The sequence below is a fragment of the Xenopus tropicalis genome, chromosome 2, assembly GCF_000004195.4.
Source record: "Xenopus tropicalis strain Nigerian chromosome 2, UCB_Xtro_10.0, whole genome shotgun sequence".
NCBI classification, from domain to species: Eukaryota; Metazoa; Chordata; class Amphibia; order Anura; family Pipidae; genus Xenopus; species Xenopus tropicalis.
Window position 1 is genome coordinate 101,196,753 of NC_030678.2, and position 137,087 is coordinate 101,333,839.

The 137,087-nt window shown below is 40.5% G+C and overlaps 3 protein-coding genes across 3 annotated transcripts; 2 read left to right on the forward strand and 1 right to left on the reverse strand.

Annotated features, from left to right (window-relative positions):
• The first annotated feature begins 25,211 nt into the window (after window positions 1-25,211).
• Window positions 25,212-57,678, forward strand: ube2g1 (ubiquitin conjugating enzyme E2 G1). Its single transcript, NM_203720.1, is given in 6 exon segments — window positions 25,212-25,385; window positions 50,427-50,529; window positions 51,276-51,373; window positions 52,708-52,886; window positions 54,589-54,711; window positions 56,256-57,678. Coding segments are annotated over 5 exon segments (513 nt in total). The 5' UTR covers window positions 25,212-25,339; the 3' UTR covers window positions 54,676-54,711; window positions 56,256-57,678.
• Window positions 57,679-68,188: 10,510 nt separating this feature from the next.
• On the forward strand, window positions 68,189-119,704 carry ankfy1 (ankyrin repeat and FYVE domain containing 1). Its single transcript, NM_001079419.1, has 25 exons — window positions 68,189-68,339; window positions 78,338-78,530; window positions 83,183-83,301; window positions 84,895-85,030; window positions 86,816-86,939; window positions 87,343-87,492; window positions 90,075-90,240; window positions 90,566-90,770; window positions 91,666-91,734; window positions 92,871-93,070; window positions 96,444-96,541; window positions 102,949-103,174; window positions 103,467-103,565; window positions 103,949-104,102; window positions 106,726-106,894; window positions 108,923-109,041; window positions 110,050-110,206; window positions 110,529-110,729; window positions 112,525-112,701; window positions 113,645-113,792; window positions 114,813-114,903; window positions 115,742-115,866; window positions 116,698-116,844; window positions 118,125-118,215; window positions 118,728-119,704. Exons 1-25 carry the CDS (start codon window positions 68,330-68,332, stop codon window positions 118,858-118,860), a joined length of 3,507 nt encoding a protein of 1,168 aa, NP_001072887.1. The 5' UTR covers window positions 68,189-68,329; the 3' UTR covers window positions 118,861-119,704.
• Window positions 119,705-126,563: 6,859 nt separating this feature from the next.
• On the reverse strand, window positions 126,564-132,567 carry cyb5d2 (cytochrome b5 domain containing 2). Its single transcript, NM_001016154.1, has 4 exons — window positions 132,267-132,567; window positions 129,916-130,056; window positions 127,730-127,913; window positions 126,564-126,995 (listed from the first exon to the last, which is right to left on the reverse strand). The coding sequence occupies exons 1-4, from the start codon at window positions 132,541-132,543 to the stop codon at window positions 126,776-126,778; spliced, it is 822 nt and encodes a 273-aa protein (NP_001016154.1). The 5' UTR covers window positions 132,544-132,567; the 3' UTR covers window positions 126,564-126,775.
• Window positions 132,568-137,087: the final 4,520 nt, after the last annotated feature.

The window sequence follows — 137,087 nt, forward strand, 5'->3', positions numbered from 1 at the left end:
AAAAAGAATACGATCGCATGGTTCACTATCACTTAGGCGCGCTAAATATCGCATTCGGCTATGCGAAAATTAACACCTACTACAGGCAGGCGATAAATTATAGAAAAGTACAGTAAATGAGTTTTTGGCAATAAAATATGGACTTAGCAGTGTTATTTATTCAAGTATGTGTCTTTTTACTAAACTTTACTATACTAAAGTCTTGGCATGTATGGAATTTCGCTACTAATATACAGTACTATAGCGGTAAATATTTAGTCGCCAAAATATACAGTACTATAGCGGTAAATCTTTAGGCGCGATAATATACAGTACTGTAGTGGTAAATATTTAGTCGCACAAAATACATAACTAGGCATATTTTGGCGATTTCTTTGTCGCGACTTTGTAATCTCGCGACTTGCGGACATTTTGTAGCGATTTTGTAATCTCATGACATGTGCGACTTGGGGCCATTTTCTGTCATTGAGCCTGCTATCACACTAAGAGGAGCATCATGCCTGGGGTTTCTGAACTGCTACCAGGGGAGAGGCGATATCTTATAAGTTTTTTCCTGCGTTCAGGATATGACGACCCACCGCTGGGGCTCTTAGGGGTCCACGAGAGGAAGAGAGCCATCCTGCGCGACCTCCAAGGCGGGTTGCGCGGGGGCTTCGGAACTGATGTGGACCTCCGCCTGCTCCAGCGCATGTGGTCTGACCTGAAGCGTAGGAATTTCCGAACTCATAGCTGAAATTGCGGAAGGTAATTATTGTACTTTATTATGCTTTTACAGTATACGTTCAGTAATAGATTTAGCAAGTAATTTGAACTAAAATTACATATGTAAGAAATGTCAGGGATGACGAAAGTAACATAGTAAGTTGGGTTGAAAAAAGACATACGTCCATCACGTTCAACCATAATGCCAGTGAGGAAACGTTGGTCACAATAAACCTCTGGATATTATTTCACATCTTCGTGACTCCTTGTGAAAATCCTGTGTGTGCCGTCACCCCATGCCTGTCTAGATTTTGTTTTGCCACAGGCACCCAGGTATTATTGTTCCTTATGGTGTGCAGCTTCCCAGCACTTCGTATTGTATATATATATATACACACATCTATTTTCAAATACATATGCATAAATAAGTTTAAAGCAGGGGGGAAGCAGCAGGGAGCGGCCCATAGTGTGAGTCATTTGGGGAAGGGCCACGAATGTATTAGGGGGCCCTGGCTAACAATGTCTGTGTGTCCTTTGTATTGATGTGAGGGTTCACAGGGGGAGGGGCCATTGGGGGCCTGGGAGGAGGGGGGCCCAAAAAATGTTGTTGTGAGGGGCCCCGTTATTTATGATGGTGTATGAATGTATATATATATGTATAATATATTACACAAAATAACATCTTGCAATACTATCTCACAGAACTTCAGCTGGCGCCTCATCCCCAGGCACAACCCCAGGCATACCAGGCTCCAGCGGCCCCCGAGGCCCCAGCAGCACCGGCCCCCGAGGCCCGACCTCCACCGGCCCCGAGGCCCAAGCACCGGCCCCTGTGGCCCGACCTCAAGCGGCCCCATCATCGGCCCCAGAGGCCCCCGAGGCCGAAGAGGCCCCGGACACTGCCCCCCTTCCTTCCTCCCCCAGTTTCCCCCCAGGCCCTTGAGTTCTCCCCCCAGGCCCCGGACTCCCCCCAGGCCAAGCGCTGGGCACCAGGTTCTCCTGCACACGAGGGACCATCAGTGCAGGAGGACCTGGCCAACATCAAGGCCGAGCTGGCCCAGCTCCGGGGGGAAATAGCAGAACTCAGGAGGGACGTCAGAGAACTCAAGGGCAGCAAGCCCTAAGTTTTTTCTTTCCCAGTTTTTCCCCTTTAATTGTAAAAATAAAATTTGTTTTATTTTTGTACTTTTGAACTGAGTAATGTCTAATTATTTATCCTTCCTTGATATGGTATTCTATACTTTCATGTAGTTTCCCCTACACTCGTACATTTATCAGTAACAGCATCAATATGCTATATGGGTTAAATGTTTGCAAATATTCTGCCAACAATTTTGTCTTTAGCCCATTTTGCTGATTAGTAAAACTTGCGTTAATTAGTACGTAGCGTATTTTCTGGCGAGTGTGATAACTGCCAATCAAATGTTTTGTTGCCAGAATAATTGCAATATTATATTTGTTCCTGTTTAATAAAGTGCCCATAACATACAGTATTTGCCATTTATTCTGTGTCTAAAATCTCCCACTTAATTTAAGCCACTTTAGCAAACGGACCCCTAAGTATTTGGCTAAATATTCTTAAATGCCCCCCCCCCCCTATTTTATTATCTCTAGCACTTCTTTTTTTTTCTTACTTATATTTGTATTGGTTTTTTGGGGGGTTTTTTGCAAATAAACATTTTTACAGCACCTCTCTAGCACTCTGTGCTCTCCCAGGGCAAAATGTCACCAGTTTTATGCTGCAGATTGTCGCGTGCATAATGTCACGACAATTAGCGCTTGCGATAAATAGCGTGCATGCGAAAAATACCATGCACGCTATTTATCGCAACAAAAATATCGCATGAAATAGTATGCTTGTAGTGAATTGTGCAAAAAGTCGCGAAAATTAAGACACAATAAAATTTTTACTGCACGCTAAAAATAGCGCACGTTATTTCGCACTTTAGTGAATCGGCCCCTCAGTGTCTTATTCACAATCCTTTTGTGTTTCATAATGTTTACCTTCATTTTCTCTGTGGGGGCTACAGACACATTTAGTCTAAAACTATCCATATAATCCCCAAAAAGGCAGAATGATACTTTTTTTCTTAAAGGGCTCCTCCAAAAAACAATTTTTTGCATAGAGGAATAAAATCTGTGCAAAAAGTAACTTTCCAAAATACATTAATTAAAGAAATTTTATGATTTTAATCTTGTTTGGAAATATAATTGCTCTTAAAAGGAATATATGTATAACATTCTCTGCACTCCTGACTGTAACTTCTGAAACAATGTTGCAACTCCTGATGAAAGGAGTTAAAGAAGAACTTACTCCTGTTATGACCCAAAAAACAGAAAGGGATAAACCAATGTTGCCTTTAACTGCATTACATTTACAAATAACTTTAGAAAAATTAAATGGGACATATAGTATAACTCAAAATTCACTTAAAGGACATGTAAAGCCTACATTTGCCTACAATGTATATCAGTTGGGCATGTCTCCCCCACCCAAATGGCATAATTTGTACTGCATATATCCCCTTCGTTTGCCAGCACCATCACATTGTCCTAAAGAAAATAGAAGCTTTCACCTTGTGGCCATTTTTACTCTGATACATAATTGGATACATTTAAATCTGCTAACAGCATACACACACACAGACCCTTATTCAGCATACAGTTCATCAAGAATACAGGCTCACACAGGCAGAACTGTCTCTGATAAAAGTTCTGCTTTGTTTGAGCTGAGCTCAGGAGAGTTGGTTGGGAGAAAAAAATTGAAGCAGACAGCTAGAGCTGAGTTTCTATGGGAACCAGCAATGCCATCTCTTCACTGGATGCTAGGGGCGTGTCTAGTAATCTGAGCTTAGTACAACTGAGCATGCCCACAAGCCAACATCCAAAGCAAATTCCTGAGGGAGGGGGCCGAGTGGGTTACAGGAGGAGAAGGAAATCTAAGTGATTAAGGAGATGTTGCAGCCTTACTATTAACCTCTGGACAACCAGTGGCAGGTATTGAAAGATTTCAAAGAGGCTGTTCTCTGATTACATTTTTGTGTGCGGGGTTTACATGTCCTTTACTATTATAGGCAATGATGAATAATATATGAGCCTGAGTTCAAATGAATAGTGGGCATGTCCTACTAATCCTTTCCAGAGGCAGTGTAGGAGGCTCTGCATTCACACAAACAAGTATAGTTCTAATTCCAGATCAGCTCTATTTGTTTATAGATTCCTATTCTAGAGTGCAAAGTGATGACAGCCATTGGTTCTCCTGCATGGTCTGGGAAACCAGCCAGCAAGGAGTGGAACAGATGGGCAGGACTAGCAGCATTTTTGTGGACATTTTGATTAAATCAGCTCAAAATGCAACATTTACTAGCACATTTATTCTATATTTAGAGGCACAAAATGCAATGTCAAACTCTAATGAATGTATATTGGAAAGTTGCTTAGAATTCATTTTATTTTATTATGCAAAAATAAGTACCCAAAAAGCACAGCTACACTAAAATGTACACCACAACTCCCAGTTAGCAGTGATGGAACTCAAGCTTCTGCCTATCGTCCCTAATACCAGAAGTAAGCAAACCAACACTACTACTAGTGAAGGCCAGCCAACAGGTCTTGCAGCTTTACCACAGAATAAACCAAATATTTTTGGGGGGTCCTGGGCATGACAGGAATAGTATTGGTATAAATGTGTTATTGCCCCATTATAGGACTAACATACACTAATATGAATCATACGTAAGGTTTTCTGTTTCAGTGATAGCTAGCTTTCAACTCTACTGCCCATAAGTATCTTGATGGAGGCCGTTGAAAAGGAAGAAGATTGTGAGGTTGTGCTCCTACAGTAGTACCCTGGCCCAATTCTGTTTTCAGTGAGTAGGATTACCGGCCTATGGTCTCAGGTAAGTAAAATTTTGGCATCCCCAGTGATTATGCCTTTCCTTCTTTAAAGTGATACTTACAGCCACTTAAAAAATTTTTTTACACCTGCTGTTGTGTTTTAATTTGTATCAGCTTTAAATTCCTTATAAACTAAATCTGCAAAGTTTTTTCGCTTTATAATTATGGTAGCACAAATTACAGACCCACGGAGCAGCCATGTTTGTTCCCCTCTTCTGGGTTTTAATTTAAATGCCTCCCAAGTGAATAAATATGCCCAATCCCAAACCTACAACACCCCTTCTGCTTTCAGCCGGTGTGTGACAAGCTCAGCTCTGTTGTCTGTGTGTAATGGGGAGGGAGAGCTCTTAGAAGCAGGCACAGGAAAGCTTAAGCTGCTGGCTATTTAAATTCTTCGTGGGAAGAACAGAGGGGGGGGGGCAGCCCTTTGAAGTAGACAGGCAATGGAAAGATCAAGCCTGCTATCTAGTTCACAACGCCATGTGATGCTATGCGAGGGAGGGAGGGAGGGAGGGGGAACTCTTTGAAGCAAACAGCAAGCTGAATCCTCCCAGTTTATGACGTAGTCCTTTGGACAGATTGAGAAGCTACAGTCGGATTGCCAGACAGTTGGGTTCAGGATCTTCAGTAAGATTTATGTAGAGAAACAGGACTTTTAGGAAAAAACAGCAACATGACCTATAGGTAGGTTTGGAAGTAGGTTCATATTTTTCTAAGAATTTTTTTGATGTCAGTATCACTTTAAGAGGAGCCTCTTCTTAATGTTGCATCTAAAGGAGGTTAGTGCCATGAAACATGTAAGCCCGGGTTACAGTAGATTCATATTTCAGCCTTCTGGCCTTAAAGAGAAATTTGGGATACAAATGAAAGAAAGAACTCTCAAGAATCAAACAAAAAGTCACAGCAGCAGACTGGAGAGTGAGTGGAATATGTTTGAATATGAGTATTTAGACATTCTGTATACAGAAAGCAGTAATGAGGCGGCTGCACAGGTATTAAAAATAAAACCTGCTACATCTACATATATGCATGCATATACTATGGTATTGATATATTGTGCTCTTGACGAATAAAATAGCATATTCTTTTTAAGCCATCCCCCCAACTATCCCGCTTTTCGTGGGACAGTCCCGATTTTTATGGTGCATCCCACAGTCCCAGATAGTTCCATGAATGTCCCGCATTGCGGGACATTCATTGAACTATCCAGCACAGCAGGATGCGCTGACTGGAGCCGGACGTTCCGACTTCTCCTGCGGCTTCTCTCCTTATGCGGCTCCATATACAGCATGACAGGCCCTTTTATAAGGTTGCGCCCCTGGGTATGTGTGACGTTATTACGCACGGGCACAACCTTATAATAGGGCCTGTCACCGCCGCAAAAGGAGCCGCATAAGGAGAGAAGCCGCAGATGAAGGCGGAGCCCTATGGGGGGTACTGTGTATAGGGGCTACTGTGTATGGGGGGTACTGTGTGTGGGGGGCACTGTGTGTGAGGGGCTACTGTGTATGGGGGGCTACTGTGTATGGGGGGTACTGTGTGTAGGGGGGTAATGTGTATGGGGGCTACTGTGTATGGGGGCTACTGTGTGTAGGGGGGGTAATGTGTATGGGGGCTACTGTGTATGGGGGCTACTGTGTATGGGGGGCTACTGTGTATGGGGGTACTGTGTGTAGGGGGGTAATGTTTATGGGGGCTACTGTGTATGGGGGCTACTGTGTATGGGGGGCTACTGTGTATGGGGGGGCTACTGTGTATGGGGGGCTACTGTGTATGGGGGGCTACTGTTTGGGGGGGTTACTGTGTGTGGGGGGCTACTGTGTATGGGGGGGCTACTGTGTATGGGGGTACTGTGTATGGGGGGGCAAAAGTGGTACATAGTTATAACTCACTTATAACTGACTGCCTTCTCTCTATATTTGTATTTTAATGTAGGAGTTGCTATATTGTTTTCCTTAGGTCGTTCAGTATGAGGGTATAGCACATTTGCGTCTGATCTATGATCATCTATATAAAAGGAGTTTTTTTTTTAATGGGGTGTGGTAATTGGGGCGTGGCCACAAAAGTGTACGTGGTCAAAAAATTGCCGCGCTGCGCACACCAAATCTTTTTGTCCCTCTTTTCATTTTTCAAATGTTGGGAGGTATGTTTTAAGCTAGTATTTACCAAATGTAAAAATACTATACTTCTGAATACTAACTGCCCCCCACCAAAAAATATCTTTGAAGGGCCCCTTACCTGCTTCTTTCTGGTAAAAAAAAAAAACTGCATTTCTGAATTGCTTTATGACTAGAAATCTAACTATAGAGTCAGAATGAAAACAATATCCTCAAAGGTATTGTGAGAAGATCAATGAGAAAGAGGAGTGGGGATGGGTGAACAGAAGTAGGAGAAATAATAATAGGAGACATTCAGGATAAAGAAAAAAAAGAAGAATGAGGAAAACAAAGAAGCTAAATAAAAAGCAAAAGAAAAAAAGGATGGTAGAAATCAAACAATGAAGTGTATTAATAGAAAAGAAAAAGGCAGAAATCGTGTTTTAGACAAGAGAAAACCAGAGTAATGGAAACAGAGGAGGGTGAGAAGTAGAACATGGAATATAGAGATATATTCTACTGCCCAGTTCATGTACAATTACATCAGCTGACATGCACTTTCAAGGAATTTCTTTAATTAGCACCACCCTCTTACCATCATCTAGATCAGTCATGTTACTAAAGGGACCCTATGGGTAAATCAAATACAGATTTTTTGAGTATACTTATTCTGTAGTCCCCATTGGGGAGTGCAGGGGCCCCTGAAGCAGTAGCCCCGGAGGGCCCTGCACCCCCCAGTCTGTCCCTGGTTGGCAAAATGTGGGAGCATGGGCTGTACATACTAGTGAATAGTAATGAGGCAAGTGGGACTAAAATAAAAACATTCTTGGACTGGGGATTCATTTTTACTGGGAGGCAATTCTGGAATTAGAGAAAAATTCTGCTGTAGGGGGTTGATATAAATCTGTAGTTGAGGAACTATAGGGTACTCCTTGCTCAGTAGTTTCATATTCTGTGGTAGCTAGTGTTAAAGAAACACTATTATTAAAAAATATTAATTTATGTCTGAATTTACAGTAACATGCAATGTTGAATAGGGTATACATAGTGTGACTATGTCTCCTTCCTTTCTCACACAGTAGAAGAGGGTGTCATATTTTAATTTCTAGCTGCATGTTGACCTTAGTGGCCCAAAATCTTATACAAAAAGCACTGTTTACATAATTGTGAGCTCCTTACAGGATTAATTAGCAGGCTGATTAAGATAACAAACCTCAGAACTGGAAACAACTCCAGAGTAGTTTCTAAGTATCTTTAAATAGTATTGACGCATTTGCAGGTGTCTTACAGCTGCCTCAATGTAGCTTGCAAAATAAGTTCTGTATCACATAGCACACATACTATCATGTCAATGTCATCAGAAGCCAAATAGAAGAAAACCCCTGAAGACAGAGTGCAATATACAAACTGCTTTCAGACAGTTTCCATGTCAGAATTGGTCTAAAAATCAAAGCTCTGCAAAGCAGCAGTATGAACCACTGAGCCTCTCTGTCACTGATTACAGTGTATATTTAATAATAGAAAACTAGTGCTCAGCACTAATTAAACTAAAGTGCATACAAGTTTAAACAAACGTACTTAAAAAAACAATTTCGGTTAAAAGTATCCTTATATTTCAACAATTTATATGGGTTAATTTAAGAAGTACAGTATGTTGACTAGCTCTGGCTCGGACAGATTCAGTTTCAACCACAGCTCTACTATCCAAGAAGTGCTGGTACAGTTTGAAACATGGAACTGATCTAAGGGTCAGAAGTCAAGTGTTAAAAGACAAGGTTGGGTGTCATCTTGACGAAGAGGTTACTGCACGCTAAAAGACCTGATATATTTCACTAAGAGTGTGTGCAAAGACAGCAGCTATACAGTGCCATCATTTAGCCTTGACCAATTCTTTCATTTTGCTGCATAACCAATCCTACACAGAAATTTGACATTTTTATTTCAAATTGAAATAAAAAGCTAAGTTGGACTGAAATTAGGGTCACTCCAATGTTACTTAAAAAATGTTTTATATGTAAATAAAAAGTTTAAAATTTAGTTATTTCATTATTTTGCAAAAGTGTATTTCAGTTTTTTTACTTTCCTTACATTTTGTAGCATAAAACAATATCCCATTAAAAACTAGTCTTGAGTTTCAGTGCTTTGAAATAACAATGTCAGATAGAACAGCATTTTAATTTGCCCAGTGTTAGCAAATGACCCCATAGCATTTTCCACCATGGTAGTCATACATAAGATGCCTCATTCGCGAAGCTACACACAGCATGGAAAAAAAGGCTGAAATTGAACCCCAAACATCTGCAGCTCACATAACAGGAGGATCAGTTTCTACAAACCATGTACATACTTCTGCAATGTTATTATACTGTTACTGTTATACTGTTACTGTTACTATTATTATACTGTTACTGTTATACTGTTACTGTTACTATTATACTGTTATACTGTTAAGCACCTTATACCGTTACTGTTATACTGTTACTGTTACTATTATACTGTTATACTGTTAAGCACCTTAGTTTGAATCACAGTGTCAGTTTTTAGTGGTTTCTGACAAGTTACTTTATCTCAAAGGTTCTGTGGGTGTAAAAGTTCTTGGCTATTCAGAAACATAACAGGCTAGTTATTTTTTAAAGGACAGTCTGCCTGCTTGTGTTACATTGTTTCATATGTCAGAGCCACCAGGGCAGAGAATAGAAAAGGACTGGCAACCACTACTTGTAATAGCAATGATATATACAAATAAGTAAAAAACCATTGCAAATTTGTAATGAATGTATATTGCAAAGTTGTTTAGAATTATGTTTTTTTTTTATTTGGCAAAACATTATATTTTGGGTTTACTTGTCCTTAAGGTTTATTTTACATTTATTAAGCCAAAAACCTTTGATTTATCTTGTGATGTCCCAAGATACTTTTATCATATTAACACATAATCATGCCTACCTGTCACATCTTTTTCTATGGTTTTGCAGTAATTATACAGAACTCCTTCCACACAGATTAATAAGCAATATCTATTTTGTAATTTAGATAGTGCCAATCTGTTTAGTGTTTGCAGTTGGTCAGCTGGTCAGCTGAAGAACTTGTTATTGTTGCACAAAGCCAGTCTGTCCACTCCTTCATCCCGATATCACATATACCAGGCCTGGCAATTCAATATGGGAGACGCATACCCTCCAGACCCACTCAACCATTTGACGCACATTTTGTCCAAGTGCTCCTTTTAGTATCCTTGGGCTTCTTCTGAATGAAACTTACTTTAGCCACTTTGTGTCACACGCGGTTTCTCAACACCCAGAACTAATGCCAAGATTTCGGTCTGATGCTGCCAGGACCAATGCAAGAGTTCAGGGCAATCGAGGGAGGGAAGCAAATGAACTAGAGCATATCACAGGAGTAATGGGGGGACTAAGGCAAAGCCGCAGAGAGCAGGCCAAGGTCATAACCGTACAAACAGGGAAGTACCAAATCAGGATTCAGAAGGCATAGTCAAAGAATGGGCAAAAGGGTCAGTTCAGTCAGCAAACATCAAAGTCAGGAATCAGGCAAGAGGTCATACACAAGAATCAGTCAAGAAACACACCAAGAGCTATACAAGACAGAACCTACATTGGGCAATTAAAATAGCATAAGAGGGCCTTTAAATATTTGAATCTCGTGCCAAAGGTGACATCATTGCACAGCTTGTCAATAAAAAGGATGCCTGTCACGCAAGCCAGGGGTTCAAGAACCGCATGCACCGGAGGGGGATAAGAAGCGATGTGGTCGTAACAGTTGGTGCTGGCCATTATTTGTTTTTAACCTTTTTATATTTGGTTTTGTATATTAATATGTATGGTGTAATAGAAGGTTTGCATTTTGGGATATAATAAATAGATTTATATTAAGCAAGTTGAAAATGGATGCTTGCTAGGAATTATCTTTTGGATCCTAGAGACCAAATGATTATTACCTTAACATACTAATACCACTTTTATATATCGATGGGATAAATAAACACTGAATTTATTCAGATTAGAACTTCATCTTTAAATATAAATAATTTTAAAATTTGTCATCATCTGCCTCTTACCAGCTTTCAAATAGGAAGTCAGTGAACTTAGCATCCAAAAAACGGATTGATCTGTGAGGCTACAATTTTATTGTTATTGCTACTTTTTTATACTTAACTTTCTATTCAGGTCCTTTGCTATTCATCTTTCAGTCTTTCACTTAAACCATTCCCTGGTTGCTAGGGTAAAGACAGGGTTAGACTGGAGGGTGCAGGGCCCACCGAAGGCACCAGGAGAGGGGTTTACAGTGGTGTGAAAAACTATTTGCCCCCTTCCTGATTTCTTATTCTTTTGCATGTTTGTCACACAAAATGTTTCTGATCATCAAACACATTTAACTATTAGTCAAAGATAACACAAGTAAACACAAAATGCAGTTTTTAAATGAGGGTTTTTATTATTTAGGGAGAAAAAAAATCCAAACCTACATGGCCCTCTGTGAAAAAGTAATTGCCCCCCGAACCTAATAACTGGTTGGGCCACCCTTAGCAGCAATAACTGCAATCAAGCGTTTGCGATAACTTGCAACGAGTCTTTTACAGCGCTCTGGAGGAATTTTGGCCAACTCATCTTTGCAGAATTGTTGTAATTCAGCTTTATTTGAGGGTTTTCTAGCATGAACCGCCTTTTTAAGGTCATGCCACAACATCTCAATAGGATTCAGGTCAGGACTTTGACTAGGCCACTCCAAAGTCTTCATTTTGTTTTTCTTCAGCCATTCAGAGGTGGATTTGCTGGTGTGTTTTGGGTCATTGTCCTGCTGCAGCACCCAAGATCGCTTCAGCTTGAGTTGACGAACAGATGGCCGGACATTCTCCTTCAGGATTTTTTGGTAGACAGTAGAATTCATGGTTCCATCTATCACAGCAAGCCTTCCAGGTCATGAAGCAGCAAAACAACCCCAGACCATCACACTACCGCCACCATATTTTACTGTTGGTATGATGTTCTTTTTCTGAAATGCTGTGTTACTTTTACGCCAGATGTAACAGGACACGCACCTTCCAAAAAGTTCAACTTTTGTCTCGTCGGTCCACAAGGTATTTTCTCAAAAGTCTTGGCAATCATTGAGATGTTTTTTAGCAAAATTGAGACGAGCCATAATGTTCTTTTTGCTTAAAAGTGGTTTGCGCCTTGGAAATCTTCCATGCAGGCCGTTTTTGCCCAGTCTCTTTCTTATGGTGGAGTCGTGAACACTGACCTTAATTGAGGCAAGTGAGGCCTGCAGTTCTTTAGATGTTGTCCTGGGGTCTTTTGTGGCCTCTCGGATGAGTTGTCTCTGCGCTCTTGGGGTAATTTTGGTCGGCCGGCCACTCCTGGGAAGGTTCACCACTGTTCCATGTTTTTGCCATTTGTGGATAATGGCTCTCACTGTGGTTTGCTGGAGTCCCAAAGCTTTAGAAATGGCTTTATAACCTTTACCAGACTGATAGATCTCAATTACTTTTGTTCTCATTTGTTCCTGAATTTCTTTGGATCTTGGCATGATGTCTAGCTTTTGAGGTGCTTTTGGTCTACTTCTCTGTGTCAGGTAGCTCCTATTTAAGTGATTTCTTGATTGAAACAGGTGTGGCAGTAATCAGGCCTGGGGGTGACTACAGAAATTGATATTGAAATTGAAAATTGAAATTGATAAACCACAGTTAAGTTATTTTTTAACAAGGGGGCAATCACTTTTTCACACAGGGCCATGTAGATTTGGAGTTTTTTTTCTCCCTTAATAACGTAAACCTTCATTTAAAAACTGCATTTTGTGTTCAATTATGTTATCTTTGACTAATAGTTAACGGTTTTTGATGAGCAGAAACATTTAAGTGTGACAAACATGCAAAAGAATAAGAAATCAGGAAGGGGGCAAATAGTTTTTCACACCACTCTATATCTTACACAAACACACACAGCTCCAGCAAACTTCTTAAAATTTGTTCTAGAGCAGTATCCTACATGGACCAATCAGCAAATGACTCAGTAGGGTTAATGTAGAACACATGGAAAACCAAAATTGAAAATTAATGGTTTTAAATTACAAAAAAGTATTGAAAAATGATACAAGATTCTTCATAACATCAATTTGTTTGAAACTGCTAGATGTCCTGTAATAGGGGGACTGAAACAAATTGACACTATTGACACTAAAACTACACTTCAAAATATTACTCTTCAAAATATTAATGTACATTTAAAGCAGTGACCTCTAACCAGTGACTCACAAGCAACATTTTGCCCACCATCCCTTTGCATGTTGCTCCCAGTGGCATCAAAGCAGGTGCCCATTTTTGAATTTCTGGCTTGGAGGCAAGTTTTGTCACTGTGCCCTCAAAAACATTTCAGGGCCCTCATAACACTAGAAAAGTTCCTCGCAAACATATAAATTAATTCAGAGCTGTCAACCTTTTAGTTGGAGCAGTCAGGGGAATGTAATAAAATGTTTTCCCGATACCCATAAGTGACGTCATGTACAGGACACACTTCCAGAAGTGACGTCACACGCATGCACCAAATCGCAGATGAAGCCAAGAAATTCTACCTGCGCATGCGCAAATACATCATATGATATCACCAAATGCTTACTGCACATGCAAACCTGAAATTCACTGCAGGACTTAACAGTTCTGTAAAAAGCATGTATTTTATAGTTCCATTGTGCCAATGTGCGCAGCATTCATAGCAACATTAGTGCGTAATTTTCTTTCTGCAAGTCAGTGGCATCTATTCCGGACTGGATTTGTGGTAAGGCCACAAATTTAGGGACGGCATGCAACCAAGCTAAACCTAAGCTTTGCTCACATACGAAGTCCTGGGGACAGGACGCACAGAAAACTTAAGTGTGTTCTGTCCCCAGTGATCTACATGTGAGCTAACTGGATGCCCATGGGCGTAAACCTGAGCGGGGGGGGGGGGGGCAGGTAATTCCAAATAAGCCGTTGCACCTACTGACACAACCTGCTAGAGAAAGCACGTAAATACTGCCATTTCTGGGCTGGGGGTACTTTCAGGATTCCTTTGTGTCAATACGTGCACATGTAATTATTTAGGGGCTGATTTACTAAGACACGAATTCGAATCCGAATTGGAAAAATTCCGATTGGAAAATGAACATTTTGCGACTTTTTCGTATTTTTTGCGATTTTTTCGGCGTCTTTACGACTTTTCGGAAATTGTCGTGACTTTTTTGTTACCAATACGATTTGCGCAAAAAAACGCGAGTTTTTCATAGCCATTCCAAAAGTAGTGCAAAATCTGGCGATTTTTTCGTAGCGTTAAAACTTGCGCGAAAAGTTGCGCCTTTTTCGTAGCGTTAAAACTTAAAGGGCCTGATTCACTAAAGTAAAGTGCGATAAAAATTATCGCACTTTACTTTAGTAAAAAACGCAAAATAATTTGCGCGCGATTCACCATAGTATTATCGCGTGCGAAAAATCGCCATTTTCGCATGGTTATTTCTCGCACAAGTTTTAGCGCATGCGTTAATTTCCGCACTGAAAAGAATACTATCGCATGATTCACTATATCTTTTGCGCGCTAAATATCGCATTCGGCTATGCGAAAATTAACACCTACTACAGGCAGGCGAAAAATTATACAAAAGTACAGTAAATGAGTTTTTTGCAATAAAATATGGACTTACAGTGTTATTTATTCAAGTATGTGTCTTTTTACTACATTTTACTAAAGTCTTGGCATGTATGGAATTTCGCTACTAATATACAGTACTATAGCGGTGAATATGTTGTCGCCAAAATATACTGTACTGTAGCGGCGAATATTTTTTTCGCGCAAAATACACTACTATGTATATTTTGGAGATATTTTTTTTTCGCGATTTTGTAATCTCGCGAATTGCGGACATTTTGTGGCGATTTTGTAATCTCGTGACATGTGCGACTTGGGGCCATTTTGTGTCATTCAGCCAAACTGAGAGGAGATGCCTGGGGTTTCTGACTTGCTACCAGGGGAGAGGCGCTATATTATCAGCGTGCTCCTGCGTGCAGGATATGACCACCCACCGCCGGGGGACTTAGGGGTCCACGAGAGGAAGAGGGCAATCCTGGCCGAGCTAAGAGAGGGTTTGCTCGCTGGGTTTGCCCTTGATGTGGGCCCCCACTAGCTCCGGCGGCTGTGGTCCGACCTTAAGCGCAGGAGCCCAGAACTGGTCGCTGAAATTAGAGAAGGTAATTATTGTACTTTATTATGCTTTTACAGTATACGTTCAGTAAAAGATTTAGCAAGTAATTTGAACTAAAGGTACAAATGTAAGAAATGTCAGGGATGATGAAAGTAACATAGTAACATAGTAAGTTGGGTTGAAAAAAGACATACGTCCATCACGTCCAACCATAATGCCAGTGAGGAACTGAAACGTTGCTCACAATAAACCTCTGAATATTATTTCACATCTTTGTGACTCCTTGTCAAAATCCTGTGTGTGCTGTCACCCCATGCCTGTCTAGATTTTGTTTTGCCACAGGCACCCAGGTGTTATTGTTCCTTATGGTGTGCAGCTTCCCAGCACTTCCTATTGTATATATATATACACATCTATTTTCAAATACATATGCATAAATAAGTTTAAAGCAGGGGGGAAGCAGCAGGGAGCGGCCCATAGTGTGAGTCATTTGGGGAAGGGCCACGAATGTTTTAGGGGGCCCTGGCTAACAATGTCTGTGTGTCCTTTGTATTGATTTGAGGGTTCACAGGGGGAGGGGCCATTGGGGGCGTGGGAGGAGGGGGGCCCAAAAAATGTTGTTGTGAGGGGCCCCGTTATTTATGATGGTGTATGAATGTATACATATATATATATAATATATTACACAAAATAACATCTTGCAATATTATTTTACAGAACTTCAGCTGGCGCCTCCTCCCCAGGCCCAACCCCAGGCCCTCCAGCCTCTACCGGCCCCAGCGGCCCGACCTGCGGCCCCCGAGGCCCAACAAATGGCCCCAGCGGCCCGACCTGCGGCCCCCGAGGCCCAACAAATGGCCCCCGAGGCCCGACTTGCGGCCCCCGAGGCCCGAGCAGAGGCCCCCGAGGCCCCAGGACCCATCCAGGCCCCCGAGGACCCAGCAGACTGCCAGGCCCCCGAGGCTGAAGAGGCCCCCGAGGCCCCAGGGTCCCCCGAGGACCCAGCAGACTGGCAGGCCCCCGAGGCTGAAGAGGCCCCCGAGGCCCCAGGGTCCCCCGAGGCCCCAGACACTCCCCCCCTTGATTTCTCCCCCACTTTCCCCCCCGGCCCTTGAGTTCTCCCCCCAGGCCCAACACTCTCCCCAGGCCAAGCACTGGGCACCAGGTCCTCCTGCTGATGAGGGTCCATCACGCCAGACCGAAAATGTGGGGACCCAAACAACACCTGGGAGGACTGACCCCACACTTCGGTCAATGCAGGAGGACCTGGAAACTCTGAAGGCCACAGGACATGAGGGAACTCAAGGGCAGCAAGCCCTAAGTTTTTTTTTTTTTTTATAGTCTTTTAAAAAAGTTTATTGTTGTAATTAAAGTTTTTATTTTTCTACTTTTGAACTGGGTAATGTCTAATTATTTTGCCTTCCTTGATATGGTATTCTATACTTTCATGTAGTTTCCCCTACACTCTTACATTTATCAGTAACAGCATCAATATGCTATATGGGTTAAATGTTTGCAAATATTCTGGCATCAATTTTGTCTTTAGCCCATTTTGCTGAATAGTAAAACTTGCGCTAATTAGTACGTAGCGTATTTTCTGGCGAGTGGGATAACTGCCAATCCAATTTTTTGTTGCCAGAATAATTGCAATTTAATAAAGTGCCCATAACATATTTGCCATTTATTCTGTGTGTAAAATCTCCCACTTAATTTAAGCCACTTTAGCAAACAGACCCCTAAGTATTTGGCTAAATATTCTTAAATGCCCCCCCCCCCCCCCCATTTTATTATCTCTAGCACTTCTTTTTTTTTCTTAGATTTTTATAATTTTTGGGGGGGTTTTTTGCAAATAAACTTTTATACAGCAACTCTCTAGCACTCTGTGCTCTCCCAGGGCAAAATGTCGCCATTTTTATGCTGCCGATTGTTACAATTAGCGCATGCGATAAATAGCCTGCATTGAAATACCGCGCGTAAAAAAGCACGAGTATGCTTATAGTGAATCGTGCGAAAAATCGCCAAAATTAAGACGCGGTAAAAATTTTAGCGCACAATAAAAATAGTGCACGTTTTATCGCCCTTTAGTGAATCAGGCCCAAAAGGTGCGACGTTTCGCGCAAGTTTTAACGCTACGAAAAATCGCAACTTTTTGCGCAAGTTTTAACGATACGAAAAATTGCAACTTTTTGCGCAAGTTTTAACGCTATGAAAAAATCGCCAGATTTTGTGCAACTTTCGGAATGGCTACGAAAAACGCGCGTTTTTTCGCAAAAATCGTATTAGTAACGAAAAAGTTGCGTCAATTTTCCGAAAAAATTGCAAAATACCGATCATTACGAAAGAAACGCAATCGGACGCATTCGGCCCGTTCGTGGGTTAGTAAATGTGCCCCTTAGTGTTGGCTGTGTAGGCACATTGGTATTTACCCAGAAGTACAAGAAGAATGAATGTGTGCAAGTTCCTTATACTTGCACACATCTGCGGTTATAAATAAGCCTTGATATGTCACTGTTTTAATATTACTGCTGAATTTAATCACATTTTAAAAACAGTGAGGGTAAGTGTTTTGATTAGTGATCTTGTTTTGCAGTTTCAGTCTATTGCAACCTTATTAACTGGTAAAGGGTATACTGTGCGTGTGTTAGACAAGGAAGGTGCTAGAACATGTCTTTGTTTATATTTTATGAAAGAAGCTGCACAGTTCATGTTTACTCTTAGGCACTTGAAAATCTATACATGAATTTGGATAAAACAGTCCCCTTTACTATCTATGCATTTGATTGGCCAGCTGTACACCACACCCCAAATTTCAGAGAAAAATGTGAAGGATTTCACCAAGCAGTAGTTAAAAAAGGACTTTTGCTAATAATTTGAGACTTAAATGAGGAAAAACAACCCTCACTCCTATTGCAGGCTCCTTACAAAGAACCCCCTCCATGCTCCACCAGTTAGTCTCAAGAGTGTCTCTCTATGTTTTCAAAAGTAAGAGTTGTGCAAAGGTGTCATTTTGTACTGCTTCAGGTCCTCTTAAGTAGGAAATCTGCACAGGAGCATACACAGTTAAAGCCAATCCCGACAAGCTCTGTGACGCCAATTGAACAAAATATCACCCAAAGCTGCAGGAGATGGTGCTTGCCAACCCACTGTGCAAATCTGCATTAAAGGAATTAAGGTCCCCATATATGGTAAGATTTGCTCGCTTGGCGGGATCACCAAGCAAGCGGATCTTCACCCGATATCCCCACCTACGGGTGGGTGATATAGGGGAGCAAGTAGGCTAATTTGATTGTTTAAATTATATTGGCGGCAATGGGGCAGTCGGTTCGGGGACCGCATCAACGAGCCAATGCGGCCCCCAATCCGACTGAATCTTTTAACCAATTTCAGGCCAGATATCGTTCGGGCAGGCCCCTCGTTTCTGCCCCTACATGGGCCGATAAGCTGCCGAATTGGTCCAAGGGACTGATATCAGCAGCTACAATCGGCCCATGTATGGAGACCTTTACACATAAGGAGACACATTTGAGACTAACTGATAGTGATGGGCGAAAAGTTTCGCCAGGCATGGATTCGCGGCGAATTTCCGCGTTTCGCCATTGGCGGATTGTTTCGCGAAACGGATGAAAAATTTCGCCGCGGAAAAATTCGCCGCACGTCCAAAAATTGTCGCGGCGTCAAAAAAGAATAGTCGCGGGCGACGAAACAAGAGCCGCGCGACGAAACAAGAGCCGCGCGACGAAACAAGAGCCGCGGGCGACGAAACAAGAGCCGCGCGTCGAAACAAGAGCCGCGGGCGACGAAACAAGAGCCGCGGGCGACGAAACAAGAGCCGCGGGCGACGAAACAAGAGCCGCGGGCGACAAAACAAGAGCCGCGGGCGACGAAACAAGAGCCGCGGGCGACGAAACAAGAGCCGCGCGACGAAACAAGAGCCGTGCGACAAAACAAGAGCCGCGCGCGACAAAATAATAGCCACGGGCGACAATTTTTTTTTGTCGCACGACATTTTCGCCGCTTCGCGAATTTTTCGCCGTTTCGCGGATCTTTTCAAAGATTCGCGAATTTTTCGCCGAAGCGAAACGGAACAGATTCGCTCATCACTACTAACTGATGGTTCAGGAGAAGGGCAATTGGAAGAAGTCTGGGGTGGAAGGGAGGGTTTTATTCTTCATTAAATAATTCTCATTATTTCCTGCTTTGAGTACTGCAACTTGCTCCATGCACACATTTTCTTTTCACAACTCCAGTCTGTTCTAAAAACTGCTGCTAGACTCATTCGTCTGTCTCATTGTTCCACATTAGCTACTCCTGTATGCATATCCCTTCGATAGCTCCCAATCTGCTCTAAAATCAAATTTAATTTGCTAACACTAGCATTTAGGGCTCTGGCACACGGGGAGATTAGTTGCCCGCGACAAAACTCCCTGTTCGCGGGCGACTAATCTCCCCGAGTTGCCTTCACCTGCCATCCCACCGGCGACAATGTAAGTCGCCGGTGGGATGGCACACGCGGCGGCGCGATTTCGCGCAAATCGCCGAAAAAGGCTTGCGAGTCCTTTTCGTCGATTTCCCGAAATCGCGCCGCCGCGTGTGCCATCCCACCGGCGACTTATATTTTCGCCGGTGGGATGGCAGGTGAAGGCAACTCGGGGAGATTAGTCACCCGCGAACAGGGAGATTTGTCGCGGGCGACTAATCTCCCCGTGTGCCAGTGCCCTAAAACTTCTCTCAAGCTTTTGTCTGTCTTGAGCTCTCTGGAACTCTCTGTCTGTCGGCTATAGCTGTGAGCTATCAGACTCTCCCCTTTCTTTATAACTTTCAAATGCTCCCTAAAGACCGATCTGTTTAGGAAAGCATATATATAGGGGCAGATTTATCAAAGTACAAGTTTGAATCCTGAAATGGGAAAAATTCGAATTGCATACAAATTTTTCTGATGATTGGAAATGTCACGAAAATACTTACAAAAAAATCACAATAGTCACGATAATATCGTAATGGTGTTCCGAAAGTCACTAAATTTTCATATCCGAACGATCGTAAACAGCGGGAAAACCTTTCTGACTTTGGCCCAAGGAAAGTCACGATAACGAAACTTTAATGAATCTGAAACTCTTGTACTTGTCGCGGCAAATACGATTTTGTCGCGCAAAGTACAAAAAAGTCTCGCAAATTAACAAAAGAGTCACAAAAAATACGCACAGTACGAAAACTATTCAGAACAATCGTACTTTGATGAATGTGCCCCATAGTATCTTGATTGATCAGACATCAACTTATCATAAATCACCAAAAGCAGGGTCCTCTGATACTATTGTTTACTAGTTAACCCTTGTTTTTAAGACCCCTGTTTGTTATAAACTTATATAAAGCATTGCATAACTTTCTATAAAAATAAATGATGATGATGATGATGATGATGATGATGATGATGATGATGATGAAATAATGTATGTATGTATGTATACATTATTATTTTTTTTAATATAGTACTACTCGTGTATGCAGTACATTAAAAACAATACAGACTTGGATCAACGCAATAATCAAATATATAAATACAGATACATTCAAGATTAAATCCTTATGAAAGGTATATATAATTCATCCTGAGCTTGTTATAAAGGGCTGTGTAAATGTAGCATATAATACTTTCTTCACTAGTTGTTGGTTAATCTAAGATATGGGCAGTGTAACAGAAGTTCCTTTCTCAGCAATACTAAAACTACTAAAAACAAGTTTTTATGTGATTAAAAGATAATTTTCCACAGAGGAATTCTGAAATGGAATTCCAGAGGTAAGGGGCATCAAGATAGAAACATTTGAGGAGGTAAAGGCAGCTGAAGTGGGTGGTGTGATAAGGTGGCGGCTCCCAGATGCACAGGAGCATTCATTCAGATGCATTCATTCAGAGGCACGTAGCAGCTAGAGATATATGAATCATATAAAACAATAATAGAAACCTTTTACTGTTTCTTTAAGATGTTGCTATTGTTCTTCAACACTTCAATGCTTGAACTTGCAGCTTGACTAACAAATTACCACCAAGCACCTTGACACACTAGGACACACAGGGAAAGTACATACTCTGCAAAATGCACCCTACGTATGTATGTATGTATGTATGTATATCTTTATTTATAAAGCGCTACTTATGTACGCAGCGCTGTACAGTAGTATACATTAATACAAACAGGGTGTTAATAAGATAATAATAGATAAATACAAAGTATAACAATAAATACAAGATAAATACAGCTGCAATAAGTTAAGAGTCGAGGACACAAGAGGAAGGAGGTCCCTGCCCCGTAGAGCTTACAATCTATATGGGAGGGTAACTTACAGACACAAATAGGCAAATGCGGTATAAGTGTTGTAGGTCACAGTGGTTGACATTACAATATAAGTCAGGGGTGGGCAAACTACAGCCCGCGGGCCACATCCAGCCCGTCAGCCCTTTCAATCCGGCCCGCTGTCTCCGGCCCCCTTAAAAGAATGACGGGCCCTGATTGGTTTCGCCCCGTGCGTGCGCACAGCGTCAGCACGCACGGGACGCAACCATATAAAAGAATGCACAGGGGAGCCGGGGAACAGAAGGACGGGACGAAGGAAGCAGCGGGTCGCTGGAGGAGGGAGCAGCAGGTCATGGAGGATGCTGGGGGGGAGCTGAGAGGCCCCATAATTTTTGATGGCAGCCCCGGGCATAACGCTGTCCCGGCCTGGTCCAGCCCGTCTGTTAGTCAATGTGACCCCTGATATAAGTGCTAGTTCCAAGATCAGGTGCTGGGTGAGTGCTCCAAAAGGTAGTCTTTGGGGCTGATTTACTAACCCACGAATCCGAATGGGAAAAATTCCGATTGGAAAACGAACATTTTGCGACTTTTTTGTATTTTTTGCGATTTTTTTTGTCGCCGTTACGACTTTTCGTAAATCGTGACTTTTTCGGAACCATTACGACTTGCGCAAATTGTCGCGACTTTTTCGTAGCCATTACGATTTGTTCGTATCTTGTCGCGACTTTTTCGTATTGAGCGCTCGTAAACTGCGGGCAAAACTTTCAGACTTAGCATGATTTTGGAAGCCTCCCATAGGACTCAATGGCACTCTGCAGCTCCAACCTGGCCCAAGAAAAGTCACGATACTGAAGATTGAATGAATCCGAAACTTTTGTACTCGGCGCGAAGGCTACGAAAAAGTTGCGACAATTCACTCAAGTCTTAACGCTATGAAAAAGTTGCGACATTTTGCGAACCAGTCGTAATGGCTACGAAAAAGTCGCGTCAGTTTACGAAAAAATCGCAAAATACCGATCATTACGAAAAAAACGCATTCGGACCGTTCGTGGATTAGTAAATCAGCCCCTTTAAGTTTAGTTTTAAAAAGACTGAGGGTGGATTCTCTCTGGAGGAAATCAGGGAGGGCATTCCAAATGTAAGGGGCAGCAAGGCAGAAAGGTTTAAGGCGGGAAACTGCAGTAGTAGTGGGGGGCGCAACCAAACGATTGCTCTGCGAGGAACGACGGAGTCGGCCAGGAACGTACGGAGACACAAGGGAAAAGATGTAGTGAGGAGCAGAGGAATGGAGGGCTTTGACCCTACACCTTTAAGGTCATCTAAACAACATTTGTACTTGCAACTGCAATTTTGTTTCTTAAATAGACTCCATAGTCCCACCAACTGAATCTCAAGACGGAGACCTTGTAGGAATAGGAAGTCATGCCAAAGGTTTGGCACCCCCCCCAGTGATTATAATTGCTTAAGATGCCAGGCTGGTGCTCCTGTTAGTCAAAAACATCACTGGCCTGGGGTACTACTTGGAGTACTATGCTGCAATCTTCTTCTGCTTCTTCGAAGCGGTGCTTGCGCTACTGTTTGTTGAAAACTTTTCCAGCCCGGGGTATATTTATAGATTTACCATGCTGCAAGCTTTCTCCGCTGCTTCAATCTTTGTTGAGGCCACAGGCTGGGTGCACATACGCAGCAGAGTGGAAAGCTAACTTTTTGCTTCTATGTTCGGGCTTTTTACTTAGATCAAGCCATTAGGGAGATCCAGGAAGAATAAGAAGATTTCTGTGTGGTGGTCCTTCAGTAGTACCCTGGGCCAGTGCAGATTTCAACAAATGGGGTCCCAGGCAGGCATTTAAATTCACCGAGGGGTGCCTAAAATGTTGGCACCCCTCCCTATTATTTTTATACTTTTCCTTCTCCTTTAAATTAGGGATGCACCGAATCCAGAATTTATTTTCGGATACAAATCACAGCACATTTTGAGGGATTTGGCTCTGCTGACTATAAATAGTCAGCCACCCCAAATCTGAACCCTTAATGCCATTTGACTTATAGCTTTTATTTACTGGTAATACTGTTTTTTTTTTGTTTTCTTAGATTAGATTTTTAGATTTGGTTCACCATTCAGCTGAATACAATGTGTAGTATCCAGTCAGATCATTTAAAGAATTATGGACATGGTACATCCCTAAATTAGCTGTTTGATGAGAAGAAGATGACTATTAATTTAACAAGTGCACCTGGCTTATGGCTTACTTCAGCACAAAATGGGCAACATCTAGAGCCCTCACATATATTGAAAGTTGTGCACTGATCGCAGGTTTTTAGATTTACTTAAAATAGGTAGTTCTTAAACAGTTGAAAACAACTTATTAAACATTTAGGCAAATACATGTGACACAGTAAAGTTCTTTGAGTTTCATCAGCAACTAGTCACTTACTAGTCATAATAGCTGTAAGATGCAGTTTTCACTCCCGGTTCCAAGAATAGCCTTTACAGGGCACACCCTTAAGCACAATACTGGGGATCAGCTCTGCCAAGAGTCTTGGGTGCCTATACTGGTGGATATCACTTTTGTACTAAGTTAAGTCTCATTCTTGAGTGAAGCTATAGCCTGCTCACTAAAAACCTTAATTCAAACTCTGAAAACACCCAAGCACAGCAGCTAACCTTATCACTGAATATGTCAGGGGCCTAGTCCTTAGCCTCAATCTCTGGTCTTAGGCTGATGCCTCACGTGGCGTTTTTACGCAGCGTATTTTCTAATTCTCTCGGCGGCTGAAAAACGCACGATATCATCATCCATAGAAATAACTTGAAAAAGAGTCGAAGCAAACCACACAATGTGTAAATACGCTAGAAAATGCCTTAGCACGGATTTTTCAAGCATTTGCCGAAATACGCCTATGTATACACAAAGTCAGCTGCCAGACCTAGCGGAAATACGCGGCGTTTTTTACTATTTCGCACTATTAGCACCATGGAAACGGGGCTGTGTGGCTTGTGCCGCGTTTTTAGACTGAAAAAATACGCAGCGTAAAAACGCCACGTGTGGCATCAGCCTAACATCCTTCCATGAGAATGCCAAACCACTGACTGAGCCTTACCCTCTTCGCCTACCTCTATGGCTCTTCTACTCCAGGAAAAAAAACACTGGGGCCTCATGCAAACTTTGTTGAATATGCTGTAAGCATCAGTTGCATTTCTCTCTCGATTTAAGTGCAAGTCTGTGGATGGAATATGGAGTAATAGAACTTAACTGTCCTGCACAATACCCTGACCTTAATTCAGCTGAACACATAAAATGGTGACTGCAAGCCACAGGCCAAGCTTATTGGACACAGCATGTTTTGATCTCCACTGACATTAGGCAGAACCCAGTGGCAGTCTTTTCTGCCTGTCACCACCAGCCACCAGCCAGTGTCAAAATGCAGCATCATCTACCCCCAGGGATGTATTAACTTCAGCTTTGGCCCTTGGTGGTGTCCTGACCCCTCAGCAGGAATACCCTAGCACCATTCCTGACCTGCCTTCATATCATACCAAGGTGTTCAGCCCTCTGAAACCTACAGGCCATGAGCAACTTTATAGTAATCCACTACTGACTACCCTCATACGACTAGAGGAACAATAATAAGCCAACTCTGGATTTGTTTTAGACTTAATTGCTCTTAACTTTAAAGTATGAAACTCAGTAGCCAGTAGTTTTCAACCTAAATGGAAGTAGCTTATTCATGTCAAAACGTGTGAAAATTTTAAAAACCAAATAGGTGGCCGAACTTGCATTTATTATAGGTTTCAGAACAAGATGTTCGACAGAAAGACTTCTCAATACTTTTTGCCATATAGGGTATCTACCCCACCTCCCTAATCGCAAACACTCCTCTTCTGACGTGTGACGCCTTTTTCACGATGGCGCAATAAAAAGACCTTCTCAACATGGCCGCCATTTCTTCCTTCCTTCTCACTCGCGCAGTGTGTGACGGTTGCACGAGGAGGAAGGGTTATAACTGCGCCTGCGTGGTGTCGCTGGAGCGCAGAGTGAGAGAGACAGAGAAGAGAGGAGCCGGGGAGGGAGAGAGAGGTGACGGGCCGGACCAGCTGCGTTGCCCCCTCCTCTTGTGCTAAACCTTGTTTCTGCTGTTACGTGTGCGTCATTTGTCTTACTACACACTATGACGGAGTTGCAGTCGGCGCTTTTGCTGCGGAGGCAGCTTGCAGGTAATAACCCTCACCCTGGCCCGGGGTAACAAGGAGTCGCAGGGGAGGAAAGGCTTTAGGGCATTGTTGCGCAAGTGACACACACACACATACAATTGTCGTTACAAAAGACTGTCTGTCAGACTTTATCTTCCCTGACACATGAGGTGCGGCCCTCCTGCTTACTGTTGAATCACAACTGGCAAGATCCCCAGTAAGCGATTGGTTTTCGGGTGTGGGATGTTGAGAGTTTCAGGGGAACAGCGGCAGGTGGGCCGCACGTTGTACCTCCCTACTTGGAAAACGCGTGTTTAATGGTAAAATGCCCCTGACGCTTGCGGGAACTGATACCGGGGCTTAGTGTGCGGGTAGGTAATTGGATTTGAAGGAATGGGGGCACGGGGTGGGAGGGGAGTGGGGAGGTTTGTATTACTGGAAATAGTTATTATGTTCCACTCTCGTTGTTAATGGGCTACTGCCCCCAGCTTCAGTCCTTGGTTTTGCGACAGAGGATGCTGGGAGTGTGAGTCCAGCAGGGGCCGTGGGCATAATGGTTGTTACAAGGAGTTGTATTAGTTAAAGGACTGGAGCGCCAGGCTGCCTTTACGTATTAACTGAGATGCGTATATGAAATTCCATATTTAGCAACTGAAAGTGTGGCGCTTAGCAGGTTCAGGTTACTGTTAGCGGCAACATAAGCCGGTTATATAGTCAGTTCCCTGCTTCTTCCATCCGTCGCCTTTGTGTGTCTTAGCCTGTCTCCTCGCTGCTGCTATTGCCCAGGGCTCTTTCTGCCTGCTGGTGACATATACAGCCCGAGCCGGCGATGCGCGCCTGCGCACTGACCCCTCACACAGGGGCCTCACAATGCAGCTCCATGTGCTGCCAGCTTTAAAGAGACAGGCCACTATCTGCACCTACTGTAAGCTAGCTTATGGTAGACATGCAAACATGCAGCAGTCACTTAATATTGAATTTTCTGCTTTACAGATTTGTTAAAAAATTCTACTGCCTGTAGAAGCTTAAAGTCTTGTGTATGTTTGTAGAACTTTATTCATGAAGCGCTGCAAGGATACACAACGATATACAATCTTAAAGAAAGTGCACACAGGATGACAACTATAATACAATAAATATGTATTAGTAACTAGAGATTAAGCATCATGTGGTAATAAAGGCAGTGGGAAGGAGGTCCCTGCTCTTAGATCTTACAGTGCATTAAGAAATGTTATCCCCTGTGACCATTTATACCTGGCTAGGCAATAATCCTGTAGCTATTGGCTTGCATTTGAATTATTCCTATAAAAGGAGGGAATGGGGTGTATTGTTTGGACTGGGCTGTTTTCTTGTATGTTTTTGATATATTTTCCACCCCACAACCATTGGACCCAGGACTAACTGCCTGTGTTTAACTTCAGCATGGAAAAATACACAATACGTTAAGAGTGGTAACTTTAGAATTTCCTGAGTGGCTACTTGATGTGGGTACATTTATTTGAATTGATTTGCAGTCGTTAACCTTATGCTATTTAAATCGGGGGTAGTTACTGATCAGTGTGTTATAGAAGTAGAGCACACTCTGCAGGCGGCTTTATTAGATAACCCTTCTGGGTTCTTTACATTAATCAGATATTAAAAGTCCTTGAGATTTTTTTTTTTCTTACGCAACCATCAGTTTAATGTGTTAATGTTACTTTTTACGTTGCAGTGTGATATTTGACATTGTAAATATTAATACAATAACTTCAATAAAAATAAGTCTCCTGCTTGTAAAATCTAGTGACGTCTAGTTTAAATGTACCTGCACTAATCTGCATTAGATCGACAGAACTGCAACCCACATTTTAAACCACAACCTAACTGTGGCCACCTTGAAACTTAGAAGTGACATCATCAGAAAAAATTCTGCAGAATGCTATATACATTGTCCTTTGAGCAACTGTTTTCTAATGCTCCTGTGTTCTTACTCATTAAATATCTGATAGGAAAAAAGGTTGTTGCAGCAAGATGTTCAAAAGTATTGTGACACTAAAGCTTTGCTCTTACAAGTTATATCGTATTAAACAAATATTTTACTTAGTTGGCTGCTGAACTCGACTGATATCCATGTACTATAGTTATCGGTCAATTTGGGAATCGGACAGACCTAAATTGTTGGCTGGTTTATGGTGCGTTGGCAGATGAGGAAATAAAGAGGAACCGTAGCTACTATGTTTCCTACTATTCCAGTCATTTATGTGCTTTGCATGAAAGATCGGACTAGAAATGTGGCCATACTATGTGTCCAGAGCAAACCTGATCAACCTGTGTATGGGTGCCTTAATAGAGACCAGTGCTTTAGATGGCCATACACAAAATGATAAAATTGTATGAAACCTAGTTTTGTGTGATTTTTTTCACACCGTGTGGGCTCCGAATTATCTTCCCAATAATTTACCCTAATGATCCGAGGAGGATAATTGTGTTATATAGGAAAACAGGATTACCGGTAATTGATAAAAACTTTGAATTCCTGTTAATAAAATCACAGGTAGTTACAGATTTTAGCTGCCGGTTGTGGTCCTTCAGAATGATTCGGCAGCTTATTGGCCTACCGATTGTTATCTGGCCTAAAATTGGGCAGATCTTGATCAAGCATATTTTATTTTACGTCGGATCGGGGACCACATCAGCACGTTAATGCAGTCCCTGATCTGACGGCACCTTTGCCCATTGTTGTAATTTGATTGTTTGGTCCTAGGGCCAAACAGTTGAAAAAGCCTGATATTGCTCTTTAGGTGGGTATATCGGAAGAAGATCAGATCACTTGGTGACCTCGCAAATCTTCCCATGTATGGCCCTCTTTATTGAGTATTCCGAGAGTATTTCTCCTGCAGGCAACTTCCCATGACTTCGGAAAGCTGAATTGATGCATAGGCCTTTCCACTAGCGACTCCTATTGTTGCTGGTGGAAAGGCATTTCGAAGAAGTTAGTCACCCATGGTAGCAAGAGTTCTTTTTAGGGCAACTAAATTGCTTAGTGGGACATCAGCCTCAGCAATGTACTTTCTTTGACTAAGCAAATTTTTTTCTTTTCAGTTTTTTAATTTTTTAGGTTGCGATCCTTTAGTGCTTATTGGAAAGTTACTGTAATTGTTTTCCTTTCCTTCATTTTAAAAGAAATGTTTTTTGACTTGACATCTACTTCAGGAATTCTGTTTTTTTGCGCTGTGAAACTGGTTCCATATTCTTGTTTAGTTTGAGGGATAACTGAAACTAGGGCTGGGCGATATACCGGTTAATACCGAATACCGGTGTGTGTTTTTTTTTTTTTTTAAACTATATTCATTTTTCAGATACCGCAATACCGGGGTGTCAGGGTACTCACCCGTGCGGCCCGTTCTCGCGCGCCTCTTTGCGTGAGCGCGCATCCCGTTGTCCGCGGATCAAAGCGTGCACATCTGTGACGCGCTGACGGCACCGGTTCTGCGCATGCGTGGGGGGTATTTAAAGCTATCAAACGCCTCCTCCTGTGCTATGTTGTCTGCGGCCTTGCCTGGGAAACTAAGCCTGCCTGATTTGCCTTACGACTTTCTGTTGCCGATCCTTCGCTTGCCTGACTGATTTTCAATACTGCAGTAATTATTCTCTAATTTATTAGGAAATGGGGTTAACACCTAATCATGCATGGAAAAAAAAAATACCGTCAAATACCGTGACACCGATATAATTTTGAAAAATACAGTGATATAAATTTTTGGTCATACCGCCCAGCTCTAACTGAAACCATAGATATTTCCTAATTAAAACACAAGCACAAGTTTTTTTTTTTGTTTGTTTTTTTTTTATTCAGCTCATGTTGAAAAGGGGTGCATACTGTCTCTTTAATGCCCTTTTTTATGCAACACCTTACTTTATTTATTTTAGTAGCCAATGACGGACACTTCCTACCAAACTCATAACCTTGCATTTATCAACATTGAATCTCATTTGCCAATTTGCTGCCCAGTCCTCCAGTTTAGACAAATCTTTCTGAAAAGCAGCACCATCCCGCATAGAATTTAGCATTATCGGTCAGCATATCAGTACAGTTATTACAATAGCAATTAGGTCATTATTAAACAAATTTAAAGTAAAGGAATACTGTCATGATTTTTATGGTGTATTTTTTATTTCTAAATGACACTGTTTGCATAGAAAATAAATCACTCCACTATTTAAAATTTTATTCTTCACCCAACAAATGTGTTTTTTTTTTTTTTTTTAAGCTGTAATACTGGTGTGTAGGCAGCCATCTCAGTGCATTGTGCCTGAGTCTGAGCTTTCAGAAAGAGCCAGCGCTACACATTAGAACTGCTTTCAAGTAACCTATTGTTTCTCCTACTCCCATTGAGTGCTATTCTGATATCTACTGGGAGCTGCTATCTTGCTACCTTCCCATTGTTATGCTGGGAGGGAGGTGATACCACTCCAAGTTGCAGCTCAGCAGTAAAGTGAGACTGACGTTTATCAGAGCACAAGTCACATGGCTATGGCACCCTGGGAAATGAAGAATATGGATAGCCCCATGTCAAATTTCAAAATTAAATTTTAAAAATTCTGTTTATTTTTGAAAAACAGATTTCAATGCAGGATTCTGCTGGAGAAGCTCAATCAACTGATGCATTTTGGGAAAAAAAACAGTTTTCCCATGCCGGATTCCTTTTATGGTTTTCTTTACAAAGTATGGCATAAGTGTATGGCTCCTTATGTGCTCAAATAATTGTGAGAATTTCCATTATGACCTAAGTTGAAGCTTTTACTAGACTTGTAATCTAAGTATCTATAATGTCCTCTCTACTCAATGGCACAAAGATATACCTTTCTTTAACATACTTTTAGGGCTCTGGCACACGGGGAGATTAGTCGCCTGCGACAAAACTCCCTGTTCGCGGGCGACTCTAATGTCCCCGAGTTGCCTTCCCCTGCCATCCCACCGGCGAACATGCAAGTCGCCGGCGGGATGGCACACGCGGCGGTGCGATTTCCCGAAATCGCCGAAAAAGACTCGCGAGGCTTTTTCTGCGATTTTGCGCGAAATCGCGCCGCCGTGTGTGCCATCCCGGCGGCGACTTGCATGTTCGCCGGTGGGATGGCAGGGGAAGGCAACTCGGGGAGATTAGTCGCCCGCGAACAGGGAGTTTTGTCGCGGGCGACTAATCTCCCCGTGTGCCAGAGCCCTTAATTTAAATTCCCAAACAGTGGGCTGGCAGCTGAACCACAGTAAAGCTTATTCCCAAGGCCTTCATTTCCTAGCACCTGTTTTTGACTTGTTTGTATAATTGGTTTCTAATCTGTTTCACATTTTAGGTTATATTTATGCAGAAATATTCAATTCAAAAGGGTTTACAAACGTTTGAGCATCACTGTAAATATAATGTGTACCCATGTCCTGCCTAGTTTACAACACTGTTGTAGGCAAGAGCTGCTAAAATGTGATGACTAGTCAGTGATGTGATATACAGAAAATGTACCTTATGTTTAAACTATATGGTACAGACACACCATAAAGCAGAGCAGATAGTGGTTTCTTGGCCTGCGTATAAGCTGTGTGCCAGTAGCCTAATACATTTTTAAAGGAATCACAGTGGTGCATTTGTCCTTAATCAAAAGAGCTGCTTATTTGCCAAGGAAAATAAATTGCAAAGAATGTACATTGAGGCCATAGGGGTGTTACATTTGCTAGGGGGTACTGCCTTGTGACAACATTTTGAGGCAGCTTCTGTGCAACCTGTGGCATACTTTACTGCAGCTTGTTCCAGTATGTAGTTTTGTGCACTTTCTCCTGGTATTAAACAGGCAACTGTGCATAAACACTGAGGATCTTGCAAAGGAATGGAAAAGAAGGAATGATGTTTGGTTTAGTTTACTGTTTAGAATAACTATTGGGACTGCTCATTCTCCAGTCATGAATACTTTATAGGGCAGTTTACACCTATATACAACCCCCCCACTGTATGTGAAAAATAAATAGATTTTATGGTAAACATATCATCAGCCCCTACGCTGTCTTATTGGGCATGTATCCACGGTAAAGTTTGCAACGTTAGTCTTGGTCTATACTCCACAGTGCATTTGCGTCCTGGCCTGAAGAGGATCACTGGAGCAGCGGTGTGACAGGGATAGCACTACCTAGTGAATTTTTCCTTTTCTTGTCCTTAAAAAAATCTGTTATTGCTTTACAATACAAATACATGCATTTTTAGGTGTGTGTGTGTATGTATATATATATATATATATATATATATATATATTTCTCCTTCAGAAAGCACTCACGGTATTTGCAAAAAAGCAAGTATTTATTTACAATAATTAATTAATCGTTTTATTGACACGTTGTATAGCCGGTTTATTTTAGCCCCTTTTTTTGTTTCCTTCTCTGTCTCTCCAATAACCTGTCACTTTCCTGCTCACTGTGTTTGGTGACTCTTTAGCTTCTAACTTACGACCTGCTCTAATTAACTTACCTATTATACTGAAAATTTGGTTCATTGTACCCAATCATTCGTTAAGTTGAACGTGATACTAGTTCATCTAACAAAGGTCTTAGTAACAGTGTCCGATACTGTCCCTGCCTAGCGCATGGCACTCAATGCAGAGACACGGAATTCGAATCCAGCCACACTGATACAGTAACAACTGAGATCACAAGATTTTTTTGTACCCTTTTTTGTAACTTTCTTTGTAACCAATTTTGTAATTACTTTTTTATACAAGTTCAAATTTGATACTTAGATATTTTTTGTTGCAAAAGCTATCCTAATGAAATGGGTGAGAGGCTCTATATACAGCACGCTTTCTCTTATGGATTTACTCTACTCACAAATATTTCTTCTTCTTCATGTATGACTGGGCATATGGGAGAGATATAATAGGGATGCCCTGTTGGTATATGTCCTCCTCTAGGGGGTACGAACACCACGTGGGCTGACCAGTCTCTACCCTTCACCACTTAATTACAACGGTCCCTGCGAGAGGGATATACCAAGTGGGGAAAGACCCTGAATTTTCTAGCGGATCAAATAACAAACTCTATGCTTGGGTACTGGCCTAATGGATCTTTCGGCGCCAGGCATATATTGTCTGACAACGTAGATCCCCCAGGCTAGTACGGGCAGAACTACAACTCCCGTGACTTCATGTGAGATGATAGATACTACACATAGGGGGCGCTCCCCTATGTTGACCGCTAGATTGCGTGCCCTCACAACCCGCTTGACTGAGCTTTGGATTGATCGCTACTGCTATCCTTATCTTGACTAACAGTGCCTACCCGTCCGGTTTTCATGACAGCTGTCACAAACCATTTTGCCGTGATCTGTTGCCCATGGAGACATAGCGACAGAGTAAGTAACCGACTCCCCTTTTCAGTATATACCAGCCAGTTATTAGCCGGGTAGCCTCCCTTTACCTCACTAGAAAGCGGCCAATTCGCCCCAAATTTCGGGTACTATACATGGCTTCCTCGGAGCAGCCGAAACTTCTTGTGATCACGTTACTGTAACTAAGTTTCCCTTCCTAATACACTTTCTTATAGTGTGGGCTTTACTTATACTCTTTACGGTATACTCTTTTCTTCCGTTTCTTTTTTCTTTTTGCTGTCTATGATTTTACTTCTACTTTAGTCCCTAGTATTAGTTCGTTATTAAGTGTGGTGCTTTGTTAGTGTTTATTGTTTATTTAGTTACTTTTTTATTTATTTTACTTTTTGCTATTCATTGTATGAGATTGCCTTTTCATTTGATATACGGGTTTGTGTGACGTCACTCTTACATGTTTTGTTCGTGTTTTTTCCCGCCACTGGGGGTATTTATGGTTTGTAATCACTGTGTTTGGCAACTTTGAGAAAGGCTGAGGTTCAGCCGAAACGTCCGTTTACCAGTTGTAAAAATAAAATACTTTTTTGCTATTCATAAGTCCTGTGAGAGCGGCCTCTTCTTCACCGATGTCTGTTCCCGTTTTCAAGGCTGCACCCAGGCAATCTATATACTGTATACGTGAGTGCCAGTGAATCTGCATTTCGATATATATATATATATAACTTTTTGTGTGCTTGAAGCAAGTGGCTTCCAAATTGTTTCTAACGGTGGCCTTAAGGTGGCCATACACGGACCGATTTTTTACTTACAAACGACCGATTCCCGAACGATCCGATGCTATCGTTAAGTTATCGTATAGTTGGTGGTGTACGAACGATCGTCGGCCCACTAAACGAGCCGACATTATCGTCCCCAAAATCGATCGGCCAGGTTTAAAAATTTTTGTCGTTTAACGATAAAATCTGCCAGTTGGTGTGAGTGTCAGACATTTGTCTTTCAACGATTGTTCTCTGCGCATGTCACGATTGCCAGCAACGACATCGATCGTACGTAGATGTACGATCGTAGGTATTTTACGATAATGATGCGACAAAATCTTTCCCGAATTATCGTTGCCCGTGGATGGCATATCGTATGGGAACTCGATCGCCATACGATCGTTTGTCGCTATAATCGTTCATCGCACAACGAGCGAAATCGCCTCGTGTATGGCCACCTTAAGTCAAAGACCGTTTCAGAAATACCATAATAAGTTGTTACTTATGGTAAAAGCAACTGCTAAAATTACACATGCTAATTACATACAGTGATAGTATTTTAGAAATTAGACGTCCAGTGCTCTCTATAAGCAAAGTTCAGTAAGCTTACTGGTAACATTTCCCCTCCCCTGCATGATCTTTGTTTGCTCTGAGCTTTTTCACACACAAGGTTTTTGTTCTATCACATCATCCAAGGGAGACATTTCAGTTTCTGCTGTGTGCTGTGATATGTTGCTAGGTTTTTAGGAAATAATGATGGCTAAAATCCTTATGTTAAACAAAGCATAATAGCATCCTATACTTTTTTTTTTGTAAACTTTAAGAAGCAGTCATCACTGCAAAAGCATAGATCTAAAGGTGGCCATACACGTGGCGATCTGACGATGTTTCGTACGACCATCGGTCGCACGAAACATCATAAGATCCGCCACACACCATTCAGGGCTGAATCGGCAGGTAAGGAGGTAGAAACAATAGGATTTCTACCTCCTTCTGCCGATTCAGCTCTGAAGGGAGAATTTTGGTCAGGCGCCTTCTATGGCGCCCGATCAAAATTTTCAAACTGGTCCAATCGGCGAGTCGTCCGATATCAGCAGCTTCCTGTGATATCGGTCGACTCGCCGACATGCCATACACGCACCGATTATCGTACGAAACGAGGTTTCGTACGATAATATCGGTGCGTGTATGGCCACCTTAAGTCCCTTTAAGGGTTCCACAATTTGTTTACAATGTGTGACACTGCAGTAGATTGTGTTGTAACTTGTTTCTTTTATCTTGCCTTGGATGTCAAGGGTTATTTGCCTATACAGCATAAAAAGTTAGGCAACTTCTATCACACCAATTTATTTCTCATCTTGTCAGGGTAGTTCTATAAATTAGTGTGAATAAAAGTCCATTGAGTTGCACCCAGCTCGTTTGACACCATTGATATCCCTGGTTGTTGGCTCTGAACCCTAAATAAAATAAAGTCTTTAAACTTTTGATCATGTTTAAAATCCTCATGCTATGTTAGATATATGCAGTCAGTAAGGCCCATTATGCATTTGCTAGCCTTTTTTATTCCTGAACCTTTTTGCAGCATGTGTAGATCGACAAAATTATTGTTTCGTCTGTTGTACAGTACTCTAATGTAACATTTTCAATATCATTACTGTTGTGCTCATGGTAGTTATCTGCTTGCCTCATTGGTATCGCTAGTAAGCCAATTTCTGTCTCGTGCAAGTCTGTGATCAGTCCTGGCCAGTTAAAATAAAATATCTGGCATCTGACCACTGTCGGTGTGGGTGGGTATGTCAGATGACCTGGAGAATGCCTATTTGCTCTTCTAGATATTTACAGTTTAAAAGTAAATTTGGGTGAGATTTCAGGGGTGAACAGTTATTTTATGCTGTAGATATTCACACCTATAACTGAAACCCCATATTTTGATATATTTGTAACCTTGTTATAAGGCAAAGGGGACCTTGACAAACTGTTGGGGGCGGCTTGAAATAAAGTAAGAAAACCACGCTCTCCCTGCACATCCTAAAATATGCCATCAGAAGTAGAATAACTGGTAACAAATTGTTCAGGAAATGTTCAGCAGAGAAGTACAAATGGCACCTTTTAGGGCTCTGGCACACGGGGAGAGTCACCCACGACAAATCTCCCTTGTTACAGGCGACTAATCTCCCCGAACTACCATCCCACCGGTGAACAGGCGCCAGTGGGATGGTACACGCTGTGCAGGCGATTTGCCGAAATCCCGCCGCCGCGTATGCCAGCCCACCAGCCACTTACATGTTCGCCGGTGGGATGGCAACTGATGGCAACTCGGAGAGATTAGTCACCCGCGAACAGGGAGATTTGTTCCATTCCTGCCTGCTTGTAAAGGCTCTCCTTCCCCCTCACCACTAGACACAGACACCGGAGCTGAAAGCAGGGAGCGTGTGATGTCACGCCGGGGGGCGGGGCAAGGAACCAGGAAGGAGCGGCGCACAGAAGAGCACACCGGGAATCAGGTAGCAGAGGGTGTTAGTTGGAGGGAGGGTTAATTTTTCAGCACATTTTAGGTGCTGAAAAACTCTGCTTATACTCAAGTATATACGGTATATATTTCCAGTTTTATTGCCATTTTAAGTAATAAGGGCCCACTCCTGGTTCGGGTGATTCACTGTTCTCACACAAACCAAATGCGCACCTTTAATCATAATGAATGGGCAGAGCTCTGTACTTTCCAAACTTCTTCACATTACGGTTAGAGCTGCATTTTTTCATGTCTCATTTCATTATCTCCTGAGGAAGCAGAAAGACCATTATAAAATAGTGGCTTGGGGTAAAAAATATAAAGGGTGAATGTTATAGGGGCCATAGATTAAATTCTGTTGTGGAAGGGAGTAATCTGTTGAAGCTATATAACATGGTAAATAAATATACACTATCTTGTAGATTGTAAGCTCTTTTGGGCAGGGCTCTCTTCACCTCTTGTTTCGGTTATTGATTGCTTTATATGTTACTCTGTATGTCCAATGTATGAAACCCACTTATTGTACAGCGCTGCCGAATATGTTGGCGCTTTATAAATAAAAAATATTTGTACCCACAGTCTCTCACTTCAGAGATTGCTCTGCCTTTTGCTGCAAGTTCTCCACAATCTCACCCTCCAGTCTGTTCCCAGCACAGTCTCCTCCCCTTTTGTTAATTTCTCTCCTTATCCAGGGTACCTTCGGTTTGTTTGCTCTTAATCCGGCCACCCATAGGTGATGTAATTGGTGGTTTATTAGATTCAGAACTATCCAAAGCTGTGTGCCCTGTAAGGATATTTATGTTGTGTAACAATAATACGTTAAAGTTAAGTCAAATTTTATTTAACCTCACTAAAAAGTACTTATACCATAAAAACAGATTCAGTCCCAGTTCGCTGTCCAAAAGCAAGCGCCGAGTGGTGGAGTCCGGTGAGGGTTTTGCAGGGAGAGAAGCACAGGGCTTGCCGCTGCTCATCTGTCTCTTGTAATGTCATGTATTTTTTTTTTTTTTTTTTTTTTATTTGAACCTCCCCTATATAAGTGTTTAATTCTTGGACCATTTTAAAATGACTAAATTACTATATTGTAGAAATACCGAAATATGTATTTGCCTATGTCAATAAACTAATATATATATATATATATATATTTTTTTTTTTTAAAACAGACACAATGTAATGTTAACCTTGATCTCTTCATGACTTTACTTTTCTCTGCCCATTTCAAGACATACTTTTTAATCCTTTTACCCACTAAATGTGAATGCTTTATAACAGGACAGATTAAAATGTGCCGCACTTATTTAGTAACTATCAATGAATTAAAACTAATTGCCAGTCAATGGAAACCAGATAAGTAATCTGAAATGTTACATTATTGCATATTTATAACAGCCTTTTTTTTTTTTTTTTTTTTTTTTTTTATTCCATTTCTGATTTGATCTCTTTTGTGCTCCATAACTGTACCTTCTGACCTCATACCAAGTGCTGGGAAGTTCAGCTGATATGTATGCTGTGGTGTTCGGTTACAAGACTGCTGAGATGCTATTTATTCCTCATGATTCCCTGCCCCCTAACTTGGTATAGATTGTCAGCTCTCATGGGAAGGGTTTTTTTCTCTTGTAGTAATACCATTTCTAGTTTGACAGCGCTTAACGCTTTCAGTGCCAGCAAATTTTAGTACTTCATTTTTTCTAAAATGCCAGCTGTTTAACATATTGTGCTCTTTCACTTCAGGGGTATATCCTTTGCGGCTATTAGTTAACCTAGAATTTTTTTTTCTTTTTCCTCAAGGCATCATAACCCTAAAGGAATACTGTCATGGGGAAACATGTATTTTTTTCAAAAAGCATCAGTTAATAGAGCTTCTCCAGCAGTATGCTGCATTGAAATCCATTTTTTTTCAAAAGCGCAAACAGATCCTTTTTTTTTTTTTTTTCCTGTATTTAATTTTGAAATTTCACATGGGGGCATATTCTTAATTTTCCAGGGTGCCACAGCCATGTGACTTGTGTTCTGATAGACTTCAGTCATACTTTACTGCTGGGCTGCAAGTTTGAGTGATATCACCCCTTTCCCAGCAGCCAATCAGCAGAACGTTGTGGAGGCAGCAAGATAGCTCCCAGTAGATATCAGAATAGCACTCGATAATAAGAAATCCAAGTCCCGCTTGGGACTCCTCCAGTTACATGGGAGTAGGAGAAAGTGTTACCTGAAAGCAGTACTAATGTGTAGCGCTGGTTCCTTCTGAAAGCTCAAACTCAGGCACAATGCACTGAGATGGCTGCCTTCACACCAAAATTACAACTAAAAAAAATTAAATAGAATTTAAATGGTAGAGGGAATTTTCAATGAACAGTGTAATTTAGAAAATGTATACCATAAAAATCATGATAGAATCCCTTTAAATTTCCAGGATTCCCTTTTTTTTTTTTGTTTTGTTATAATTATTTTAGTCTGCACCTCAGACTGTAGGAACAGTGCTAGCATCGTATGTACTGCCTGTCCTAGGCAGCATAGGGCAGACAGAGTATGGCACACAGGCAGCATAGGGCAGACAGAGCATGGCATATGCAGCCTGTGGGAAGTGAACCTGGCAGGGGTTTGTTTTGGGAGTTTGTTAGCAGTTGGAAATAACCATTAAATGGTTCCTAAGGTGTGTAATTATGTGCTGGGGGTTGCTGTGCTTATCTGCAGGGGCAGAGGAGGCATATGAATTAAGTGTCTTAATATGACATAATATAATTCTTTCACATATGAATGATGGTTGATATCCCTGCAGTGAGGACCAAGCATTTGGGTTTTTGCTGCACTATCACCATAGATAGTCAGTGACTAGAGGGGGGGCTACTTGGGACATAACTGTTTAGCTAGTTTTTGAGCATACAGGTCAGATTCAAAAGCAAACTAACTGAGCCGTTATGTCCCATATGGCCCACCCACTTACGTAATGGATTGGTTACTGACTGCTAACAGCTTAGAGAGTTGTAAGGAGGAAGTAGTGTTCTGACTATTATGTTAAACATTCGTTCATTACAGCCCTTTATAGCTTACTTTTTTGGATAACTTTTTTGAAAATATTTTTATTTTACACAGCCTATCGATTTTACCCAGTTTCAGTTTTACACTGAACTGTTCCTTTAAGGTCCTAATGAACTGAAGCTGTGGCACAGATGGTTTGTGAATGTGATATATTTTTGACTGCGCACCACAAACAAAAAGCAAATAGTATAGACACTTATCAAATATAATTTTTTTTTTTTATTTATTTTCTTACCCACAAGGTATATGTTAGAAACTGTGTTTCTCCATATTTTTAGATGAACAAATTTATTAAATGCAGTTTTTAGTTTCATCAGTTTAGTTTGTGCACCATTTTAGTTTCTCTTGCCCTAAAATATACAGACACCAGTTTCAAGGGTATTGCTATACTGATAAGCTGGTAAAACAGAATCTTTACTCCAAGTAATTTAATGGGGAATAATTACATAACTGTCATGTATTTAATAAAATAATCCAGAATATAGAATGTTAAACCAGGGAACATTTTGACTGTTTGCGTTTTTAATAATTTTCAAATGATGCATGCTGTAAACAGTTACTTTTTAGAATTAGATTGGCTGCAATCGCAGGAGCTTAATACAGTGCTATAATGTAGTGTTTCACTTAAATATGTAATACTTTAATTTGCACTGGCACTTGAAAGTGCAAAATTCACCCATATTCTATAAGGCTACAAGGTGCACAAAGCTAATGTTTTTTTCATTTGGCTTAAAGGACATGTAAAGACTACATTTGCCTAAAATGTATATCAGTTGGGCACGTCTCCCCCACCCAAATGACATAATTTGTATTGCATATATCCCCTTCGTTTTCTAGCACCATCACATTTTCCCAAAGCAAATAGCAGCTTTCACCTGGTGGATATTTTTTTCTCTGATTCATAATCAGATACATTTAAATCTGCAAACAGCAGACACACACAGACCCTTTTTCAGCATACATTTCATCAAGAATACAGGCTCACACAGGCAGAACTGTATTTTTGATAAAAAAAAATGTAAGCAAGACAGCTTGAGCTGAGTTTCTATGGAAACCAGCAATGCAATCTCTTCACTGGCTGCTAGACTGGAGGGCGTGTTTAGTAATCTGAGCTTGACAACTGAGCATGCCCACAAGCTACAAGTCAAAGCAAATTCCTGAGGGCGGGTGCTGAGTGGGTTACAGGAGGAGAAGGAAATCTAAGTGATAAAGGGGATGCTGCAGCCTTTCTATTAACCTCTGCACAACCAGTGTGGCAGGTATTGAAAGATTTCAGAGGTTCACTGATAAATTTTTTGTGTGTGGGGTTTACATGTCCTTTAATGCAGGAGAATGTGTATTGGCAAGTAACATGATGTCTCTGTAAAGGTAAATTCATTATTAGTTGTACCTGGATGGTCACACCTCGGTGATGTCAGACCAAACTACCTTGTTAGGTTACACCCTTATTGTAGGAAGACTCTAAAGGGTTTTGTAGAAGGATGAGAAGGAAGGGAAGGCCATCTTCTATAGACTGTTATAAGCAATTCTAATTTTTAAAAATAATAAAACAGTACTAGTCTCTGTAATAATAAAACAGTACTAAGACATATATAAAAATCTAATTTGTGCTCCTGGTGTATAAATCAAGTTTAAAGACCTATTTAATCACATATTGTTGGTTTTTCTGTAAGAAAGCAAGTGGTTGAGTGGCCTTAATGAATGCAGGTATGTAGGTTTATTAATTTGCTAAGTAAAGGCACAGCCTTTTCCTGAATATTTTTTTTTCCAGGCGTGCATGAAATCTATGTGCTTGTATTTCCATGAAGTCAAATGTTAGTTGGTGACTAAACTCAAACTTGGAAGGTGTAGATACCGCTCATAACTTCTGAATTTAGCCAGAGGGTTTTTCTGCTTAGTCATGTTTAATTGTTGTGAGCTGTTCAATAAAGTGCCTGCACAAACAAGAAAGAGACGTACAGAAAACAGTGACTCTTCTGTGCTTTTTGCAGTTCTCTCGTTCAGGGTTTAAGGGGTCTTCTCACCCCAAATGTGTACAAAATACAGTTTATTAAAATAGAGGATTTTAAACTGCTTTAGTTCTATCAGATGTGTAGGTGACTGCACATTGGCTGGCTTTTGTAAAGTGGTCCACATGGACACCAGAACTTTTAGGTAGAGGAGGCATTGATGAAACTTCATAAAGCATTAAAGGGACTCCTATCACCTTTAAAAAGAGCCCACACCAGGGTTGCCACCTTTCCCCCTGCTGAAAGCAGTGTGGGTGGTGGTCACAGGACAGGACAGTGACATCATGGGGACAGGGCTGTGATATCACCTGGCAGGGGGCTATAACAGGAGGACAGTAATAAATTGACTGTTCGATCACTCAATTTTCCAAATAAGCAGAACCAGGCAGGCAGTTTTGACCTGGGCAGCCCTTCCGAAAACCAGATGGACTGGGCCAAAACCGAACAGGTTACAGTCTTAGTGCACACTCTGGGCGGAAGAATTTTTTTTTCTTTTTTTTTTCTTTAAGAAAAAACCTCCATTGAGCTCTGTGGCCCATGTTCTGGTATGGGTTGCTATTTTGGGACAGATACAAATGCCCAATCGGCCCCAGCTTGCTTGTTTTGCACATCTCTGTGGTTTAGTGTCGGGAGACTTGTCCAATCATTCTGCAAATGGACTTTCCTTTGTAAAATACTCCATTCAGAGTTTGGCTCTGTTAGCCTAGCACCTCCTGTGGGGAAACCATTTTTAATGAGTCACCCTTTAACTATAGGTCAGCTATATTTTTATCCTTACTTACTAAAGAGCAAAACTGGCTATTTCAAAATTTTACCTACAGTGAACATTGACATGACCCATATGTTAATGTGCACACATGCGGGTTATGACAACAGCATACACAGAATTCCTCTTTTAAAACTTGGTGGTTTACCTGTACATCTAGATACACCTTTTTCAGGATGAGCAAATTAGCATTCTGAAAATGCTTTCTCCCTGTTGGTTGAAATATAAAAAAAAAATCCTATTGGGCAATTCTGGAAAGCTGGCTATTGCATTTGAAAGCTGGAAAGATGTAGAAGTGGAAGGCAAATAATTCCAAAACTATAAAGACCAATTACAAAGTTACTACAAATGGAAGAATATATAATGTACTAATAGTTAATGTAAAGGTGAACCACCCCTTTATAGTATCTTTTATGGTAACTCTACCCTCAGTAGAGTTAAGCTGGCAACACCCAAATGTTGAAAGCAGTCAGTAGCTTAGTGTCCCTTGGGCTCTCAATAATTGGCCTGCCTAAGCAATATCTGTCTTAAAATCAGCCAGATATTTATCGTGCAGGTTTGTGATCACATTGGGTTAACATAGGCCTAGAAGGCCAATAATCAGATTAGCCCAATTTGGTTGGTGGCTAAATTAGGACAAGATCCACTTGCCAAACTATCCTATATAGAGATATGCTGTGTATAAACCAACCCCTCTCATAGTTATGTGGGAAAAAACATATTACTAAAGTTAAAATGTAGGTTAAACCACTTGCCGCTGAGCTTCTGGTGCACGACTTGTGATGTCACATTTTGCAGCGTGCCGAGTGGTATAAAGGGATAACACTCGGCTAAATTGTGCACAAGGCATTTTACAGAAGGCCCTTTAGTTCTTAAGATGTAAAACTACATCTACAATTACTTTATCTATTGCAATAACTGTTTTTTTTTATTCTTGTCTCTTTACAGCTGAAGTATATATTTTCAGCTCCCTCATTGGCTGTTAGACTCCAAAACAAATTTATATAGTAAGATACATCTAAAGGTGGCCATACACGTGTCCCTTACTGATTCGGCAGCTTGTAGGCCCATGTAGGGGGCAGGAACGACTGGCCTGCCCGACCAATGTCTGGCCTGAAATTGCCCAGATATCAATCTGGCAGGTTAAAAGATAGTCGGATCGGGGACCGCATCGGCTCGTTGATGCGGTCCCCAAACCGACTGTGCCCTTAACAGTCATTATAATTCACCCATAGGTTGGGATATCGGGAGAACATCCGCTCGCTCGGCGACCTCGCCTGGCGAGCGGATCGTTGCGTGTATGGCCACATTAAGTAACCATTAGGAACACAGGAAAGCGTACAATGCTTATTATATTAACAATTTATGACTTTTGTATGCAGTAAAGATTGGAATCTAACATGTATATTGTTAAAAGGAGATCTGACCTATGTGCTTCCAGATACAGTTTAATAAAACCCAGGTGTTACATTGTAGTACTGTATATCTGAACACAATTATATTTTTCTATCTTCAGCTCTCCAGCTAGTAACATGGACTTTTGACATTTTACTGCCAATAGATTAGCCACATAAGTACCACCTAAAACACACTATTTATTATACATAAAGCTTTACCTTACCTGAGTAAAGAGTCCTAGAAGCTCCCTCTGTTAAAGATAGCAGCTGCCATTTTAGCTTGGTCTCAATAGATTCTGTGCTGCTGGTAGCATAGATCACACATTCTGATAGGTGGAGAGAGGAGATTCTGGCCCCTGGAATTAAGGATTTTTCTGAGAGGAAGTCTGATACCGAAGTACATGTTTACACAAAAGACAAGAAATTCTGTGTTTCTTTTGATAGAGGACTTGGCTTTTCTGTGAGTGCTTATGGCTGTATTTACCTTTCTGATAAAGCTTACTTAGTTTTTACCTTTCCTTCTCCTTTAATGACTAAGGAGCAAGGAGGAGACCGTTTTGTAACACTGCTTACTGGTCTTGTTTGGACTAGGTAGAATCTTGTACATACATTAGGACAGGGTTGCTGCTAACAATGAGTGTCAAATAGGATGTGTGACCGAATATATTTTTTTATTAATGTTTTCTACTTATTTCCAGAAGCCCACCACTTTACCTAATTCATAACTAATTCCACAGACCTCCACCTTATCTCAAACCTGTTTAACTATTCATAGTAGCCGAGGATTTGGATTCGGCCGAATTCATGGTCCTGGCCGAACCGAATCCGAACCCTAAAAATCGTATGACTTTGTCACATAAACACGGAAGTTGAATATTTTTCCAGAATTTTCAACATTAACCCTTCCAAAACCTAATTAGCATATACTAATTAGGATTCAGTTCAGTATTGGGCCGAATATTTTACGAAGGATTCGGGGGTTCGGGCGAATCCAAAAAAGTAGATTCATTGCATCCCTATCCAGTACTACATAGAAGTTACATTTTAAATGTCAAATTAATTTTAATAGAATTAAACTACAGTGCACATAGTGAGAACAAAAGGCAAAGTTAAAAGGAAATTTTAAAAGACCTTGAAAGATGGTTACTGGTGTGTCTGTCATTTAATCAGGGAGTAGTAGTCTGCATTAACACTAAAAATAAACAGTTAATTAAAGTTAAATAGGCTATTAGCCATGGCCAGTTAAAAGGTCGAAGCAGGTGTGTTTGGAGGTTACTTTTAGCTAGACAACACCCTCAGTTTTCCAGTAGAAGTTTTGTAACAGTTGGTAACCTGATAAATATTGCACTTTTACATAAGCCACCATTTTAGATATATTTTAGAGACCTACATTGTTCAGTGTTATTTACCTTTTTTTTTTTTTTACTCGACATTTATACAATTGTCTAACAGAAAGCTGTCCAGCTGGAGGCCTGTGGGCCAGATGTGGCCCTCCAAAGGATTTTTATGGCCCCCCAGTCTGCTCAGGGACTCCATCGATGTCATTACATGACATGATTCTATTATAATCTGGCTCTCAAACATTCTGTATGAGAAATAATTGGACCGCTACATGTAATAAGTTGGGCAGCACTGGTCTGACAGACAGGTAACAATTTTTTATTTTTGCTGTTCCGATTTTGTAAGTAATTTTAAAGTTTTAGTGTGTCGCTTCATCTGTTGGTAGCTCTTATTTAGGTTTATTAGAACTCTCCATATACAGGTCCTTCTCAAAAATTAGCACATTGTGTTAAAGTTCATTATTTTCTGTAATGTACTGATAAACATTAGACCTTCATATATTTTAGATTCATCACACACAACTGAAGTAGTTCAAGCCTTTTAGTGTTTTAATATTGATGACTTTGGCATACAGCTCATGAAAACCCAAAACTCCGATCTCAAAAAATTAGCATATTTCATCCGACCAATAAAAGAAAAGTGTTTTTAAACAAAAAAAAAGTCAACCTTCAAATAATTATGTTCAGTTATGCACTTAATACTTGGTCGGGAATCCTTTTGCAGAAATGACTGCTTCAATGCGGCGTGGCATGGAGGCAATCAGCCTGTGGCACTGCTCAGGTGTTATGGAGGCCCAGGATGCTTCGATAGCGGCCTTAAGCTCATCCAGAGTGTTGGGTCTTGCGTCTCTCAACTTCCTCTTCACAATATCCCACAGATTCTCTATGGGGTTCAGGTCAGGAGAGTTGGCAGGCCAATTGAGCACAGTAATACCATGGTCAGTAAACCATTTACCAGTGGTTTTGGCACTGTGAGCAGGTGTCAGGTCGTGCTGAAAAATGAAATCCTCATGCTTCAATCTGCTGAAAAGCTTTATGGAGATGAAGTGCTCCAAAATCTCCTGATAACTAGCTGCATTGACCCTGCCCTTGGTAAAACACAGTGGACCAACACCAGCAGCTGACATGGCACCCCAGACCATCACTGACTGTGGGTACTTGACACTGGACTTCAGGCATTTTAGCAATTTTCCCTCTCCCCAGTCTTCCTCCAGACTCTGGCACCTTGATTTCCGAATGACATGCAAAAGTTGCTTTCATCCGAAAAAAGTACTTTGGACCACTGAGCAACAGTCCAGTGCTGCTTCTCTGTAGCCCAGGTCAGGCGCTTCAGCCGCTGTTTCTGGTTCAAAAATGGCTTGACCTGGGGAATGCGGCACCTGTAGCCCATTTCCTGCACACGCCTGTACACGGTGGCTCTGGATGTTTCTACTCCAGACTCAGTCCACTGGTTCCGCAGGTCCCCCAAGGTCTGGAATCGGTCCTTCTCCAAAATCTTCCTCAGGGTCCGGTCACCTCTTCTCGTTGTGCAGCGTTTTCTGCCACTTTTTCCTTCCCATAGACTTCCCACTGAGGTGCCTTGATACAGCACTCTGGGAACAGCCTATTCGTTCAGAAATTTCTTTCTGTGTCTTACCCTCTTGCTTGAGGGTGTCAATCATGGCCTTCTGGACAGCAGTCAGGTCGGCAGTCTTACACATGATTGCGGTTTTGAGTAATGAACCAGGCTGGGAGTTTTTAAAAGCCTCAGGAATCTTTTGCAGGTGTTTAGAGTTAATTGGTTGATTCAGATGATTAGGTTAATATCTCGTTTAGAGAACCTTTTCATGATATGCTAATTTTTTGAGATAGGAATTTTGGGTTTTCATGAGCTGTATGCCAAAATCATCAATATTAAAACATTTAAAGGCTTGAACTATTTCAGTTGTGTGTAATGAATCTAAAATATATGAAAGTCTAATGTTTATCAGTCCATTACAGAAAATAATGAACTTAATCACAATATTCTAATTTTTTGAGAAGGACCTGTATAATCTATTCAACTATGCCACCTCTTCCCATATAACAAAAAGAGCTTAAAGTACTTCTCCTTATTTTGAGGTATCCCTTCTGCCTTTAAAGCACTGAAGTGCTTTTTTGGTAGGAGGATTTTTCTTGAAATGACATAAATACCAGGCAGGCAGCAGGAGTTCCTCTGTTATTTTGCTTTAAATTGTTGAAAAGCTGTTCCTCCATACCAAGGGGTTCTGATTCTGACACTGGCAGAGTGCCCAGGAATGGGAGAAGCCTTTCAGTGATGATTTAAACAAAGTAAACTCTGAACTTCTGCATCCTGCATAGAATGAGTTATGTTCTCCCACACAAATTAAAGAAAGGGAGGATAAGATCGATGACTGCTCATATGCCTGTTGAATTGCTTTTTAACGCCAATGTCCAAAGTTGTGGAGAGGTGCTCTACATATAACCATGTTAAAAGGGCACGTCATTTTTGTATAGGGATCACATAGTGGATGTGATTGAAAAAAAAAAAAATACTTGTGTGACCTAATTTAGCCATTCTCCTTTTTTTTTTTTTTTTTTAACCAAATAATATCATTGAACAACAAGACAAACAAAACAGCATTGGTATAAAATGAATGTCGGTAGTAATGAGAGTCCAGACCCTGAGCAGTCCTGTATAGTTGAGAGCCTTGGGAATTTTACTGAGGGGCAGTTGTCGTCAGTGGGGGGTCACCTGGGGAAAAGGGGACTGGGATTCCGAGGCAGTCTGTCCAGTGATGCCAGATTTGCATATAGGTAAGTATTTTCCCTCTTTTGTCCAGTATAGTCCGTTCTAGGGCTGCAGTTTCGTCCTCTGCCTTTTTCATTCTTGAGATTTTGGGGATATCCTGTCTTTCCAGTGCAGAGTAAGTATTCTCCTGGCATGGAACAAGCTCTTTTCCTTTTAATGAGCAGTCTGACCAATCCTTGGATCAACATGCATCAAAAGTTAATTTCATTAAGTTTCATTAATTTTGTTAAATCTCACTTACCGAAAACATTCAGCTTCCTCTTAAAACTGTTTATGCTGTTGCCTGTGCAACTGCTTTAGGGAAAGAATTCCACAACTTTACCCTAAAACCTAAAAAGGATTTTTTTTTATGTTGTGAGAGCTGTAAAGTCACATGGGCACCTGTTTAAAAGCAAACATTTTATTGGATGCTATGGGTTATTGTGCCTGGGCAAACACCCATGCATCAATACTTATGTTATTAGTCTTGGGTCTATTAAAAAGAGCCTTCATTATCTGGTTCCTTCACTGCATAGACAGGGGGAAAAAAAGGCTGATGTCCCATGGAGAGAGTGTCACCTGTGTTAGATCTCTGCTACCTTGGACAACTAGTCTTTCCAAAATGCTTTTCCACCGCTGCGGTTTTCAGAAGTTGCAAAGTTTTCTTCTACAGAAAGCAAAGCGGTGCGTCGACCTTTCCACCAGTGATTCATTATAGGTCTATCACAGGTGACTAAATCTCTCCATGGTAAATAGGCCTAACAGTTGAGAATTTCTGCTTTTTCACTTCACTGATTAACCAAATGGACCTCACTCTGATACTAAGGGTCCTGCACTTTCTTGCTTTATTTTTTTTTTTATTTGCATATTTTACAATGTCTGATTCATTGGACTCTACAATACGTTTTAATTCTCTATTATAGCTTGTCTGTTTATTTGCCTCTTTGTACCTACTAAGTTTCAGCATATTTTTTCCTACCAACTTCTATCAAACTATAAGGGTGACAATGTTCCTTGCTTACAAGACTATTATCCTGACATGTATATTAAGCAGCATTTTAAAACCATTATTTTTTCTCTTCTGTGTTTAACCCCGTGGAAAGCTTTTCCCAGTTGTTGCAGAGATGCCCTTATACTGCCAGTTTGCATGTTTAAAGTTTTAGTATCTAGGTTATCTCTTTGCATCTTAATCTTAAAGGAGACCATGATATGATTATTAATTCTAAAGACTCGCCCTCAGAAATGCTAGAGGTTAATTATTATTAGTTATTACCAGATCCAGGTAGTTTCCTGAACTACATGAAACAAAAGCATATTTACAAACCTGCTAGCTTTTCCTGACTTTGCTATTACTCTTTATTACTCCAGGCAATGCCTGCATAATTGAAGTCACCCATAAAAACATGACCTGGTTATAAAGGCTTTTCCATTTGTAAAATTGCTGGGCTTCATTATTCTCCCTAACACTGTGAATTGTAGCATACGCCAAGGATCATTTTCTTTGTAACCTTAAAGGGGAGCTATTATGAAAATTTAAATATAGGCTTCATCTTGCTGAAATAAACTTTAAATATAATCAATTATATTATGTACTTTTATTTTAAATGTATTCTTCTCTAATCCTTCTTAGTCTTACTCCTCTTCACCCTGGAGTCAGATTTTGATTGAGAGTTAGGTCTAATACATCCTTTGGGGTGCTCCCTCTGCTCAGAAGATGTATTAGAGCTCACTCTTTCAAAATAACCAGGAAGACTATCTTTCTATATGCAGGATTTTATGCCGGGTAAGTTATTTGTTAGACTTTGTGCTGCAGTCAGTAATTTGCTCTAATACATCTGCTAGTAAAGAAAGACCCCTTATGATGTATTAGACCTACCTGTTAATAACCATCTCATTGTGACTACTGCATGAAGAGACAAATTGAGAATGGAGTAGTAAATAAATTCATATTTGTGATGAAGTTTTCATTTTCACAATAGTTTCTCTTTAAGTCCAGCTGAAATCTCTGAAATAGGGCTACCACACTTGCACTGATATCACTGATAATTTATTGCCCAGTCACATTTTGTTTCAGTGTGCTCTGTTTGCCATTGTCCTAAGGGCATTTAGCACCTTGAGAGATAAGTGCCAGGGGTGTCTCAGTTAGGTTAATATTTGAAGGGAATGTAAACTTCTTGCTCTTCTTAAGGTGGCCACACACGTGGCGATCTGACGATGTTGGTCGCACGAAACATAGTCAGATCCGCCACACACCGTTCAGGGCTGAAACAGCAGATAAGGAGGTAGAAACAATAGGATTTCTACCTCCTTCTGCCGATTCAGCCCTGACGGCAGATTTTGGTCAGGCGCCTTCTATGGCGCCCGATCAAAATTTTCTAACCTGGCCGATCGGCGAGTCGACTGATTTCAGCAGCTTCCTGCGATATCGGTCGACTCACCGTCATGCCATACACGCACCGAATATCGTACGTAACGAGGTTTCGTACGATATTATCGGTGCGTGTATGGCCAGCTTTAAGCATAGCTTTGCTATCCAAAGATGTAAACTTCCCTTGAATTTTCCAGGTGTTACCTGAATTTAAACCATTCCCATTGCACTCCCATCATGATTTCATTTGCTATTTGACAGTTTTCTTTTTCACTCGGTTTCCAATGTGTGCATAAGCTGTCTATAGTTTTTGCCATGAGAAAGGGAGGCATGTGCACTGAGCGGTTGCTGGTCATGATAGGTCCATTAGGTCAGTGGTACGTGTTCTGTTGTAAGTGTAGAAGATTTTAGTAACTGCAGATATCTGTTGGATGAAAATGTAAGAAAATTGTCCTGTTCTTGTCTTGGTGACATTGTTGCTGTATAACATGGACCAGTAGCTGCCATTCCGCAGTTACTTATGATCAGTCTACAGTCAGTACAGGTGTGAAAATTAAAAACTAAAATCCTGGTTGAAAATGGAAACTGCACTAGTGTAAATTTAGCAACAAGATTAGATGAGTTACTAGAACTATATTTGTTAATGGTATTTTTGTTTAACATAAATAATTTTGCTTAAATCTGTATTTTAAATTTAATTACAATTGTTTAGATGCTGGGATAGCTGATTATCTTTATTGTGAGCCTTTTTTTTTTTTTATCTTTGCAGAGCTAAATAAGAATCCAGTAGAAGGTTTTTCAGCAGGCTTAATAGATGACAATGACTTATACCGATGGGAAGTTCTAATAATTGGCCCACCTGATACATTATAGTAAGTAAAACTACAAATAATAAAAGATAAAGACCAATTGCAGATTGTACAGGTATGGGATCCCTTATCTGGAAACCCATTATCCAGAAAGCTCCAAATTACGGAAAGCCCGTCTCCCATAGATTCCATTTTAATCAAATAATTCAGAATTTTAAAACGGATTTCCGTTTTCTCTGTAATAATAAAACAGTACCTTGTAATTGATCCCAACTAAGAAATAAGTAATCCTTATTGGATGCAAAACAATTCTATTGGGTTTAATTAATGATTTATTGATTTTTTGGTAGACTTAAGGTATGGAGATCCAAATTACAGAAAGACCCCTTATCCGGAATACCCTTGGTCCTGAGCATTCTGGATAATGGGTCCTATACCTGTATCAGAATAGCCCTCTCTACATCATATTAAATGTTAACTCAAAGGTGAACAACCTCTTTAATGTTTTTTGTAGGGGTGCAACATGAAGGCTTTTCTGGTGAGGTTTGAATGCTTATTTTCTGTCCCATGGCCTCATCTATCTAAAAGTCAATGTACACAAAGTGGAAGAGTTTGGTTTTTGCCATACATAGTTGCATTAAAGGGGCAGCATACTTGCACACACGCACACCTTGGCACAAAAAATAGTGCAATATTTTCAATGCGCAATGAATCATTTTGTTTGGACATTAATAGCTGTGAAGACTTGTTAGCTGAGACCCTTGCACATAAAAAACAAAAACACACAGTATGGTTTCTTTCCTTTTCAGTGAGGGTGGTGTTTTCAAGGCTCATCTCACCTTTCCAAGGGATTATCCTCTCCGGCCACCTAAGATGAAATTTATCACAGAAATATGGCACCCAAATGGTAAGTTGTTAATGATTGTTATTGCGTGAAATTCTAAATGATGATTAGTAAGGCAATCGTAATGTTGGAAAAAAATTCAGTTAAAAGACACAAGTGCCTATAAACACAATCCATCTTTATGTAACTTAACGCATTTGCTTTTATAGCCAGCCACTGACTCACTACTCTCTGGAAAAATATGCTGCTGTGTATCACAATATTAATGTTTGTGTAATAAAAGCTAAAATAAATGAGCATGTTGTATATAGCAGCTATCTGGTTGCTAGGGTCCAGTTTAACCTAGCAACCCAGGCAGTGGTGTGAAAGACTGGTATCTGAGAGAGAATGCAACATTAAGTATATATGAGCTTTTGCAGTCATGCAAATCCGCAGCCTCCGTGTTTATTGATGAGTTTTGCACACTTACAGTATGTTGAATGGACTGTGAGTCCTTCAAGTGTTTTTTAAAATGTCTTTTCTCCCCAGTATGATTTCATTTTTTAACTTTTTTTTAATTTAATGAATTAAAATTAAGTCTTAATGAACTCGGATGCATCATCATTTTGATTTAGCATTTCAACATGGATTCATGCAGATTAGTTATGATCAAGTATAAGTTTCATTACAGAAAATAAATATAAAATAAAATATATTTTTTAAAATTAGGTTTATTTGCTTAAAATGGACTTTGTGGTAGATGGCTTTCCTCTAATTCTGAGCTTTCTGGGTAACAAGTTACCAGATAAGCAATCTCGTACAATAAATCTGTTCTGTTTAATTGTGCAATATAAACTAAGAATAAGCAGTAGAGATAAGTGGTGACAAGCAAATTTTTCGGCAGGCATAGATTTGCAGTGAATTTCCGCATTTTGCCATTGGTGAATTGTTTCGCGAAACTTTTCGTGCGTCAAAAAAAAAGTCACGGTTGCGTCATAATAGGCGTGTCAAAAAGGGCGCAGTCACGTCAAAAAAAGGTTGTGGCAAAATGGGTGTGGGCGTCAAACACGAATTTTGCTGTCGTTTCGCGAATTTTTAGGCGAGGTGAAACGGGACAGATTCGCTCATCACTAGAGATGAGTGAATTTTGCCAGGTTTCACCACAAAAAAATGCCCATACACTCCAGTGGTTGCAAAAAACAATAATAAAAACACCCCTTGACTTTAATATGTTTTGTGAATTTCATGCCGAAATAACCTTGACTGCTGCTATTTTAATGGAACAAACTGCTGGTCTGCATTGAGAGGTTAACTGCGTTTGTCCCCTAAAAAATAAAAGACCAAAGTCCTATCATAGTTATCTTACTTAAATGGTATGTTTATAAATAGCTACATGTTTTACTTTTTGCTTCTTCTAGTTGATAAGAATGGTGATGTATGTATTTCCATTCTTCACGAACCCGGAGAAGACAAATATGGCTACGAGAAACCTGAGGAGCGCTGGCTACCTATCCATACAGTGGAAACCATAATGATCAGTGTAATTTCTATGCTAGCAGACCCTAATGGAGACTCTCCAGCAAATGTGGATGCAGCGGTACATTCTTATATACTTTCTTATATGTAAATTTATTTTCTACAAAGGGGCTCTCTGGATCAATGTATAAAACTTTAATTTGGGTTGTTGCTTATAGGACTGATACATGCTGTGTTGTGATTTTTATGGGTTATATTGAGAGCGAGCAATGGCTGAGAAACCAGAGGAGCACTGGTTAAACATAGTTAACCCATAAATTAGATTTGTTCCTAAAATTGCTTTTGTTCAAAAGTGCAATCCCTGATGCATTACAGTTGCCTCATGTTCAGAACGTCCTCTTTGCCTTAGCTCAGAACTGATCATTTGTTTAGTAAGGTTAGACAACTGTATGAGAGCAATTGATATCCATTTTTAATGGATCTGATTCCAAGCCATCAAATCAATTATGCATAATGCGTTATGGAACGGGGCACAAATGAATAAACAAATCTTATTTAAGCTTTTAAACAAAATTGTGGAATTGTAGCTGGTCTCTAAATTTGAAACGTGTAAAGACCAACTCCTTGCATGACATGAAACAAATTGTTAGGGATGTACAGAATCCTGATCCTTAAAATCAGGTGACATTGGATAACTGTACAATGTTGGTGTAGTTAGTGGGGTGTTTTTTTTTTTTTTGTTTTTTCCCACTGATCTGCAAAATGGCTAGTGCCATTTTCCTGTCTGCTGGTGGTGCTGCTGCACTGTTTGCCACCCACTGGAAATTACATATTACTGGGGATTTACACTGATGCAGAAATATCTGCCCGTATTGCTTATGTGCAGAGTTGTCTTTCAGCAGAGTAATACAGTGCAGCTACAGCTCCTTATATAATCCACATACATTCTCCCCTACTCCCCAACCACTGAACCACCAAGGTTGCACCCATGAGGCAGGGGCATCATCAAAGAATTACTAAGAAGTTAAATTGATATATTATTTCTCACTGTTCCCAGGCCCCACATGATGTAATCAGCAATGGGGTCTGGACTGGGATCCAAAATAGGCCCTGGCAATCTTGCAAATCTACCATTCCGCCAATATATTTCAGGGTTGTTTTGGCAGTCCTATTGTAGGATTGCAATGACTAGGTATCAGTGCAAAATACTGCCAAACAGTGCAGATACATCAAACCCTTATAGGTAATGTGGAAAGAAGTTCTTAAGTGCACTGCAGTACTTTCAGCTGAGTGCACAGTCCACTTGCAGTATCTTTCCAAATGACACAGAAAAGTATAAAGTGCTGCACTTGAGATGTTGTTTTACAATACCAGGTATCCAATGAAGAACTATCATTAAATGAAAAATGTAATTGAAACTTTATATTCTATCCCTTGTTGCATCAGATGATAGACTGTTATCTCTGATACATGATCTGGGCATAGGGAGCACAGAGTAGCCTTTTATAGGAGCTGACCGTCAAAAAAAAAAAGTGTGATTTTGGGGGAGGGTTGGTATTAAAGCAATACTGAAACGGTCCTATAAAGAAACTTAATTGTTGTAGGCAGCTTTTAGGTAGACCACTTAAGTCGGGTAACGTTTGGGATTTTTCTCCCTTCCAACAAAAAAAGCCTTACTTTTCATTTATTTATATAAGTATTTTACATGCATAATGTTAAGATCTGGTCTCTGGCTTGGATGCAAAAGATAATCTGATTGTGTAAGGAATATGGTGTTGTACAACTCGGCATTTAACTAAATGCATTGTATTGTGCATGTACAGAAAGAGTGGAGAGAAGACCGTAACGGTGAATTTAAAAGAAAAGTTGCCCGCTGTGTAAGAAAAAGCCAAGAAACAGCTTTCGAGTGACATTTAACCAGCAGCTAGTAGCTTCACAATTTCAGGGTAAGTTTCTGTGAATATACCAATTCCTGTAAATAAGTCCATACATTCAATTTGTTGTAATGTCTAATGCACATTTAGACTGGTGACAGCTTAATCCTGTTGAAAGTTTTTAATAAGCTTTTGTATATTGCAAGTTATCAAGGATGGTCTTTAAAGGGATACTGTCATGGGAAACATGTTTTTTTCAAAATGCATCAGTTAGTAGAGCTTCTCCAGCAGAATCCTGCATTGAAATCAGTCTTTCAAAAACAGTTTTTTTTTTTTTATATATATATTTAATTTGGAAATTTCACTTGGGGCTAGCCATATTCTTCATTTCCAAGGGTGCTGCAGCCATGTGACTTGTGCTCTGATAAACATCAGTCACACTTTACCGCTGAGCTGATAGTTGGAGTGATATCAACCCCCCTCCCAGCAGAACAGTGGGAATGTAGCAAGATAGCAGCTCCCAGTAGATATCAGAATAGCACTCAATAGTAAGAAATCCCAAGTCAGTCTTCGGACTCCTCCAGTTACACTGCGTAGGAGAAACAATCGGCTTTCAGATAACCTTTCTAATGTGTAGTGCTGGCTCTTTCTGAAAGCTCAGACTCAGGCACAATGCACTGAGATGGCTGCCTACACACCAATATTGCAGCTATAAAAATACGTTTGTTGGTTCAAGAATAACATTTTAAATGGTGTAGTGAATAATTTGCTATGTAAACTGTGCAATTTTAGAAATAAAAAGTATGCTATAAAAATCATGACCGTATCCCTTTAAGGAATGGCAACACTGAAACATTTGTGTTTATAGTAATTAAATGTGTTCTATTGCCATAAATGTTTGCTTCAGAAACACTACTATATTAACTATACTATATTATATTAAGCCATTGGGGGCATTCAAGTTGAACTAGGGCTTACTGATGCAGGTTTACACAATAAATAAGCTCTATAGATTAGAGTGGTTTTGTTCTTACACAGGAAAAAACAGAAGTCCAATGCAATCCAAGTCTCTTTACAGAGCTGTAGACTAAAAACCTCATATAAAACAGGACATTTGTTGCCAAGAATAGTTTTTTTAGGTTCTGGATCAACATATAGAATCTTTGGATGTAAGAACAAATATTTTCACTTTATGACATTATTTGTCCCTTAATGTAAAAATGGGGCAGCACAACGGCTCAGTTGAGTAGTTCTATTCCAGCTTGGGCACTCTAGGAAATTTGTGTTCTCTCCATGTCTGGGTGCTCTTGTTTCTTTCCACACATCAAAAATATAGTCAAGGACATTGGCTACTGATAAAATTTACTTATTTATAGGATTCCTAACCTGTGTTCTTTGACTAGGACCACAGGTTTGCTGCTAGGATTCATGCCCCCACTATTTCAGGTGAAAGGGGTTTGCCATTGGCATTTTATTTTGGAAAGATATAAGTTTGCTTAATTGTCTCTAACTCATACAGGTTGTTTGGCACTTTGTTTCGCTTAAATGGGGGATGTGGGTTTATCTACTCTCTCCTTGTTTGTCCTTTACTGATATTTACTTTTTTTCTTTTTTAGGTCTCCATTTGAGAAACAAGGCACTGTTTTTCCTGCACTCTACCCACCTTTTGCTGGACTTTTTGTTGTAATAAGTTGGCAAACACTGGCTGGCACTGGGTTGCAATAAAACATGCCAGTTATCAATGCTGACAAGAGCCTAACAAGTGCCAACTTAAAGGTGATCTCGCATTTCAAAATCTAATGAACTGCTTTAAACTTCAGGAAGAATTGTACAGACCTGTACATAGCACAACATGATCCGGATAATATATATACTGTTCATGTACATCCATAAATACACATTGTACCAAATAATGATTTCTTGTTGTTTAGGGTAAGACTTATGTAAAAAGTGGTGGGAATGCAAATAGGGAAGATAAAATATGAAGGAGGGAAGAAAGGGAGTGTTTTGCAGTTTAAATTTTCCTGTCTTCTCTCCAGCAGATCTGATTGGTCTGTAAAAAAACAAATATGAGATTGGAATCCGTTAAATTTATTGCTTCTAGTGTCCTTTTCCTGACAAGAGCTCTTGGAATCTTTTGAATCTTCCTTCTGGTCTCGCATTGGCCACTGTCCTCTCTATGCAGAAAAGGCCACATTGTTGTGTCAGTGGGCAATACTGCATTGATTTGTCTGTCTTTTTTATTTAGCTCCAGGAGGTTTTAGAAATTCTGTTTGAGGAGCCTGTCACCCTTGTCTTTTGGGGTTTAATCACAGGTGGGATATGCAATTACAATAAAACAACTTGTTAACACTGCATAGTGAACAAAGTACTATAAAAAGAAATTGAGTGTCTGATCACATATATACGTATAGGTGGCATAATGTCTTCACTTTCTATTTTCTTTGGTCACTGCAGGAATTTGGTTACCTTTTAAGTGATCAGCCACATATAACCCCTAAGGGGAAGAAGCTCTGGTAATTAAACTCCTGAAGTGCCTTATTGCACCCTCTAACAAGTCCTCAAAATCCTCAGGTCATGTGTGAAACTTGACTCCCAAAGGTGGATATGTCTAAACCTGTGTGCTGCTCAGCCTGGCTGTAGCAATGGCTTACTTGCTACCAAGAGCACCCAAAACCCTGCTGCTTTAATGAACTGACCAGCATACTTTAGTGATTGCATTTCCTGTACAATCCTCTTCTTGGCTGCCTGGTATTGAAACTGAAAAAGGAAAGCATGCATAGGTATTGGTTTCTCAAAGTATCTTCAGGATTTGACATAATTCTGTTCCAGTCTCTTTTTAACCTTCTGTATCAAACTTTTTTTGCTCGCCTCCTTACGTTATTTTCATCCTTCTTTTACCTTTTTATCGTCCTGTTGCAGTTTTTCCTCACCTAATGTACAAAGAAAAAATTGCGATGTATATTTTCATGTAATTTGATTTTGGAATTCTGTCACCTTCTGTAGTGCGTTCTTCCAAAATATAATTTTTTTCCAATACGGTGCCTACTGTCGTGTGTGTGTGTGTGTGTGTCTGTATATACATATACAGCACTATTAAATGTATAAATGTGCCATTTTTGCTCATTTACAGGTTAAACTGCAATTACAGGTAAAACGGTGCTGAACTCTGTACACAGGAATACATAATGACAACACAAAACTGCCATAACTTATCAAGTGTAAAGCATAAACAGAAAGTACTTCAGAAAATACAAAAGCGTAGAAGTCAAGGTTACCAGAACATGTAAAACATCAGGGACACCTAAAAAAAAATCCATCTTAAAGGCTGCAGCCCTTTTAACATATATTTCTTCGAAGTGTCTGGTAACCTTTTTGTCAAGTGCCTTACACACTGTGTAGTATTGGGGCAGCAGGCTAATTTACTAACCTGGATTACTGTTGGCAATTGCAGTGGTTTAGGCACATCAGGTGTTTGTATTGGAAGTGAACACTAATGCCAAAGCAATGTCCCTTTAATAGTGTTGAGAATATAAAATAGAAAGTATTACATGGGTATGGGACCTGACATTCAGAATGCTTGGGTCCCTGGGTCTTTTCATAATTTAGATCTTCATACCTAAAGTCTACCAAAAATCATTTAAACATTAATTAAATCCAATAGGATTGTTTTGCCTCCAATAAGGATTCATTATCTTAGTTGGGATCAAGTGCAAAGTACTGTTTTATTTCAGAGAAAGAAATTCATTTTTAAGAAATTGAATTATTTGAGGGATCATATTCATCCTTTTAAAATGGAGTCTATGGGAATTGGTCTTCCCTTAATTTGGAGGTCTCTTGATATGGGGATTGCGAATAATGAATTTCACACCTGTACATGTAACTGAATTTATAACTGAATATTTATGCTTTATGTATCAACTACAAATGAGACTGACAAGTAACTGCTTTAAAATTTGAAGCTATAGGTAGGTTGAGGATTTTTTTTTTTTTTTTTTTTTTTTTTTTTTTTTTAATAAAGCATCCTGGTTATTGTTTCTAAAATTCAGCTGTGCATTATTTAAACTCGTTTTAAAGACTGACTGTGGATACAGGATAGTGTTGACCCTTTTCCACTTCAGAGTTGGTTTCCCTAAGACAAGTATAGGACAAAAATGCTCACACATTAATGGGAGTCACCGAACAAAGACACATCTATATGAATTTAAAATGTATTCATACAGCTGGAATTTGGCTATCCTGCCAAGAATTGCCAATCAGTATTCCTAACAAAATAATTTGAGGGCCCTGTTTTTAAGAACCAATAATCTTTACAATATATATGGTAGGATGTGATGCACTGGCAAATAATGCTACTAGGCACGAATTGAATCCCTGACTGTTCTGGCATGCTCAGTCTAAAACATTAAACACATGGCTTTGACTGTGACTTTCAGCAACTGTGAATGAGATTACTTAGATTTTGCTATTGGTTCATATGTGGTTTATGCTACCAACTCGTTTTATTACTTTGCTCAACCAAAAATTTTGTGCACCCCTAAAAGAAAATGGTCACTCATACATAAAAAAAAAAAAAAAAAATAGTTCAGGGTGCAGTGAGTAATTCTGTGGAAGACAGGTCAGATGAGGTAGTTGGAATAGGAGAGGAAAATGGGGGAGGAGACTTTGCTCGGGGGTACGGATAATGGCAGTATATGCAAAATTCTCATGCTGGTACATGTACAGTAGCTTGCAAAAGTATTTGGCCCCCTTGAACTTTTCCACATTTTGTCACATTACAGCCACAAACATGAATCAATTTTATTGGAATTCCACGTGAAAGACCAATACAAAGTGGTGTACACGTGAGAAGTGGAACGAAAATCATACATGATTCCAAACATATTTTTTACAAATAAATAACTGCAAAGTGGGGTGTGCGTAATTATTCAGCCCCCTGAGTCAATACTTTGTAGAACCACCTTTTGCTGCAATTACAGCTGCTAGTCTTTTAGGGTATGTCTCTACCAGCTTTGCACATCTAGAGACTGAAATCCTTGCCCATTCTTCTTTGCAAAACAGCTCCAGCTCAGTCAGATTAGATGGACAGCGTTTGTGAACAGCAGTTGTCAGATCTTGCCACAGATTCTCGATTGGATTTAGATCTGGACTTTGACTGGGCCATTCTAACACATGGATATGTTTTGTTTTAAACCATTCCATTGTTGCCCTGGCTTTATGTTTAGGGTCGTTGTCCTGCTGGAAGGTGATCCTCTGCCCCAGTCTCAAGTCTTTTGCAGACTCCAAGAGGTTTTCTTCCAAGATTGCCCTGTATTTGGCTCCATCCATCTTCCCATCAACTCTGACCAGCTTCCCTGTCCCTGCTGAAAAGAAGCACCCCCAGAGCATGATGCTGCCACCACCATATTTGACAATGGGGATGGTGTATTCAGAGTGATGTGCAGTGTTAGTTTTCCGCCACACATAGCGTTTTGCATTTTGGCCAAAAAGTTCCATTTTGGTCTCATCTGACCAGAGCACCTTCATCCACATGTTTGCTGTGTCCCCCACATGGCTTGTGGCAAACTGCAAATGGGACTTCTTATGGTTTTCTGTTAACAATGGCTTTCTTCTTGCCACTCTTCCATAAAGGCCAACTTTGTGCAGTGCACGACTAATAGTTGTCCTATGGACAAATTCCCCCACCTGAGCTGTAGATCTCTGCAGCTCGTCCAGAGTCACCATGGGCCTCTTGGCTGCATTTCTGATCTCTCTCCTTGTTCGGCCTGTGAGTTTAGGTGGACGGCCTTGTCTTGGTAGGTTTACAGTTGTGCCATACTCCTTCCATTTCTGAATGATCGCTTGAACAGTGCTCCGTGGGATGTTCAAGGCTTTGAAAATCTTTTTGAAGACTAAGCCTGCTTTAAATTTCTCAATTTTATCCCTGATCTGTCTGGTGTGTTCTTTGGACTTCATGGTGTTGTTGCTCCCAATATTCTCTTAGACAACCTCTGAGGCCGTCACAGAACAGCTGTATTTGTACTGACATTATATTACACACAGGTGCACTCTATTTAGTCATTAGCACTCACCAGGCAATGTCTATGGGCAACTGACTGCACTCAGAACAAAGGGGGCTGAATATTTACGCACACCCCACTTTGCAGTTATTTATTTGTAAAAAATGTTTGGAATCATGTATGATTTTCGTTCCACTTCTCACGTGTACACCACTTTGTATTGGTCTTTCACGTGGAATTCCAATAAAATTGATTCCTGTTTGTGGCTGTAATGTGACAAAATGTGGAAAAGTTCAAGGGGGCCGAATACTTTTGCAAGCCACTGTATGTTTACAACTGCAAGGTGTCTGATAAAATGCGAGCGCTGGAGAGGAAATATGATGTGATTGGCTGAAGCCTTCTTCACAACTAGTAAAGAGTTCAGCTAATTAATGGTAGGGGTGTACTATAGACCCTCCTAATATAAGGGAAGAGGCTTAGCTCCTGTTGCAAATAGAAAAGGCTGCTAGTTTGGGGCAATTAATATTTATCCTGATATTAACTGGAGCAATAGTACTGCCAGGACAGTAAATGGGAACAACTTTATAAAATTGTTGCATGACAGGTTTTTGTCACAGGTTGTTGAGGTGCCAACCAGAAAAACCATGCTATACTGCAGTGATCACCAACCTGTGGCTCGTGGGCAACATGTTGCTCACCAACCCCTTGGATGTTGCTATCCGTGCCCCCAAACCAGGAAGTTATTTTTGAATTCTTGACTTGGTGGCAAGTTTTAGTTGAATAAAAACTTTTCTACCAAAAAAGTTTCCTGTAAGCTGATAGTGTGCATAGAGGCTACCTAATAGGCAATCTTAGTGCTTTTTTGGCACCTCCATGAACTTTTATGCCGCTTGTGTTGCTCTTCAAGTCTTTTTACATTTGACTATGGCTCATGACTAAGAAAGGTTGAGGACCCCTGCTGTACTGGATCTAGTGATCTCTAACAAACCAGAATGTATAGCAAATGTGCAAGTGGTTGAACCCCTGGGTAATAGTGACCATAATGTTATGTCATTTCATCTTTGAGGCAAAAAAAACCCTGACTTCCAGAAAAGCAAATTTTAACCCTTTTAAGGGGGCAGTCCTTCAGAGCATAGAGGTAATTATGTTTTCTGCTAAAAACCCAGAGCAGAAATGGTTGTAATATAAAATTAAACCACTACTATTCTCAATGTATTTCTTTAAGAAGTAAATGTTGAAACATTAAAGAACTACCCTATGTGGCTTCATTCGGAGGTAAAGAAGTTAACTGGGGAAAAAAGTAAAGCATTTAAGAAATACAAGTCAGAGTGGACAGAAGCTGCATGTAATGAATAGAAGCACTATAAAAAGTGTTGTAACACAGCAATCTGGAAGGAAAAGATAGAAAATAAGGAGCGCACTGCGGCAGCTGCTAAAATTAACCCCAAAACATTTAAGTATATCAATAGTAAAAAGATGCAGGTTAAGTGTGGCTCCACTGAATTATGGTAACAATATGGTTATTACAGATACAAAAAAGGCAAATGTGCTAAACCAGTCCTTTACTTTAGTCTATACAATAGAGGAGCCAGAGTGCCAAGACCCACCTGATAGCTGCACTGTCGACTCAGCTCGGTCTGGTCAGTGGTTGACACAAGACATGGTACATTAAGGTTTATTTAAAGTTAATGTGAACAAGGCACAAGGGGCCGATGGAATACACCCTCAGGTACTGAAAGAGCTTAGTTCAGTTTTAGCCAGGCCTCTTGTTTTGGATATTCTCAGACTCTATTTTATCTAGGATGGTACCTATGGATTAGAGCAGTGCTGTCCAACTTCTGTTGTACCGAGGGCCGGAATTTTTCCGACCTACGTGGTGGAGGGCCGATAATGGAAGCCAGTTTTGACCACTCCCCTTTTTGAAACCGCACCCACTTGAAACCACACCCATGTTATCACATGACCATACCCATATTAATGGTTGTAGTACAGCAAAAACCTGCCATACTCTGCTTGCCCTACCCTGCCTGTGTGTGCCATACTCTGCCTTCCCTACCCTGCCTGTGTGTGCCATACTCTGCCTGCCCTACCCTGCCTGTGTGTGCCATACTCTGCCTTCCCTACCCTGCCTGTGTGCCATACTCTGCCTGCCCTACCCTGCCTTTGTGTGTGCCATACTCTGCCTTCCCTACCCTGCCTGTGTGTGCCATACTCTGCCTGCCCTACCCTGCCTGCGTGCCATACTTTTACTGTGTGTGCCATTCTTGGCTGGTTTGTGCCATACTTGGCCTGTGTGTGCCATACTCTGCCTGCCCTACCCTGCCTGTGTGTGCCATACTCTGCCTTCCCTACCCTGCCTGTGTGTGCCATACTCTGCCTTCCCTACCCTGCCTGCATGTGCCATACTTTCACTGTGTGTGCCATTCTTGGCCTGTGTGTGCCATACTCTGCCTGCCCTACTCTGCCTGTGTGTGCCATACTCTGCCTTCCCTACCCTGCCTGCATGTGCCATACTTTCACTGTGTGTGCCATTCTTGGCTGGTTTATGCCAAACTTGGCCTGTGTGTGCCATACTCTGCCTGCCCTACTCTGCCTGTGTGTGCCATACTCTGCCTTCCCTACCCTGCCTGTGTGTGCCATACTCTGCTTTCCCTATGCTGCCTATGTGTATGGCACACACAGGCAGCCTACAGTGACACAATGCTGGCACTGCTCCTACAGTCTGCACAATAACTATATATTAAAAAACTTTTTAATTGCAGTACCACCTCAGTATATGTTCTTTTTGTAGTGTGCAGGGTTTATTTGTGGGTTTCTACTGCTCCTGAGGTGTGAACAGGGGAACAATAGGGGTGATTACAGCCTGAGCCTGAGGTGTGAACACTGCAGGGGATGAACAATGCAGAGATTAAAAGGTGTGAACAACACAGGGGATTACATGTTTAAACAATACAGCCTGATTACAGCCTGAATCTGAGGTGAGAACCATGCAGGGGGGGGGGGGGGGGGGCAGTTAATCACAGTACTGATACCATTTAAAGCTTACACAAGAGTAAGCCATCAAAGCAGCCAGATAGGTGGGGGGCCACACAGAGGGGTCGCCGGCCGCCAGTTGGACAGCACTGGATTAGAGGAAAGCTGATGTAATTCCTATACTTTTTATAATCTCTTTAACCATTTTTTTTTTATTTAACCATTTTTATGCTGGAGAAGAGGTGCTTAAGGAGGGATAATATAATCTATCTAATGTTTTATTTACCATTAGGTCTTTCCACCACCATTAGGTCCTTTTTTTTTTTTTTTGCCTTCCCTTTGGATCAGTTAGCAGTTAGGCAGGATTTATATAGACGTAAAAGGTTGACCTTAGACATGTGTCTTTTTATAACCTAACTTTCTGTGTATGTGTATGTTATAATTGCATTTTCAGTTCTATGTTGCTGTCAATTGTTATTTTGATCATTGATTTCACTTTGTGATTTCACTGTGTGATTAATTGGATTTATTACAATTTATTAAATTATTGCATTGTGCATGAATATAAATACAGGTATTGGACCCCTTATCCGGAAACCCGTTATCCAGAAAGCTCCAAATTACAGAAAGCCCATCTCCCATAGACTCCATTTTAATCAAATAATGCAGAATTTTGCAGAACCCTTTTCTCTGTAGTAATAAAAAAAGTATCTGGTAATTGATTCCAACTAAGATATAAATAATCCTTATTGGATGCAAAACAATCCTATTGGGTTTAATGTTTTATTGATTTTTTTAGTAGACTTAAGGTATGGAGATCCAAATTGCGGAAAGACTCCTTATCCGGAATACCCTGGGTCCTATACCTGTATTTGTTATTGGCACTGACAAGAAAGGTTTAAAGCACTATAAAAAATAGACTTATTATATATGAAAAACTAGAATGTGCCAGTTAATTATACTCTTAATATGGAAGGAAATTGCTTTTACACACAATTGAAGGGAAATTGCAGGGACTGCAACTGCACTTGTGGAGTTAAATGAGCAATATTTTGTTTGAGTTGGTCTGTGATGAACGGATCATGTATTCCCCTGATTCTAGTAGCTGTGAGCTGTCTTCCAAATCCATTAATTTTACATACAAAAAATGAAAACTATTATAATTTCATTGTATTTTAGGGTACGAATTATAAGACTTTGTCCCCTAAATAATACAACAACACATCAGGTTCATTTTTTGAACTGCACCCTTTAACAATGTATATGAAAAATAAAAATGTAACATTTGGCAAGGTTGAACATAGCATCTTCCAGAGCACGTTAAATGATAGTAGTGAGGAATACTGTCTGCTATTAGTCACTACTTCCCAGAGAATGGTAATGATACTTAGCGCTATACAATAATCAGTTGGTGTGGGGTAGGGTATATATTTATGTTGCTATGGTCACTTTTGTATGCACCTGAGGAAGGCTGGTGAGCCGAAACATGTTGTGCTAAAAGATGTCTCAATAAAACTACACTGTTTCACTGCATATAATGGTACTCTCCGGGTTCTTTGAACTATATTCTTTGCTTTGTTTAGTCATTTTGTCTTTTTTTTTTTTTATTCTCATTTTCCTCATGGGCAATCTGCTTTGAAATGCCCATGTCCTGAATGGTTTGTTATAACAAGCAGGACAAATTTGGTGCCCGACAGTTGGTTAGTAGCCAGACACAATTGTTTTCAGTAAGGCTTGCTCACAGAGAGAATGATGTGTGCTTGGCGTCTTGCTGGGTGGGAGGCTTCCTAGCAGCCAGCTGGCTACCAATTACCTCACAAAAGATGTGTCTTGTCTGTTCTGTTCTCTTGGAATACTTTAAAAACAGGCCATAATAAGAATGCATGGTTAAAACTGACTAAACATAATCACGTTCAGCACAAATGGATAATAACTTTTATTGATTACCAGGATTTTCTGCTATTTTTTCAGGTAAAATGAGAGATCAGAGGAAGTTAAAACATAGCTTTAATTTCTGCCTTGAAAATGTAAAAAGTTTAAAAACTCATTACCCTGGATATCAAATATATATAAACAGGTAAGTATTGGCTGAACATGTTTTTTAATGCACCGCTTAAAAATCTCTGTATCTATTAACTTTGCCAACAAAAATAAGCAAGGTCGTGATCAGAATATGCCCAAATCGCTGCACCTCCAAACTCTAGGCTAACTGAAACTGAATTGGTATAACCGAATTGGCAATAACCTAAATAGGCACAGGATACTATTGAAACTGTATGAAGTGGTTCTTACACTGTGTCACAACAAAAAGATTTTTTAGTCCCCTTACAGTCACATATTAGTTTAACATTCAACACTCTGCAGGACAAGCCTGACTCACATTTCGCACATTATAAAAAAGTTTTTTGTTTGCACACTTTTTAAAACCTTCCCCAGTTATAAGAAGTGTAGCTTTTATACATGTTATAGTGTCTAAAAGAGAACATTATGATAAGGAAACTTTATTAACAAGCTACCTCCCAATGTCTCATTAAAATAACTGAATTTTAGGGTAACAACATTTTTAATTATCAGCAGATTTCTTTACTAAATAAATCCCTAGTAAACCCTTGGACATGTACCAAGCGGTAAATTTGAAAAAATAGGATATTTCTTGTTGTCTGGCCAAATGAAAATACTAAGTGGAGGGAGGAATGGAGGCTCTTTCCTGCTCTCCCTTCATTCACTCCAGGGACCTATTAATTTGGCTTTTCCTAAGCCTGTAATTTCAAAACAGCATTACCTGCTGTAAAACCAGGCATTTTACCTGGTGCTACTTGTATCCTACCTTCAACACTGGTGGAAATACACTAAATAATGATCTTTTCCTATTGCATCTCTCACAACAGGTATGGGACCTATTATCCAGAATGCTCGGGACCTGGGGTTTTCTGGATAAGGCATCTTTCCATAATTTGGATCTCCATAACTTAAGTCTGCTAAAAATCATTTAAATATTGAATAAACCCAATAGACTTGTTTTGCCTCCAATAAGGATTAATTATATCTTAGTTGGGATTAAGTACAAGGTACTGTTTTATTATTACAGGGAAGATACTTTCCGTAATTCTGAGCTTTCTGGATAATGGGTTTCCGGATAAGGGATCCTATACCTGTAGAAGACAATGTAAGATTTGGGTAGGGGAGTGCTTCCTGTAGAATCCATTCACATACACATATACCTGGCAAATGAATCCCCTCCAAAACAAGGGGGGTAAAGCTGTTTGTTCAATTAATAAAGCTGCATTTCAAATTTCTAGATTTTCTGCCTTTATCCTCAATACTTTAAAACTTTACTCAATACTTTAATATAATAATAAAATATAATATAATTTAAAGATTTGCTTATAAGAATAACTACTCAACATTTTTTTCCTTATATGAAGCAGATATACATTCTGCTGTCCACTTCAGTGTTTCTCCCTGTAGACAAATTACATTTGCATATGTTATTTTATGGCTGATTGACATTGAATGGCTAGGTGTTCTTGTAAAGATAGCGTATATTAGTACAGGTATGGGATTCCTTATCTGGAAATCCGTTGTCCAGAAATCACCGAATTATGGAAAGCCTGTCTCCCATAGAGACTCCATTTTAATCAACTAATTCACATTTTTAAAACTGATTCAAAGCTTTCTTTTTTACTTAGCAGCGTCAAGCCCAATCATTGACCTTGCCCACAAAACCTTTAGCAACAAATACACTGCTCAAAAAAATAAAGGTAACACAAAAATAAGACATCCTAGATCTGAATGAAATATTCTTATTAAATACTTCGTCCTTTACATAGTTGAATGTGCTGACAACAAAATCACACAAAAATTATCAATGGAAATCAAATTTATCAACCCATGGAAGTCTTATATAGATTGTAAGCTCTACGTGGCAGGGACCTCCTTCATCTTATGTTTCTGACTCTTATTGCAACTGTACCTTGTATTTATTTGTATTGGTGTACTTTGTATTTATCCATTATCTTTAACCCCCTCTTTGTATTAATGTATTCTACTGTACAGCGCTGCGTACATAAGTAGTGCTTTATAAATAAAGATATACATACATACATAGGTCTGGATTTAATGTCACACTCAAAATTAAAGTGGGAAAAAAAACACTACAGGCTGATCCAACTTTGATGTAATGTCCTTAAAACAAGTCAAAATGAGGCTCAGTAGTGTGTGTGGCCTCCATGTGTAAAATCCTCCCTACACATTTTTAGAGGTGTATTTATTAGCTGGTAACTCTCACCATTGATAAATTACAATATTAGAAACTCCTCAGCACTCTTGTCACCCACTGATAAATACACCTATAAAATTCCATAGAAATGAATAGAAAGTGGGTTAAGTTTTTTTGTTGTTAGCTCCAATGTCACATTTTGATAAATCTGCCTATTAGACACACTCACGGGTAGCACTATTAAGTCCTACACATTGAGCAGCTCGCATAACAAATCCCGCAGTGGATTTGTGACTTTGGCACAAACTGTCTGTCACGTGATCTCTCCCCGCCAGGTGGCGCTAGAGAGCTAAAGCAGGGCATTCCCGGTTTTTTAGAAGTGAAACTCAGTATTTGCTCTGCTGTTTGGAGTCCTTGTTTCAGCCTATACCGGTTTCCTTCCCCTACGTCACAGTTGTCGGCCCCTCTTCTCTCGCGATATCAGCCGGGCGGATCCATCATGGCGGAAGGTAGAGTTGTGGGCCCTTAGGATATCCCTTGGCTATCATTTAGGGGAGGGAGTCAGGGTTCGAATTACCTGGGAGGGTGGGGATGTAACGTTCACCTGCGGCAATGTACATCTGTGCGTGTCTGGGGTCCAGGGAAGGTGTGAGAGCTGATAAACACCCCTGTGCTGTTGGAGATAACCTGACAGAACCGTGTGTGAATAGGCGTACCATAGATAATTTACGGGCTGGGCTTTACTTGTAGTGAGTGACAGGGCAATTGGTGATAGATACTCAGCTGTTGGGGCTTTATTCGTTCTTAATTTGATCGTTAAATATTATACAATTAATTCAAAATTTTTGCTCAGAGAAATATTTCGTTGTTGAATTATGCCTTATCTTAGATATGTAGGTGTAATTCATTCCATTCATTATTTCACCCACCAGGAAATGCCAAACACTAATTGCTACTCCCACATGCCTAGCTCACTGGGATGGGAAAGCAAAATGAAAATGTAATTCTAAACAACTTTCTTATATACATTGATAAAAAGGCGTTTTAATCTCTTTGTGAATATAATTGCGTTTTGAAACAATGTAGCAGAAGTAAATGCTGCTTCCCCCTGTCTATTAAATTGGCTGGCTTCTGCTACATTGTTTCACCCATCAGCACACACAATACAAGGAGATAACTTTAAAACCAATGAATGTTTGTAATTATATATATATATATATATATATATATATATATATATAGAAAGTTGCTTAGAATTACATTTTCTTTCATTAGGCAAAATTAATTATTGTACACACGCTTGTCTTGTACTTTAAAAAAGCGTTACTATAAGAAACCCCAATCTACTAGGGCATTTGGAGACCCATGTGACATACTGAAAATAAAGAAGCTCTGGTCTGGAGGTGTTATGGGAGACAGAGCATGTTACATGTAACTACATGTTGCAAGTGAAAATGTCCCGCACTCACAGGTCTTAGGTGAAACAAAAGATTTGTGGAATATTTGCAAAGCTGCCCTACTGCTCTCAGTTCTTTTGTGGAGAAAGGCACTGTTCAGTTTCAGTTATAGAAGCCCAACCTTTTCATTTATTTAACTGATACCCACAGCATCCTTCCAGCAGAAATAAGCATCAGGGTTGCTGGATCAGTTTAAAGGACCAGTAATGCCAAACAAAATGTTTTGTGTACACAAATTGGTTATTACAAATCGGTTAGTGTACATTATTAAGATAGAATTGCCAATTTAGCTAGAATTACCTAGCTAAAACCTGCTATCATGAATATGCATTTCATGGATTTGTAGCTTAACTGAGTAAAATTGTCTGTATCAGAGTAAATCTATTAAATTGATAAATATTTCATATGTCCAGATTTATTTTCCATGTGGTTGGGACTGATTCTGAACATGGCCTCATTTAATCAAGGCAAAGACAAACAGAGCTACTTAATAGCAGCATCATGGCTACATAATGGCAGAAAATACTCTGCCATAGACAATACTGAGAATTGCGTCTTCTAAAACACACATAGGGGCACATTTATCAAAGTCCAATTGTTTCCGAATACAAAACATTTGTAGTTCTTCTAAGTTTTCAGGCTGTGTGTATTTTCTGTGGTTTTTTTTCGTTAATTTGCGCAACTTTTTCGTACTTTGCGACAAATTTTCCATATTTGCCGCAAGGAGTACGAAAGTTTTGGATTCATTCAAGCTTCGTTATCGTGACTTTCCTTGGGCCAGGTTGGAGCTGCAAAGTGCCATTGACTTCTATGGGAGGCTTCCAAAAACATGCACAGAAGGATCAAAGTTAGAAAGGTTTTCCTGCCGTTTACGATCGGTCGGATATGAAAATTTTGTGACTTTTGGATCGCCAATACGATATTATCGTGACTATTACGATTTTTTCGTAAGCATTTTCAGAAATTATCGTATCTAATCCGAATTTTACCCATTTTGGGATTCAAACTTGTATTTTGATGAATCTGCCCCATAGAGACAATCACCAGTAAATGATCAGCATTGTATTTTTTTGCAGCTGTTACAAGTGTCTTCACCTTTAAAAAGAGCTTTACTTTAATTGTGTTTGTTAACTCTCATAACGTTTTGTTTAGCCATTGCAGTAGAAAAAGGATGTGTGAATGCTGGCATGTTCTCTGAAAATCATTTATTTGCTGTCGCTGTATCTTTGTGATACTTGAGTTAACAATTGCCAGCCACTATTCATTTACTACTTGACTGATTTAAAGGTTAAGTAACATAGAAACAATTTTGTTTATATAATGATTATATCTGTTCTGCATCTGCAAATAAAATATTTCTGTAAGGGCCTTACCGGCTTGGCGGGGACGCCCGCCGCGCCGTCCGTCCAATGCGCCGGTCTCCTCTTAGTGCGCGCGCACTTCCGCATTTTTAAAGGCGCATGCGCGCTGACGTCATGACGTCAGCGCGCAAAGGCGCGAAATTTAAACTATTTAAAGGGCCCTTTGCATCTGACTCATTGCCCGTGATAGGTTTTTACTCCTGGTGCCTGTTTTGTGCTTTATGTGTCCTGTTGCTCCTGTTTTGACCCTGCCTGGCTTTGACGACTCTGATTTCTGTATCCTGATCCGTGCCTGTCCCTGACTACTGTTTCCGCCTCATCCTTCTGTTTGATTATCCGGTTTGACCCATTGCCTGCCTGACGATCCTAGTTATCTGCCCGCCTCGACCCAGCCTGTCTGACCACATATTTGCCTACTCCTATCTGTACCATGACCATTGGCCTTAAGACTTTCTACCGTCGTGCCCCATTGCTAGCCAGAACTCCTGCTCTGCACCTCTCGTATAAGTCCAGGTGGCATCCGAGTAGCTGAGGGCTCCTCCCAAAGCCAAAGGCGGTCACGCTACTGGTGAAGCACGAGCCGAGACCAGGGTGCTTGGCACTTGTTCTGGTATTGGGTGCCGACCGTGACAATTTCTTAGCAGAAATGTCCCTATGTTATATATTTATAAAAAAAAAAAAACTACACAGGTGTGTTAACTAATTATAGGGAAAATAGATTTAACAGAAACCATGATACTGTTGGAGAAATTTCCCAACAGCAGTTTGATTCACAATGTAATGCAACCCCATCCTTAAGTTGGTCATACATGCACCAATATAATCTGTTTTGTAAGATTTTCAAGTGGGGGCACCAAATTATTGTCCCCATAATTTTCCTACCATGGTGATCATTTGTTTAGTCGATTGTACAGGTGAGAAAATTTAGGTTGGGTAAAGATAAAATCTGCGCATGTATTGTGTATCTGATGATATCCTTGGGGGACCTACATTTTCAGGAAGTCACTTTTGTACGATTGGTGTCTGCCAAGTATTTCATGTTCAGAACATCTTCTGATTTGTTAGTTTTAGGGCTTTATCCTACAATTTCAGTCTAAATGTTAGATCCAGATTGTTACATTTAAACATATGATTGATATCCAAACATTCGTTGGAAGAAGACTAAAATCTAAATGTGTATGGCCACCTTTACCTTTTTTCAATGTGGACTGATGGAATCTGGGACCTGAAGCCGCTTTTCTCTTTAGAGAATCTGTGCACCACCCACTTTGGAAAGAAGGGGGCTTCAAGTCAGGTTCCATCACTTCACAATGAAACATAGGGTGGGGTTGCATTGTGTGTGATGTTTGGGGGCTTATAAGAGGTTATAGTTTCCTTTAGTCGCCCATGGATTATTGCGGCTACTGTGAACGCCTACTCTTTCAGAAATGCTTTTTCACCAGCAATAAAGTCATTTGCTGGCGGAAAGGCATATGCGTCATTTCATTGCTGGGGAAAAGACATTTCAGGGAGATTAGTCGCCCGACCGCAGTAGCAGAGATTTAGCCGGGGTGACTAATATCCCTATGGGCTATCAGCCTTAATCTGTGGAATCAGGCATGTTTGTGTAGTAAAAAAAAAAAAAATTTATATTTATATCTGTGAGCTTACATATTGTAGTGTTTATGTATCTTTACATGAAGACCGAATGAGCTCATGTAAAAAAAAAAAAAGGGTGGCTGGGTATATTTTCTCTTCAGATTTTACTCCTACACTAAAGAAGACAGGTTTCTACCACTGCGGTCAATATTATTAACTTGTTGTATGCCAGTGCTAGTTCTTTCAAGGGGCTGTTATTATGACATATAAACCCCAGCTTCCAAAGTGCAGAGCTGCTCAGTGGTGTTGAGGGGGCCACCATCCTTGGCAACTTTACTTTAATTTCAAATGACTGACTAGCAGAAGCATTAGCACAGGGTCAGAATAATGGGTTGGCTTTCAGATGCCTTGGAGTCAATGGGAAAGACCTGTAACTCTTAAGAAATAATTCTAAATCATGTTTTATCATGTTAGCCAGCAAAATAATCATTACTTAAACTATTTTGTTTCATGCTTTTTTTACAGGCAGTTGCCATTTTGTCGAAACTTTTATCTTGGCAAGCATTGCATTATACCCCAGACCTGTCGCTTTAAATCAAATCGGCATAATCTTTCTGTTAAACTTTCAATTTGAATTTGAAAAACACCAGATGAATCAGGTGGTCCAGGTTGTTGCAGCCCTTAGCAGCGGCCTTAGTAAGGGTAGTATACACAAATCCTAAATGAAAAAAGGGCTGCACCTCCAGACCGCTGACAAATAGCATTAATTTAAAATATCAGTCTTTATTGAAACATTGCTAAAACTTTGCTTGACATATTTTGTTTCTCGCACTTACTCACAAAGCTTTGCATTATATCAAAATGTAATGTAAGCTCCAGAATTGGGGACCGGATGCACATGCCCTGACTCAATTTTGTTGACAGTGAAGAGGGAGGGGGTGTGTGAGGAGGGCAGTGACATCTAAGAGCAGAAACGAAAGTAAAAGTATGGGCAGATTGTCACAAAGGCCTGCTTGCAAACCGACTATATATACTATAACCCCTTAGGAACTTGAATATTGCAAAGCAGTTGCTCCATATGTATAAAACTCAGTGGAATGGTTTATTGTTGAGAATGTTATTACAAAATCACACTAAGACATTGCCACATTGTAGTAATCTGCTGCTTTGTATAAGCAAGGAACCAACTATGCAGTTAACATAGGGCAAACTTTGTAAGATAGTGGGCATATTTTCTCATTCTTTGAATATTAAAGAAGAAACCTCATGTTTCTGTTGTCTCTTTTTCATGTTAATCACAAAAGTTTGGGAAATTCAATTGCTTGTTACATTATACATATTTCTTTACTTGGCTGTCTGAGCATGGGGGGTTTTCAGGCATTGACTCATAGGTAGTTTTCTATTTTTAATGGCAGTGGTGCATACTTGAATGCTGGTTAGTGTTTTAAGGAGATATTGTAAAGAAATACTTTCTCAGATGGAAGGTCATTTAGGGTTAACTAAACTGGCAATTATTGCATGCTCCCAGAGCCATCCGAGGAAGTTTAGATTTACTAAACATTATACATAAGCCCTCTTCATGTGTACTTTGCTGCCTTGTTAGTGTCCTGTCTAAATGGCAATAAATATATGTACAATATGTATTTTATTGTGTACAAAGGTTAATGTGCAGTTTGAGTTTCATTTTTAATTGATTAGTCATTTCATATAACCAGTTATTATTAGTCTTCCAACAACTTTTGAGAACAGCTAAATATGTCTGTGTTATGCAGAATGCTATAGCTGTTGACCTTTATTATGCAGTTTAAAGTCCATTACTCCCAGTAATGGGTGGATACTTATTGCTTAGCATTCTGGATAAAGAATCTAGAGTAGCTCAAGTGGAATGTTTGGTCATTGCAAGAAACCAGTGTTAAAACATTTCAAAGGATAGCAATATGTCTGTTTAATTGGGTGGTTCACCTTTATGCACCGTACCTTAATGAAAACATTAGTATGTCCCCAACCTTCCTAATAACCATCAGTTGTTCAGGTAGAGCTTGGTGACATAGAGGCACCCGTGTGCAACAAATATGTGTAAAACAGAAAATATTTACAATAATTGAAGATTATTTCTTTTACATTTAATTACATATAAACATTGTGATAACATATTAACAAATAATGAGCACAACTGTTAATTAACTGCATTACTAATTGCAGGAGCTTGTTCAAGTTGAACTATATCTGTTACTATACTGTCCTACTAGTCTCCCTGTTCATAATGTCACAAACAGTGTACAGGAATGCTGAGCTAGGATTTTGTTATAACAAAAGAGCATTGTTTCCTATTTCCCTCTCACTTAACCTCTTCCAGTCTTGTGTTTTGCAGCTTTTCATTCCTAAAAGTGATTGGTTTAATTATTATTTATTAGCAAGGGCTAAATGGAAATTGCATTCATGCTTGTGGTTTGTGAGTGATTATGATCTAGTTGGATAGTATGTTTCCTACTGAATTAAATTAAACTTGCATTCTGTAATGTTTGTGACAATCTAAACCCTCCCTTTGGAATAAATCAGATAAGAATTCATATGGGTAATTGGTGAGAATATGTATAGTCTAATTTGATCAAATTTACTTTAATCACATCACAGGAACACAATGTTTTGTGGCCTTGAGTCATTACTGATGCTATGCATGAACATTTTATGTTATAATTTTTTGCATCTTTAATAAAAAAAAAAATTAAAAGTTGAAAATGTATCTCATAATACATTTTGCATAATATGTTTAAAATGTATCCCCTGCTATAGAATTTTCATTAGTATGTCTTACTGTATGTAATACTGATATAAAAAAGGCACAATTTTGCAAACAGTTGACTTGAGCCCCAAGTGCTTCTAAAATGAAGATGATTGTATGTCTGTAGCAGCAAATAGCTTGAAATACCTTATGGTCTGTATTTTAGTTATAGTTTGTTATAATATTCCTTTTCTTACTTGTCCAAATTTATGGCTGCAGCAATTAAATGGAGTTGAACCTGAGATACTATGAAAGGTTTTCTGCTAAACACTTGGTTATTAAAGTTTTTAATTAAAGGATATGAACCTCCTATGTGCCAGATTAGGTTAAAGTTCCACTGTATCCTAATTGTATACCCAGAGAAACAACAACATGCTAAAAAGCTGCATTTTAACACGTATGTACATTATAGAATGTATACATCACAAAGTCCCTTGGGAACATGTTTGATTTATTCATTGCTTTTATAGTATAGAGATACATGTGCTTCTGCTGGAAGATGTAGAAACCACACAATTAGTGCACAAATGTTACAATGTGCTATAATAACCATAATCTTTTCCCCCAAATGAGTCTGTTTCCTGCCCCCCCTCTAAAGTTCATGAGACCAACCTTTGCTTCATCTAGCCAAGAAAATGACACATTTAGATAAAAATTACCACCCATTTTGAGTGGAAATACAGACCAATCTGCTTTTCTTTAAACTTGCAAACTCTCTGTAAGGGAATGCTGATGCCAAACTGGAATAATTGGAAGTATATGTTGAGTTTTTTTTTCTTCAGCTTTTTCCAAGATATAGCCAAAAATCCTGCTTAGTAACTGGGACATTGTTCAGTTTGACTCAAGCTTTCATATAAGCAGCACTATAACACTACAAAACCCCCCAAAACTTGCCGTATTATAAATATGCCCATGTCAGTACGCGCACATCCACTCGGAGCACAATTATTCTTTTGAAGAATGGGATTTGTCATGAAACTGATTGTGGACAATTTATTGGCCCTGCAGTTGTGGACTGAAAAAATGCATAAAGAGTTGCATAATTGAGTACTCTTGGTTACATGACCATACTCTGAAAGGTACTAGCCAATAAAGAGCAGATGTTACACCTGTTTATGTCCGTATATAGTGCTACTAATTTTTGGATGTGCATCTACTATTTGTATACATTTAAATATAATGTACTGTGCTTTTATAAAATGTGTGTTTGATTAAGGAGATGTTATGTACTTAAAACAAAAAGTTATTATGGTAGCTGCAAATCAACATTCAGTTGGGCTATAAGACAAACATTGCATAGCAAATTACAATGAGACTATTTAGTGTGTGTGTAGGGGCCCCTGGTGTAGCAACCCCAGTGAGCCTTGGACACCCCTGTCAGACCTTGTGTATAGATTCATTGTCATTTTTTTACTGGACCTTTAACACAGTAACACAAACATTCTAAATCCATCTGTCATCTTTAAGTGCCTATTCTACAGCCAGGATCCATCATCTTTTTAATGCTTGTGCTGAGCTTTTTTTAAAACATAATATATATATATATATATATATATATATATATATATATATATATATATATATATATATATATATATATATATATATATATATACAGGTCCTTCTCAAAAAATTAGCATATTGTGATAAAGTTCATTATTTTCTGTAATGTACTGATAAACATTAGACTTTCATATATTTTAGATTCATTACACACAACTGAAGTAGTTCAAGCCTTTTATTGTTTTAATATTGATGATTGTGGCATACAGCTCATGAAAACCCAAAATTCCTATCTCAAAAAATTAGCATATTTCATCCGACCAATAAAGAAAAGTGTTTTTAATACAAAAAAAATCAACCTTCAAATAATTATGTTCAGTTATGCGCTCAATACTTGGCCGGGAATCCTTTTGCAGAAATGACTGCTTCAGTGCGGCGTGGCATGGAGGCAATCAGCCTGTGGCACTGCTCAGGTGTTATGGAGGCCCAGGATGCTTCGATAGCGGCCTTAAGCTCATCCAGAGTGTTGGGTCTTGTGTCTCTCAACTTTCTCTTCACAATATCCCACAGATTCTCTATGGGGTTCAGGTCAGGAGAGTTGGCAGGCCAATTGAGCACAGTAATACCAGGGTCAGTAAACCATTTACAAGTGGTTTTGGCACTGTGAGCAGGTGCCAGGTCGTGCTGAAAAATGAAATCTTCATCTCCATAAAGCTTTTCAGCAGATGGAAGCATGAAGTGCTCCAAAATCTCCTGATAGCTAGCTGCATTGACCCTGCCCTTGATAAAACACAGTGGACCAACACCAGCAGCTGACATGGCACCCCAGACCATCACTGACTGTGGGTACTTGACACTGGACTTCAGGCATTTTGGCATTTCCTTCTCCCCAGTCTTCCTCCAGACTCTGGCACCTTGATTTCCGAATGGCATGCAAAATTTGCTTTCAGCCGAAAAAAGTAATTTGGACCACTGAGCAACAGTCCAGTGCTGCTTCTCTGTAGCCCAGGTCAGGTGCTTCTGCCGCTGTTTCTGGTTCAAAAGTGGCTTGACCTGGGGAATGCGGCACCTGTAGCCCATTTCCTGCACACGCCATTTCAGTCCACTGCTTCCGCAGGTCCCCCAAGGTCTGGAATCGCTCCTTCTCCACAATCTTCCTCAGGGCCCGGTCACCTCTTCTCGTTGTGCAGCGTTTTCTGCCACTTTTTCCTTCCCATAGACTTCCCACTGAGGTGCCTTGATACAGCACTCTGGGAACAGCCTATTCGTTCAGAAATTTCTTTCTGTGTCTTGCCCTCTTGCTTGAGGGTGTCAATCATGGCCTTCTGGACAGCAGTCAGGTCGGCAGTCTTACACATGATTGCGGTTTTGAGTAATGAACCAGGCTGGGAGTTTTTAAAAGCCTCAGGAATCTTTTGCAGGTGTTTAGAGTTAATTGGTTGATTCAGATGATTAGGTTAATATCTCGTTTAGAGAACCTTTTCATGATATGCTAATTTTTTGAGATAGGAATTTTGGGTTTTCATGAGCTGTATGCCACAATCATCAATATTAAAACAATAAAAGGCTTGAACTACTTCAGTTGTGTGTAATGAATCTAAAATATATGAAAATCTAATGTTTATCATTATCACAATATGCTAATTTTTTGAGAAGGACCTGTGTGTATATATATATATATATATATATATATATATATATATATATATATATATATATATATATATATATATATAATCTTTGGTTGGTTACTATACATTTTGCTTCCCCTTGATTAGGAGTTCTTATTTGCATTTCTTTATATGTATTTTTGTTCTATGTTGCAGAGGAGGTGGGAAAGCTGCAGAAGCATCTAGCGCTTCTCCGTCAGGAGTATGTCAAGTTGCAGCAAAAGCTGGCAGAGACTGAGAAAAAATGCACTCTCCTAGCAGCCCAGGCTAACAAAGAAGCCTCCAGCGACTCTTTCATCAGCCGCCTCCTCTCTATCGTGGCACAACTCTTTCAGCAGGAGCAGTATAGGTAGGGTGGTAGTTACTGTGTTTTGTATTGAAAAGCACTATATCCTTGTTGTTATATGACTAATATCAGCATTTCCTCTTACTGTTAACTGTATTTTAAAGTAACAGTTATAAACCCTAAAAAAAGGGGCATATATATATATAATATATATTTCTATTCTAAGCACTTCGATTTGATAGGTACATTAACTGACAATGTTCAGTGGTTTTTAAATGTAATTGCTTTTGACAGCAGTATTTGGTTATCCCTTTTTGTTCTCTGCACTCTTTACTTATTTACTGTACTTCTGACCCTTGAAACATTGTAGCAAAATTCAGTTCTCCTCCAGGTTTATTATCAGCTGCTGCTGCAACATTGTTTCAAGAGCCAAACCAGTAATGCAAACAATATAAACAGACTTGTTTATCCATTGCAATTGTCACCTGCACTGCTTTTATTTTGGAATCCCTACGTGCCACAAACGTGGCCATTTACGAAAGGCAGTGTAAAAGTACAGATAAATAGGTGCAAATCCCCATTTTTTTGCACTTTGCTCGCTGCTTTCCCCCATACTTGAATTTCCGCAGGTCTCTCTTGACTTTCTGCTTGAGGTCTATGTAAATTACCCCAATAGTCTGGTATGCTTATGCGTGATGGATATCAAGTTTTCAAAAGACCCCTGATATTTATATTTATGTTGTTTTTTTCTCTGTAAGCAAGAACATGTGGAAGACGAGTCTGTAAATTGAAAGTTTTGAGTTCATTTGTGAAGATCGAGTTTGGTTGTATGGTGCAGAGATACAGTGAGAAACATAAGTATTTGAACATCCTGCGATTTTGCAAGTTCTCCCTCTTAGAAATCATGGAGGGGTCTGAAATTCACATTGTAGGTGCATTCCCACTGTGAGAGACAGCATTTAAAAAAAAAAAAAAAAAAAATCAGGAAATCACATTGTATGATTTTTAAGAATTTATTTCTATTGCACTGCTGCACATAAGTATTTGAACACCTGGAAATCAGCCAGAATTCTGGCTCTCAAAGACCTGTTACTCTGCCTTTAAAAAGTCCACCTCTACTCCATTCATTAATCTAATTTAGTAGCACCTGTCTAAGCTCTTTAAAGGCACCTGTCCACCCCACAGTCAGTCAGACTCCAACTACTACCATGGGCAAGACCAAGAGCTGTCAAAAGACACCAGAGACAAAACTGTGGACCTCTACAAGGGTGGAAAGGGCTACGGGGCAATTGCCAAGCAGCTTGGTGAAAATAGATCAACTGGTGGAGCAATTGTTAGAAAATGGAAGAGGCTAAAGATGACTGTCAGTCTCCCTAGGAATGGGGCTCCATGCAAGATCTCACCTCGTGGGGTATCACTGATGATAAGAAAGGTGAGGAATCAGCCCAGAACTACAAGGGAGGAGCTGGTCAATGACATGGAGAGAGCTGGGACCACAGTTTCAAAGGTCACTGTCGGTAGAACATTACGCTGTCATGGTTTCAAATCATGCATTTCATGGAAGGTTTCTCTGCTCAAGTCATCACATGTCTAGGCCTGTCTGAAGTTTGCCAGTGACCATCTGGATGATCCAGAGAAGGCATGGGAGAAAGTAGAACTTTTTGGTCTAAACTTCACTCGCCGTGTTTGGAGGAAAAATAAGGATGAGTTGCATCCCAAGAACACCATCCCTACTGTGAAGCATGGGGGTGGTAAGATCATGCTTTGGGGGTGCTTTTCTGTGAAGGGGACAGGACGACTGCACTGTATTAAGGAGAGGATGAATGGGGCCATGTATTGTGAGATTTTGAGCAACAACCTCCTTCCCTCAGTCAGAGCATTGAAGATGGGTCATGGCTGGGTCTTCCAACATGACAATGACCTGAAGCACACAGCCAGGATAACCAAGGAGTGGCTCCGTAAGAGGCATATCAAGGTTCTGGAGTGGCCTAGCCAGTCTCCAGGCCTAAATTCAATAGAAAATCTTTGGAGGGAGCTGAAGCTCCATGTTGCTCAGCGACAGCCCCGAAACCTGACAGATCTAGAGGAGATCTGTGTGGAGGAGTGGGCCAAAATCCCTGTTGCAGTGTGTGCAAACCTGGTCAAGAACTACAGGAAACGTTTGACCTCTGTAATTGCAAACAAAGGCTTCTGTACCAAATATTAACACTGATTTTCTCAGGTGTTCAAATACTTATGTGCAGCAGTGCAATACAAATACATTCTTTAAAAATCATACAATGTGATTTCCTGAATTTTTTTTAAATGCTGTCTCTCACAGTGGGAATGCACCTACAATGTGAATTTCAGACCCCTCCATGATTTCTAAGTGGGATAACTAGGGTGTTCAAATACTTATGTTCCTCACTGTAGATATTTAGCATTGACAATTCTTCAAAATGTGTTCTTTACAGAAATACAGGTATGGGATCCCTTATCTGGAAACCCGTTATTCTCTAGTTAGCTGTATCACACATAAGTGGTGGGAGTGTCCTAATTCTCATTCTCTAGAATCACCCAAGGATGTAAATATTTCAGGCTTTAGCCAATTACAGTCTTGTTCTTACACAAGGAAAAATGTACTACAATTTCCTGACAGGCATGCTAAGCCACTGGCTACCGGTCTGCAAGTTGGGGATTGACTTTCATTCTACATCCCATGTGCTGAGTTCCACTGGCTCGCCTAAATAGCCTGAGAAAGCAGCTTGTGGAAAGGGAATGGTTGTGTGGTGCTTGCAAGGCTTTTTGGTAATTTTATTCAAAGAGACACAAAAGACATTTTGAAAATGCCAGTGATTTGACTGGAGAATGTGGTTGGGATGGAGGTCTGGTGTTGTCTGTACTAGGTCAGAAAACAGCAGAGGGAGTTTTTCCACCTATTGTTGTGGTTTTTTTAGGATACATAAAATACAGGTAATTTACAGGTTTTGTTATTTTGTATTCTGCTATTTTTCCTATTTTCTATAAATTGTTTTTGGTTTTAAATTACATATGCAATGAAAGAGATGATTACCAGTATATCTTACAAGTTGAGAATTTGAAGATGGTAAATCCCAGAGTTTTGTAGTTATGCTGAAAGAGGGCAGATTGTAGAAGCAACAGTAGCTTGAACCCCAACAGCTTTCATTAAATTCCTTACATGTTCTTCTCTCTCTCCATGGATGCCATTCAGTGAACAAGAGGTATGATGCATCCAAAAAAATAAGAAAGGAGATGGATAAGCTTAATGAATCAAAAAGGCTGTACTTCCATTCTCTGCAAGCATTCCTAAAGGATTTTAGGATGAATGTCTTATGCATCGCTTAACAAGGCTGCTCAGTTCTTTCTGTTTCCAGTGTTTCTTTCATCCATTTGATCTCATTTGGCAGTTAGCCAGTGTAGCTCATAGCAGGAGTGTTTTATGCATAAATGTTTGCTATCTCAGTCTTCTGGGAATAATAACATGCACACCAGGGATTTCCAGGCATTTGCAGTTATAGGATATAGAACCATTTTTTTATGCAACAAATAGTGGTTTATTTCCTTGTTTTTAAAAAACAATTCATTTTGGTGATTAGATACTATAGCTCTGTGTTTTCACATATCTTATACCCATAATTTAACCATGTCAGCAGGCCTTTATGTCAGTAGCAAATTTGGCTTTACTGACTAAGCTGGCCATACACCAAACAATCCAATTATGATTTATACAAAAATCTAAAGGTTGATAAAGGTGAATTTAACCATTAATAATTGTGCAGACTGTTAATATTAGGGTGCACTAAACTAATATTAGTGTATACAGTAACACATGGATCCCCAACCTTTTATACCTGTGAGCCACATTCAAATGGAGTGTTGGGGAGCAACACAAGGATGGAAAAAGTTCTTGGGGGTGCGAATAAGAGCTATAATTGACTATTTGGTAGCCTCTATGTGGACTGACAGCCTATAGAAGGCTCTGTTTGGCTTTACACTGGGTTTTATGCAACCAAAACTTGCCTCCAAGCCAGAAATTCAAAAATAAGCACCTACTTTGAGGCCACTGGGAGCAACATCCAAGGGGTTGGGGAGCAACATGTTGGTCACAAACCACTGGTTGGTGATCACTGCAGTAAAACATTCCATTAGCTTAGCTATACCATTTTGTAGTATGGACTGTACTGATTGAAACTGAATGGAGTGAAACATGACACCAGTTTTCCTGATGCCTTTCTCTTGCTTACTCACTATCTGTGCATGAGTTGATATTCCAGTTAGTTCCTGTTTTCATTTTCGGAAACTGTTATTTTGTCACAGGATGTAACTGTAAAGCAGATTCTCCATTTCCCAATCTCAAATACAGGAAATGTGCTGTAACCTACATCTCTGCATCAAGATGTATAGGTACTCCCATTAGTGGCAAAAAAGTGGCTTTTTAAAAAGAGTGCTGCAGACAACAGCATTATTATTATTATTGTTATTATATGATTTGTGAACTCTCACTTTCTGGGCATAGTGCTCCAAAATAACTTTATCTAGGAATCCCCAGGCCCATATGTGAAATATGAGATCCAAACCTCTACAGTAACAGATAACAACACAACACTGTTTAAACCTGTGAAATAAAAGTAAATAATATTATAACATGATTTGTAAAAGGCATACATTTTACATTTTTGACAGCTGTAATGTCAAATGATTTTTATCTTTATTAGTGATCTGATGATAAAAGTTGGAGACAAACACATAAATGCCCATAAATTTGTTCTTGCTGCAAGAAGTGAGGTTTGGAGTCCAGCCAATTTGGCTTCAACTAAAGAACTTGACCTGTCAGGTGAGTGGAGATTCCATCATGTTCTTTATGGAAACAGAGCTAACACGCACCACATATTCATCAAAGTAATGTTTCTATAATCCGCTTGAGCTCACTGGCACAACTGGTTCCAAACAGCTTTTGACTGGGTTGAAATCTGCCTGCTAATAGCGGCAAGGGGCAGCACTGTCATGTTTGATTGCATTTTTTCTGCCGGAGAAATGTGAAGAATATGTCATATGCACCATGAGCCTAGTAGAATTCTAATATCATCAGATTTCCATGGACTTCATTCATATGGTCTGGCTATGCAGTAATACTGGCTAGGGGTGACAAATTATCTATCAGTTATGATTGGCACACGTATTCAGGTAAATCCCCGGGGAATGTTCCTTAACCAAATAACAGAACAATCCCCAACAAGAGCCATATATTAAAGTTTTGCAGGACAAGGAAAGGCAAAGTCACTTGGGGGTGCCAAAATGTAGGCACCCCCAAGTGACTTTAATTGCTTACAATGTACCCCGGGCTGGTGCCCCTGTTAGGAGAAAGCAGCACCAGCCGGAGTACCTGGAGCGATGCGCTTCCTCCTTCCTGCTTTGTTTAGCTGTGACTGTGCGATAGGCGCATGCGCAGTAGAGTGAAAAGCCAACTTCTCTGTTAAAGTTCAGCTTTTCACTCTACTGCGCATGCACGCGCTCGCGAAGCAGGAAGCGGTGCAGGTACCCCGGGCTGGTGCTGTTCTCTCCCAATAGGGGCACCAGCCCGGGGGAAAAGGTAGACAATTAAAGTCACTTGGGGGTGCCTAACATTTTGGCACCCCCAAGTGACTTTGCCTTTCCATGTCCTTTAAACAAAAGATACAAATGAATAGATATATATACATATAGCAAAGCAACTGTAACAAGGAAAATAACTGAAAATACTACAAAAAAATTAATATTATAAAAAAAAAATTAACTGTTATTAATATTAAGAGCAATGCTTGTAGTTTGTTTCTTAAATACAGCTTTGGTAAAAAAAAATGTTCCAAAACAAATTGAGGACTGAATACACCCCTTTTTAATATGAGATCAATGAATAGGGAATAGGTACATTTTACCTATTGTTTTAATTAAGAAATGTGTATGGTTTCTATTACTTCTGGTACTAAACTAGAATAGGGAGCCAATTTCCTTTTAGTACTTCCTGTCATTCCTGATACCGAAGTACTTTAGAGAAGATTAATAAAACAAATTACCAGTCCACTGAGAGGCTCTTGATCATGCACTGTTCAAAGTCTGCTGCTTAGAGAAGGCAGGGGTTAGTTAGGTAGACAGAGAAAGCTCAGGTAAAATAGCCAAACTTTTAAATTAGTACTTTATAATGGCAAGAAATCAGGAAAATGTGGATTTTTTGAATTAAAACAATAGGCACAATATAATTTCACAACAAATCATAATAAAATGTATTATGTATATAATTTTGAACAAAGGTTTTCTTAGGTATATACTGTCCCTTTAAGAAATACACTGTTCTTTTATTGCCTGGAAAAGTATCTGTATAGGAGGCACTGACTGATGTGCCTACATATCTCACTTCTACACAGGCATAGCTTGTCTTTTTTACCCCTAGACTCTAATCCTGAGGTAACTATGGCTATGCTTCGTTGGGTCTACACAGATGAGCTGGATTTAAGGGAAGATGATATATTCTTAACTGAGTTGATGAAGCTAGCTAATCGTTTCCAACTTCAACTACTTAGGGAAAGGTAAGTGCATTCAGCTAAAGCTGACTAAGTGCCTAAGAGTAAAATTTACTTCTGTATAGATGAAATCTGCCCCCCCTCCATCCCCAGTTAATATAATTGCTAACCTTAGACCAGCCCAGTGTATTATTTCTGCTGCACAGTAGTGCCAGTGAACCCACCTATCATTTTTGCTGACAGTAATGTATTCATCTAAAATCTTTAGCCCTTAAAGTTAAGTTAACTATGGGAATGAGACACCAAATAGAATTTTCAGTTTAGGCAATATAATGGTAAACCAATAGAAGAGAAAACTGTTTGTTTTTTTTAAACATCATATCAAACTAGGCATCCTTTTTAGTATATTTGTATCAAACCTCTTATTTTAAAGAAGAACTACACCCCCTCCCTACTATAAAAGCCCCCTTAACTGGCCTGCCTCGACCCCCCTCACCTCTCCCTTATTGTGTAGTCTCTAACTTTAAAAACTGTCCCTATCACTAACCCCAACCTAAAAGAGCAGAGTAGCGCAGCTGTGTACCTGGGCGACATCTCCCCTGCAAGTGAACATTCTTCTGGTCTCTCCGCCGATATGGACCCTGCTTGTGCATGCGCAGTTGGGGCTAGCAGGAAATCAGCTTCAACTGCACATGCACAAGCAGGGTCCGTGTCGGCGTTGAGACACGAGCAATGTTCGCTTTTATAGCCGGGGAGGGTGGTGTTCTTCTTTAAAGGAGAAGGTGAAAAAGGAGAAACGTAAAAACTAAGTAATCTTCATCAGAAAGTTCTATGTAAATAAAACCATAAACACCCACAGAAAAAGCTGTCTTCTATCAAAAGAAACACAGGATTTCTTGTCTTATTTGTGTACACAAGTTTTTCGGCATCAGACTTCCTGCTCTCAGAAAATTCCTTCAGGGCACGGCACAAGTCTGCTTAGTTTGCTCCTCTCTCCCCCTCCCATTATCTCTCGCTCCCCCTCCCAACTGTGCTGTGTAATCTGAGCTACCAGCAGCTGGAGCTGCAGCAGGGAAGCTACCGAGACCAAGTTAAATTGTCAGCTGCTACTTTAAACAAACAGAGGGAGCTTCAAGAGCTGTTTACTCAGGTCTCAGGTATGCTAAAGCATTCTACAGATTAAATATAGCTTTCTATCTTGCACTATTATGACTAATCTATTGGCAATAAAATGCCAAAATGCCTTCCCTTCTGCTTTTAAAGAGGCAATATTTTTGTTCAACATATTCTTCAAATATAGTTTCATATTGAGTTTCTGTGGCAGCCCAATCAGTGTTTAAATTGAGCTTGTCTGCCAGGACCAGTAACTTAAACTGTAGAGATGATTGCACAAACAGGGTTTCTGACTGAAATAGGAAATGAAAATATTCAAGTTCCCTTTTAGGTATGCTTAGTGTTTAGACTATATCTATATTTGCAGTGAATGAGGTTCTTGAAAAACTAGAAGTGCATAGAATATAAATAGCACTCTACATCATACTAAAAGTTAATTTAAAGGTGAACAACCCATTTGATGCTAGATGAACACCATCTTTGTAGTGAACAACCCATTTGATGCTAGATGAACACCATCTTTGTAGTGCAGGGAACTGATCAGGCTGCCTAAAGCAATCTGCAGTAATTTCTAGTTCACTGATGATAAGATAAGATGTAAGAGCGATAGTTATACATATGCAATATGTAATAATTTTCTTTGTAGTAACTGCAAAAATTACAATATATTTTTTGTACATTTTGTGAGCTGAGCATTTATAAAACCACTGTATACATTCTGTTTTCCTTGTGTGCCAGGTGTGAAAAGGGAGTTATGTCTCTGGTGAATGTGAGGAACTGCATACGTTTTTATCAGACTGCTGAGGAGCTAAATGCCAATGCTTTGTTAAACTACTGTGCTGAGATTATTGCAAGTCACTGGGTAAGAAAACACCCATTGTGTAATCAGTAAAACTGTGCATTTAACTATGGTGAACGTCTGCACAAAGAAAATTTGCAGTCTTCCATTACGGTCTTAAGCAGAAGGTCACAAACTGGCAAGAATAAGTAACTTTACAAAACTTTTGTGGGGCTATGCCTAGTAACATCCTTAATATTTTAGGCATTCCATAATAACTTTGCTTAAGTTTTATCTGGGACTGTAACAACATGCTGTCTATTTTCTTCTTACTAGAAAGGTATGTTTCTGGAATTTGTCAGTTTGAGGTTAGATTTCTGTAAATTTTATAAACATAATTTTAATTATAAAAAATATATGAGGCCAAAGTGAAATATTGAATTCTTATGACCACAAAATTCTATTTTTTTCTTTTCATACCCACCAGGATGACCTAAGAAAAGAGGACTTCAGCTCAATGAGTGCTCAGCTACTATATAAAATGATTAAATCAAAGACACAGTTCCCTTTGCACAAAGCAATAAAGTTGGAAAGAGAAGATGTAGTTTTCTTGTACCTAATAGAAATGGATTCTCAGGTAAGTTATATAGTATTTTGATTTCCTGCCATCATAGCACACACACAGTTTGTATTTAGTTACTTTAGCTTCCTTATATCAAGGTCGGATGTAAATAATCTATTACTACTGTACTTTAATAAGATTTTGTTTTTATAGTTACATTTCTAAAGTCCCTGTTCATTTATCTGTCCCTCCCTGCTGTACTGCTGCTATTATTTTAATAATCTCAGCTGTTACCTGATTATCTCCGCACAAAAACTTTGCTTTGTATGATTAATGAAGATGTAATTCTAAGAAACTTTCCAATATACATGGCACATTTTCAGTGGGTTTTAAATTTTATTTAGAAATGTATTTGCCATCAAAAGCACTGTCTGACTGTTTATATTCTATGCACTTCTAGTTTTGGCTCCTGAAGCAGTATAGCAGAAGCCAGGTGATGAACAGACTTGGAGGAGAACTGACTTCTGCTACATTGTTTTGAGAGTTATTCCGTAGCCATATCAACGCATTTTGATCCCCACAGGATCGTCGTCAGGATAATGACAGGAAGTGAGGCACGCGTTTAAATACCAATACTAACCAATCGGTGCATATCACCAATTATTCTCATAAATAAATACATACATTGCTGTATATGTGACATATTTTAAAACAAATGAACCTACAGAATTTCATTTGGTGCCTTTAGCTCATAAAAAATAACTTTTAATTTCAACAGTTTAAAAATAGGAGATAGTCACTCTTTCATAAAATAGGATCCATAATTACTAAGAAAAATCAATGATTCATTAAAAACAATTCATTATGAGTGCGGAATTTATATTCAAATTATTCTCGTTAGAAAATTGCCCCAATGTTCCCAACAAATTGTCTCATATTCTGGCCAATTTTCTATTAATTTCAATCATTTTAAATAAATTCATTCCACCACTCAAGGATGCCTGTATATTAATTTATAAGTTTGTGGCTGCTCACAATGTAGGGGAAGACCAATTCTTTTAGGTCAATAAGCGCAATCAACAGTAAGTCACAGGTTGGGGGTCAATCAGGTGTTAAGGTGTTAAGTCATGATAGCCCCTGAGGAAGTCACATGCTTGTGACGAAACGCGTTGGGCGGACCTTAGTAACGGGCGCCTGTAGTGTTGCTTGGATGACGTCAAACTAAGCGCGCTTTGGCTTGCTCGAGGGGGAACGACGCGGTGATACAGTGCTGGGGGAGCGGGGAGTAAAGAGGTGGCATGATGCGGCTAGTAAATGCCGACTAAGGGATTGGCGTGATTGAGATGCCACGTGGATGCGAGTTTGTTCAGTATAGAACTAGCATCGCCATTACCCAGCAGCAAAGAATTGTGCCTTAAATCGTTAACACCAATCTGAGTTGGGTACACAGCCTGGGGGTGGGAGAAAGCTGTAGGGCAGCGAATTGGGGGATAGGGACCAGGCTGTGTAGGTAATTCTGGTACCTCTAATTTTGCATAACTACTAACTTCCTTAACACCTGATTGACCCCCAACCTGTGACTTACTGTTGATTGCGCTTATTGACCTAAAAGAATTGGTCTTCCCCTACATTGTGAGCAGCCACAAACTTATAAATTAATATACAGGCATCCTTGAGTGGTGGAATGAATTTATTTAAAATGGTTGAAATTAATAGAAAATTGGCCAGAATATGAGACAATTTGTTGGGAACATTGGGGCAATTTTCTAACGAGAATAATTTGAATATAAATTCCGCACTCATAATGAATTGTTTTTAATGAATCATTGATTTTTCTTAGTAATTATGGATCCTATTTTATGAAAGAGTGACTATCTCCTATTTTTAAACTGTTGAAATTAAAAGTTATTTTTTATGAGCTAAAGGCACCAAATGAAATTCTGTAGGTTCATTTGAATAGAGGTAGTAAATACCAGGTGTACAGCAGTAACGAAATTGAAGCCGGATCTTTGTTTATTGATATTTAAAAACAACTTTGCAAGCTATACCAAATAAATAGAACACCCCCCACTATATATACATAAAAAACCCTGTGACTAATATCTAAAATATGAGCATTCTGATGTGTTCAATTTAGCAGTAGCAGAATGACCATTGCTTCTGTCATGAGAGAGTTTAACACAATGTAATAAAGTGCATTTACCATTTTCTTGTGAAGTATTATCAATGGTATAATTATTAGATTATGTTTTAAAATATGGTTTGGGCAAAGCTCATATTAAAGTGTCACTAACACAAAAATAAAAATGTAGAAAAGAATGTAAATCGCCGGTGGGATGGCATACGTGGCGCAGCGTTTTGCCGAAATCGACTAAGTTGTCTTGAGAGGAAACTTCTGCGATTTCGGCAATGTGTATGCCATCCCACTGGCGATTTACACTCTAGCCGGTGGGATGGCATTTCGGGGAGGTTAGTTGCCCGCGACAAGGGAGATTTGTTGTGCGGCGACTAATCTCCCCGTCTGCCACGGCCATTAAGTAGTTTTGCTTTTTTCCAGGGGACTTTTCAAGTGATTTTATTATATTTGTGGGGGAAGGTGGGCAAGGGTATACTTGATCTTATAAATTTGGAACAAAGAAGTTAAACTTTAATTTCAGTTGCCTGGAAAACTAAATGAACTGGACCAAAATGGAGACCTTTCCTTGGATTTAGCTCTTTCCCGGAGACTGGAAAGCATAGCAACTACATTGGTTAATAACAAAGCTGATGTTGACATGATGGACAAAAAGGGTTGCAGTTTATTACATAAAGCCATTTGTAGAGGTGAGTATTATGTGTTCTGAGACAGAAGAAGAGAAACCTTTACATATGAACTATGAAAACAGTTTGCCATACAATAAGTCTTTAACGCAGTGGTGAAATATTTGAATCACATAACATGTAGAATAGATTTTTTCTTACTGATAGTTGTGTTGTAAATACGTTCAAGCATTTACTCAGTTGGTAAATAAATTGTTTAAATTGATAGCCAAACTGTTGGAAGTTTGGCTATGAATGGCTATAGTGAAAAATGGTAATAATGGGAATATATTTGAGGAGATAGTGGAGAAGGTGGAGCTAAAGCATGTTTTTGTTCTATTTTTTGAAGACGATAAATTTGCTGCAAACTTTCTAATAAAAAATGGTGCTCTTGTAAATGCTGCCACTGTTGGAGAGCAACAGACTCCTCTGCATTTGGTAGCTTCTTGCACAGTAAAGGACCGGTCTGTGGAAGTGATGTCCGATATAGCACAAATTGCTGAAGCACTTTTAAAAGCAGGAGCAAATCCTAACATGCAAGACAGCAAAGGAAGGCAAGTATGCATTATGTATCAGTATCTGAAGATATTGTCTGAATCTGGCTGGCATGGTGTGAATTTACATAATTACCATTCTGTTATTTATATTGCACCAACACATTTACACAGTGCTATACAGTGATTGCTCATCATTCACATCAGTCCTTACACTGACACACCCTTAGGGTCGATTTTATCAGGAGTGGACAAACCTTTCTGTATGTTTTTGGAGTGTGGAAATAAACTGGAGTGCGTGGATAAAAGCCACGCAGAACATACCAACACCTTGCAGATAGTGACTGAGCCACTGTGCTGTCCAGTACTTTTTAAGTTGAAAAGCCGGGAACTACAGATGCTGTAAATACAAATATTATGATACTTAAATATTTAGATTTGTTAATATATACTACATTCTGCATAAAAGAGAACTATCCTTCAGTAGATTGCCACAGTAGACAGGTCACAGTATTACCCAAAGAAGTCTATTGTAGGAGAATGCTGTGAGACCAAAGTGCTGTGTTTAGAGACAATATAAAGGGTAACCCAACTCCCCAGGCAAATTATAACTTTTAGTACCAGTGCAGTTTTCCCCTGCACGCAACCTTACTGTTCCTCTGTTGTGGTTGAAGAACTGGTTAGCTGCATCATTTCTTCAGCTGTCAAAGGGAATAGATATGTTTGTCATATTGAGGGTGATATGGTTGAAGGGGAGAGGGGGGAACTGTGCACTGGTCCTAAAAGTAAAAACAATAACTGGGGGATTAAGTTCCCATTTAATCTACAACGAAATGATATGTACAAGCAGATTTTAACCAACAGTATTTACCAGACTACTACAGAAAGCTGCTTGGTATGATGGTATGATGCGATAAAGAATATAATGACTAATGCTTTTACTTGCCACCAGCAGGAGTCCTCTGCACGCTGCTGTTCTTGCTAGGAATGAGTATGTCTTCAACCAACTCCTTCTGTGCAAACAGTAAGTCACTGCTTTCATTTTACTGCTATAAACACTACAGTTTTTTTTACTTACTGCCAGCTGACTCCTATTGGCTGTGTTTCCTGTCAGTCTGACTTTGCTTCTTGTGCTTGCAAATCTAACATAACCAGGGTTGGACTGGGGGGGTGAAGAGCCCACCAGGGCTCCCGCCCCAGCTGCCCTGCAGGTGTCCCCTAACCCCTCTCGCAGGGCCCCACACCCGACGTCCTACCCCAAGTGCATAAATTTAAGGCGTCACAAGAGGAGCGGTCAGGCAGGGGGAGCGCTGCAAGAGTCAGGTCTGGGCCGCCGGGACCCACCGGGATTTTTCACGGTGTCCTGGTGGCCCAGTCCGACCCTGAACATAACATTTGTGATATGGTGAGTTGGTTTGCCTATGCCTTTGAAAGGAAGAAATTAACCAGTAACTTTTCAATTTATGCTGGTTAGAGTGCAGAAGCAACCAAAGAATTGGTCCAATAAGGAAAAAGTAAGGGCAAAGCCTGGACTTGATAATGTAAGCATATAGGAGGTTCTCGTTTTGTCAGGTTTAAAATAGGCCACTCCCATCCTTTCAGAAAACTGATCAGAGAGATTTAGCAGGTATAAAAAGTAGCTTTTACCAACTGTAAGCTTTTCTAACATGCTGAGAGCATTGTTGGTGGTTTAAGATTTGGACATTGAAGGTGAACAACCCCTTTAAATTTTACTTAATTTTCAGTTTTATTCTTTGTAGAAAAGTTTAATAAAATTGTAAAATTCCCTTCTTTCTTACACAAAGCAGCAGTTCTTCCCTGCTTTATGGCTCAGATTCTAGCTATGTTTATAAAATAGTGCTATGATCACAAATGTCCAAGTTCCTATCTGAAACCAGTTGGTTACATTTATTGCAGAAATACCTTTTTTTTTTATAGGGGTTAACGAGTGACCAATAAATGCTACCTGCTGATTGGTTGCTATAAGTAATTATGTATATTGTGTACATGAGGTAGACATCTTTGTTAAAAAAAAAACAAAAAAAACTCTGACCTCACTGATGAATACAAAATATATCTCTTCATAAATATGAAAATAAAATATATTAAATCAGTGTTATGAATGGATAATATGCATCAATTGACAATTGATATTTTTAGATTAGATCTAGAGCTGAAGGATCATGAGGGAAGCACAGCTCTGTGGCTTGCTGTTCAGTATATCACAGTGTCTTCTGACCAGTCTGTAAATCCTTTTGATGATGTCCCTGTTGTAAATGGCACCTCATTTGATGAAAACAGCTTTGCTGCCAGACTTATTAAACAGGGCAGCAACACAGATGCACCAGACACTGTAACAGGTAAACACAAGAGGTTTGTATTCATGTCTGAGCTTATGATTTTAACAATAAGCAGATATGATTTAATACATTTTAAGGAATCTGTGCGTATTATTAAGGAATAAAATTTGTTTTCCTGCCTTCCAAAAGTTTACACTGGCGCTATAAGGATTTTTTTTAGCTTCCAAAATTCATGACTGTTTAAGGTGTATGGGGGATTTAAATAGGTGTACGTACCAATTTTCATTGTGCTTGATTGTGGCATACAATTGAATTCCATTAAGTTTAAAGTGAAATCTGCATATTCAGACTATTATTTTAGGAGCCATTGTATAATGTATTTAGTATCATCCAGTTCTGTTTTAAACTAAAAAATATTGATGCAGTACAGAGAAATCAGTGTAACCCAAAGCAATTATCACATCCAGAGATCCTCTAAATCAGTGCTGTCCAACTGGCGACCCCCCCTCTGTGTGGCCCCCCACCTGTCTGGCTGCTTTGATGGCTAACCTTTGAGTAAGCATTAAATGGTATCAGTACTGAGATTAACTGGCCCCCTGAATGGTTCTCACCTCAGATTCAGGCTGTAATCCCTCTGTATTGTTTAAAAATGTAATCCCCTGTGTTTTTCACACCTTTTAATACCTGCATTGTTCACCCCCTGCAGTGTTCACACCTCAGGCTCAGACTGTAATCACTCCCATTGTTCACTTCTTCACACCTCAGACATAGGTACTGTAGGCAGAGTATGGCACATACAGCTAGCATAGGGCAGGTAGAGTATGGCACACACCACAGGCAGCATAGGTCAGGGAGGGTATGGCACACACAGGAAGGGTAGGGCAGGCAGAGTATGGCACACACAGTCAGGGTAGGGCAGGCAGAGTATGGCACACACAGTCAGGGTAGGGCAGGCAGAGTATGGCACACAGAGGCAGGGTAGGGCAGGCAGAGTATGGCACACAGAGGCAGCATAGAGAAGGCAGAGTATGGCACACAGAGGCAGCATAGAGAAGGCAGAGTATGGCACACACAGGCAGGGTAGGACAGGCAGAGTATGGCACACACAGACAGCATAGGACAGGCAGAGTGCTGCCTGTGTGTGCCATACTCTGCTTGCCCTATGCTGCTTGTGGGAGGTGAACCTGGCAGGGGTTTGTTGTGGGAGTTTGTTAGCAGTTGGAAATAGCCATTAAATGGTCCTTAAGGTGTGTAATTATGTACTGGGGGTTGCTCTGCTATCCACAGTGGAGGAGGAGGCATATGGAATTTAAGGGTATATCTTAATATGACATAATTCTTTCACATATGAATGATGGTTGATATCCTCACAGTAAGGACCAAGCATTTGGGATTTTGCTGTGCTACCACCATTGTGATAAAATAGGTGTGGTTTGAAGTGGGTGTGGTTTCAAAAAGGGGAGTGGTCAAAACTGGCTTCCTTTAGCGGCCCTCCACCATGTATGCTAGAGAAATTCCGGCCCTCTGCACCGTAGAAGTTGGACAGCACTGCTCTAAATGGAACTATAGAAGACTGGCCTTTTATGAACTGCAACATTACTATTCCCCAAACAGCATCCAGCGATTAATAAATAATGATGAAATGATGAAATAAGTGAGATTCAGTGCACCTCCTTAAAGACATAGGGGCTGATATACACATATAGATGCTAAAGTGTACAAATGGAGTTGCCGGTAGCAAGCAATCAGCATTTTGTTCTGAACAGTCTGCAAGTTAGAAAACAAGAGCAATGGCTTTTCAACTGCATCCTGCATCCTGCAACCTGTGTTTGTAAGTAAGATGTTAAGTCCATTTCTAAAGTCCGTGCTGCAATTATCTCAGTGAAAAATCTAAATAGATGTTAGCCACAAGAAATAAACCTGTTAATTGCTTCTTCCCAGTAGTATATGCAAGAACGGTGCATTCTCATCATCCTCTTTTGTATACCAGATTTTCAAAAATTCGTGCTGCAGGCAGAAAAAATAAGGATACTCATAGGCAGCTTTATCAAAATGCAAGTTTAGAGCTTAATACATAAAAACTTACCCATATTCTATTCATTTCTAAGGGAATTTTAGAAGCGTATTTATCAATTGGTGAAAGTTAAATGATAAATACACTTCTTAAAATCCCATAGGAATAAATAGAATGTCAGTGAGTTTTTAAGTAATAAGCTCTAAACTCGCATGTTTGATCTGCCTCATAGTATTTTAGTGGTCAGATAGGTAATGTATGTACAAATAGGTACAGTTATGAGATCCATTATTCAGAAATCTCTAATTATAGGAAGACCACATCTCCCATAGACTCCATATTATCAAAATAATTTAAATGTGTGCATTTTTGTAATAAATAAAAGTTTATAATATGTAATGATTTCCTTTTTCTTTTTAATAATAAAACAGTACCTTGAACTTGATCCTGCCTGTGCAGTATTATTCGATATTCATGGCAAAACAATTCTGTCAGGAGTTTATTTATTGTGTTTTTAGCAGACTTTATTATGGTGTGTAAGCCAACATCACCGGTGATGTTGCCCATAGAAACAAGTTTAAAATTAGATTTGAACAGTTACCTACATGTTAAAAAAACAAAAGCAAAGATCTGATCAGTTGCTATGGGCAACATCACTGGTATATTGGCTTACATACTATAATAAATATGATCCTTAACAGCAGATACAGTTTTATACCTAAAATACATACAGTAACACAAATATAATATTTAAAAACGATTAATCTTTAGTCAAAGTTTTATTCCACCTGTCTACATTTTCTCTGGGAATGCATATTATAGACATTTCATTTATTTATAACATTGTGTTCTTAATGGTCACATTCTACACCCTTATTGAATTATGTTGTTTTAAAACAAGAATTACATTTAGAATAAATTAAAAGATAGAACACATTTTAATTATTTGTAAGTGTTTATAGTTGTATTCTTTCCCTTCACTTCAAAAGAATAAAAATGATGTGGTTCTTTAACATGTCACACTTTGGTTAATCTGTTTTTTATGTTGCCACTATGGTTATCATTGCTGCCTTGAAGCACTGAGTCCTAGGTAAGATTCCACCCAGGAATCATGATGTTTTTATCATCTTCCTGTGCTTGTGTAGGTTTACTACTGGTACTCCGGTTTCCTCCCCACTGCAAAATTATAAATTCATTGGCTGCTGATTGTAAAGTTGTTTTACAATCAAACAATTATTTACCAAATTTAAAAACAAGTGTCAGTGTTTTCTTGGCATTTAAAGTAAGACACTACACTGATTATAAGAAAGAAATGCAATTATTTCAAGAAACTTGCATTGTTATAGTGCCCTAGTAACTCTTTTCTGGTGGCACTATGTATGTGTGCCTGCTTATGCCCTTTGTGTGTTCTCTTTTCAGGCAACTGCTTGTTACAAAGAGCTGCTGCTGCAGGGAATGAAGCTGCTTCCCTGTTCTTGGCAACCCATGGGGCAAAAGTCAATCATAAAAATAAATGGGTATGTATCATATATTTGGCTATATACATATTCTTAAAGCATATTCTGAGTATACATGGTGGAAAAGAGTAAGATCAGACAAAGGGATGCTATGTAAATATGAGTTTTTTTTTTAATTTTTACTGCAAAGTTATTTAATTAGTTTTTCTAGTGCACAGTGCCATCCAAGTTGTGGGCCAAATCCTACAGATCTAATGGACTGGTGTCTAGGTTTCTCAAATGTATAGCCATTCATATCGTCATTTATATAAGAAGGACATTGAAGCTAAAAAGCCCATTTCTCTTACAGGTGTCTGTGGGACACAGGGACCATGGGGTATAGTATCTACCAGCAGGAGGCAGGACACTAGAAGAGGAAGAAGAGGAAAAGGCCCCTCCTCCCTGCTACTATACCCCCTGTAGCTTCCTTAGAGCGCCAGTTTTTTCTAGTGTCCTCAGGAGACAGGATCTTACAGCTCTCTGAAGTCTGCGGCCAGATTATTCTGGCACCAGGGGTCGACCTATAGGGCCTACTGCAGTTCCCTCCACAGGCTTCCCCCTACGTGGGACTCAAGCACCGGGGCCAGTAAGACTCTCTGAGCGGGCCACACAGATTCCCTGCCTCTACCTGTGAGTGCAGACGCTGTCCGGCGCTTCCTCCTTCTCAGCTGCACCCCAGGTCAGTTCAGCTCCCAGCCTGCCTGCTCAGCCTGCCAGCCTACCTAAACAGCCCCCCTCGCCTTAGTACCTTCAGCGGTCCCTCTGCCGGTCCCCATGCGTTCCACCGCGGCCCCATGCGTTCCACCGTCCCCTCCGGGTGACGTCACTATGCGTCGCCGTTTTCTGCGCGCCTCTGTTCGCGCGCTTTCCTCCTTCGCGCCATTCTGCTCCGCTCTCCATCCTGAACGGTCGCATCCTCAGGGGCTCTCCTTGGCTCTCCGGACACAGGGACGGTATCTTTGGCAGAGGGGGCACTATTAGGGGAATTTCAGGAGGGCAAGGCTGGGCTTTTAGCGCGGTTGGGTCTGTCTGATCGGGTAACCCCTCCAGGGTTGAGGGGACTGTATTCCTTTGCTGAGTTATGTGAGGGTGTTTCTCTGCTTGGGAAGTATACAATTACTTATGTATTGAATTATATCTGTGCCTAATCGCCTCATATATTCCCCTTACACCTTTTTTTTTAAAAAAAAAAAAGGTTATCCTAAGGTGTAAGGAGGGGGAATTCCCCTTTCTCCCTTGCATTGACTTGCATTAAAGCCTGCCTGTCTTTTTTGCGTTTATCTGCTGACTATTGTAGGACTGCTTGTCTTGCTCCTTTTCTGTCATGGCAGAAGGCATTCCAGAAGGCCCCTTTTCCAGGGGGGCTTCTAGCTCCTCAAAGGTAAAATACCTAGCATGCGCCAGATGCTGCAAACGTCTTCCATCTGGAAGAAAGGAACCTCTTTGTTCCTCTTGCTCCAAAATTCCGGCTGAGACCCAGTCCCAGGCTCCGGACGTGCCACTGCCCCCCAGTTCAGAATTAGCAGGGGGGGACCCTACTCCAGCACTGGCTCTGGATGCTCAAGCGCAAGCTTCCTCTTCCCAACAGGATCCTCCCTTATGGGCGGCCCAGCTTTCCACCGGCATTCCCAAGCTTGCAGCCTGCCTTGATAAGCTCTTGGACAGGTTAGATAGGGAGGAACCTCATCCTCCTAAGTCCCTCAAGCGGCAAGCCTTACTCCGCTTGGATGACTACAGCGACTCAGAGTCTCTCCACGCCTCGGCTACTTGGGAGGACCACTCCCTAAGCGAGGGGGAGATTTCCTCCGACGCCAGATGACCCGGAGGACGCATCTAGATAGTCACCAGAGGCCATTGATGCTCTCATTGCTTCAGTAATGACCTGCCTTGACCTCAAGACTCCAGAATCCTCTCTAGAGTCTTCTTCCTCTCTCTTCAAGCGTCAGAAAAAGACCGCCTCGGTTTTTCCTTCCCACGATCAACTGGACTCCCTTATCCAAGCGGAGTGGGATCACCCTGAGAGGCGATTCCAGACCTCACGGTGTATCCAACGCTCGTATCCCTTTCCACAAGAGACCCTGGAGAGATGGTCTACCCCTCCATTGGTAGACGCTCCGGTGTCCCGCTTATCCAAGAACACCGCCCTTCCTGTCCCGGATTCCTCTTCCTTCAAGGATCCGATGGATAAAAAGATGGAGGGTTTCCTCAGAGCAACATTTACTTCAGCTGGAGAAAGCCTCCGCCCCACCTTGGCTTCGGCCTGGGTTTACCGGGCAGTTCAGACCTGGTCCAACTCGCTCTTAGAGGGCATATCCTCGGGCTCTTCCAGACAGGAATTGTCCCTCTTAGCCTCCCAAATTCGTGACACCAACGAGTACCTATGCGAAGCATCCCTGGACTCAGCCCAGGCCATCAGTCGTACCTCAGCCCTGGCTGTAGTGGCACGCCGTTCCCTCTGGCTTAAGCTCTGGTCTGCCAACATGTCTTCTAAGAAGTCCCTCACCACTCTCCCCTTCAAGGGCAAGCTCCTATTCGGGCCAGAACTCGACAAGATAATCAGCCAAGCCACTGGGGGGAAGAGCACCTTCCTTCCCCAGCCTCGGACTCGCCCTTCCTTTCGCAGGGGTCGCTTTTTTCGCCCCAGGGGCTCCAAGGTCTCCTCCTCCAGGGATTCCTCCACGCAGAACCCCGCGGGAAAACCCAGGTTCCAAGCGCGGACCAAGTACTCCTGGCAGGGTAGGCGTCCTCAATCCAAGCCCGCCGACAAGTCCTCTTCCACATGACTACCCCCGGGCAGTAAGTCCTCCTCCCGTAGGAGGCAGACTTCGCCAGTTCCGCGAAGCCTGGCTTCGTCTTACTTCCGATCCCTGGGTACACCGAGTGGTATCCTTCGGCTATCGTCTCGAGTTTCTTGCCACCCCTCCGAGCCGGTTCTTCATGTCCCAGCTCTCTCAGGACCCTCCCAAACAGTCCGCATTTCTCGCCATCATACAAGACCTCCTGGACGAGAGAGTGATAATACAGATGCCTCCGGAGGAGAGGTTCCGGGGATTTTATTCCAATCTCTTTCTCGTTCCAAAACGAGACGGGTCCTTTCGACCCATCCTAGACCTCAAGAAGCTCAACACCTTCCTTCGCTTCTCTCGGTTCAAAATGGAATCACTCAGGTCAGTTATTGCGGCCATGGGTCACAACGAATACCTAGTGGCGCTAGACATAAAGGACGCCTACCTCCACGTCCCCATTTTCCCTCCCCATTGGAAATACTTAAGATTTGCGGTCAAAAACCTCCACTTCCAGTTCACGGCTCTTCCCTTCGGGCTTACCTCGGCACCTCGCATTTTACCAAGATCATGGCAGCGGTAGCAGCGTCTCTCAGGGCTCAGGGGGTGTCAATCACCCCATATCTGGACGACCTTCTTCTCAAGGCGCCATCCCAGTCGGCTGCGACATCCCAATTGGAACTGGTCACTTCAACCCTAACATCCCTGGGTTGGAAGATCAACTTGGAGAAATCACGACTCACTCCATCCCGTCGAATGCCCTTCCTGGGCATGATCTTCGACACAGTCCAGCAGAGGGTATTCCTCCCTCCAGAAAAGATCTCCCGAATTCAGGACTTGACGCGTCGGCTGATCCAATCACAGGGCCCATCTATCCGTTTTGCCATGCAGGTGCTGGGGTCCATGGTGTCGTCCATAGAAGCCGTGCCCTTCGCGCAGTTTCATCTACGCTACCTTCAGTGGAACATCCTGGATCAGTGGACACGCACCAGCCTGTCCCAGAGAATCCAGATCCTTCCCAAGACGAAGACTTCTCTTGCATGGTGGCTCAACACGCCTCACCTTGCCAGGGGGCGTCCTCTCCAGGAACCCCACTGGCGCCTTCTGACCACGGATGCCAGCCTCAAGGGTTGGGGAGCAGTTCTGGACCACCTCTCAGCTCAAGGGACCTGGTCAAAGACCGAAGCTCTCCTTCCCATCAACATCCTGGAGATCCGGGCAGTCCGTCTGGCCCTATTGCACTGGCAACACCTTCTTCGGGGACAGGCCATCAAAGTACAATCCGACAACGCCACCACGGTTGCCTACCTAAATCATCAAGGCGGAACCCGAAGCCTCAGGGAGGTCAGTCTTATTCTGACCTGGGCGGAGGCCCAGGACTCCCGGCTGACAGCAGTCTACATCCCGGGCCTCGAGAATTGGCAGGCCGATTACCTCAGCCGGCAGCAGCTCGACCCAGGAGAGTGGGCCCTAAGTCCAAGTATCTTTCTGGACATCGTCGATCGATGGGGTCTCCCGAGCGTAGACCTCATGGCATCTCGCCTGAACCGGCAAGTCCCCCAATTCATGGCCAGGTGCCGCGACCCTCTAGCTCTGGCAGCGGATGCTCTCACGGCCAGTTGGGATTTCCCTCTGGCTTACGTATTCCCCCCGCTTCCTCTTCTGCCCAGAGTCATCAAGAAGATCAAGGCCGGATCCAGCCCGGTGATCCTAGTGGCCCCCTTCTGGCCCAAAAGGGCCTGGTTCTCCGAGCTGGTAGCTCTCAGCAGGGCCGAACCCTGGAACCTTCCCCTGGTTCCCGACCTTTTCTCCCAAGGCCCGATCCACCACCCGGACCCGGCATTCCTGAATTTGACGGCCTGGCTCTTGAGTCCCTAGTGCTCCAACGCAAGGGTTTCTCTCCCGAGGTCATCCGTACCATGATGGCTGCCCGAAGGCCGGTCTCCTCCAGAACCTACCACCGTGATTGGTGTGACACGGAGGGCTATTCCTTCCAGACCTTCTCCTTACCCCGCCTCCTCTCCTTCCTTCAGTCGGGGCTTTCCAAGGGTCTTTCACTGGGATCCCTTAAATCTCAGATCTCGGCACTATCTGTCCTCTTCCAACGTCGCCTGGCCATCCTACCGGACATAGCCACCTTCTTACAGGGAGTCTCTCGACTTCGTCCTCCCTTTCGCGATCCCATCCCCCCATGGGACCTCAACCTTGTTCTCACAGTTCTTCAGGGGCCCCCATTCGAGCCCCTGGGTAGCATACCTCTGGCATGGCTTACCTGGAAAACAGTCTTTCTGCTAGCCATCTCCTCAGCTCGCAGGGTGTCTGAGATCTCGGCTCTTTCGCATCTCCAGCCATACCTCGTATTCCATGCAGACCGGGCGGTCCTCAGAACTTTGCCCTCCTTCGTGCCTAAGGTCGGCTCTTCCTTTCACATCAACCAGGACATCACCATCCCGTCCTTTTGTCCTCAGCCTTCCTCGCCTAAGGAAGTAGCCTTGCACGCCTTGGACCCGGTCCGGGCGCTAAAGTTCTACCTCCACCGCACCAAGGACATTCGCCAGTCCTCAGCCCTCTTCATTGTGCCCGCTGGCCCCCAAAAGGGTTCTCCGGCCTCCAAGGCTACCTTATCCCGTTGGATTAGGGAAGCCATCCGCAGAGCATACATTGCCAGAGGCAAACAGCCGCCCCTTCATCTCAAAGCTCACTCGACTCTGGGAATTAGCACCTCTTGGGCCTTTAGAAACAGGGCCTCAGCCGAACAGGTCTGTAGGGCCGCTACATGGTCCTCCATTCATTCCTTCACTAAATTTTACAGATTTGAGATTTTTGCGGCATCTGATGCTCATTTCGGGAGAAAGGTGCTGCAAGCCGCAGTTACCTAAAACCGTTTCTCCCACCCTTTCTTCTGTTGGGGCAGCTTTGGTATGTCCCCATGGTCCCTGTGTCCCACAGACACCTGTAAGAGAAAAGGAGATTTTGTGATTACTCACCGTTAAATCCTTTTCTCTTAGGACGTCTGTGGGACACAGGGCTTCCCCCCCTGAACCGGTTCCTCTGGAAAGTTTTCTGCTTATGTAGATAGTTAAGTTATACTGTCTCTTTCTTTGTAGACAAAACTGGCGCTCTAAGGAAGCTACAGGGGGTATAGTAGCAGGGAGGCGGGGCCTTTTCCTCTTCTTCCTCTTCTAGTGTCCTGCCTCCTGCTGGTAGATACTATACCCCATGGTCCCTGTGTCCCACAGACGTCCTAAGAGAAAAGGATTTAACGTTGAGTAATCACAAAATCTCCTTTTCTATTATACCTTATAAAGATTACAGTATACCCTTTTCTGTACCCTGAGATAAATTAACTCTAAGTAGCTGGTCGAGGGTCACATTTTACAATGAGCTGCCATAGGGTTTATCAAATCTGGGTCTTTAGCATGCGATCCCACATCAAAGTCTGATCACTTAACCTCTAAGGCAGGGGCCACATGGGCCAAATAAATCTTTACAATACAGGGAGAAGAACTGCACATGTATGTAAAAAAAAAGTAGAAGATGAGATCCCTGTTTCGAACAGTATACACTCTGGAGTGTATGAACCATTAAATGTGATTTCATATGTAAAATTAATGCTAAATGCACAATTCAATTGAATGCTTCCAGGGTGAATCGCCTTTACATACTGCATGTCGGCATGGACTTTCTAACCTTACAGCAGAGCTTTTACAACAAGGAGCCAACCCAAATATTCAGACTCAAGAACCTATTACTTCTCCAAGAGGACCTCCAGCAAACAGTCTGGCAGACAGCACTTACTTACAAACACCTCTGCACATGGCAATCGCATATAACCATCCTGATGTTGTTTCTGTCATATTGGAACAAAAAGGTGTGCATCTTTCTAGAACAAAGTGGAGTTTTATGAAAGGAAGTTGCTGTTAGGGTAACAGGTCCCATACCTGTACCACTTTACAACTTTTATAATTATCCTAGAGTAGTCTGTGGCTGTATGAGGTCTATAACACTATGCAAGAAAGTGTATTTTTGTTTTTAATTTGGCATGTTTCAGACAACATTTTTTGCGTGTGTATATAATTGGTTAGGTTAACAGAAATAACATATATATAACTAGTTGTAAAATGTTACTGTACAAATGATTTTACCTTTTTTTTCTTCTCTAGCTAATGCTCTTCATGCAACAAATAATCTACAGATCATACCTGACTTTAGTCTCAAGGACTCCAGAGAACAGACAGTGTTAGGACTGGCACTATGGACAGGTTAGTGTAGAAAACTCCTCTATACAAAGTGCCCATATAACCCTTCAATGTTATGCAGCCACGGTGGGGCCCGGGGGACAGGGGGCCTGGACCGCAGAGTCTGCTTCCACTATAGCCACTCTAGTGCCAATAAATGTAAGTGCCTGCTGTAAACTGTTCACAGCAGGAAGGCAGGCACGTGCAAGCAGCTGGGGTGGGGGGAGAGCTGGCAAGGTTTCTAAGGCATGCCAGGCCCCTCCAAAAATTTTTTACAGGGTGGGGCCTGAAAATGCCATATGAAAAAATAATCTAATTTTACGCTTCAAAGTTTTTCTTTTTTTTTTTTACCTTAAAGGTTGTAGATGTAGCAGTAGGACACAAACTGATCAGTGTATTGTTTTCAGGCATGCACACCATTGCCGCACAACTCCTGGGCTCTGGAGCATCCATCAATGATACAATGTCAGATGGACAGACACTTCTACACATGGCAATACAAAGACAAGACAGCAAGAGTGCCCTGTTCCTGCTAGAACACCAAGCTGATATCAATGTCCGGTATGACTTCTGCCAGCTATATAGAAGACCTGAGTAGTGCGGATTCCTCCTTGATATACATCACTTAAGTGTACCAGTAATCTGTTCCTAGAAAAAGCATATGTGTTCAAAAAAAGTTTTTTAGTGATATGTTTCTAATAATAATAAAAGGTTTCTAAGCCACCATACCATAATTAGTTCCAATTGCATTATTGTTTACTTTTCCACAGTCTACTTTTGTTTTTAAAAATTATATTTAATTTAGCTGTTGTTGAACACACATTCTTTTTTCAAGGAACTGATTATGCATATTTTATGACCACCTTATCAGGAAAAGAGAATACTTGTAAGGGAAATGACAGATGGTATTTGTCACCCGTGATTAATCTCAAAATGTCCCATGTTTCCTCTTAATTGCACTGGTTAACATTAAAATCGCTCCTGGGGAAACATGTGTCTTGGCTACTTTCCCAAATAGTTCTAAGTTTCCTTGCAAGGAAACTTTGGGCAACTTCACACCGCATATGTTTCCCCAGTGGCAATTCACATGTTAGCTGGTGGAGAGGAAACACAGGATATTCCTTGCCTGCTGATAAATTACAGGAGACAAAACATCTTGTTTGTCACTGCCCTGCTACCATGCACCTTGATTTGTATTCAAGTCTTAACATGATCATAGTTGACATCTTCTTTTTGGCTAATGCCACACGGGAATAATTGTAGGCTGAGAATCAGCACCTATGCTTGCATCAGCCATTGTTTCAGGCCAGGTGTAGGCACAAGGAGTGGATTTTGGTGCGGAAATGCTGGAGTATATTTCAGAGCCCAAATCCGCTCCATTTGCCTGCATCTGGACCAACGCAATGGCTCTGAGTTCAGGCACAGGGAAAGGCTGATGCCAGCAATGGGGCTGATTCTCGGCCTGCATTTATCCACAGGCCAAGAACAGCCCTGGGTGGAATTAGCCATAGGGCAGTAGCAAACGGGGAGATTAGTCTTCCCGCAATTCCATCCCACTGGCTAGAATGTAAATCACCGGTGGGATGGCATATGCTTTGCTGTGATGTCCCGAATTCGCCCGAAGTTTAGATAACTTCGGGCGATTGCAGGACATTGCAGCGTCACGTATGCCATCCCTGCGGCAATTTACATTCTAGCTGGTGGGATGGCATTGCGGGGAGATTAGTCGCCCGCAACAACGAAGGTTTAACGCTGCACAACTAATCTCCCCATGTGCCACTGCCCCTTACTGCCGAGTTTTTAAAAACGGTAGCAGATAATAACTATCAGATAAATTAGATAAGTTGTGTAGATAGCTGTTCACTATCTTTTTTTTGTTCTGTCCTTGCATCTACTTCCTGTAGCAGAACTTAAATGACACCCAAAAATTTCTTTTAAAAATATGAACCTACTTCCAAACCTACCTATAGGTCATGCTGACTGTTTTTTCCTAAAAGTCCTGTTTCTCTACATAAATCCTACTGAAGATCCAGAACCCGACTGTCTGGCAACCTGACTGTAGCTTCTCAATCTGTCAAAAGGACTACATCATAAACTGGGAGGATTCAGCATGTCGTTTGCTTCAAAGAGTTCCCCCTCCCTCCCTCGCTCGCTCCTTGCATTGTGAACTAGATAGCAGGCAGGCTTGATCTTTCCATTGCCTGCCTGCTTCAAAGGGCTTCCCCCCCTTTCTGCTCTTCCCACAAAGAATTTAAATAGCTTTCCTGTGCGCGCCTGCCTGCTTCTAAGGGCTCCCCCTCCCCTCCCCATTACACATAGACAACAGAGCTGAGCTTGTCACACACTGGCTGAAAGCAGAATGGGCGTTGCAGATTTGTAATTGGGCATATTTATTCACTTGGGAGGCATTTAAATTAAAACCTGGAAGAGGGGAACAAACATGGCTGCTCCGTGGGTCTGTAATTCGTGCTACCATAATTATGAAGCGAAAAAACTTTGCAGATTTAGTTTATAAGGAATTTAAAGCTGATACAAATTAAAACACAACAGTAGGTGTAAAAAAATGTTTTAATTGGCTGTCAGTATCACTTAAGCACAAGTATGAGAAGATCAGAGATGCATTTCTTTTATATACATACATAAATACATATATATATATATATATATATATAATTTACATATATTATATGTATCATTCCCTACTACAGTAAGGTTGTTCCAATAGTGGCCAATTTAAAAAAATAAATAAATAAAAAAGGGCAGGGGTGGCAACCATTTTTGGAGTTTTTAACTCTAAAAGCAAGCAAGTTGCACATAAAACTTAGTCCCTTTGAAAAATGCATAATGAAGCAGTAGAATACTTAATGAGTCAGATGAAAGTGAGTGTAGGACTGGCCAGACCAAGGATGACTTTGACCAAATTGGCCAAATTGAATAATTGCAATATATGGACAAACAATCCCTATTGTGTTTAAAGGGGGAGAGCATTTTATAGTAGTTTTATGCACAAAATGCATTAGGGCTGGAAGCTCCTGTTTACCATATCTAGATTGTGTCTACATTTCTGTATTAACATCCTGCCAACATCAGGCAACAATACGTGCCTGTGTTTGTATGTAACGATTAGCACTATAAAATATAATGTTAATGTTAAGACCTTTGTATGGTTTCACATATATTACAGAACCCGGGATGGCGAGACAGCACTTCAGCTTGCCATTAAAAATCAGCTTCCTTTGGTGGTGGATGCCATTTGTACAAGAGGCGCTGATATGTCTGTTACTGATGAACAAGGGAATCCCCCTCTGTGGCTTGCACTAGAGAATGAGCAGGAGGATATTGCCTCAACTCTGGTAAGTCTATAACTTGACCCTTGTGCACTTAATTGTTACCGAAGGGCTCGTGAAATCTGTTGCTGATGTAGTACAATCCAGACATATACAGAGGCTACATGTGCCTCTTTATAGCAGGGTGTGTAAAGAAATTATACTTGCCATTCTATACTGTGAGTAAAAAATACATAGAGTACAATGATATAGCATGAATATAATCTCACAACATTCTTACATATAAGAGAACTTGTTATTTTGCTGAACTGTTTAAAACATAGAGACTCCTTTCTAGGAAATATCTATGATAAACCTAAACATTTGTTTAATTTAAATGCAATTTTCAGTTCAGCTCTAATTAAATGAATATTTACTTAAAGTGAAACCTACCCTGGTATTTTATAACCATGCAAATTAAACTTCATTGCAAAAAGGTATGCCATACACAGGCATGACATTTACTATTCAATAACCTGTTATCCATTAGGTTACGATAAACATTTCCCAGTATTCAGTTAAAACAAGCAAATTTTTGTGTTAAGCTGATTATTTTTTCTGTATTAGCTACAGAGGTGGTACCTTGTTCTTTATGAAGCTTGCATAAATTATTATTAAGGGTAAAATAATATTTTGGGTAAAATGCATTTAAGTAGACTTATATGGTGAACACCATGTTCCAAGCATAGAATCCAGACCAATATAAAACACTGACCTTAAACAAAAACAGCAAATTTCACTTTACTCTCCCATCTGCTTACAAATATTTAAACACTGCAGTACTGCCTTCAATACTATGGATAGGGGCACATCCATTCATTTTTGAGAAAGCATAAAAACATCCTTGGGTGGGTTTCATCCCTGCAATTGATATAATATTAAACCTTGAATGGGTGATCACAGAAAAAAAGTAGGTCACAAACAAAAATTGCATTTTTAATATTCAATGTGGCTGACAAATTTGGAATGGCACTAAGAAACCTTGAATATTAGCTTACTTGAATGCTGACTTCTGTGGCATCTTGGACAGCCTTAAGTGGTAGCGTTTTCCATTTATGGTAAGTTTTTTTTTTTATATGATTTTGTATATTTAAGTCTAAAAAAAAAGTAAAGTAAATACAGTAGAGATTGTGTACTTGTGCTGCAATTTTCTCAAAAAGTGTGCAAAAGCAATCCCCAAAATTAATAAATCTACCCCATACTGTATTTAAGAACAGGTGGCTTAAAAATCTCAATAGGCCGCAAGTGATTAAAGGATACATATCATATAAAAATTAAGAATGTACCAGTGAATTATACTCCTCAAAATATAGAAGGATTGTGCTTAAAAAAAATTGTGTTTTGGACTGATTTATTGAGAAATTCTCCCAAAGTCCCATTAGTCCCGCCCATCTGTACCACTTCCTGCTGACTGAATTCTCTGGATGTGCAGGGGAGCTACTGGCTCTCAGTACAGGCACTGTAGGATAGGAACCTACAGGCTTGTGTGAGTGCAAGGCTGTGATTGGCTATCCCTCTCCTGCTATGCTTCTGGCAGGGATGTTAGGACACGCCCACCCTTCATTTGAAACACCGACAGAGAACTGATAGGATCAATAAGTCCAATAAAAGGGCCATTTTTACAGATAGGATTCATTTTAAGCCCAAAGTGAAACCAGCACCATATATTATTCATAATTGCCTACAAATTAGGGTTTTTTCCATTTATCCAATATCTCTCTTTAAATTCTCTGGACTTTTTTTTCATTGTTGTCTTCTAATTTCGTCGATATTCCTCTTAGTGATGTGTTTAGCATTGGTGTCTATTTCTGTGGGTACAGACCCAGACTGAAGAATTGCATTAACTGTTGCATTGCATGACATACACATGTAAGTCTTTGGAACATATTGCTGTAATGTCTAGGATTTAGAGAATGCACCTTAGCAAGTATTTGTTCTTTGCACTAAATTGCACCAAGTTACATATTATGTTCAGCTGGAATGTCATGTTTACCGGCCAAAATTTTTTAAATGTGGACTAACTGCTAATTTTTGCAGTATTTTCTCCTTTTTTAGGTAAGACATGGATGTGATGCTACATTCTGGGGGCCAGGGCCAAGTGGATGCCAACAGACGCTACTTCATAGAGCAATTGATGAAAACAAAGAGCAAATTGCTTGTTTCATTATTCGCAGGTTAGACAAGACCTTGTTTATTTTATTTTGGACTCTTCCAGTTGCATTAAACAGATGTTGAAGTGTATATTATTACAATGTCGCCAAGCGAGTGGATCTTCTCCCGATATCCCCACCTACGGATGGGCGATATCGGGAGAATCCAGGATAATTCGATCGTTTGACCCTGGGGCCAAACGATCGAATTATAATGACGGGCATAGGAAAAGTCGGTCCGGAGACCGCATCAATGAGCCGATGCGGTCCCTGGTCCGACTAGATTTTCTAACCTGCCCGATCGAAATCTGATCGATGGCAGGCCCCGTTGGTAATGCCCATTCACGGGCAATTTTTGTTTGTGACCTACTTTTTTTCTGTGATCACCCATTCAAGGTTTAATATTATATCAATTGCAGGGATGAAACCCACCTAAGGGACCGATATCGGCAGCTAGAATCGGCTTGTGTATGGGGACCTTTTATTTCAGATGACAAATTCCACTTCTGGGACAAATGCATATTCATAGACAAAACAGGGGATGTTCTTTGCTAAGGCTAATGTCAGACGAGGCATCTGGCGTATATTTTTGGCGAGCCGAAAATATATGCCAGACGACTCGTCTGACATTAGCCTGTTAGCTTATCTATTTCTCATTCTACCATGAACAAACATGGAAAATCCACTTGTTTGTCAAGGCTAGCAAATGAGTGAATTTTGACTAATTATGCCACAAAGTTTGTGGGCTAAATTAGTCCAGTCCAATCGCATGTCTCTAGGACAACAATCACATTGCTAATGGGCACCAATGTTACGTAAAATAGCTATTAATAATTATTATTACTAAGGTATTTTTAAAGCACATCTTTCGCAGTACTGGTTAATAAATGGAATACAGTGAACATACAAAATTACAACTGATACAAAATGTTACAGTTCCTATACGATGATACGTTTTTTTTCAATATTTGCAATTTAGGTGCAGGGTAAACTAATAGCTATCTTGTTCGATTATTTTTTTTTACATTCCAGTGGCTGTGATGTAAATAGCACTAGAAAGCCTGGACCAAATGGAGAAGGAGAAGAAGAGGCCAGAGATGGGCAAACCCCCTTGCATTTAGCAGCTTCTTGGGGACTGGAGGAGGTAGTGCAGTGCCTTTTGGAGTTTGGTGCCAATGTAAATACTCAGGTATGGTATGTTAAATTCTACTAGGTCAAATCCAGAGCACTCTCAAGCTGACCCTATAAATATTTAAATTTTTTCAATAATTTCTAAAACATCTTTTTAAAAAAAATATTTCCTCACTGCCCTGAAATGATGTACACCATAATCCAGCAAATGCTGCATTAATTGCAAATGATGGGTTATTTTGGGTGACAACTGTCTATCAAGTGTTGACTTTTGATGTCTGCCAGCATCACCAATTTTGTCTAGTTTTGTTTTAATTTTCAAAATGATACACATTTTAATAAAATTGTATGGCTATATTCATCTCTTTTTTCCATCTCAGGATGCAGAGGGGAGAACTCCAATACACGTTGCTATAAGCAACCAGCATCGTGTCATTATCCAGTTATTGATCTCACACCCTGACATCCGGCTGAATGTTCGTGACAGGCAGGGTATGACCCCATTCGCATGTGCCATGACTTTCAAAAATAACAAGGCCGCCGAGGCAATTCTGAAACGGGAACCAGGAGCCGCTGAGCAGGTAAAAGGACTTTAAAAGATTTTACATTGCATGCATGTAACCATAGTATGGTTACTAGAAGCAACTGTTACTAGAGCAACTGCTGAATGTTTCCAGGTTGGTAAGCTGTTATATAAAGTGGTACAGGTATAAGATCTGTTGGCTGGAAAGCTGGGGACCTGGGGTTTTGCGACACCAGGATCTTTCCGTAATTTGGAACACCATGTCTTAAGTCTGCTAAAAATTATTTAAACATTATATAAACTCTTATATTTGCATTGCTCTTGTTCTTCCTTAAAAATATTTTTTGGATGCTAGCCCAAAATAAATAAATTCTCAGGAAAAATTATCTCACATGATTGTTGTTTTACTACTATTTTTCAGCAGAGCACAACATTTTTTTATTTAAACTGCTTTTATTTATAGTTTTGAAAACAAAAGAATATACAGTAATAATAGGTTAAGTAGAGAAAGAAGGGGAAAGAGGGCGTGACTTAGAGAAGTTTTATGAAACCAATGTAGTAGTTATTAGGCATTTTGTAGTCCCAGTAATGGATTTCCTTCAACTTCAATCCATGCTTATCAAATTTGTCTGGACACCCTCTGGCTAGGTATGTCAGTTTGATGGAGGGTAAGGCCCCATAAATCGCCAGTTTGGGCCTCATCCATCATAGTACAAGTATGGGACCCATTATCCAGAATGCTCAGGACCTGTGGGATTTCCAGATAAGGGATCTTTCGTAATTTGGATCTCCATAACTTAAGTCTGCTAAAATTAATTTAAATATTGAATAAACCCAATAGGCTTGTTTTGCCTCCAGTAAGGATTGATTATATCTTAGTTGGGATCAACTACAAGGCACTGTTTTATTATTACAGAGAAAAAGGAAATCATTTTAAAAAATTAGAATTATTTGCTTATAATGGAGTCTATGGGAGATTGCCTTTCCATAATTCAGAACTTTCTGGATAACGGGTTTCCAGATAAGGGATCCCATACCTTAATGCATTTTTTGGCATAGAAAAGCAGGAATTGTGCCAGCAGTCTTGAGAATTTACTCTCCATGCAAACATCTATAATTCCCAGTGGGCAGAGATGTGGTGAAAATAAGGAGAGTAGAGTAGGTGAGTTAACCTACCTATAGTAGTAATCTCTGACAAGAATTCAATTTAGCGGACAGCTGTAGAGCATTTGAAAGAAACCTGACTGTTCTACTTGGCACCTGTGGCATATATATCAGTGTCTCTGCTACCAATGTTTTTCAGTCTGTTGGGGGTAAGGTAAATTTGAAATATAAATTCTCTCTTGAGAATATTAGGAAGTTTTGCAGATTCTCAGTCACTTTTTCCCATTGTTCCTCATTAAGCACCGCGTTTAAGCAGCCTAAACACACGTTAGAATTCCTAAAATTGCCCCATTGAGCAGTCAATGAGGGCACTTTTGGGCACTCTGGTATCACCTATTTGGTCTACTTAAAAACACTCAAAGCAACTGAAATTGCCCTTATGTGCCATTGCTGATTAACAGTGAAAAGAAATATCTAACAATGTATATTCTAGTCGCTTTGGTCACAAAGATACTCACAGATATTAATAATTTTCAGTGACTTCAATGTACAGACTCACAGTCTTTCGTTAAATCAGTAAATCAGATAGCAAAGTCCTGCATTTTATCATGAAATTTATGGATGATTTTTATTCATAAGTTTTGGTTTGGAGGGCATAGTAAGCCAGTAGGAGGCACATTGTCAGGGTCAAGCAGGTAGTTGAAATTACATAAGTATATATATTTTTTTTACATTTCAACCTTCTTTAGGTGGATAACAAAGGGAGGAATTTCCTGCATGTTGCAGTTCAGAATTCAGATATTGAGAGTGTCTTGTTCTTGATAAGTGTTCAGGCTAACGTTAATTCAAGAGTCCAAGATGCCTCCAAGCTAACCCCACTGCATCTAGCTGTGCAAGCAGGATCAGAGATTATTGTCCGGAACCTGGTACGTATAGATTGTTATTTGTAATTCTAGTTACACAGTGAAACCTGTTAATCATTAAACATTTCATTTTACACTTTGGCATTGTATCTATCTCATAGCTGGAGAAACAGATATTTTACTTCTTCTATGTGTTTTTAATGTTCTTGGTATTTGAGATTCCTCACTATAGTCGATGTTTGATCCCACATGATTTTTAGAAGGAAAGTATTTGTGTGGCCAAAAGCTATAGTTGACTATAACAGGTGTACCTTATATGAAACTGTACATCCAATTATTATATTATGTAAATACACTTGGAAGTTGTGCTTATCAAAGTAAGTTTATCAAAGTTTACTGTATGAAAGACAGCAGGTCCGTTATTACCTATTGATTATTATAGTCATTACCTTATCTTATTAGTGTTCTCCTTGAGTATTTATCTCTAAGACAAACAGTTTGCCTTACAGCACATTATTTTCTATTTGGTCTACAGGATTCGTAGGAATTTTCAATGCTGGGTAGCTTAAAGCATTTTTAGCATCATAACTAAAAAAAAAAATATGAAAGCGGAGTCCAGACAGTATTTTAATTGCAACTCTTATTGGGAAAAGTACAACATGTTCCGAGACCTAAGACCTTATTTCTATGTATTTTGTTTCGTGTTCTAGACATCTCTTCTTTTGATTTAAGTGAAGTGCGTTATAAGGAAAACAAAGTTTAAGAGCAAACTGACAATTATAGAATATATGGTTTCTCACAGAAATAAAAGTACTCTTCAAAATCCCATTGTTAATGTAATTTGTTTATAGATGTGGGACAAACAGATAAAATTGTGGCTAAAATACAGACATATAGCTTTCCCCTTAGCAATGCTTTACCTTACATCTAATATCAGCAGAAAAATGGCATAACACAAATTGCTTGGATTTTCTTTGTTAGTAATATCATTGATGTATGCTGGCAGCTTCTTGCAGGTGCAAAGGTGAATGAACTTACCAAGCATCGTCAGACTGCCCTTCACCTAGCAGCACAACAGGACCTTCCAGTTATTTGTTCTGTTCTCCTTGAGAATGGTGTTGACTTTAGTGCTGCAGATGAGAATGGAAATAATGGTACGAGCAGAAGCATTTTGTGGCTTGTATACTTTGTAAATATTGTTTATACTGTAAAAACTTTTAGCTTGACAAAAATGTTTTATATAAGACTTAGCATATATTGAAAACAAAAGTGTCAATATTTAGCAAAAAATACAAGTACTTGTGGAGACACAAATAGCATCTACAAATAATATACTATGGGCCAAATTTAAATGGAATGTAGATTTAGTTTGTGTGGTTTGCCATGTTAGATACTTTTAAGCTCAACATATATTGTGAAGTTTTCTATTTTCGTGGATTGCCCTTTAGGCTGAAGCTGACCCCCTGGGTTTTAATGCACAGCCATGGTAGCTGCTAATCAGATCCCTGCTGCATAATGGTTTTGCACTTGTTCAGGCTCCTGAGTGCAGTACAGGGTTTTCTGACCACTCAAGTAAAACTTGAATTCCTTCCTAGGATTCCTGCATTAATCTTGGTGTGCAGCTTATGAAGCAACTCACAAGCATTGATCAGAAAACCCTGCAACACATTAACATGCCCCAACACAAGTGATATGAGCCTGCAGATGGGATCTGATTATGGGCTATCATAGCTGACCGAGTGGCTGAAGAGAGCCTATAGGTTACTTCATGAAAATGTAAACTAGAATTCCTGCACAATATTCAAACATTGTACAGTGTGCTGCCAATATAGCTGTACTAATTGTTTCAGAAAAATTATTTTTTAAATAAGGTATTTTCTGTCTTAGCCACTGACCTGGGTTTTTTTTTTTTGCCCAAAAACCATTAATTTTTCAAGCCTTTTTGATTTAAAATCCCTAAAAAGTCTCCTAAATAGCCCCCAAAAAGCATACATTTTGAAAGCACTTATCTGTGAGTGGTCCGGTGTAATGATTTTCTCTGCATATTTTTAAATATACTTTTATTTTGTATAAGAATGATATCTTCTGATTTGTTTCTCCAACTCCTATGTATTAAAAAATCATTGCTGGAATCATTGCAGTGCTTTCTCAGTCTTTCCTTCTTTCGGTTTTAGCTCTGCATCTGGCAATAATGCATGGGCGCTTGAACAATATACGCTGCCTTTTAACTGAATGCAATGTGGATGCAGAGGCTTTAAACTTAAGGTAAGGTATCAATCACACCTTAAAGGAGAAGGAAAGTCATTTTGGCATTTTACTGCCAATAGATTTGCCACATTAGTGCCACCTAGAACAATATATTTATTCTACAGAAACCATTAACATACCTGAGTAAACAGCTTTAGTAGCTTTCTCTGTTTGCCTAAGATAGCAGCTGCCATTTTAGGTAGCATCCTTCCTGCAGTCTCTAGCTGTTATAGCTGAGATCACACATTCCTAAGGGAGGGGGGAGGGAGTTCTTAGCATTCTGGTGGGGGGGGGGGGGGGGGGGAAAGAGTGGAGAGAGAGGAGAGAACTGCACAAGACTCTGGCCCTGGGGTCTGTTTCTGAAAGATGGTCACACTGGAACATCATGTTTACAAAAACAGAGACAAGAAATCCTGTGTTTCTTTTGATAGAGGACTCAGAGAAACAGTTCTGTAAGTGCTTATGGCTGTATTTACATAAACCTTTTAGTTTTTACCTTTCCTTCTCCTTTAATGAATTCATTGAAATAATGTCAGAATTTCTAATTTCTTCCATAGCTTGTAGACTTCCCATCATAGATTCCATGAGTCCATGCAGAGACATTAGGCTCCTACCACACACTTCATCTTACTGATGTGCCTGCACCCCAAGCCATTGCTTTTCCCTGAATGCTGGCTCACCAAGCAGATTTTGGCACGTAACTGCATACCGCATCAGTTAGACGCTGAAATCTGCATTTTTGAGTACAGAGGCTGATGAATCTGCTGTGTGGCATTGGCACATCAATATTATAAGAGGCCCAATCAGTGTCATCAGAGGCCTATATAATTTCACATACTGTGTTCCTTTTTGGCAGAGGTCAGTCCCCAATGCATATTTTGGGGCAATATGGAAAGGAAAATGCTGCTGCCATCTCTGAACTCTTTCTGGAATGTATGCCACAGTATCCTCTTGATAAACCAGATGCAGAAGGAAACACTGGTATGTGTTACAATATTATGGGATTCCAGCTTTAACCATCATGTGCAGTACTGTGGGGCATTTTAATTATTTCTGAATGAAGCCATTTTTTCAACTGTTCTTTTTCTTCATTCTTATTCTGCGTGTGAAATGAGAACAGTTTTAAATCATAATGTTTTTTTCTTGTCCAGTTCTGAACTTTTCAGACTTAAAGGTACAGTGTACATATACAAACAACAATGGAAATGGAGCAAGATAGCAGCTCCCAGTAGATATCAGAATAGCACTCGATAGTAAGAAATCCAAGTCTGGCTTGGGACTCTTCCAGTTACATGGGAGTAGGAGAAACAATAGGTTACCTGAAAGCAGTTCTAATGTGTAGCGCTGGCTCCTTCTGAAAGCTCAGACTCAGGCACAATGCACTGAGATGGCTGCCTACACACCAATATTGCAGCTATAAAAATACATTTGTTGGTTCAAGAATAACATTTTAAATGGTGTAATGAATAATTTGCTATGTAAACAGTGTAATTTAGAAAAAAATCATGACAGTATCCCTTTAATTAAAACAATAGGCAAAAAAGATGTTGAAAAGGGGTGGATACTGATCCAGTTAAAGGGCAATGTAACATACAGTTAATTTTCCACGGGTGACGGTGTCTGAAAATATCTTGTAATTCAAGAGAATAAATTTTGAATTAAAGGATAATTTTGATTGCTTTTCCAGTGCAGGAGAGGTGATCTCTCATGGGCAACAAAGTGCTATGTATGACGTTGCACTAAAATTGTACTGGTACTCCCCAGTCCTGTGCTTCTTAATTATCTATGCTTAAACACTTTCTTGTTTTTCAGTGCTGCTACTAGCGTATATGAAGGGAAATGCAAATCTTTGCCGGGCTATTGTGAAAGCTGGTGCCAGGCTTGGAGTAAATAACAGCCAAGGAATCAATATATTTAACTATCAGGTTGCAACCAAGCAGCTTCTTTTTAGACTTTTAGGTAAGTATCAGGGAACTGGTTTCTCACTGTACAGTACCATAAGTCTAATGATCTGTATGCAAGGCTTATTTTTCCAGTGTCCTAGAAACCTAAGTAGCAGAGTTTGGCTGCTCAGTAAATAAAGGTGTCCATACACAGACAGATGTGGCCCTATTAGATAGATTCACCAGGTTGTCAGCTGTATATGTGACCCTCTAGCAGGCAACCTGACCAATATATGTGTGAAAAACAAGCAGATTAGGCAGGTTTGATTTTCCTGTCAGATCAAGGACCAATGGCCTGTATCCCTGTTGTTGTGATGCGACTGTTTGGCCCTAGGGCCAAACAAATGGATCAGCCTGATATCACCCACCTTAGGTGGGCATACAAAGTATGGCCAGTTTAAAGGAAAACTATACCCCCAGAATGAATTCTTAACCAACAGATAGTTTACATAATGTAAGTAACCTATTAAAGAATCCCGCCAAACTGGAATATATATATCAGTAAATATTGCCCTTTTACTTCCTTTCCCTTGGTCTACCATTTAGTGATGGGCTGTGGTCTGCCTCAGAGATCACATGACCAGAAATAATGCAGCTCTAACTAACAGGAAGTAGTGTGGAAGTGAGAGAACTCTGTCCATTCATTGGCTGATGGAACCTAGCATGTATGTGTGCCCTAGCTTGTTTGTGTGCATTGTGAATCCTATGATCCCAGGAGGCGGCCCTTAATTCTTAAAATGGCAGTTTTCTATTTGATGTCCACGGTGGTTTTTTATTTTATAGTTGAGATTACAATGAGAGGAGGGAAGTAGGGTAATCTGCCCCATGTCTATAAACAAGCCATGGCTCCCAAATTTCAATAAATTGTTTATGGGAGTCTGTTAAGATGCCAGACATTTTTTCCATAGCCATGATTCCATCAACTTTATATTTAAGGGCATCAAACGTAATTTGTTTCATTTTCCATGCCTTCGCTATTGTGCGTTTGGCTACAGTCATGATAACTGTAAAGAGTTGAAATTGTTTTACTGTAAGGGCATCGGGTTTCTTACATAACAGGGCAGTGGTTGGGTGCTTAGGGACTGAGACCATAGTGAATACTCTTATCCAGAATCTCTGGGCTTTAGGGAAAGATCACCATATGTGGAACATCGAACCAGGTTGGTTGCATCCCCGGAAGCATCTTTTTGGTCTGCTGTGACGTATGAACTTTTTTATGCAGTATATTTTTTATGGACCTACGTTGTTTGGGGGTATAGTTTTCCTTTAAGTCTGATTTTATTATCTTTACTTTAGATATGCTATCTCAGGAACCACCTTGGTGTGATGGCTCAAATTGTTATGAGTGTGCTGCAAAGTTTGGAGTCACAACCAGAAAACACCACTGGTAAGAATAATCCCTGATTCTTTGTGTGCGTAATGTAAACTTTGTTAATAATAATTATAAGTGCACACTTTCTCTTCACTTCACTGAGACTTTATTTGGTACCACCTATTTTTAAACAGCCAGTGAAAGCTGAACTTTTCTCAGAGAAGACAGTTCAGTGTTGTAAATTTCAAACATAAATTTGACCGTGGAGGAGGTGATTCCTGCAGCCACAATGATGCAAGAAAGTACCCCAGTGATGTTACAAAGTGAGCCACTACTGGTGCATTTTGTGACAAGCCCAATTCACTAGGGGTGCCAATAAGCGATCTTACTAATCTTTTTCCCGGGCATCCCACATAGGCAATAGAGTCAGTGAATCAGGTTTTTAATTCTTTAAAGACTCTAAATATTGACTTGTTACACATGGTGGCTGCTTAAAGAGAGGACAAACGGAATATGAAAGAATCTGTTATGTTTATAAATACTGAATTTGTAAAGCAGCGTAATACATGACTATTTTATACTTCCAGCCGCCATTGTGGACGTCTGCTCTGCTCCAAGTGCTCAACCAAGGAGATTCCCATTATAAAGTTTGATCTGAACAAACCTGTTCGGGTTTGTGACATCTGCTTTGATGTGCTGACTCTGGGTGGAGTTTCTTAGTACACGAGGGAGAAGATACCTGGTTTTCTTAAAGATGGCAACTCTGTCAAGCAAGTGGACAACTGAGCAGCGGCAGTTTGCTCTTCCACCATGGACAGAATGGACCACATTATAATATATTCCAGTATATAAAGATTTGTATGATTGTACATGTATAGGCTTTGCTAGATGCTAACTGGACTTAGCTTTTTTTTTAAGTCAAGTAATAAATGTGTACCAGTGCTGAAAGTTTAATACTGACCCAATATCTTGGGCTGGTCAGATTATCAAAATGATATCAGTGCTTACTTAAAGAAAATGTCTTTCTAATGAATTCTCCAGGATCAACTAATTCATGTTGTTACTCTTGTCCATTATCTCTGTAAAATGTGTAATTAGTGACCCTAAAATCTGGGAAGATAGTATGCTTGGAGAATTTTTTTAAATCTATAACTATATATACAGGGTTCAGTTGCATATAAAGCCAATTAAACTGTGGCCTTAAACTATAAGCTTTATAACCACCACTCTAATTAAACCATTGTAGCACTCCAGTTATTTTGATAAACTTTCTATGTAAGACCCTTAGTCTTTGTTTAATTGTGGCTTCCACAAAGTACTTACCAGCTGATGGAAGGTCCTTTAAGTTTTGCATATCTGCCTTTACAGCTTATTTCCCTTTTTCTTCTGTATTTGATGTTTTCTTTGCTTCTTACTAATCGCGTCCCTAAAATAATATGAAAAGCTCTATGTAATAGAATCAAGTTAAAGATGTGAAACTGTTCAAACACTAATGTGTCATACAAAACTAAATGTTGAGCCTAAACCTTTGATATACAAATTAAAATATCTAAGCTCCAAGGAATAAATCTCTGGCATTGTTTATTTCTTTTTAGTGGTACATTCAAGAAAAGTTCTGTGCCTGCAGTGCATAGATCACAAATGCCCCCTGCTATTACATATTTTGAGCCTTTTTAGTAAAGGACCACAATTTTTTTTTCATCCTGCCTACTTGCAGTAGTAGTTCTCTGTATGACACTCCCCTATCATATTAATATAATTTAGAAATGATGATGTTGTCCACACCTCTAGTAGGCAGACCATCACGCAGCCTGCTCTACAGTGAGGAACATAAGTATTTGAACACCCTGCGATTTTGCAAGTTCTCCCACTTGTAAATCATGGAGGGGTCTGAAATTCACATTGTAGGTGCATTCCCACAGCATTTAAAAAAAAAAAAAAATTCAGGAAATCACATTGTATGATTTTTAAAGAATGTATTTGTATTGCACTGCTGCACATAAGTTTCAGCTCCCTCCAAAGATTTTCTATTGGATTTAGGCCTGGAGACTGTCTAGGCCACTCCAGAACCTTGATATGCCTCTTACGGAGCCACTCCTTGGTTATCCTGGCTGTGTGCTTCGGGTCATTGTCATGTTGGAAGACCCAGCCATGACCCTTGTGACTGAAGGAAGGAGGTTGTTGTTCAAAATCTCACAATACATGGCCCCATTCATCCTCTCCTTAATACAGTGCAGTCGTCTTGTCCCCTTCGCAGAAAAGCGCCCCCAAAGCATGATGTTACCACCTCCATGCTTCACAGTAGGGATGGTGTTCTTGGGATGCAACTCATCCTTATTTTTCTCCAAACACGGCAAGTGAAGTTTAGACCAAAAAGTTCTACTTTGGCCTCATCTGACCACATGCCTTTCTCCCATGCCTCCTCTGGATCATCCAGATGGTCATTGGCAAACTTCAGGCGGGCCTGGACATTTGATAACTTGAGCAGGGGAACCTTCCATGCAATGCATGATTTGAAACCATGACAGCGTAGTGTTCTACCGACAGTGACCTTTGAAACTGTGGTCCCAGCTCTCTTCATGTCATTGACTAGCTCCTCCCTTGTAGTTCTGGGCTGATTCCTCACCTTTCTTATCATCAGTGATACCCCACGAGGTGAGAACTTGCATGGAGCCCCATTCCTAGGGAGACTGACAGTCGTCTTTAGCCTCTTCCATTTTCTAACAATTGCTCCAACAGGTAATCTATTTTCACCAAGCTGCTTGGCAATTGCCCCATAGCCCTTTCCAGCCTTGTGGAGGTCCACAGTTTTGTCTCTGGTGTCTTTTGACAGCTCTTTGGTCTTGCCCATGGTAGTAGTTGGAGTCTGACTGACTGTGGGGTGGACATGTGTCTTTAAAGATCTCAGACAGGTGCTACTAATTTAGATTAATGAGTGGAGTAGAGGTTGACTATTTAAAGGCAGAGTAACAGGTCTTTGAGAGCCAGAATTCTGGCTGATTGCTAGGTGTTCAAATACTTATGTGCAGCAGTGCAATACAAATACATTCTTTAAAAATCATACAATGTGAATTCCTGATTTTTTTTTTTTTTGAAATGCTGTCTCTCACAGTGGGAATGCACCTACAATGTGAATTTCAGACCCCTCCATGATTTATAAGTAGGAGAACTTGCAAAATCGCAGGGTGTTCAAATACTTATGGGTTTCACTGTATATCTGTTGGACTCGTATCCTACAGCTTACAGGGCCATGCAGTAAGCAATAATTTCAGGTAAACACAACCACCCAATATATATGTCTATCGTCAGTACTGTTCATGGGTTTCAAGGCTTCCCTTCCTTAAAACACAGCACTTACCATACACATGCAGTTAATTGTATTGTAATAATTACATAACCCCATCTGCAATGCTAGGGTAAAACTGTTACATCAAACACATAATGACCTAGTTTTTAAATTTTCATACAGGAAAGATATTACATCACATCCCATATCTTGGCAACTATCAAACTTCAACATGTCACAGCAGGTATATATCAGATCAGTAGGCCACTATAAGCAATAAAGAAAAATTACATTCACAGAAAACAATAACAACACATATACAGTGGATATAAAAAGTCTACACACCCCTGATAAAATGTCAGGTTCCTGTTCCTGTACAAAAATGAGACAAAGATAAATAATTTCAGAACTTTTTCCACCTTTAATGTGACCTATAAACTGTACCAATCAATTGAAAAACAAACTGAAATCTTTTAGGCGGAGGAAAGAAAACCAAAAAAACTAAAATAATGTGGTTGCATAAGTGTGCACACCCTTAAACTAATTCTTTGTTGAAGCACCTTTTGATTTTATTACATCACTCAGTCTTTTTGGGTATGAGTCTATCAGCATGGCACATTTTGGCTTTGCAAGATTTGCTCACTCTTCTTTGCAGAAACGCTCCAAATCTGTCAGATTGCGAAGGCATCTCCTGTGCACAGCCCTCTTCAGATCACCCCACAGATTTTCAATCAGATTCAAGTCTGGGCTCTGGCTGGGCCATTCCAAAACTTTAATCTTCTTCCGGTGAAGCCATTCCTTTGTTGATTTGGATGTATGCTTTGGGTCGTTGTCATGCTGAAAGATGAAGTTCCTCCTCATGTTCAGCTTTCTAGCAGAAGCCTGAAGGTTTTGTGCCAAAATTGACTGGTATTTGGAACTGTTCATAATTCCCTCTATCTTAACTAAGGCCCCAGTTCCAGCTGAAGAAAAACAGCCCCAAAGCATGATGCTGCCACCACCATGCTTCACTGTGGGTATGGTGTTCTTTTGGTGATGTGCAGTATTGTTTTTGCGCCAAACATATTTTTTGGAATTATGGCCAAAAAGTTCAACCTTGGTTTCATCAGACCAGAACACCTTTTCCCACATGCTTTTGGGAGACTTCAGATGTGTTTTTGCAAAATGTAGCCTGGCTTGGATGTTTTTCTTCGTAAGAAAAGTCTTTCGCCTTGGCACTCTACCCCATAGCCCAGACATAAGAAGAATACGGGAGATTGTTGTCACATGTACCACACAGCCAGTACTTGCCAGATATTTCTGCAGCTCCTTTAATGTTGCTGTAGGCCTCTTGGTAGCCTCCCTGACCAGTTTTCTTCTCATCTTTTCATCAATTTTGGAGGGATGTTCAGTTCTTGGTAATGTCACTGTTGTGCCATATTTTCTCCACTTGATGATGACTGTCTCCACTGTGTTCCATGGTATATCTAATGCCTTGGAAATTCTTTTGTACCCTTCTCCTGACTGATATCTTTTAACAATGAGATCCCTCTGATGCTTTGGAAGCTCTCTGTTGATCATTATTTTAGTTTTTTTGGTTTTCTTCCCTCCACTTATAAGATTTCAGTTTGTTTTTCAATGGAGTGGTACAGTTTACAGGTCACATTAAAGGTGGAAAAGGTTCTGAAATGATTTATCTTTGTCTCATTTTTGTACAGCACGGGAACCTGACATTTTATCAGGGGTGTGTAGATTTTTTATATCCACTGTAGATCATAATCCTTATTTAATCTGTGTGGTGCCAAAGAATTCAACTTATCCACCACACACCTCACATCTCCTTAATATCTGCTCCCTGTCCCCACCCTTCCTGGGCATGGGGACCATAAATCTTAATTGATTTTCATTGCGTCTATGTTCAGTAAAATGCCTGGACGCAGGTAATTTCATATTACCCTTCCTAAAAGTTGAGCAATGCTGGGAGATATGCGCCTTAATCTGTAAAATGGTCTCCCCTACATACAGGAGACCACGTGAACAGACTAGGACGTACACTATAAATTTAGTCAGACAGGTATGATACCCCCTTATATAAAGTTCCTTTCAAGTTGTTGGATGCATAAAAGATTTACCTCTTGTTACAAATGTACATGTATGCGAGTCCCTAAGAGGGTCTGTGCCAAGTCCCCGTGCTCTTGTTTCTGAAGATTAATTTAAGAGACCAGAGGAATGTGAGGTTCTTTGCTCAAGTCACTACCTTTCTATCCTCAGTCACCCTGCGACGTGCAACACCTATCACCACACCAATTTATGCTCCATAGCATTCATTTGCTGTTGTCTAACCTCAGGGTCACTCGCCAACCTCTTGACCCTAAAGAACTTAGTCAAAGGAATTGTCTTTTTCTCACGTGTAGGGCTGAAACTGCCACAGTGTATCAACCAGTTATTATCAATGCGTTTTGAATAAAGCTGGGAAGATAAACCTTTCCCTGTCCCCTTTCTAACCAGTACATCTAAAAAAAGGTAGAAAAGATGGATAGGCAGTCACATTATATGTAATACTTGGAACCTCATGGAACCATGACAGAGAACAGATGTCCCCCCACTAGATGAGACAAATGGTATGTGTATGTATGTATATATATATTATGCCAGCGTGTGAATATATATGAATTCAGTTATTTGTATATAACTGAATTCACAGAAAAAATAAACTTGCTGTAAATTCCAATCATGGTTTTTATAGGAGCATTGAGCAACAGACATTATTTCACATATAATAGTTAAATGCCTTCCTGTGAGCTTAGTAAAAAGACCTGCAACTTATTGGCAGCAAAGATTGTTCATATTTGTAGAAACTACAAGATCCCTTGTATGCAATGGGGCAAAAATATTTGGGAGTACTATACTGATGGTCCAATCAGAGGAAACCAATACAGGTGTTAAGAAAAGAAAGGCTTCTCTCTAAAGGTGGCCATACACGAGCCGATTGTAGCAGCCGACATCAGTCCCTTCGTCAGCTTATCGGCACGTGTACAAACTACAGGCTGCCCGACCAACATCTGGACAAAATTGGGCAGATATCGATTGGGCAGGTTAAAAAAAATTTAGTTGGATCGGGGACTGCATCAGCTCGTTGAACCGACTGCTCCTATTACCGCATTCTAATTCAATCGTTTGGCTCCAGGGCCAAATGACCAAATTAGCTTAAATTCACCCAATATCGCCGACCCGTAGGTGGGTATGGCCACCTTAAGCCTAATGCCACACGGCGTATTTTCAGGAAACCGAAAAACGCTTGCCGAGAATACGCCCCGCTACTGTAAGTTCAGCCTACCTTGTGCCTGCACCCAAAGGAATGGAATACGCTCAGGTGCAGGCACATGTAGGCAATAGCCGACAAAAAACTCAAGACTTCATATTTTCGGGGGTATTGGCTACATGTGCCTGCACCCAAGCGTATTTCATTCATTCAAGTACAGCACAGGTAGGGGCATTTTTGAGCATATGGAGCGTATTCTTGGCAAGCGGTTTTCGGCTTGCTGAAAATATGCTTCATACACTATGGGGCTGATTTACTTACCCACGAACGGGTCGAATGGAGTCCGATTGCGTTTTTTTCGTAACGATCGGTATTTTGCGATTTTTTCGTATGTTTTGCGATTTTTTCGGATTCTTTACGCATTTTTCGTAGCGTTAAAACTTACGTGAAAAATGCGCAACTTTTCGCGTAAGTTTTAACGCTACGAAAAATGCGCAACTTTTTACGCAACTTTCGTAATGGATACGAAAAACTCGCGTTTTTACGCAAAAATCGTATCGGTAACGAAAAATTCGTAAAGAATCCGAAAAAATCGCAAAACATACGAAAAAGTCGCAAAATGTTCGTTTTCAAGTCGGAACTTTTCCAATTCGGGTCGGATTCGTGGGTTAGTAAATCAGCCCCTTAGTGTGGCATTAGCCTAAACTAAGGAACTATAAAAGGAGAATGACCTTTCTGCTGTGGGAACTGAAAGGAGCCAGCTGTGAATACTTAAGATAGACAATCTGAGATTGGTCAGTCTTAATATAATTTGTAGGTTGCAGTGTTGAAGTAATCACTTAATCGCTACTCCCCCCCCCCCTTCAGTGATTGATACTTCCTTCTCCTTTAGGGCTCTGGCACACGGGGAAATTAGTCGCCCGCGACAAAACTCCCTGTTCGCGGGCGACTAATCTCCCCGAGTTGCCATGACCCGCCATCCCACCGGCGATGGCACACGCGGCGGCGCGATTTCCCGAAATCGGCGAAAAAGCCTTGCGAGTCTGGTGGGATGGCGGGTCATGGCAACTCGGGGAGATTAGTCGCCCGTGACAAGGGAGATTTGTCGCGGGCGACTAATCTCCCCGTGTGCCAGAGCCCTTAAAGTTTCTGATCATTATCAAGAAATAATCAGTGCTCACTAGTTCAAATATACCCTCTTTTAATCTGACTTAACCTATTTGTCCATGCTTTTTTTACTTACTGATTTGTTTACCATCTTGTCTCTTTGCTTTTAATCATGGGGCATATGTATGCTAGTTCCATGTGTTGTCTCCTTGCCCAATTTTTCATACGCAATAACTAAATATACAATTTATGGCATTTGAGGAATCTTTTTTTTTTGTCAGACAGCATCTATGTTCATATTTTGCCATCACTGTATAAACAGAGCAAGCATATACATACTGTAGTTCTTAATGACTCAAGACATGTCCAAATCGATTTCCTGTCCATGTATGGATGTTACATTAATTTACCTTTAATTTCATAAAATCTGACATAAAATGATCATGCAATCTACGTAATTTATCTGGCAAACCCACCGAGACTTAAAAAAAACCTGGTTGAGCACAGCTACTAGCCATAATTCCAGAATGTAGGATAAAAGGTAAAATTTCTCATTAATCTCTTTTGGGCAGGGCTCTCTTCACCTCTTGTATTGGTTATTGATTGCTTTATGTGTTACTCTGTATGTCCAATGTATGTAACCCACTTATTGTACAGCGCTGCCGAATATGTTGGCACTTTATAAATAAATGTTAATTAATCTGTGGGCTGACTGTTCCTCAAATTATGTTACAATTTCTGAACTGTAGGCACTACTCTTTAATTTCATATTAACAAAAACATTGCTTTGCTTGTAACAATTTTTTATTCTAACTAGGAAAGCCCAGGTCCCAGGCATTACAGAACATAAATCCTGTACAACACAAAAGAATACAGTTACATAACAGAAAAAATAACAAGGCTTTATATGTATGTAGAGATTTAAAGAAAAAAAAAATATAGTGTCCTCTTGACCACTGAGTGCAGATATGTGAAAAAATATATTCCAGCTCTTAAAATAATTAAGTCCCATTCTTCAAGAAACACCACTCAAAAAGGGGGTTACAGTCCTCATATTCATGTAGCATGGGATTGTCCAGATCCCCTCGATCATTGTGTTCCGTAGAGTCTGGCTGCTCTGATGGAGGACCAAAATTCCTCACACACACACAGCGGTAGCCATTGGTGCCTGCTGTATACATCTTCCTGGGGACACCAACCCAGTCCCGTTGTATTCCCCCACTGAGGAGACAGAATATGTGTTGTTCATCACATTCAAATTATGTGTTTATTAATGAGTTTAAAGAATTCCTTCACAGTTTAATACACATTTGGATGCAAATCATGCTATATAGTCTAATATGATGTTATGAAGCCTCACTAAAAATGTTTTTTTGCTTTCACAAACCTTGAGAAGGGTGTTATGTATTTTCATGTATTTGTAAAAGTCGATGTTACTTGGAATTTATACTCCTGGGCCCCCCAGCAACCACTGGGTCTGCTGAATTTATTGTTATTCATCTGTCCGTGGAAACATATTAAATGAACAATATACTTATTTACAATATACTAATGATTGTACACTTGGTTTTTTAAAACCATTTAAACTCTTAAGAATAACATTAAGAGGTTTATAAACTCGAGATGTATAACCTGTCAGATCGTCTAATGAACAATCAAAGTCTAACTATCAATTATTTTACTGCGGCATTGCAAAATGTTACTGCAGCAGTAGGTGCGACTAATAGTGTAATTAGTACATACTATTTCTCACTGATAACCACAACAAAACGACAAACTTTTCCCCATACAAATGTGTTCAAAGTTCACTTGATTTACGCCCTGAAGATAACAAACCATATTCCGTTATAATCTCATAGTTAGGGCTTTCCAGTTTCAACACGGAAAGCACGAACCATGGGTGTGCCTTTCTACTGGAATTCTACCCAAACTATTAGTAATTGATTGCTGGTTACCTGTTTTTAGAACACCAAACTCTTTTACTTTCAGAGCTCCATTCAGAATTACACGGTGGAAATTGCTTGTTCTCCTCCTCTCTCTCTTCCTTTAACTTTAAGCCAATATCAATTACTTTCAAGGCATCCTCTAGAGCTTTTGTTGGGTTTCCACTTTCATCATAAAATCTTCCTGTCAACTTGCCTTAAACAGAAAATTAGAAATGGTTGACAATATTGGCTACAACTATGTTGTAGAGTTTTCATTCTAAAGGTGAAACATATGGGATGATTTTTAACTGAACTGGAATCAGGATATCGTTGCCAGCGATATGCGGGTCAACAAAAAGTCGACCTGCACCCAACCCTAACGTGCCCACTCCCAAGCCGACCCAGCAATGCACCTTTATTTACAGACCCAAGCCATCTCTGATGTCACAAAGGGGGCGGGGCAGGTGCACACCTATAAATAGAGACTTCTAGAGGTGGAAGCTGGGCATTGTAAGATGGTGGCAAGGAGGGTGGAAGGAAGATTTCAACCAAAACTCACCCCGACCTGTCAATATTATGCAAATGTTGGCCCAACACACAAGTAAACTGGTGGGTTCTGCGTTTTGGGCCGGCCCACACATCACTAACCCTTGTCAGTAGAGTTGTAATATAATGTGATAATACAGAATTGAGAAATTTCTCATGATAACTGCCAAGGATACCTCAATTCCAATTCTCTTTAATGCAAGAGCACTTTTGGTTTTGTCACCAACAAAAATTAACCGGTTGACACCCATGTGTCAATACCCTAAGCGCTCTTACACATAGAGTTTCTTGATCCGTAAAGAAAAACTAAAGTTAAAAATCAGTGGGGAAGGAGCAAATGTTAGGTATAATCTCTTACCCTGATACTTGTGCCAGAGCTCCTGTCTGCTAAAAAAATCACTGGCCTGGGTTATTTCTGTAGAAGATCTTCATGTCTATAGTCTTCTTTTTTGTTCTAGTCCAGGCAGACACATGTGCAGAAGAGTAAAAAAAAGCTAAACTTGAACACAAAAAGCTAGCTTTTACATACTACTGTGTATGCGCCTGCCCACGCATGGAAAAAGAAGACAGAATAGGAAGATTGCACAGATGAACTTCTACATTAATACACTGGCCAGTGCAGTTTTCTGCTAACAGAAGCACCAGCCCAGGGTTTCGGGTAAGTGATTAAAGGACTTGTTGCGGGCGACTAATCTCCCTGCAATGTCATTCCACCGGCTAGAATGTAAGTCACCATAGCACAGAATAGGGTAAATTAACTTATATGTTTCCATGCAGTGGAACACACCAAGACATGCCAGTGGGCAACTTTTTGTTTCTTAAGTGGCTCTTTGTATTTGTCAATGAATATATTTATTTACTGCACTGTATTTTCCTTTTGATTGTATAAGTATTGTACTGTATTTATTTATTATATCACTTGTCCTCCCTGTGTGTAATTTTGTATTCTGTAAGATTGTACAGCGCTGCGTACCCTTGTGGTGCTTTATAAATAAAGTTATACATACATACCGTTAAAATGTGCAGCTCTGCACAAGAAGCGCTGTATACAAATATATATTCAGTGTAAGTAAATACAATGGATTTTCCTGATAACTTGGAAAAATCCCAAAACAGTATCCTAGATTTGGTTCAACCCTTAATGAAAAATTTCCAACATGTAGTTCTTAGCCAGAATGAGCCAAGGTGCAGAATTCAATTTAAATAAGAACCTGACCATTCCTTGGTACCAATAGAAATGCAACAAATCCAAACTCTAACTTGCCTGTTTAAATTTGATTAAAAGAAAAACATTTACAGTTGAGTGGAAAAATAAGTCATGTTTAGTTCACCAAAGCTTTAACGTCACATGACTTTAAGGGTTTGGAATTTAGTATGGCTGAACATGTGCAAGAAGTGCTTGGGTTGGGACAAACCACAGTCTGATTACTGGACTCAATGCATCCCTATTCAATACAATTTAAAAAATAAAATTGTTTTGTTGTCAATTCCAATCTAGTCCAGTGCTGCATTCTCAGATTCCACTAAACTGCCTTTTCTAAGTGTCCCAGATACTATCCGTAAGCCACCTACCCCACCACTCCATACCTGCTGTGCCCCAATTAAAATCATTACATTGGCTCTCTACCTCCTCTTTAATTAAATACAACATATTCTTGTTATTAAAATACCTATTGTAATATAATTCTGCTGATAGAAGGAAAGCCAGTTATGAAGATGTAGCATTTGCAAAGGTGACAGCTCTGTCACATCATCTACAAGACCCTTTTCGGTGAAGTCACCAGTCATGTAAGCTCGAGAGGCATCTTTACCTTTAAAACAAAATAAGAAATGTAAGAGTCCCCTAGGAAAAAATTCCCACACATAATATTACAATTTCACTTACAGCATAAGATTGTTCCAATACTGGTCTATAGGCTGGGTATTTTATTGTTACAAGTATGGGATCTATTATCTGGGAACGCATTATCCAGAAAGCAATACAGGAATAACATTTTCCATGGAGCTATTTGAGCAAACTCCTTTTTCTGTGTAATAATTAACCAATATCTTGTGCCTGATGATAACCAAGCTAGCATTAATCTATATTGGTGGTAAAACCAATCATATGATAAAAAGTGTGAAACCGTTTAAAACTGATAAAAGAATAAAGAGTGAGGAGAGTGAAGGGCTAAAAGAGAGAGCTAAAACAGCAAAACATAAAAAGGAGACAACAATCTCACTGAACTGCACCTCTCACTCCAACAATAACAATGGGTGTCTCTCATGGACAGTTAAGGGAAACATACTAGGAAAAAGTGAGTGATAAAAACAGTGAGCAGGATTCGGATCTGGCCAAATCCATGCCTCTGGCTGAATATGAATTCTTAAAATTACTTAATTTTTTTCACATAAACATGGAAGTTGAAAAATGTTTGTGCGCAGTTGTCTTTCACTCTTCCTTATCCTAATTTAGATATGCAAATTAGGATTTAGTTCAGTAGGCGCCTGAATCTTTCAAAAAGGTTTTGGGGTTTGGGCAAATCCTAAAATAGTGGATTTGGTGCATCCCTGGCAATTATGCAAAATATGCGAAGTTCATAATAAAGACACCAAGTTTAAAAACTGTCTGCCTACAGTGTGTCATAGGAAACACTGTATCACAAAGTGCCTGACAAATCATGTATAGGAGTTGTTTACTTTTTTATCAATGTAGCTGCTGACAAACAAGGAAAATGTAATATAGCTTAACATCACTCAAATGAAGATATCATAGTGTTTAAACCAGGGCCCCCCTACCTTTCTTAAGGTGGCCATACATGGGCTGATTGTAGCTGCCGATATCGGTCCCTTAAGGTGGCCATGCACGCACCGATAATATCGTACGAAACCTCGTTTCGTACGATATTCGGTGTGTGTATGGTATGTCGGCGAGTCGACCGATATCGCAGGAAGCTGATGATATCAGCCGACTCGCCGATCGGACCAGCTTGAAAATTTTGATCGGGCGCCATAGAAGGCGCCTGACCAAAATCTCCCTTCAGCGCTGAATCGGCAGAAGGAGGTAGAAATCCTATTTTTTCTACCTCATTACCGGCCAATTCAGCCCTGAATGGTGTGTGGCGGATCTGACGATGTTTCGTGGGACGTCAGATCGCCACATGCATGGCCAGCTTTAGACCAATTCAGCAGCTTATCAGCCCATGTAGGGGCACAAACGATGGGCCTGCCCGACAGACATCTGGCCTGAAATCAGCCAGATATCAATTGGGCAGGTTAAAAAATTTAGTCGGATAAGGGACCGCATTGGCTCATTGTTGTGGTCCCCGAACAGACTGCACCTATTACAGGCGTTCTAATTCGATCATTTGGCCCCAGGTCCAAACAACCAAATTAGCCCGATATCGCCCACCAGTAGGTGGGGATATCGGGAGAAAATCCGATTGTTTGGCGACCTCGGTGTATGGGCACCTTTGCTCGTGAGCCAGTCAAATATAAAAAGACTTAGAGAGCAACCCAAGCATCATAACAGTTCATGGAGGTGCCAAATAATTAGATAGCCTAATTATTATTAGGTAGCCTTTATGCACACTATCAGCTTACAGGAGGCTTAATTTGGTTGTAAATCTTGTTTTTATTTAACTAAAACTTGCCCCCAAGTCAGGAATTCAAAAATAACTCCCTGGTTTGGGGGCACTGAGAGCAACGTGTTGCCCCCGAGCCACTGGTTGGGGATCACTGCTCTAAACCTATCCCTCTGAATTCGTTCAGAGTAAATAAAAAGGTGAATAAGATACAAGTTCACTCAAGCCCAATGCCAGTGAATGTTTAAAGTTCATAAAATGCGCAGCTATTGGGGTATCACTTTTGCTGATCCACATTGCGCAGAAACCCCCTATCCAGAAACCCCAAGCATTCTTCCATAATACAGCAGCGCATATCATTTGAATGGCTAGTGTCCGGATCCACGTACTATCGCACTACCGTTTGTGCCAACAAACAAGCTAGCTGTGCGCCACTCTGCTAAATCTGACAGTGGTACCTGCAAAAAAGCTGTATGAGCCCCCCGGGCCATAGTGCTTGCTCCCCTTATGAACATCAAAAACCTGCCCTAAAATAGCAAGGTAAATGCCAGAGCTCCCAGGACCCCCATCATAGACGGACAGCTCTTCTTTGCTCATCAGTCTCCCTTCGCTGAGCTCGCATTGCTGGGGGAAAATATAACCCAGCCCAGGAATATCAACGAGCGGCAAGTGATCCAGCCGCATGAGCAACACCGCTGCTAGACATAGAGCAGCCGCTGCCAGGTAGCCGAGCATTGGGGCACAACGTTAGCCAGAAAGCGCACAGCCCTAACCTTGCCCACAAGCTGCTTGTTCCGGGACACTGCAGGGGGAGGGGCATTAGACGACGCAGTTACACAGGTACTAAACAACGCAATGACGTTCACTTCCTGTACTGTGCTACGTTGTGCCATAATGCTCATCTACATGGTAGTTTTGTAATGGCTTCTTCTCTGAGGCACAGTGGAGATATGTGGGTTCTGGCAAATGCCAGACGGACTGCCTGAACTGCAATTTTAAAAATCCACTATCCATAAGTAAAGGGGTTTGCATCTTGCATAGAGGGCTTATGTGCTACAATAAACAGCAATAGTACTGAAGTAGGAAAATACTAATACCGTTTTTGGGTGGTACAGGTAAATAGGAGAAAAATATATTACTCCCCTGAGGTAGTAAACAGCAAAAGATATATGTGGCCTTATACTGGCAGGACAGGCTGATTTCCCATATGAACTCATAATGCACCATGATATCCCACAGTGCTGTACAAAAAGGGGCATATTAACACTAGAGACAAATTCTCAGGTGATGTTGCCCACAGCAACCAATCAGCAATTAAGGTCCCCATACACTATAAGATCGCCAAGTGAGCGGATCTTTACCCGATATAACCACCTACGGGTGGGCAATATCGGGTAGCAAGTTGCTTTTAAAAAAATTAATCCGATCGTTTGGCCCTGGGCCAACCGATCGGATTACATTTGCGGCCATGGGGCAGTCGGTTCGGGGACCGCATCAACGAGCCGATGCAGTCCCCGATCCGACTGGATTTTCTAACCTGGCCGATCGATATCTGGCCAATTTCAGGCCAGATATCGCTCGGCCAGGCCGCTCGTTTCTGCCCATACACGGGCCGATTAGCTGCCGAATCGGTCCAAGGGACCGTTTTTGGGTGGTACAGGTAAATAGGAGAAAAATATATTACTCCCCTGAGGTAGTAAACAGCAAAAGATATATGTGGCCTTCTACTGGCAGGACAGGCTGATTTCCCATATGAACTCATAATGCACCATGATATCCCACAGTGCTGTACAATAAGGGGCATAGTAACACAAGAGACAAATTCTCAGGTGATGTTGCCCACAGCAACCAATCAGCAATTAAGGTCCCCATACACTATAAGATCGCCAAGCGAGCGGATCTTTACCCGATATAACCACCTACGGGTGGGCAATATCGGGTAGCAAGTTGCTTTTAAAAAAATTAATCCGATCGTTTGGCCCTGGGCCAACCGATCGGATTACATTTGCGGCCATGGGGCAGTCGGTTCGGGGACCGCATCAACGAGCCGATGCGGTCCCCGATCCGACTGGATTTTCTAACCTGGCCAATCGATATCTGGCAAATTTCAGGCCAGATATCGCTCGGCCAGGCCGCTCGTTTCTGCCCATACATGGGCTGATTAGCTGCCGAATCGGTCCAAGGGACCGTTTTTGGGTGGTACAGGTAAATAGGAGAAAAATATATTACTCCCCTGAGGTAGTAAACAGCAAAAGATATATGTGGCCTTATACTGGCAGGACAGGCTGATTTCCCATATGAACTCATAATGCACCATGATATCCCACAGTGCTGTACAATAAGGGGGCATAGTAACACTAGAGACAAATTCTCAGGTGATGTTGCCCACAGCAACCAATCAGCAATTAAGGTCCCCAATACACTATAAGATCGCCAAGCGAGCGGATCTTTACCCGATATAACCACCTACGGGTGGGCAATATCGGGTAGCAAGTTGCTTTTAAAAAAATTAATCCGATCGTTTGGCCCTGGGCCAACCGATCGGATTACATTTGCGGCCATGGGGCAGTCGGTTCGGGGACCGCATCAACGAGCCGATGCGGTCCCCGATCCGACTGGATTTTCTAACCTGGCCGATCGATATCTGGCCAATTTCAGGCCAGATATCGCTCGGCCAGGCCGCTCGTTTCTGCCCATACACGGGCTGATTAGCTGCCGAATCGGTCCAAGGGACCGTTTTTGGGTGGTACAGGTAAATAGGAGAAAAATATATTACTCCCCTGAGGTAGTAAACAGCAAAAGATATATGTGGCCTTCTACTGGCAGGACAGGCTGATTTCCCATATGAACTCATAATGCACCATGATATCCCACAGTGCTGTACAATAAGGGGCATAGTAACACTAGAGACAAATTCTCAGGTGATGTTGCCCACAGCAACCAATCAGCAATTAAGGTCCCCATACACTATAAGATCGCCAAGCGAGCGGATCTTTACCCGATATAACCACCTACGGGTGGGCAATATCGGGTAGCAAGTTGCTTTTAAAAAAATTAATCCGATCGTTTGGCCCTGGGCCAACCGATCGGATTACATTTGCGGCCATGGGGCAGTCGGTTCGGGGACCGCATCAACGAGCCGATGCGGTCCCCGATCCGACTGGATTTTCTAACCTGGCCGATCGATATCTGGCCAATTTCAGGCCAGATATCGCTCGGCCAGGCCGCTCGTTTCTGCCCATACACGGGCTGATTAGCTGCCGAATCGGTCCAAGGGACCGTTTTTGGGTGGTACAGGTAAATAGGAGAAAAATATATTACTCCCCTGAGGTAGTAAACAGCAAAAGATATATGTGGCCTTCTACTGGCAGGACAGGCTGATTTCCCATATGAACTCATAATGCACCATGATATCCCACAGTGCTGTACAATAAGGGGCATAGTAACACTAGAGACAAATTCTCAGGTGATGTTGCCCACAGCAACCAATCAGCAATTAAGGTCCCCATACACTATAAGATCGCCAAGCGAGCGGATCTTTACCCGATATAACCACCTACGGGTGGGCAATATCGGGTAGCAAGTTGCTTTTAAAAAAATTAATCCGATCGTTTGGCCCTGGGCCAACCGATCGGATTACATTTGCGGCCATGGGGCAGTCGGTTCGGGGACCACATCAACGAGCCGATGCGGTCCCCGATCCGACTGGATTTTCTAACCTGGCCGATCGATATCTGGCCAATTTCAGGCCAGATATCGCTCGGCCAGGCCGCTCGTTTCTGCCCATACACGGGCCGATTAGCTGCCGAATCGGTCCAAGGGACCGATATCGGCAGCTTCTATCGGCCCGTGTATGGGGGCCTTTAGATTTGAACTGTTACCTACAAGTTAGAAAGCAAAGATCTAATTGGTTGCAATGGCAACATCACTGATGATGTTTGTACATAAACCCCTAAATGAGCAAATACATTGAACATACAAGAAAGAGGGCCCTTTATAAGGCTTACACTTAACTACCCAATGAAGAGTGGGTGGGGTTTATATGAATTCCAGATATACAACCCCCATCCCCTGTTTTACTTCTTTGGCCCTTGTTGGAAAAAGCATAATTAACTTTAAGGAACAAGAAGTAACAAGATACAGGACACTTACCCCTTACATGGTACTGATAAAGGCCAGAGAGCTCTGAATTCTAGTCTTACTAGAAAGTAGGTAGGGTATGACAAGGTCAGATTTAGTGTGTAGCCTTTGCTTTTTATTGTCTGCCCAGAAAGAGCCAATGCCCAGTGTTAAAAAATTTGTATACCATAGTTATGCCAAGGTGCTTTGCCAAGTAAGACTGAAGGCACAGTGGGCCCAAAACTGCCTCTGCTGCCTCTTGTTAACTGTTATGCAAACTGCCTAAATGTTAGATTTTTTTCCAAAACTGTAAGCAGAAGATCAAAAGGCCTTCAGCCTTACTGAATAAAATGCTTATGGATAAACAATAGTTTCTTAGAAGGTATGAGAAACATTTGACTCATGTTCTTTAATTACAATTGCAGGTGTAACTTGCCATTGTAATGCACATCAAGCCCTGTCAACACCTGCAATCATATTAGTAACAACCACAGCATGATATAACTTTGACCCTACAGACAGAATGGCTATGCTTGTGAGTGCAGTCAGTATTCATAGAAAAATATGTATTGTGCATGAGCTTGAGCACTTATTATACCTACTTATAGAGAGCCATGATATTCTGCAGTGCTACCACTACTTGATAATGGTTTTAATGAGGGACCTAAACAACATTCCCCTTTACATATTTTTCTTTGTTTATGGCAGCTTGTCACCAAAAAGGCATACTGTTGCTATCAATAAATCAATGTAAGGAAGGCCAAGGTTCCTGGTGAGAGGTAAGAATAATAATAAAAACCAATCACGTGCAATAAGTTCTAATATGTCTCAATAATGATGATGATAATAATAACAATAATTTTTGACCTATTGCACATGTAGCAATTTAGCACATTTTCCCCAGTACATTGGCATCAAATCCCCATTGCTGTTATTGGGTGTTTTGTAATAATGTGCTAGCATAGGCATGTCACTTCATTCTCAGTTGAAAATTACTTTGTGTTTACAAACTCAAACTTTGATTGAAAGTCAAAATTAGGTGACCTCTATATGTATGTTACTGCTCTTGCTGCACCTATACATTGACTTATGTTACTTATACTGTCTTGCTGTGCAATTTATAGGTGACATGTTTATGCAAATACCAAGGTCACTGGAAA

Bases quoted from the DNA above. Each gene is read 5' to 3' on its own strand.
- ankfy1 (NM_001079419.1), top strand. The intron at 106,895-108,922 runs GTAAGTCTATAA...CTCCTTTTTTAG, and splicing joins AGGATATTGCCTCAACTCTG to GTAAGACATGGATGTGATGC. The intron at 110,207-110,528 runs GTATGGTATGTT...TTTCCATCTCAG, and splicing joins GTGCCAATGTAAATACTCAG to GATGCAGAGGGGAGAACTCC.
- cyb5d2 (NM_001016154.1), bottom strand. From the start codon at position 132,543: ATGCTCGGCTACCTGGCAGCGGCTGCTCTATGTCTAGCAGCGGTGTTG. The intron at 127,914-129,915 runs GTATTTTAATAA...TTTCTGTTTAAG, and splicing joins GCAGAATTATATTACAATAG to GCAAGTTGACAGGAAGATTT. The intron at 126,996-127,729 runs GTAACCAGCAAT...CTGTCTCCTCAG, and splicing joins GTTTGGTGTTCTAAAAACAG to TGGGGGAATACAACGGGACT.